The sequence below is a fragment of the Pleurodeles waltl genome, chromosome 6 (genome assembly GCF_031143425.1).
Source record: "Pleurodeles waltl isolate 20211129_DDA chromosome 6, aPleWal1.hap1.20221129, whole genome shotgun sequence".
Classification (NCBI taxonomy): Eukaryota; Metazoa; Chordata; class Amphibia; order Caudata; family Salamandridae; genus Pleurodeles; species Pleurodeles waltl.
This window is the reverse complement of record NC_090445.1, coordinates 346,383,847-346,528,025: the sequence shown is the minus strand read 5'-3', so window position 1 is coordinate 346,528,025 and position 144,179 is coordinate 346,383,847. Positions and strand designations below refer to the sequence as shown.

The following is a 144,179-nucleotide window of genomic DNA, read 5'->3' as shown; positions in this document are numbered from 1 at the left end:
AATTTGGCACCCATCGCCACTCCTTGCCTCTGTCTGTACCACTGATTGTTGAAAAGGAAAACGTTATGATTTAATATTAGAGCGACCATCATCAGTATCATTTCAGTGTGTTTAAGCAAACTAGCTGATCTTCTATTTAACATGTGTCTCAAGGCTTTGAGACCTTCCTCATGTTGAATACTAGTGTAAAGTGCAACCACATCCAAAGTAACTAGCATCATATCTGCTTCCCATTGCATGTCTCCTAAGATGCCCAGAATATGTTTAGTACCTCTGATATATGATGGTAAATTCGCGACAAGTGGTTGCAAATAAACATCAACAAATTCTGAGATTCTCTCCGTAGGTCCCCCAATCCCTGAAATAATCGGTCTCTCAGGGGGAAAAGGGAGGTTCCTATGGATTTTTGGTAAAGTATAGAAGCCCGGATATCTAGGTCTATCCACTCGCATATATAAAAATTCTTCTTCATCCAGTAACCTTTGCTGATGCCATGCTCCCAGTAAATTATTGATTAAGTTAACCAGGTTTCGTATAGGGTTAGAGGGAAGAGTTTCATAACAATTAACATCATTTAGTTGTTTATAGATCTCTTCGTCATAATCTTTTTTATTCATGATTACAATGTTTCCACCTTTATCGGCTTGTCTGATAACAATATCATCATCATCATCCTGTAATTCTCTCAGAGCCTGCCATTCTTTACTAGTACGATTGTTTTCTATCTTCTATCTCTAAATTTATTCCACTGCTGTCTAAAATCTCTGGTAACAGGTCTATAAAAAACTTCTATGTTGCTATCATCTCCTGACCTGGGGGTCCACTTAGATCTCCTCTTAAGACCGCTAGTCTCATGTGAGTCAGAAAAAATATTCAAATCATGCAGTAGTTTCTGAGTAATCATATGTAAATCCTCATAGTCAGTAATTGGCATTACCATTGCCGTGTCATGTATATCACTGTGTTTGGACTCCTCTAATATACAACTCACTTGTCCAACTGCTTGTGTGTTTAATTCAAAGAACCTCTTAGGTTTTAGGCAAAGATCTCCCCTATTAGTAGGGCAGAAACCCAAACCTTTACTCAGTAAAGAGATCATGTCACCAGAGAGATTCTTATTTGCTAGATTAATAACATTAATCTGCTGTCCTATCAATTGCCCTGATTCTTCCTGTCCCACGATCTTGTTTTCATTCCTCTCCTCTGTGTATTTGTTTGTCCCTCTGTGTCCCCTCCGGGTTTGCCTGTTGCTTCTCTTCTTAGGAATCGGTTCCCCTGTCTTATTCTTAACATTTCTTGTAAAAAAGAGTAACCGTTACTGGGATCAGCACTAGTACTAGCCTCACCCCTATCAGTGTAAGTCTCACATGTTAGCTTGCTCCCTCCCTCCTGAAGAGGAGACAGAGCTCATGGAGTCACTGGGAGAGCTCTTCAAGTTAGTCCCTCCAGCTAGATGGTCATATTTCCTAGCAAAAGTAAACACTCTCCCATTCAAATAATCCCACTCATCTCTTCTTAGTTTTCTTGCTTTTCTTTGTTTTATGTCTTCCTGGTGTCGATTTAATATGTCATCCAATATTCTATAGTTTTTTTCAATTGCTTCATTAAGACCCGTACCTTTGAGGTCCTGTTCTAGTACTGTTATCTCTGTTTGTAATTTTGAAACCTTCCTGTCCGCATTTTCAATAACAACATCCATGAGTCTCATGGAACTGGAAATTAATTCCTTATTCCAAAGTGACAAAAGATCCAAATCAAGATCGTCATATGTCGGGAAAATCTGTGACCTCAGACCCCTAGGGATTCTATTCAATTTCTTATATTGTTTAAGTGTCACGCCATCCCACCACCTAGATAATTCTAACTTTTTCAACTTTTCCAATCTCCTGAATTTCTCTGATAGACTTTCTTTAGACACATGAGTACCACTTTTAATTGATTCTTGTATAGTACGACCCTTCATTAGGTTACTAAATAATTCTTCAGCAATTTTTTTCCTCTCCATTATAGACATCAGTAATGATTCAGGGAGGAGCTGCCTACTCTCACCAGATAAATGTAGTTAGTTAGGAAAGTATTCAGTGAGTGCAAAAGCGCTACCATTCCCTGATTCCAACTGGCTCAGAAGGTGCACTAGTCAGGGTGAATACTTCCAAAAGTTTTTGAAAGTGAGCCTGCTCTCTGCATATCATCAGCATACAATGCTAATAATAGACCCGATTATTTTATGAGCGCAGCCAACAGTATTATATACAGGTTGAACATTGTTGGGCTGAACAATGATCCCTGTGGAACTCCAGAAGGTAGAGTAAAAGGTTCTGAAGTGAACTCTCTTAGGGACACTGATTGTCATTGTCCCGAGAGGGGAATGACTGCAGTAGGGCTAGTGCCTGGACATCTGTTCCAGGGCTACGAATACGGCCAACCAAAAGATCATGGTTGACCACATTGAAAGCTGCTGAGAGATCTAACAGGATGCGGGCAGAATTTCCACCCCCTTCCAAAGTCGCTCAGATTTTCTTAGTAGCCTCTATTAGCGTGAATTCTGTGCTTTGGCCTTGCCTAAAGCCAACTGAGTATTGTCAAGGATATGATTCTTATCTATGAAAGAGCCTAGGTGCTCATTCACCAATTTCTCCACCAGTTTAGCTAAATACGGAAGCTAAGAGATTGCACGATAATTATTGAGATCCATCACATTTAAATTATGTTTTTTTAATAAAGGGAGAACTGAAGCAGACTTCTAGGGAGTGGGAAAGACACCTATCTCAAACATAGTAGTAAAAATTGTAATCAAGTAACTCTGTACTTGCCAATGGGGCGACTAGCCTTTCCACAGTAAAAACAACCATTTGGGATTTTTACTGTTGGTACATGAAAAAGTACATGTTCCACTTTTTAACATACAGCACCCTGCATTAGAGCTCAACAGGCCTATCTCAGGGGTGACTTACATGTAAAAAAAAAAGAGAGGTTAGGAATTTGCCATTACTTTAAATGTCAAAGTCGACTTTGAAGTTTTAAACTGCTCTTCCAGTCTGCAGTGTCAGACTGGGCTTCATGTTTTGCCTTGTGCCCACGGTGGCACAACTAATGTTGGTGAGCTCAATGGTGCAGCAACTCAGTGGAGCTTGGTACTGCATACTAGGTACTTATAAGTACCCTGAGCTCTGCCAATTGGGGACAAGCCAATTAAACATACACCGCTTTAAGGATCTGAGCATATACAATGAGTCCTGTTTAGCAGGGCTCAGGACTTTTCAGAGCCATGACATCAGCACCTAGTAGTCAAAATGGGGGCAAAAACTGGGGGTAAACCTGCAAGAAGCCTGTTTCCTCACAGAAGGTTTTTCACTGCCAGGACATGTAAAACATTAAACATACATGTCCTACTTTTTAAATTCCATGCATCCTGTCCTATGTTAGTTAGGGCCTACCTTAGGGGTGACTTATGGGTACTAAAAAGAAAGGTTTAGGCATGACAAATGGTTTATTTCACCAGGTCGAACAGCCAGTTTAAAACGGCATACCCATGCTTCAAGGGCAGGCCTGGAACCATGTTTTATAATGCTACTTTAGTGGGTAGGACACAGAGTGCTACAGCCCTCTAGTAGTATTTCATTTCCAGGCCCTGGGTACATGTAGTCCCATATACAAGAGACTTTTAAGTAAATGTACCAATTGTCAAATATGTCAATTTCATCATGTTTAAAGGGACAGCACAAGTACTGTTACCACTGGTTAGCAGGAGTAAAGTGTTCAGAGGCCTATGAACAACAAAAACGGCTTCAGCAACATAAGGCAAAAATCTAAGGGAATACCACACACATAATGGTCATTTCCAATAGAAAGGTCATTGAAAACCAGTGGAAAATACCACCCTAAAATACTTCCACTCAAAAGCAGGTGATAAAAATTCCTGGAAGTGTAGGGCAAGAAAGACAACCTGTAAAACAATAAAAAACTAAGGCCATCACAATTATGCAAAACAATACACACCACATGCACTGTTTAATTTACAAAAAGAAATTGCACACATGCACCTGCACACAGGGACAGATCCATATAAAGAGCCATGTACAGGGGAATTCTCTCACAGGTTGATTGCAATAGCTCAACTTCCATTCCACACTGCACCATCATAAATTGAGCACTGTTAGGCCACTATATCATGCTACGCCAGATCCATGTTCTGCTACAATAAACCATGCAGCACCAAAATGGAAACCAGGTCACCAATCAATGACCTCAAATAGCATAGCTACTCAGCTGAGGCAGTATTGACACATTAAGGCTAAAACCTGTAAACACAAGCCAGTATGAAATCCAGAGGACATACATGCTTGATATGGGTGCCATACAAATTATATTTTTTTCATTACGGATACCCTGGAACCCAACATAGGAATTCACTGCATCTCCCTTTCTGGAAAATTCTAGCAGTGCTAGAATTATTTGCAACTGGCACATGGAAGGCAGTAAGATTGGTGCTTGGCATTTTTTAGTCAGCCTTCAGAAAAATCCTCTGCTAAGTTACGGTTGCAGATGCTTTGCAGAGAGTGAGTGGACTGTATATATAATTCCCCTTGGACCCTCACACAGCAAATACCAGCATAGCAAATATATGTGCTATAGCAGGATTTCTGGATATCCTATGTTTGACTGAATTAACATGTATACTTGATGGTCCTCCATAGATAGCAACAACTGTGCTTGAACCATAAAATGAAGTACACAATTAATGTGCAAATGCTGTGTGAGTTGGACCTGTGTATGCTGAACAGCTGTGTTAAGTGCCCTGGAATAAACCACAATGTCATGATCACCCTCAATGTACTGAGCAGACAAATCAACCATTTATCATCAAGATAATGCATTATGATTGTTGTAGTCCAATCTGAATACGTCACCAGTACTATTAGACAGTTCTTGTCCCTTGTGGCAGCACATACATGGATCAGCGTGAATATGTGAAACAAATTACATCAGTTAGTTTTTACAATGTTGATGATTCTTAGTCAAGTCAAATGTTTAATAGCCACATGTATTCACTTACAACTCTGATGTCACTAACTTTGAATTCCTCCGACCTCGAGACATTGGTTTACATCTTCCACTCTAGAAATATTGAGGTTAGTCATACTTTTTTCCTTTCACAGCTGGAGCTAGAGCTGAGGTGGAGAACTACCACCAGTTGCCATGCTTTAGTGCTTGTGATTGACAACTCACTTAAGTAACTAGCATTTCAAGGTTTGGAACCAGTTTTTAATGTTCTCAAAATCAAGTGGAAATGTTGATACATTATTGATTTTGGGCTTCATGTGCTTAGCTTTTTTTGGTTGCATTTGCAGAATCAGGCCATTTGCAACCCAAAAAAAGCATTTTCATATGTACAAAACCCTATTTTGTGATTCTGTAACCTATTACCAAATCGCATAATGGTTAGTGATTTGGTATTAGGATGAGGCGTCTTAAGGGCGTCCCTTCGTAATAGCAGCTCGCATTCCTAAGTTTGAATGTTTTGCGACTGGAATGCAGTAGCAAAACATTTGCTTTTTGACACCAATTTCAACTTGGTGCTAACACATTCGTAAACGGGAATGGGTCCCAAGGGACCCCTCTCCCTTTGTGAATTGGATGCAAAAATGTTTTTTAAGAGCGTTAATGGTCCCATGGACCACTGTCTACTCTTAAAAAAAATGAAACTGAAACTTTTAATATTTTTCATTTTCCCACTGGTAATCGCAAAAGAAACTATGGAGTTGCGTACATTTGGAATTCCAATTTCCTAATTGTGATTCCATTGGAATCTCAATTAGGAAATCGCAATTCCTAACGTACATCCATGTGGCCCTTTGTCCATTATCTCCTTCAGAAGCATGTTCTTTTTTGTTTCTGGGAGTATCTTCAGCATGTGAAGGCGTATAAAATGAGCATGATGTCCACCTCCTTGGCTAGAACATCCAGCTCAGGATCCAGAAACGTGTACTCTCTTTTACTGTTTTGGTCCATGGTCCAATGTAGTTTGGCAGGTTTCTATTCATGAAGACTGAGTGATATTGAAGAAAAGCAGTGGGTTCGGTTTGTCTTGTTTCAAGGTGCTTTGCTCACACAAAATGAATGCTTGCACGCTCTCATACAGGAAGGAGGTGTTGGTGTACTTTGGGGTGCCCTAAGTCCATTCTGTGTGTTGCTCTAGCCGTTTCTGATCTCTAGGAGTCAATTTGTTTTACTCCAGGAATTTCCAGTGCTGAAATTGGCTTCCTCATGTTTTGTCCATGTTCTATTTAATGGGTGCAGTAGTTATCACTAGTTAAGTAGCATACATTCAGTATTCAACACACTGCATAAATGCGGATTTTGCTGTGCATGTTAAAGACTCATAATCTGTGTTATTTAACACATGTGTTCTTTACTGAATCCTGCTGTTTCCCACCAAACTAGTGCAGGAGGTTGACTCTCTGTATAGTGAACAAAAATGATGTGCACTGTGCAGAGAGTCGAGGGAACCCCTCCCTTGGTATCTAGAGGCAAAAATAGATAACCCAATCCTCTATTTTTTTTGGTAGTGTGGGCGAGCAGTTAGGCTTATCAAAGAGTTGTGCAATGCATTTTTTCTACTCACAATATTAATAAGTGAGACACAAACACAAAGAATAACTCGCCAGGTCCAAGGGTCCAGCAGGAGGAGTTTGGGTAGTTCCCGGTTTGGGCGGGAGCAGCATGGCTGAAGGTCTTGGAGCTGGTGCACCACGAATAAGGAGGACACTTGGAAACGCACTACACAAGGGGACTTGAAGGTAAGTCCGAAGGGTCTGCTTGGAGGGAGGAGGTCACAAGGGCTTGCGGACCACAGGAGCACAGTTAGTTGGTCGATGCCGGGGCCAGATGCAGAGTGGGCAGGTCAGCCAGGCGTTGTGAATCTTGGTTTTGTCACTGTTGCGAGCAGGCAGCTTGGAGGGGTGATTGCAAATCAGCTGGGCCACTCAGGCAATGGATCTCCGGTGTCCTGAAGTCTCTCAGTGGGTGCTTGCTTCTGGTCTTTTGGAAGTCCGGCATAGACTCTGCTTCTTGGTGTTTGCTGTTGTGGGTTCGGTACCCCCATATGATATGATGTGGCTCTGGTAAGTCCTAGTGGAGAGACAGGTATGACCATCCCACGCTGTTGGACAGTTTTTGGCAGGGCTACTGCGTCAAGGTAATTGCGAAGCATCAGTTTATTGAACCGGACTTCACTCTGGGGTGCAGGGTGAGAGGGGAGAGTGATACCTTCATTCTAAGGGAGTTTCTTGGTGATGTCTTGAAGGCTAGAGATGCTGCAGGGTTTTGTGGAGTCCTTCAGGTTCAGGAGGACACCACAGTGATGATTGTTGAGTCGTTGGAGCAGCAGGGTTTTGTGCCTTTTTCATTCTGCAGCAGGGATTCAATTCTCGTGCCCTGTGTCTTCTTTGCCCTGGTCTTCTTTGTGTTCATTGAAACTACAGTTCTGGTCAGGAGTTGCCACCTAAATACTGTAATTAGGGGATATTAGGGGGAGGCCCTGGTAGTAGACAATGGGACCTCTTCATTTTGGAAAGGAACACAACCCGATCCTAATTAGCTATTTTCCTTACGTTCAAGATGGAGGAAAATGAAATGGAGGGTTCACTTCGCCTGCTACACCTGAGTGGTGGTGCTGGCTGAAGGTGGCCACTCCTCCTATTCTTTCTAGTTTTCCTGCTGGTCTTCCCACCAAAAATGGGGTCTGGACTCAGAGTTGCCTTCTGCTGCTAGCAGCAGAGGCTGGGGTCACACTTCAAAGGCGGAAAGGCCTTTGAAGCTTCCAGCCTGGAGCAGTGTGCCTGCCTGAGGGGAGGAGGGATGACACCCCCGCCCTGGAAAGGCTTTGACTTCTGCCTCCAGAGACTGTAGGCTCTCACCCCAGGAGTCCAGAATCATGTTTAGGAGTGGCAGGCTGATTAAGAACAGTCAGTAACCACACTATGGTCCTCATTATGACTTTGGCGGTCTTTTACAAAGACTGTCAAAGCTGTGGGCGCCAGAAGACCACCAGTGCTAGTGGTCTTCCTACTGCCATTTTGCGACTACTGAAGGATTTCTGCCACAATTTGGGTGGAAATCTGTCAGCAGTTGTGTTGGTGGTCGGTGGAGAAGAGGCAGTTCCACAGCTGTCACTGCCACGGCAAAAGGACTCTGCCCGCCGTATTATGAGCAGCAATACGGCGTGGCGGTGTCCTGATGGCAGGGGGCGCTGCCAGGAGTGGAAGCGTCGGGTCCCATTCCCTGGCGCACGACCTCCTCACCGGATAAGGTAAGTCAATCGTCTGACAGAAGAGAAGGGTGTGAGGGTGGGGGCTGTCGTGTGTGTGAGTGAGTGGTAAGGAGATCTGGCTCCGGTTCCTGCTTTGTAGGGGCCTGGTGCACTTACAGTTCGAAATTACATCAGGTTCCAGGCACAAAGTGAGGGGCTGGCCATGTCAAAAAGGCCCTTTCTCACAACTAGTCTCTCATGTGAATGTGTCCTCTTTGTGGGTGTGCCGAGAACAACCAGAGAAGGCGAGCTTGCCTGCAAGAAAAGCTGGGTTATGGGCCTTAATGGCTTTGTAAATGATGCAGCTGGTTTTGAAGGCTTCTCATTGTATGACAGATATTTGCAGGACAGTGGCACTAGAAACAGAGGCAAATATTAGCTTATTCTTCCAAGGCCTTTGGCATTTTGGGCTCTCAGGTTGAAGTAGCTGGCAATGGAGGTTCTAACGTTAAATCATGCTATCAAGTATGAAGTGACAATTTGGTAAACATGAACTGGTACAGGAGTTTGTGAGATAAGAACCATTGATTGTCTGAGGAAACAGTTACAGCTTTCTTGTTGTGGAGTCTAAAAGCAAAACTAAAACAGGAGTAGCCATCAGACTAGCAGCACTAAATTTCTGAGCCAATATCAGAGGCACAACATATCGCAATGGGTTTTCTAGCAAAGTGGATAATGGTGATCTTGGTAAGATAATAGAAAGTGGCTTCAGATTAAAGGGGGAGTACCTCTACCCCAGCACTGGAAAGCACCATGGGAGTGTTGTCACAAGTAGCACATCTAAGCAGCAACACATTTATTTTATGGACATATAAGCTAGCGTTCTCTTGGGCTGATAGAGAGCGAGGAGGAATTTAGTATAATAGAGTGATAACGCTGAAGAATTACTGGATAGAAAAAGACAATAACCATTTTGAAATTCCACAATCCAAATCAGATAGATAATGGTCACTGTGTGTAATAATAATAATAATAATAATATTGATAATAATAAGTATAGACTATTATTGTTGATTTGCTTTCGTTGGTATTATTATTATTAACAATAATAGTAGTAATAGTAGTAGTAATAGTAGTGGTAATAGTACATGTAAAATGCAAAGGTCCCTGATTCCCATTTCTATTGACCAATCAGGAAAGGCAGCAAACAGGGTTTCTTAGTTTATGTGAGCAGATGCCTATTGACCATTTACCTCGATGGAGGAGTGGCGCAGGAAGGCATTATAATGAAGGGACACCAGAAGTCTGGTTACCTCAGGCCTCTGAAGGTTCCAATTGCAAACTGAAACTGTAACTAGACCTGTAAAAGTTGTGGCCAATTTATTTCCAGTATTTGGATCACTGTAAAGGCATGTTGGGATAATGTGTGTCACTGGACATGATTACAGAGCCTGCTTGGATGAGGATGGTTCTATTTGGGCTGAAGTATATGGGCTGCTGGTTAACATGTCAGGCTTTGGGGAGCAGTTTTTTTAAAGTGCTGGGGTCAGTTCTATGACAGAACCACACATGAAAGAACTACTTATGCCTTAACAAAGAGGTCAGAACCACAACCATGTCTTTTCCACGCATGCCTTCACCAAGCATGCCTTCACAATTAATGTAGTTGTAAAAACATGCCTAGTAAAAGCATATGTGGAAACAGCATGTGTGGTTCCATCATACAACTCCCCTCTTAACCTAAAAAAGTACCCCAACCCCTCACCCACCCTGAGGCCCAAAACTATCCCACCCCTAATAAGTAAACTACTCAGACACCCCAACCCACTCTGAGCCCTAAAACCTTCCCCCACCCCTAATAACTAAACTACCCTGACCCCCCAGACACCTTAAGCCCTAAATCCACCCCACCACTAAAAACTACCTCCAAACCCTGCCCCAACCCCACTTACCTCACTGCGTCCTCGCCTGATCCTTCCTCCTCTTCTCTCCTCTCGCCCTTCCTTAAAACTTCCCCACCTCTAAATAATAAACTATCCCACCTCCCCAACCGTGCCCCTAAAAATAAACTATACCAACCCCCACCCGCCCTAATCCCTAAAACAAACAACACCAACCCTCCCACCCCACCCCTAAAAAAATAAACTACCCCGATAGCACTAAATCCAACCACAATTACCTCACTGCATTCTCTCCCAACCCTTCCTTCTCTCCTCCCACCCTTCCTTAAAACTTCCCCACCTCTAAAAAATAAACTACCGCAGCCCTAAGCCCTAAAAAATAAGAATTCCACAACCTGCATCCCGCCCTTAAAAAATAAATTATTTGGTTCCCTCACCCACCCTGAGCCCTGAAAACTAAGCTTCGCCAAACCCTCCCACCCCACCCAAACCCCAAGCCCCTAATCTACTCCCGCCCCTAAAAACTACCCACAAACACTGCCCCAGTCCCACTTACTTCACCTTGCCCTTTCCTGATCCACTAGACGGCTCTCTGCCTTAACCACGCATATGCGTAGTGTGGCATATGCATGGTTAAGGCACAGAAAAAGGTAGTCGTTGTTCAGGCAAGCGCTGTTACGCTTGTGTGGTAAACATTTGCATTGTTTACAATGCGTCGTTTAGGATGTTTCCTGCTGGCATGCAGTGTGAGAGGGGGCTACTGGTATGCCTCAAATTAATACTCTTTGTAAGAAATTAGGTTGTTAGTTGGCTAAGAGGTGAGCCATGGTCAAGCAGCAACTACAATCCTTGTCAGAGTAAGGCACAAGCAACCCCAAACTAGCCTGTACTCAAACCCCTGGTAGCTTGGCACAGTGTAGTCAGGCTTTAATTAAAGGTAAGGCGTAAAGCATTTGTGCAGCACTTTAGCAAACAGTAACCCAGTGAAAACATGTCACAAAGGAGCCCACAACAACATTAGAAAATTAGATATATTTTTTATAAATAAAACAAGACAAAACAACAAAAACCCAGGTGGTAGAACCGGAGGTATTGAATCCTAAAGCTTTTGGGGAAAATAGAGGCACAAGACATAGAGGTGGTCATTACAACCCTGGCGGACGGTGTTAAAGCGGCGGTAAGACCGCAAACAGGCTGGTGAAAAAAAAAAGGGAATTATGACCGTGGCGGAAAATGCCAACAAAGACAGCCACTTTAACACTCCGACCTCCACGGCGGAACAGACAAACAGCGTAGCGGTCACCGCCAACAGACAGGCGGGAGACAAAGAACCGCCCACAGTATCACAACCTACCAATCCGCCACCTTTTCCGGGGCGGATTCACTGTGGATAAAAACATGGCGGAAACAGCCATTTCAATGGGAAAACGCTCACCTCTACACACTCCACAAGGAACGACGACACCATGGAGACGGAACTCCAAATACTCCCTGCGATAGTCTTCCTGCTCCTGTACGATCATCAGAAACGCCGGCGCCGAAGACAACGGTGAGTACTGCACCTACGACATAGGGGAGGGGGGAGTTGGGAGGGGGGAGGCAACAGTCAGGGACACACACACGCAACACCCCCACCCCCACCTGACCCTCATCCACTACAACACACACACCAATGCATATCCAAACATTACAGTAACAACCCCCAAACCCCCCGGAAGAATGCAAAGACAAAAGTAAATGAGTGCAACCATTGTAATATATCAAAATACAGTAACCAAATATATACAGATATATATACACAATCAACAAAATATACATCACGATTAGTAGTGCAGGTAATGCACCATTCAATGTCCGTGGACCACTGGGCACAAAATGCATGGGCGAGGCCCACACACGATACCTGAGCAAAACGGAGAGAACACTGATGGGGCATCAGATAGAAATACAACAGGCATCTCAGGGGGAAGGGAAGGGGGTCACCTCAGCCGGATGAGAGCACCACGCCAGATCCACGAGGGGGCTCCATGCCCATTGATGTATCCTGGGGAGTGCAAAGCCACAGTCTCTCAAGTCTCTACAGTGGGTGGGTCGCCCACTGTACCATCCTGGGGAGTGCAAAGCCACAGTCTCTCAAGTCTCTACAGTGGGTGGCTTGCCCACTGTTCAATCCTGGGGAGTGCAAAGCCACAGTCTCTCAAGTCTCTACAGTGGGTGGGTTGCCCACTGTACCATCCTGGGGAGTGCAAAGCCACAGTCTCTCAAGTCTCTACATTGGGTGGCTTGCCCACTGTTCAATCCAGGGGAGTGCAAAGCCACAGTCTCTCAAGTCTCTACAGTGGGTGGCTTGCCCACTGTTCAATCCTGGGGAGTGCAAAGCCACAGTCTCTCAAGTCGATAACAGTCTCCACTGGTTCTGGAGGGGGACTGGTGCCCAGAGTGCTTCATCCTGTTAAGGACAGACGGAGTGGATGCTGTTCTCCACTGGTTCTGGAGGGGGACTGGTGCCCAGAGTGCTTCATCCTTTTAAGGACAGATGGAGTGGATGCTGTTCTCCACTGGTTCTGGAGGGGGACTGGTGCCCAGAGTGCTTCATCCTGTTAAGGACAGATGGAGTGGATGCTGTTCTCCACTGGTTCTGGAGGGGGACTGGTGCCCAGAGTGCTTCATCCTGTTAAGGACAGACGGAGTGGATGCTGTTTTCCACTGGTTCTGGAGGGGGACTGGTGCCCAGAGTGGATCACTCTCCCCGTGACGGTCCCAGTTCCGTCACTGACCCTGCCGCGCATGGTCTAGCGGTGCTTGAGTTGGCGGTGCTTGCCCTGTGCCCTGTTCAGCGGTGCTTGACTTTGCTGTCTCTGACTTGCTCAGCGGTGCTTGCCATGGCGGTCTTTGCCCTGTTCAGCGGTGCTTGACTTTGCTGTCTCTGACCTGTTCAGCGGTGCTTGCCATGGCTGTCTTTGCCCTGTTCAGCGGTGCTTGCCCTGTTCAGCGGTGCTTGACTTTGCTGTCTCTGACCTGTTCAGCGGTGCATGCCATGGCGGTCTTTGCCCTGTTCAGCGGTGCTTGACTGTGCTGTCTTTGATCTGTTCAGCGGTGCATGCCATGGCAGTCTTTGCCCTGTTCAGCGGTCTTTGCCCTGTTCAGCGGTCTTTGCCCTGTTCAGCGGTGCTTGACTTTGCTGTCTCTGACAGCGGTGTTTGCCATGGCGGTCCCTCATTGCCCAGCGGGGCTGTGGCTGCCGGGGCCCTCCTGGGCACTGACTCTGGCTGTGGCCTCCTGGCCAGTGACTATGGGACTGCCCTCCTGGGCACTGACTCTGGCGGTGGCCTCCTGGCCAGTGACGATGGGACAGCCCTCCTGAGCACTGACTCTGGCGGTAGCCTCCTGGCCAGTGACGATGGGGCTGGCGGTGGCCTCCTGGGCAGCGGGGATGATGGCGGGCTTCTCCGCCGTGCTGCTCTTCCCAGACTTTGGAGCTTTCTTCTGCCCCTTCCTCAGCTTGGGAGGAGTCACAGCTGAGTGGACAGTCCCCCCGGGACCTTTGTGAGCGGCTTTGCTGGCTGGAGTCTTCCCCCTATCCCGTCGGGCACTGTCCAACTTCTGGTGCTTCACGGGGGGGACTGGCTGTGCTGTGGCTCCGTGTCACACTGGCTGCCCTGGTGCCCGGTGCACTCCACATTCCTCTAACAGGCACCACTGGTACCGTAGATTTTTTGGCTGAGGTGCTAGTACGGGACCTATGAATTGGAGGTGGGGGTGGTGGGAAAGAGGTCAAGTTTGCTCAGGAAAAGCTTCTGACGAACACTGGGACGGGTAGCTGGAGGGGGTCTGGGAGTGGAGGAAGAGGAGGTCGTTGTAGGAGGTGTAACTTTTGTTGATGTGGGTGCAGGTGCATGCGCTGGAGGCTGTTGAGAGGTGGATGGATGTTGGGTGGGTGTGTGCCCGCGTTTGTGTACTTTGGGAGGGGACGTCACAGACACACTTGGAGAGGACACAGGGGACGTGTAAATGGTAGTGGGGGTGGTGAGTGCAGGTGAGCGGGGTGTGGTGGTGGGTGTGCTGGTGCGGGACCTAGTGGCTGTAGTGGTAGTGCATGTAGGTGAGAGTGTAGACAACACTGGGAGGGAGGAGGGAGACGACGAAGAGGAGGACATAGTGGAGGCAGTGGATGTTGCTGTGTCTGTATGCGTGTGATGCTTGCGTGAGTGCCTGTGGGATGTGTGGTGCTTATGTTTGCCTGAGCTTCCCTTGTGTGTTGACGTGTGTGCAGGCTGGTCTGATGGTGTGCTTGGGATAGGCTGGGGTACAGGGGATTGGGTCTGGGTGGAGGAATTTGGAGGGGGGAGGCTAGAGACAGTGACAATGGCTGCCATCAGTGCTGAGGCCAGAGATTGCAGGGTTCGATGAAGGGCAGCTTGGCCCGAATGAATGCCCTCCAGGAATGCATTACTGTGTTGCAACTCCCTTTCTACACCCTGGATGGCATTCACAATGGTAGACTGCCCAACAGTGAGTGACCTAAGGAGGTCAATGGCCTCCTCACTGAGGGCAGCAGAGGTGACAGGGGCAGGGGCTGAGGTGCCTGGGGCGAAGGTGATGCCCACCCTCCTGGGTGAGGGGGCACGGGACGAAGGCTGAGGGTCTGCTGGGAGGGCGGTGCTGGTGGGGGGGGTGGCGGCTGTACCTGTAGAAGTGGGGGGCACAGATTTTGCCACCACCACAAGGGAGCTCCCATCGGAGGACGAGTCCGTGTCGCTGGTTGCTGATCCTGTCCCCGCCGTGAAGCTCCCCTCGCCCTCCGTCCCACTGGTGTATTCAGAGTCCGTGGTGTGGCCCTCCATGGCCATGTGGGATGCAGCTCCCTCATGCTCCGGTGCCACTGTACCTCCGCCTGATGATGCTGATGCACAAAAGAACAGGGAGAGCACAAAAAGGGGGGGGGACGACAGAAGAAAGACAGGTTGAGTGCATGGCTTACCGCTACCGTTGGCGGACAATACAGACACAGCAGCCCCCTGCACTACGCCGCGCTGTTGGGCTCTACTGATGCAGTTCCTGGGATATGGCCTACATGGCTATGGTGGACATCAGCACACATAGATGACACAGGGGCATGTATACCTGTACTTGTCACTCTACAGAGGTGGGGTGGAGTGCCACATGGCCTGCATTACGGAGGGGCCTAGCCTGCGGAACTCGCCCTGGCCTAGGGAAACCCACAGCCCTCCTCCCCCACCCAGACACCTCCACTGCACGCAAAGTCCGCTGAATGATGTTGTACTCACCCCCTTGTGTCTGCTGTGATGCCCTCAAGCGCCCATCCAACTCAGGGTAGGCCACCGCCAGGATCCGGAACATCAGGGGGGTCATGGTGCGACGGGCACCCCTCCCACGTTGGGAGGTCATCCCCAGCTGAGCCTCCGCCGTCTTCTTGCTCCAGCGGCGAATGTCCTCCCATCTTTTACGGCAGTGGGTGCTCCGTCTCTGGTGGACCCCCAGGGTCCGGACGTCCTTGGCGATGGCACGCCAAATATCCTTCTTCTGGTGGGCGCTGACCTACATGACATGTACAGGGGAAGAAGAGAAGTCATTACCAACTGCACCGTTGAAGTGAGTGGCCCACATCCCTACCCTTGCCATGTGGCACATCCATTCACAGTCCTTCATGCTCTTACAACTCTGCCCCCTTCCTTCTTACAACCAGCCTTCTCCACCCAGGCATAGCCCATACAACTTGCTCCCTGTGTACTCACCTGTTGGTCTGGAGGACCGTAGAGTAGCGTGTACTGGGGGAGGACCCTGTCCACGAGCTTCTCCAACTCCTGTGCAGTGAAGGCAGGAGCCCTTTTCCCAGACGCACAAGCCATTGTCTCTTCCAGACCGAGGTCACAGCAGCACTTGCAGTATAGGTCCTCTCCTGTCGAAGATCAGGTATCGAGTGATTCAACAGATAGAAAATGGCGGTCACGTCCGTGGCGGTGACGTCCGCGGCGGTGCGTATCATCACCGCCGGCGCACTTCGTCATTGGCTCCTGGGACCCATAGGGTCCAATGTTAACCAATGCAGCATTGCGCAGCGGTCTTCGACCGCCTACCGCAACGGTGTACAACGCCAGCGCAGTTACCTCACATCCCATTGTCCCAGTTTAGAGGTCAGGCAGCCGCCATTTCAGGGGCTCACATGGCTTCATTTTCAACTGCGTCACACATACCTAGGCCTGGACTCAATACACATACAGACAACTTTTTGGATTATGTTTCATGTTCTGTGTAGCTGTGGGTACATACCTCTGAGTTGCTTGACTCTGTGGTCGCTGTTGTCCTTCCTAGGCACCGTCATCTGGGACATGTGAGGAGATGGTGGAATCCTCCGGTGTACCGACCGCTGGTGGACCTGTTGACAATGGAGGAGCAACATTTAATCATCACCTACAGGTTTGACCGTGCCACAATCCAGGAACTGTGTACCCAGTTGGAGCCTGACCTGATGTCAGCTATCCGCCATCCCACAGGGATCTCCCCTCAAGTGCAGGTGCTATCAGTGCTCCATTTCCTAGCAAGTGGGTCTTTTCAAACAACAGTGGCCATGGCATCAGGGATGTCCCAGCCTATGTTTTCCAATGTGTTGTCCAGAGTGTTGTCTGCCCTGCTGAAACACATGAGGAGCTACATCGTTTTCCCTCAGGTGGAGGATTTGGCTACTGTTAAAGGTGACTTCTATGCCCTTGGACATATCCGTAACATCATAGGTGCCATTGATGGGACCCATGTGGCTTTGGTCCCCCCCCCCCCACAGGAGTGAACAGGTGTACAGGAACCGAAAGAGTTATCATTCCATGAATGTACAGATGGTATGTTTCGCAGACCAGTACATCTCCCAGGTAAATGCTATGTTCCCTGGCTAAGTGCATGACGCCTACATCCTGCGGAATATCAGCATCCCTTATGTGATGGGTCAACTCCAGAGGCACCGTGTGTGGCTATTAGGGGATTCTGGTTACCCCAACCTGTCATGGCTATTGACCCCAGTGAGGAATCCCAGGACCAGGGCAGAGGAACGCTACAATGAGGCACGTGGGTGGACTAGGAGGGTGATCGAACGCACCTTCGGCCTCCTGAAGGCCAGGTTCAGGTGCCTCCATATGACAGGTGGTTCCCTATTCTACTCACAAAGGAAGGTGTGCCAGATCATCATCGCCTGCTGTATGCTTCACAGTCTTGCTTTGCGACGCCAGGTACCTTTTCTGCAGGAGGATGGTCCAGATGACGGTGTTGTGGCAGCTGTGGAGCCTGTGGACAGTGATGAGGAGGAAGCAGAGGAAGAAGACATTGACAACAGAGACTCAGTCATCCAGCAATATTTCCAGTGACACACAGGTGAGAACACTTTCTTGCCTACTACAAGTACTTTCACACTTCTACCTCTATCCTGTCTGTCAATTTCAAGCAGTATTTGGTAACTGAGTTGTACATTTCAATTACGGTTTCACAGATGTGGTTACCAACGTGTGTCATCTGCTTGCATTCTTCATGGACTTGTGATGTGTGACATAGGTATGTTGACATTACATTTGAGAACGGATTTTGTCACTGTCATAGCTAATACACATTTTCAAAATCACACACTGACTCCAGATTGTTTTGTGCTTCAAGGGTGTTTATTGAAGTGCTAAATATTGGAGGGGGTGGTAAAATGGTGAGGGGTGATGGTGGAGGAATGTCCATGGCAGTGTCCAGTCTATTAGTCTCACAAGTGCACTGCCCATATGGGCATAGGAAGTGGAGCTGGGGCAGTTCCAATATGGACAGGGTTACAAAGTGGGACAGTGGGATGACAATCAGGGTGGTCTCATTTCTTGGCGGGGGTCTTGCCCTCGTGCTCTGTCCTGTTCCTGGATCTCAGGGACCGCTTGCGGGGTGGGGTGGTTCTCCGTCTGCAGGGTGTGGGGTGCTGGTGTGGTGGTCCTGTGGCGGGGCGTCCTGTCCACTAGCGTCGGCAGAGGTGGTGGGCAGTTCATCTTTCATGCTAGTGTCAGGGGACCCTTGGAGTGCCACGGTGTCCCTCATGGTGTTCAGTATGTCCTTCTGCACCCCTACGATGGTGCCCAGGGCGGAGCTGATGGTTCTGAGTTCCTTCCTGAACCCCAAATACTGTTCCTCCTGCATGCGCTGGTTCTCCTGAAACTTGGCCAGGACTGGAGCCATCGTCTCCTGGGAGTGGTGGTGTGCTCCCATGATGGAGGAGAGGGCCTCGTGGAGAGTGGGTTCCCTTGGCCTGTCCGCCCCCTGTCGCACAGTAGCCCTCCCAGTTCCCCTGTATTCCTGGGCCTCCGTCCCCTGGACCGTGTGCCCACTACCACTGCCCCCAGGTCCCTGTTGTTGTTGGGGTGGTGGGTTATCCTGGGTTCCCTGTAGTGGTGGACACACAGCTGATTGACGTGCCCTGGGTACGGAGGTATGAGCCCGCTGGGTGGGTGCTGTGCTGGTGTTTCCAGAGGGTGGAAGTTCTGTGTTGGGCTGTGCCTGTGTGAGGGGAACTGACTGTCCCGAGGCCCATGATGGTCCGGGCTGGTCATCTGGATCCAGTTGGCCAGAGCTGCTGTCATCACTGTGGGCCTCTTCTGTGGGTGGGGTAGAGATGTCTGGACCCTCCTGTCTGGTGACGTTGGGTAGTGGTCCTGCAGGGGTGTAAAAGCATGATTATTGCATCTGTGTGTGTCATGGTGTGCAATGGGTGGGTGAGCGTGTACCCCAGTGCTAGCATTCCTGTGTGGGGCTTTGTGTGATGATGGTTGGGGGGGTGTTACGGGTATGTGCAGTGGGCATACTTTAGTGAGGGGTGTCCATGCTTTGTTGTGTCATGCAGGGCTTGGTGTTGGGATGTGTGGTTTGTGTTATTAGTACATTAGTGAGGAGTTGGAGTGATAGGGGAGGGGCTGAGGGTGGGGGTCTGTGATAGCATGCAGGTAGGGTGGGGGGATATGATAGTTAAGATTTGACTTACCAGAGTCCATTCCTCCACCGACTCCTCCGAGGTCCTCAGGATGCATAATGGTCAAGACCTGCTCCTTCCATGTTGTTAGTTGTAGGGGAGGAGGTGGGGGTCCGCCGCCAGTCTGCTGTACCGCGATGTTGTGTCTTGAGACCACGGAACGCACCTTCCCCCGTAGGTCGTTCCACCTTTTCCTGATGTCCTCCCGATTTCTTGGGTGCTGTCCCACTGCGTTGACCCTCTCGACTGTTCTTCGCCATAGCTCCATCTTCCTAGCTATGGAGGTGTGCTGCACCTGTGATCCAAATAGCTGTAGCTCTACCCGTACGATTTCCTCCACCATGACCCTGAGCTCCTCCTCGGAGAACCTGGGGTGTCTTTGCCGTGCCATGGGGTGGTGTAGGTGATGTGAGGGGTGGTGTATGTGGTGATGAGTGTGGTGATGTGTAGTGGTTTGTGGTGTTTTGTGCGTGGATGTTGTGTGGGTGATGGTGTTGTGTGCCTCTGTGTGGTGGGGTTGTCTATGCTGTGCAGTCTCTCTGGCCTTCGCCATAATTTTTGGTCGTAGGGGTTTGTGAATGATGTGGGTGTGTGTTTTATATTGTGTTGGGTGTGTGGGAGTGGTGTTTGTATGTGTATCAGGTGTGTGTATTTCAAATTGTCCAATGTGGTGGTGTTTTGGAGATGTGTGTGTATTTTGAGCGTGGATTCGTGGGTCGTGATAGCATGGGCGTTTTTCTGTTGGCGTGACGGTGTATTGGCGGTCTTCTGCACGGCGGTTTACCGCCAATGTTGTAATGACCCCCAAAGTGTCAACTGTGGACATCTTGTTGCACCAGACCAGGTCAAAGGCACAAGTTCAGGCTGACTGCTATGAGCACGGGCCAGATAAAGGGACCCACAAAGGCTTGCTGAACAGAATACCTCAAATCCTGGTTGCTGAGTATTGAGTATTGAATGTATCCTCATTGAAGATGCATCAGGCAGCGGACGTGATGCATCAAATCCCAGATGTGTGAGGCTGTGGTGAGAGTTACTATTTGCATCGACACCGAGTATCCCTTCAATGACAGCTTGTTATGTGAAGTACGGGGTCAAGGTTGTGTCACGCAGTCAGGGCGATGCATCTGTTCTGAGGAGCTGCGAGGCTGTGATGAAGAGTCCAGCGTCATCATCAAGGCTGCCATCGACAAGAGATGTGAGGGCCTGCACTGAGAATCCATTGCGCAGTGGTGGTTCCAAAGGTGATGCATGCTGTGGTTGTGATGCAAGTCCTTTCAAAGGTTCCAATCCATGCAGCAGGCGAGATCCAATGTTGGTTCCGCTGGGTCCACAGAGGCTAGAGAACCACCTTAAGCACATTTCCAAGGGGCCGGGGCTGGGGTGGAACCACTTGTAAGGGTAGATTCACAGATGGTAGTGTGGGAGAAGCTTCTAGAGGCTTGCCTTTGAAGTACACAGGTGCCTTCCTGGCCCTGGCTCCAGACTAACTATAGGTGCTATGGAGCCTTTTGTGTTGAGACAGGAACCAGCCTATTCAGTTGTGAGTGAGGGTTGGCCAAGCTCCTCCCTCCCATCCTGCCAGTGATGGCCCATCGAGTCACATCTAAGCTCTCAATGTGTGTGGCTGTCTAGGAGGACTAGGCAAAGGCCAACTGCCAACTACAACCAATAATGTGACCAGAGACAGGCTGCAGGCACCAAACAGCTAAACATTCTAAAAGTGGCATTTTCAGAATTACAATTTAAGGTCCAACTTCACCATACGTTAGGATTTTAAATTAGGGTTTTATAGATACCTAACATGAAACTGTGATCTTTTCCAATTTGGAAATGACACTTAGAAAATGTAATAAGGCAACTCCAATGTTATCCTATGGTTGAGATAGGCATTGCAGTAGTAACAAATAAATTCACTACCAGGACATTCAAAACTTAAAATTACTTTTAAAATACATTGCACCCTGCTGTCTGTCCAGGACCTGCCCCAGGACTGATATGTTTATTAGAATGGTAGGTTTGGTCCTGGCAAAAGGTTTACTTTGTCAGGTCAAAATGGCAGTTTATAACTACACACACAGGGTCTGCAATGACAGACCTCCAGCATGTTTTAAAGAGCTATTTAAGTGGGTGGCACTACCAGTGCTGCAGGTGTTGTGAGGACCTCTTGGACCCGAGTTGGTACTGACATTTCTTAGCTTCATTTTATATTTTATATTTCACAAGTATTACCTGCATCACTTTAGTAATCACATTTTACACACTTCGCTTCCATGATATTTTCTAGGAATAAATTATACGAGTTGCTTGTTCTAGTTAACCTTTTCTTGACATGTCATCAGTACATTCTGTCCAAGGCTAGGAATACAGTACACAGTATCCTAGTGCTTGTGTTGCCCGTTCAGGAGACAGCTTCAAATATCTACTCATAGTAATGAATCAGAGCTGTAATTCTAACACAGTGTTGCTTTATTATATAAATGATGCACTGACCCTGAAGGGAGAGAGGGGCATTTTAGCCGTGACCATCCTGAGATGAACATTATGTTCAACATGCAGCTCTACGGGCACTAATCTACCAGCTTCCTAAAAGGATTGCAATCTGCAGTACAGGCTGACTTCTGACACCATTTCCAGGAATGAGGATAAGGCTATTCCAATAGATCAGGTAGGCAGAAGGTACTCTATGCTTTCAGTAAGTCTTAGGGTTAGGTAGGAACCTCTAGAACTGCTAGAACCTATTTACCATGGTTCGATTGTTCATTATCTTTACCATGTTCATAATGCTAGTAACTTTGCTTTGTTTCATCTGCCTAATTATCGCAGTTCATTCTCTCTATGCAAGATTACGATTGTTTCAATAAATGTATTGAAAACTTACCTCATTTCTCTCTTGTGTGTCGTCTGGGCATGCATGAGTAATCCGGTGAAATGGTGAGATCTGTTTTCACAACTTCCCTTGGGAGTCAGCATGTCATGTTGAGGTTGCCACAATCACCTAGCACTCTGGTCAGGTTAGGGGTTCAGGTGAGGCACTATGAGATAGCCAGGAGTTGGGCCAGAGGTTTGTGACAGTGTGGAGAGACCTAGTCTCCCACATTCTGAAGTTCTGTCACCTAAATATGTAGTCCTATTATTTTAATAGGAACCTTATAACATAGTGCTCAATGTTCATAGGTTTGTCCATTCCGGATTGCTCAAAAAACAAATCAGCCTGAAGTGGTGTTTCCACATGCAGGACCCCAAGATAAACATAGAATTCTTACAGTGTGCTTGACACATGGAATGGTACCCTCAATAGGTGACTATGCCATATAGGGTACAGTATTTGCTGCAATGTATACAATAACTCATGGTACACCATCTCTTGCTGTTTTAACAGATGTGTTACAACAGATACAAAATGAATACCCACTGCCCCGGCTATCGATTTGGGGATGAAACTAATTGGTAACTTTGACACAGTTTCCTCAATTATTTTGGGAAACAATAAAGGGGAAGCAGGAGCACTGGCAGTTTGCCAACACCTTACACAGGTTCCACTAATAAATCAGAAGCACAGGTTACCAAAAATATTGCCAGAACTTATACATCTATAGGTCGCAATAAATCTTGAGCCAGACCAAAAAAGCCACAGCTTAAAGGTAACTCTCAAAAGGATCTGTAGGAAAGTACCATCTTTCTTGGCATGTTACCACCATTTTTAACTGTATGTCAGTATGTTTTTGCCTGTCTCACTGGGATCCTGCTGGTCAGGACCCCAGTGCTCATAGTTTATGCCCAAATGTGTGCGTGTGTATAGTGCTTAACTGTGTCACTGAGACTCTGCTAACCAGAACCTCAGTGCTTATGCTCTCTCTACTTTTAAATTTGTCACTATAGGCTAGTGACTTCATTTACCAATTTCAATTGGCACAGTGGACCCCCCTTATACGTCCTCAGTATATGGTGCCTAGGTACCCAGGGCATTAGGGTCCCAGGAAATCCTTATGGGCTGCAGAATTTGTTTTGCCACACATTAGGAGCTCAGACAAACACTTCCACAGGCCTGCCATTGCAGCCTGCATGAAATAGTGCACACACTATTTCACAGCCATTTTCACTGCACTTAAGTAACTTATAAGTCACCTATATGTCTAACCTTCACTTGCTGAAGGTTAGGTGCAAAGTTGCTAAGTGTGAGGGCACCCTTGCACTAGCAGTGGTGCCCCCACATAGTTCAGGGCCAATTCCCAGGACTTTGTGAGTGTGGGGATGCCATTACAATACATATATGTAGATTCATGATGGTAACTCTGAATATGGCCATGTAAGGTGTCTACGATCATGGAATTGTTCCCCCATTCCAAATCTGGTATTGGGGAGCCAATTCCATGCATCCTTGGGGCTCCACTATGGACCCTCAGTACTGCCAAACCAGCTCTCTGAGGCTTCCAATTCAGCTACAGCTGCTGCCACCTCACACACAGGATTCTGCCCTCCTGGGGTCTAAGCACCTCAGTCCCAGGAAGGCAGAACAAAGCATTTCTTTAGGAAGCAGGGTGTTAGACCCTCTCCCTTTGGACATAGGTGTTACAGGCTGGGGAGGGGTAGCCTCCCCCAGCCTCTGGAAATGCTTTGAAGGGCACGGATGGTGCCCTCCTTGCATAAGCCAGTCTACACCGGTTCAATGACCCCTTGTCCCTGCTCTGGCGAGAAATTGAACAAAGGAAAGGGGAGTGACCACTCCCCTGTCCATCACCACCCCAGGGGTGGTGCCCAGAGCTCCTCCAGTGTATCCCAGACTTCAGCCATCTTGCTTTGCAAGGTGTGGGGACACTCTGGAGGCCTCTGAGTGGCCAGTGCCAGCAGGTGACGTCAGAGACCCCTCCTGATAGGTCCATACTTGATAAGGTAGCCAATCCCCCTCTCAGGGCTATTTAGGGTCTCTCCTGTGGGTTCTCTTCAGATTCTACTTGCAAGTTTCCAGCAGGAGTCCTCTGCAACTACTACTTCATCATCTGACCTCGGATCAACCGCAGACCGCTCCAGGAACCGCTGTAACAGCAACAAAGTATTCAGCTCCAGCCAACAACTGCAACAGTTTCCACAGTGTGCACGCTCTGGGGACTCCTTGTCTTCACCCTGCACCAGAAGGACTGAAGAAATCTCCGTGAAGTGACAGAGCCACTTCCCTGCTCACGCAGCACCTTCTAAGTCAACGACCGGTTCTCTTGGACTCCTCTCCTGGCGACGAGTGTGCTCTTTGGAACACAGAGGGTGGACCCCATCAACACTGACTGTCCTGAGGTCCTGCTACCCCAATTTAGAGGAGGTAAGACCTTGCCTTCCCCGAGAACAACAGTACGTCTGTGAACCGTGTCTTTTCCTCTTCCTGAGGTCAACCTGCACTATTTGCAAAATTCCTTCATGCACAGCCTGGCCCAGGTCCCCAGCACTCTATCTTGCGACGATCCACTTGCTGTGTTGTGGCATGGGACTTTCCTTTGTAGTGCTGCACCAACCGCATTTTGCACCTCCTTTGTACCCACGTCCTGGGACTCCCATGGGTGCTATTTGGTGCTCTGAGGGCTCTCAGAAGTGCTGAGAGCCCCCTCTTCCTCCTCACACAGAGTTGAGGCCCCCAGGTCCCTCCTGGGTCCAGATAGCACCAACCTGACGCAAAACGCAACTTTGCCGGAACCAAGGCTTGTTGGAGGATTCCAGCACCAAAACTCGCCTGCATCCAACTTCTCTCTATCATCCTTTGCATCATGCAGGAACCCGTTGACATCTTCCTTGGATGCATTTCTGCAGTCTTTGTCCAACCGGGGACTTTTCCTTTGCACCCTCTTCTAGGTTGGCAGGGGCTCCTGTCTTTCCTGTAACTTCTTTCGACTTCTTGACTTGGTCTCCTTCCTTTGCAGGTCTTCAGGTCCGGGAATCCACCATGTGTTGTTTGCAGTCTTCCTTGGTTCTTGCAATAACTCTAATCACGACTTGTAGTGTGTCCTAAGGAAACTTGCAGTACTTTACTCCTCTTTTTCTGGGCTCTGGGGTGAGGTAATTTACTTACCTTTGCTGTATTCTTACTCTCCTAGCGATTCTCTACACACTACACTTGTCTAGGGGGGAATTTGTGATTCGCATTCCACTTTCTTAGTATATGGTTTGTGTTGCCCCTAGACCCATTTTATCCCATTGCATTCTAGGGCATTTTCTATTGTTTGCACTATCCTATGTGTAATTACTTACCTTATTTTGGTGTCTAGTGTATATATTGTGTATAATACTTACCTCCAGAAGGAGTATTGCCTCTAAGAGATTTTTTGCCTTTTGTCACCCAAATAAATTACCTTTATTTTTGGTAACACTGAGTATTGTCTTTACTTGTGTATAAGTACTAGTTCGACCTAAGCTGCTCTGCTATAGCTACCTCTATCAGCCTAAGCTGCTAGAACACTACTACATTTCACTAAGAAGGGATAACTGGACCTGGTGTAAGGTGTACATACCCAAGGTACCCACTACAAACCAGGCCAGCCTCCTACAAGATCATACCTAGCAAGTGCCCAAGTCTTCTAAGAAATGCTGGGATTAACAAAAAAAGAATAAAGAAAAAAACTAAATTACTGGGAAAATCTCCACAGCCGGACAGCTCTGAAAAATGTTGTAACTCACATAACCATGATACTTTGAAACAACCTGACAGGAATCAGTACACTGATAGACACCCTTCTTGTTCCTTTCAAGATTAATTTGATAAATGGTCTGAGAGAGCAGAGTCGTCAGAGCGCAGACAAGAAGAGTATGTGAAACCAAAAAAGGACCCACAACTCTCATGTGACATCATCATAGAAAGGAAGAGAAACTTTCACAACAAAAACCCAAATTCAAAAAGAAGAAGGTTGCAGGAAGTTTGGCAAAATATGCTGCATATACTGAGAACATTACTTTGGAACGGGATGTGGACAGTGACTCTGCTAGACAGTGCTGCAGAGGTCACAATAGTTTGCCAGAATCTTCAAGAGCTTCTGGATGTGAAAGCAACTAACATCTACATAGATGTTGAAACCCCAGATTGGCGAGCCATCCCTCCAGACAGAGTTCATAAATTTAACATACAGATAGAGGAGGACATAAAAGGCATGAAAAAAGTACCTTTCTGGGAAACCCCAGCAGTTAGTTAAGACATTCTCCTAGTTGAAAAGGATTGGCCTTAGAAGTTTGATGTGAAAATAGGGAAGATGTAATGTTACCATCTTTCTTGGTCCTGGTTCCTGAAGAAGTAAAACAAGCCTGTGCCACAGAATGGGCTCTTCCACAAGCCCTTGCACTACACCGCAACCATGTGGGTTGGAATAAGGATTTTCCTTATCATGTAATACACAATGGGCCAGCACGCAAGTGCAACCACAATACCCAATAAAACATGAAGCAAAAGCTCCTGACAGAGAAATGTTCTCACAACTTGAGTACCAGGGGACAATTGAACCTTATGTATCTCCCATGAACAATATTTTGGTTCCAGTAGCTAAGCCGTTTCAATCATAAAGAATAGTCTTAGATTATAGACATTTAAACAGCCACAGACACGCATTTGCAATGCAAAAAACACACACTACAGCAATAGTGAACAATATTATCTGTAAAAAAAATACAGAACAACCCTGGATATTTCAAACTGTTTTGTCTGCCAAAACATATAGCCGGAAACAGGGATCTACCCACTTTTTCTGTGCTTGGCTTATAACGTCACTTTTTCCGTCTCTCTCAACAAAATAAGAACAGACCAGGACTGTTAGCTGACAATGTAACATCAATATTGCATCAATCTTTATCTAGAAGAACTGTGCTATGTCGATGACGATGGCTTAAACACTCATTTGGCCAGAGTAGAACACATTGTTTTGGGATTTACTAAACATGGCTATTGCTTGAATGTGAATTTACCTTAAATAAATGAAAGGCAAGAGGCATTTGGCGAAAAAGGAACATTTGGTTAATTAAATGCAGCAGCCGGGAGAGCAGTACAGAGTTGAGATCTGATGGCTCTCGTTCAAAGTTACAGAGTTCTGAGCACCATTACATACAATTCTCGAAAGGTCATAAAACAATTCTGTGCATTCTTTAGAGAAAGGAATCCGGGCTTAGTCACTGGTTATAACTCCAACTATCTGATGAAATGCGCAGGTGGGTCTCGAGCCTGCATGGACATATAGTGGGCCAGTAGGTAACATGTCCAGATGTCCGGCGATCACTGAGTGTTGTCTATGTGATGTGTTCTGATTCGGTGAGTGTTCCTGTCTTTATGTGGCATCCAACTTTTATGGTGCTTTGGGAACACACAACCCTTCGGCAAAATGTGTATTATTGAGGACCAATCTCCTACGACTATTGTGATATTGCTGCCTATCTGGGGGAAAAATCTAGTGTTTTCCTATTTGCGTGTTTGGCTAAGTGCTACCTGTCACCTAACCTGTGATCTGTCAATCAGTTGCTTCAGGCCTATGTTGAAGGGCTTGCCTGACCACGTATTTCTGACTCAGGATTGATGATGAGGTCACATCGGGTGGAATTGACAATAGTGACACAACTTTGTTGTTATAAGCACACATATCATGGCACAGATTGACATTGTTTTTACCAATATCAACATGGCAACAAATTCAATTTCAAGAAAACAAAAATTGCTTTTCTCAGTGTCCTGTTCTCAGCACCTTTTTTCTCAACTCTGGAGTGGGCAGATGCAACGCTCCATAATGGTACGGCAATTGGTTTAAAATCTCTTGTGAGGGATTCTCATCCACCCACTTCCGCATCTCTTCTAAGATAAGTGCTATTTTAATTTCTTCATCCAAGGGCTCTCTGAACACTGTTCCCACTATCTTTGATTTTGGAATCTTTTTTTTTTATCTACGATAAGCAACTTCTGTCCTTCAGTGTTTATTCTTGACAAAGCACCTGCTTTCCCATTTTTGTTTCCAGGATGGTAAGTGATTACAAAGTTGTGATCCGCAAAATAGAGTGACCATCAAAGTAGTCTAGGAGTAAGAGTTTTTGCAGACTTTAGAAATTGTAAATTCTTGTGGTAAGTAAACACTGTTACTGTGTGTTTAGCTCCAAGCAGATAGAGTATCCATTCTTTGAATTCATCTTTTAAGCTAACAATTCCTTTTCAGTGATTGCATAATTTACTTCGGCTGGTAACAGCTTGCCACAGGATGCAGCTGACCGGTCTCTTTGTGTCTCTGTGAAAAAATTCCCCCAATTGCCAAGTCGGAAGCATCTGCGCATAGATGAAACAGTTCTGAAGGTTCAGTATGTAGCAGGATAGAGGCAGAAGTACAACTCTTCTTCAAAGACTGAAAAGATTCCTCAGCTTCAGTTGACCAGATGAATGGAACTCCTTTTCTCAACAATAGCGTGAGTGGAATAACCTTTTGGGAAAATTCTTTAATGAACCTTCTGTAGAAGTTGGCAAACCCAATGAAACTTTGAATTTCCTTCACTGGTGTTGGGAACAGCCAGTCAATTACTGCCTTGATCTTTTGTTCATCCATGGTTATACCCTCTGGAGAAAGAATAAACCCCGGAAAATTTACCTTTCAAACATTGAAGGCGCATTTCTCTAGCTTCACACACAGATAGTTTTCTCTTGTAACACGTCCCTCACATGCTCATGGTGCTCTTGCTCTGAGGCCGAGTAAATCAAAATATAATCTATGTAAACTATAGCACATTTATCTATGAACTCACTGAATACATCATTGTTAAAGTGTTGAAAGGCAGAGAGAGCGTTGCACAAACCATATGGAATGACTTGATACTCAAAGAGCCCATACATAGTTCTAAAAGCTGTTTTCCATTTGTCTCCTTCCCAGATATGAATAAGGTGACAAGCTCCTCTCAAGTCCAGTTTTATATACACCTTAGTCCCTTTAACTTGGTCAAGAAGGACTGAAAATAGTGGTAACGGATATCTGTTTTTAATGGTTATCCGACTGAATGCTCTATAGTCAATACAGGTTCTCAAATCTCCTTCTTCCTTTTTAGGTTCAAAGCATATGGGAGAAAACACAGGAGACTGTTACGGACGAATAAACCCACTCTTCAAGTACTTTTGAATATACCTTCAGATGTTCATTTGCTTTTTCTGTTAAGGCATAGATTCTGCTACAAGGGAGATTAGCCCCTTGCTCCAATTCTATTTTGCAGTTGTATGGCTGATGAGGAGGTAATTTCTCTGCCTATACTTCATTGAATAAATCTTCTAAATCTTGATAATTCTAAGGAATTTCTCCAGTGTACATCGTACAAATAGCTAAACCAGCTTCACATAAACCAAGGGCTGGACTAGGTCCCCTGGATGGTGAAACTTCACTGAAACAATTTTTTGTGCAGTAGTCTGAATTCATTTCTACCACTCTCGCTTCCCAATTTATGGTGAGATTGTGCTCGGTGACCCAGGGGAGTCACAAAACAATTTGGAACTGAGGAGCGTCTATCAAATTGAACCACAAGATTTCTCAATGCCTTTCTTTAGAAATTAGCTCCACCCATTCAGTATGACTTACTATTGTTCCAGAGGTGAGGTTGGTTCCATCTACCGCTCTTACAGCTTCACTTCTTGCCTTTCGTAGAGCTCTCAAATCAATCTTGGCAGAAAATGTTATATCGCAAAAGTTCCCTGTAGTGCCTGAATCTATCATTGGTGATACAATGGGTATGGTTCTCTCCCCAAATTTTAACATCATAGATAAGGTAAGATGGGGAGCAGTCGACTGCAAGGTATTGGCCAGCTGATGAATCTTTTGAGTTGTGTCTTTGATAGCACTCACCAATCCAACTCCTCCTACTGCTGGTGATGCAAGTTTTCATTGGCGATTGCTTCGGTTTCTTTGGACAGATCTTCACAAAATGACCTCTTGCTCCACAATGTATACAAAGGTTATTTACTCTCCTCTTTTCTTTCTCTTCCTTAGAAAGATGTCCCTTGACTGCACCTATTTGTATCGGTTCCACCCCAGAACCACTGGCTAAAGTTCTTAAGCTTTCTGTCTTCATTCGATCAAATCCAGGAGCACTTGAACAAAAACCTCTCTTCTTCTCTCCTCTCCTTTCTGTTGGCCTATAGTCTATTTCCAGAACTAAATCTATTAATGCTGAAATCTCTGTGGGTCGATTCGGAATCTGGGATAAGATGTCCTTGAGCTCGTCTTTTAACCCTCTATAAAACAAGGCCGCCCTCTTGTCTTTTAGCCAATCGGTCTCAACTATCAGCTTATTGAACTGGGCTAGGTAAGTCACCAGCTCCTTATTACCCTCTTCAATTCCAACAATTTGTTATCAGTGGCTTGGGAGACTCTTCTTCTATCAAAAATCCTCAGGAACTCCTTCTTAAATTCTTCACAATTATAAAGAATGGTTGAATCCTTAGACACAAGTGGCATGGACCAGGCAGCGGCATTTCCACAGAGACAAAATAACATGAAGGCCACTCAGGATTGGGCATCAGGGAAAATCACAGGGCGGTACATGAAATGCAGTGAACATTGGGTTAGGAAAATTTGAGCCTTCTGGGGGTCTCCATTAAAACGTTCTGGGGGGGGTCAATGGAATCACTGGGGACTAGGAGTGCACTACCTGAGCTGCATTTCTAGGATTTAGAGTGAGGGTGGAACTCTGACCATCTAGTGAAGGGTTTGTAGCACTAAATCCCGAAAAGTACCTCCACAACTTAGTAGTTAATTCTGTGGTTTCTTTTCTGGACTCCGCTAAACCTTGCCTCAAGCTTTTATTCTCCTCTCTCTAATCCTTTTTGGATAATTTCATTGAATTCATCCCAGATTTAAAAAATGTAATCCTTTAGTCATTCTGCTCGGGTGAATAATTTATCTTGGGCACTTCACTCTGTCACAAGCAGTATCAATTGCAAATCTCCACAGGAGCAGAATGACGCTTTGAAACCAATGCCTCTCTAAAGTTCTCAGTCCCCATCTATATTCTCATCTGGAGACTAAAAAACTCCTAGAAGGGAAAGGGGTTGGGATGAAAGAAGAAACTGCCTCGTCCTCCACTCTGCCCTCGTCTTTCACTTTGCCTGTTGTTTTTGAGCACTCAGTGGTCATATTACTTGACCTCTAAGATAAAGCAAAACATTAATACGCTCTCTCACTAAGTCCTACCTTCTACATAGGATTAATCTTTTCTTTATAAAACGTAACTTTTAGTGTAACCTACCCCAGTGTAGAGTGGCGTTAGCTTCTCTTCTGTGTTTGCAATTAATGGTAAAAATTGCAATTAAATTTTACTTGTGGAGTTTTTTTGGTTTGAGATATACAACGTCTGTTTTCATATTCTTTTCCTCTTCTTCAGCACACTGGATTTGATTGTAATCAAGTACTGTAGCAGAAAACCTGTTCTTCACAATTTTCACATGTCAGAAAACAAATGTTCTTGAAATAACTGCTCTTCCTGCTCTTCACAGTTTCCTCATGACTAAAACGAATGTTCTTGAAAATACTGCTCTTCCTGCTCTTTACAGTTTTCTCACAACGAATGTTCTTGAAATAACTGTTCTTCTTGTGTTCTTTACAGTTTTCTCATGGCTAAAACAAATGTTCTTGGAATTACTGCTCTTCACCTTTTGCATATGACAGAAAACGAGTGTTCTTGAAATAAATGTTCTTCCTACCCTGTACTATTTTCTCATGACTAAAACAAATGTTCTAGGAAGTAAAGGTTTCTATGGCTTAAAACCGGAACTCTTAAGAATTAATTATTTCTCTCTCTCAGAATACTTGTGTGACTGTAACAATTGACTCAGGAAAATAAATGTACATCTTCTCCAGAAAGGCTTCTGTCTCTCAAAATCACAGTGAAGTGTGCCGCTTCAGTGGCTGCGTGCGCACTTTACATCACTCAGCTGTCCACAAGAGCTCCTCCAGCCGCAACACTAGAGAGGCAACCTTGACCCTAAGCGGCCACCATTTTGAGAGCCCTCCACTTCCAGGAAATTTCCATAAAGACGTTTGCAGATTGTACGGGTGTCGCCAACTTCGAAGAACCCCCAAAACCTAGAGAGGGGAAGCCAGAAAAACTGAGAAAATCCTGACAAGGGGACACAAATGGGTGTCAGGCACATTTATTAACTCTTTGCAGCGTTTCAAAGCAAGCAGACCAGACACAGCACACAGGGATTGTCACTACTTACAGCCTAGGAAAGTTATGTCAGCAATGGTTGCAACATTCCACATTTTCAGAAATAAAAGAGTATCCCTCTCTCCTCTCTGATGACATGGATTTGCAAAATATCTTGTTAGGTCCTACTGGACCTAGGAGCCACCTTTGACATGGTTTCACACCTCACCCTCTGCTCCAGACTCCATGCATCTGGCATCCGCAGAAAGGCCCTACAATGGATGCATTCCTTCCTGTCTGGCAGAACACAGAGAGTCAGTCTCCCACCTTACCTATCAGAACCTACGGAGATCAGCTGCGGAGTTCCACAGGACTCCTCCCTGAGCCCCACACTCTTTAACATCTACATGACCCGGTTTACATCCATCGTCAGGAACCACGAGCTGAACAACGTCTCCTACTCTGATGACACACAGCTGATCATCTGTCTGACTGAAAACCCCATAACTGCCAAGAAGAATTTCCACAACGGGATGGAAGCCTTTGCAGGCTAGATGAAGGATAGCTGCCTCAAGCTAAACTCTGACAAAACAGAGATCCTCATCCTGAGACCCTTCATATCAGCCTGGAATGACTCCTGGTGGCCATCCACCCTCAGCACCCACCACCCCTACAGACCATGCATGCAACCTTGGCTTCATCCTGGACTCATCGCTCAATGACCCACCAAGTCAACTCAGTTGCATCCTCCTGTTTTCACACTCTCCGACTGTTCCGGAAGATCTACAAATGGATCCCAAAGGACTGCCACAGAACCGTAACCCACACCCTGGTTACCAGCAGACTCGACTATGGCAAAGCCCTCTGCGTCAGCACCACCCAGAAGAACCTGAAAAAACAACATCACATCCAAAACACCTCCACCACACTCATCCTGGCCATCCCTCCCCCCCAAGAAAAACCACCTCCAATCACACAAGAGACCTCCACTGGCTTCCTAGCGAGAAAAGGATTAACTTCAAACTGCTCGTACACACATACAAGGCCCTCCACGACCTAGGAACATCTGCCTCTACTACTGCATCACCTTCTACTCTCACACCAGACCTCTCCGCTCATCAAGCACTAGCCACCGTACCCTGCATATGGAAATTCTTGGCTAGTAGAAAATCCTTCGCCTTCCTCACGGCAAAGAGCTGGAACACCCAAACCTGCACCTCAGGCAGTCACCATCACTGCATCAGTTCAGGAAACCTGGCTCTTCAACTGAAGCTCAGAGGACAAACCTCCTCAGAGCCTTGAAAACCTTACGGGTGACTAGCTGCACTTTATAAACACTGATTTGATTTGTCCTAGGTCACCACGCTTCAAAAGATTAGCACGTAAACGACAGGCCCCGGGTACATGTAGTACCACTTTACTAGGGACTTATAAGTATGTTTAATATGCCAAGTGGGTTAAACCAATATGACCACGTTTAGAGAAGAGAGCACAAGCACTTTAGCACTGGTTAGCAGTGGTAAAGTGCCCAGAGTCCTCATGGCCGCAAAATCTAGATCAGAAAAAATAGAGGAGGAAGGGGAAACTTGGGAAAGACTAGCCTAAGGCAGACAGGTCTAACACTCTTCAAGGTGGGAATCAGGCTCTTCCTGCATTACAGGACCACAGCTGTTACCCAGCCAATGGGTGTATGTGTAGGATTGTCAACTTGGGATTTGCCAGTGATGATTAGAAAACTTTAGGGGAATTACTCACTTGCCCTGTTCCCTATGGGAATGGTGCTGGAACTAGTAGTGTGAAAGGTGCTGCAGCACCTGTATAAAACTTTAAAGAGGTGTAAATGTGGAAGGAATAGTAAGGGGGCATTCAAATGTTTTCACCTACCCGCATTAGTTGTGTTTCCTAAGTCAGGCTGCCACATATACCCTATGCTTTAAGTGAGGTGACATACTGGCCAGCACCCCCACTATAAATCCTGTTCCAGCAACACTTTCCTATTGGTGTTTGGGCCCCAGAGTCCCTCATAAGTTGGTAAGGTCACTGCTAACTTTGGACACTTTATACAGGGAGTGCAGAATTATTAGGCAAATGAGTATTTTGACCACATCATCCTCTTTATGCATGTTGTCTTACTCCAAGCTGTATAGGCTCGAAAGCCTACTACCAATTAAGCATATTAGGTGATGTGCATCTCTGTAATGAGAAGGGGTGTGGTCTAATGACATCAACACCCTATATCAGGTGTGCATAATTATTAGGCAACTTCCTTTCCTTTGGCAAAATGGGTCAAAAGAAGGACTTGACAGGCTCCGAAAAGTCAAAAATAGTGAGATATCTTGCAGAGGGATGCAGCACTCTTAAAATTGCAAAGCTTCTGAAGCGTGATCATCGAACAATCAAGCGTTTCATTCAAAATAGTCAACAGGGTCGCAAGAAGCGTGTGGAAAAATCAAGGCGCAAAATAACTGCCCATGAACTGAGAAAAGTCAAGCGTGCAGCTGCCACGATGCCACTTGCCACCAGTTTGGCCATATTTCAGAGCTGCAACATCACTGGAGTGCCCAAAAGCACAAGGTGTGCAATACTCAGAGACATGGCCAAGGTAAGAAAGGCTGAAAGACGACCACCACTGAACAAGACACACAAGCTGAAACGTCAAGACTGGGCCAATAAATATCTCAAGACTGATTTTTCTAAGGTTTTATGGACTGATGAAATGAGAGTGAGTCTTGATGGGCCAGATGGATGGGCCCGTGGCTGGATTGGTAAAGGGCAGAGAGCTCCAGTCCGACTCAGACGCCAGCAAGGTGGAGGTGGAGTACTGGTTTGGGCTGGTATCATCAAAGATGAGCTTGTGGGGCCTTTTCGGGTTGAGGATGGAGTCAAGCTCAACTCCCAGTCCTACTGCCAGTTCCTGGAAGACACCTTCTTCAAGCAGTGGTACAGGAAGAAGTCTGCATCCTTCAAGAAAAACATGATTTTCATGCAGGACAATGCTCCATCACACGCGTCCAAGTACTCCACAGCGTGGCTGGCAAGAAAGGGTATAAAAGAAGGAAATCTAATGACATGGCCTCCTTGTTCACCTGATCTGAACCCCATTGAGAACCTGTGGTCCATCATCAAATGTGAGATTTACAAGGAGGGAAAACAGTACACCTCTCTGAACAGTGTCTGGGAGGCTGTGGTTGCTGCTGCATGCAATGTTGATGGTGAACAGATCAAAACACTGACAGAATCCATGGATGGCAGGCTTTTGAGTGTCCTTGCAAAGAAAGGTGGCTATATTGGTCACTGATTTGTTTTTGTTTTGTTTTTGAATGTCAGAAATGGATATTTGTGAATGTTGAGATGTTATATTGGTTTCACTGGTAATAATAAATAATTGAAATGGGTATATATATATTTTTTGTTCAGTTGCCTAATAATTATGCACAGTAATAGTCACCTGCACACACAGATATCCCCCTAACATAGCTAAAACTAAAAACAAACTAAAAACTACTTCCAAAAATATTCAGCTTTGATATTAATGAGTTTTTTGGGTTCATTGAGAACATGGTTGTTGTTCAATAATAAAATTAATCCTCAAAAATACAACTTGCCTAATAATTCTGCACTCCCTGTATATGAGGAATGTGCATGTACAATGAGGCTCCATGGTATTACAGGTGCTCTAAAACACTTCCACCCAAAAGGGGTTTTCTTTTCAGTAAAGCAGCTATAAATTGAGTCACAATCCCAATCAAAAGCAGCAACAAAACATTTGTTTGCTGGGTCTACTATAATGGCTTAGACCTGTAGGGAGCAGTGAAGATCAACAAAGAGGTTTGTTGGTGGTGGCCATTGAACCAACAGATGTTTTTAGGTCGGCTGCTAGAGTACTAACTTTTTACAAAGGGCCCACGCTGGATATCTGAGGGTTGCAGTACCACCACTTCCCTTGTAGGAGTATTCAATTCAGGGTTTGGGGAGGAATGGCAGCCGATTCTGCACATTAACCATTGATCTATGTAGCATCAGAATCCGAGGCATATGGCAGTCTTGCAGGAATATTTGTCTTTGATGTTTGTATGCTTGAATCCTCTTCATTTGCATTTCAATAGACAGTGCATATGTTAACTTTCCTGCTTAAGAAAAGCATGCCCCCCTTTGGTCAAGCACACTTCCACTCCTGAGTTGTTTTAACAATGGTACTCACTTTGCCTCTACCTCCCTGTTGCATAGGTCTTCTTGATAAGACCACTGGTCCTCTGAGCACGGACGATACAATGGAGGAGATGTATGTGCACACACAGACACACGAAGGTGCTGGGGCACTGGGCAGCCATTTGCTGGCCTGAGCTGCAACTGCCAACCTAAACACCCTTTGGTGAGAACAGGGAGAACGGTGGGTGGAAAGTCTGATGGGGAGAAGAAAAAAGTAGTAGAGTGAGTTGAGCTCAATTTAAAGACACTGAAGAGATGTGATCGTAAACGGAAATGACAGAAGGGAGTTAACAGACATTATGAAGTCTAACATATATGGAAGTGGAAGAAGTAGGCAGAAGCGCTGGTTAGCTGTTGGAATGAACAGGTGGAGATAAGCAGAATGTGGACCAGCTGTAAAAGATGGAGATGTTGAAGAACAGCAGTCACATTCAGCAGGTTTGTCTGAGCTGGGAGGAGGCACAAAGTGGTGCTCCCAGCACGTGTTCTTATACTCTGCCCCGTCCCAGCCAGTGGAGATGGGAATCAGACAAGATTGCGATGTTTCCTACATAATTCAAACTATACATTCTTTCAGGGGTGACAACTGCTGCGAGTCCCGTACGGGTCCATTCTTTCCATTAGATGAAGCTACTGCAGATGGACAATTGCACATGTGGAGAGAGTGTGCTGAAAGTGAGCAAAGAATAATGCCTCCAATGTCAAGTATGAACCGAGCACTGTCATGAAGTGGAAAAGTTTAAGCCTCTCGCAGGTCTCTGTAAGTAAAACACAGTAATCCCACTTGCATTACAGTAAAGTGAATTACCATGAGGTTGCTTTACACATTTCCAAATAACACGCATTTTCTTCTTTCCCAATGAGCACTGCAATAAACTCATTCTAAGGAAGAGCTAAGATGCTAACCAATATCTTCACTTGTCAGGAGTGGAGGCCTGTAACTCTTTGTCCTGACCTCACAGCAGCCAATAACACAAACGACTGCATTACCCAAAAAGGCATAAACAATAGAACTACAACACACATGGCTTAAAACAACCAACAGTCAATATCTCAGTCCTAATAAATATTTCCACCATCGTCTACGTTTTTGCTGCCTGCGGCAACCAAGATAAGTTCTTTTATCTCTTCATTGAAAAAACATAGTTAACAATACTATAAACTATGTATACTCATATGCTTGCGGGAGTATGGGAATGTGTCACAGAGGATGATGAGACCGAGAAGGGGTTAATCAACTGTTAATTTTATTTAGAAAACCGTTTAATGTGGTTTCTTTCTCCACTCTGGCTGGCTGGACCTAATTGGTTGTGCAGGGAGCTATGTTGATGTGTCTGAAGAGGATCTGGAGAAGGAAGGTATTTAAAGAAGAGCCTTCGTTTCAGTTACACATTCATCTTGATGGTTTTTTCTTAACCGTGACTGGTCAAGTCTTCCTGACCAGGCCACTCTATCCTGCTTTCCTTGCACTACATTCCTGCACCTGCACTCTAGGTTATGCCATGAGCCATTCTACATCTCTATGCTATCTGTGTTTACTGTTATCAACTGACGCAGGGGGAGACATCAGTGCCCAGTTAACCCTTTGCATGCCAGAAGCTGAAGTTTTACCTGTAAGCTAAAAGCACAATATTCTTTCCAGACACTAATTCCAAAACCTGAAAGGCTGGAAAGATAAGAAATGAAAAAAAAATCACAAACTCAAAATTAGGATCTTGTAGGCTTGGATGTTTATGTAGAAGTGCTTTATAAATGCAAATCACAGACAATGCACAGAACTGAGTACTTCCGAATTAAGAAAACCATTAAGCAGTAGAAAACAGCATGATGTTGATATACACTTTTCCAAGATCTAGTGGCCAATCACAATCTCATCAATCCATTGTCGAAACGCTGTGACTGCAGAGTAGACAGCTGGCACAGATGAAGAGCACGTTGGGCTGGTAAAGGAAGACACACCAATCAGGTACCAAGCGCCATATCTTTCACAGACCAGGGGGCCACCAATGTCACCCTGCAAGCAAGAGGACAAGAGAAAGGTCACAAGTGAGCTCTTTGGATCCTGGATTCTATGTGCCCGGTGTAGGCTTCCTTTATATGTACATTCATACGAAATTCCTGGCATTAAGGTGGAAAATTCCAAAATTCAGGACCAAAGCAGGAACATATTGTCCCTCCCAGATTAACCTCCCCATTCCGCTACACCTGAGAATTCCTTCCAAAGCTTGAACCACAACATAAGTAGGACTGTTGGCAACATTTTAAATTTCCACTCGCATTTGCTTTTTCAGACTCTGTTAAGTGGGAGAGAGAACTTTGAAAGGAGTCCTCACTACCACCAGCAGTCAGAAAAATACATTGAACTGCTGGAGTATGGTGTCTATCTGTTTATATATGTTAGGCAAAATGGTTCCATGTGTACTGAGATACACACCATGCAGGCAGATGAGCCGGCACCTCCAGCGCAAACCATGGTGTCGGTGAGGGTACTGCCGTAGTGCATTTCGCAGTCTATATGTAACAGTAGGGGCACAACTGCCTGCTGTAGTTTGTTGGGTGAGGAAAATGCTGTGGAAAAGAAACAGAAAAGAAAAAATAAGTTTAAGATATTTTGTTGTGCCTTCTGATCCTCCTCAATCAACACAGTATTACAAAAAATACCTTAAGCATGACTTTTGTTTGTTGCAGGTAATCTCAGAAAACTAGGGTTGGCATGCCATTACTCTAGTAATACAGGAAGCAAGGCCAATAAATGATACAGGTGCCCCAGAAGGAAGGAAGATGGCTACATTGTGTGTTGTGAAGCTTGTGAAATCCAAAGCTAGTGGTCCATGGTAGGCCTCCCTCAAATCTTAATTATGCCTGAGTAATCAGAGTAGTTATGGTAATTTTGTGTTACTCTTGTGATGCGAAATTATCAAAAACTATATGATTATGCCCGCTCTCTTAATTTAGAGTAATTTGGGGCAAAAAAGCCCACCAAAGTGCACGGCACCAGAGCATGAGTGGCTTCCGGCTGCTGTTGTTCTTGTTCTGTTGTAGTTAGCGCTATTTTCTCAGTGCAAAATGCATCTTCATTTCCATTTTGGACTAGAGGGTGTACCTTGCACTAAGAATGTAGCACTGAATGCAAGGATATGCCACTTGTATAATTCAGCATAATCTCGTTTATCTCTGTTAATTTTGTTGTTATTTCCCTTAATTGCGCTACTGCAAATTACGCAAGTTATGCCCACCCCTTGTCCATGGGGCTATGTTTGGGGGTCTGTGGTGAATCAGGATCAAAAGAGGCAATGCAATATCTTTTTCTATCACGCATCCTAGCATGGTTCACCTATTCTGGATTCAAAATCATTAATACACCAACAAATTGGAGGCAGAACAATAAATTGGCAGCTACCCAATATTACAACAACTATTTGTCACGTATCTCATGTTTTTATACCAGTTCCATCGGAGGAAACTGCCTTGAACGAGAGAGCGAAATGGTTGGAGCTAACATAGCAATTTTTTATTAAACTTTTAGATACACACACAGTCACGCAGTGCTATGTTTAATCCAGAGAGAGTACACTGGCTTAGCCTTCGCATGCAACTTCTAGAAGACATTAGAAGGCTCACCACGGTAGAATCCTCACCAAGTTCATACCCCATCTACCAGTCTCACCCTCACTCTACATCACACTGTTATCTCCCCAGTATGCCACTGTCTGGGCCTGAGATGTACTCTTTTGCCTCTGGACTCCAGAATGACGTATGTCCTCTTCCCATTCACATCTCTCTCTCTGCCTCTAATGCTCTTAACTCACTGACAATCTCACTTTTGTGTTAATTCTCTCTTCCACTTCTTCTATACAAAGGCCTGATTAGGATTTTGGCGGACGGGGTACGGCATCACAATGGTGAGGGATATCCTGTCCGCCAAAATATAAATCCCATTATTTCCTATGGGATTTATTTTGCAGTGGATAGGATATCCGTTACCGTTGTGAAAGAGTAACCTGTCTGCCGAAAGCTAAAACAGGCCCTAAGTCTCCTGTTTGTTCATTACCTCCTCTCTGTCCCTTCTTTCTTTGCAATCCTACGACTGGACTGCACAGCTTGCACCACTGACTGCTAGCATAATTGTTCACTAGCATTTTCAGATTACATACTTTCCAACTGTGCCTCTCTAACATTGGAAATATGGTGGCTAGTTTGCTGGGCCACCAGAGTAGTGAAAGAAAGTCTACTTCCCTTGCAGACGTCCAACTACTATGCTTAGAGATCTCAACAAGGCAGGAGGATGTCTCTCTGATTTAAACTGAGCTCCCGTTGCTAAAGGCTCTGAGACTTTGCTGAATGAGAAGTGTGTGTAACAATGATTCAGAAATGTCTTTTAGTTTTCGGATTTGTTTTGTGCCTGGCATTCTATTTTCTCCCATTGCATAGAGGATATTACTTTGGTTTCTGTTCATAACTATCAGACTTTCCCTGGTGGTATGAAACAGGAAAAGAGTATGGCAGAACCCCATCCTAAAGAGAGCGGACAGAGTGAGGTAACTTCAATGATGTTCCATTGTCTGGTGGGTATTTGGTCAAATTATTCTGCTGGCAGAGTCAGAGTAGCTTCCACCCTGGAAGGCATGGCTCTCCCCCAGACTCTAAATAGAGTGGGGAATCTGATGGAGACCCCCTGTCTAAGTAAGGCCTATAGAGTATTTGCACCTCCTGATAAGTCCTAGAGCAACATATGCCTTGATAGACAAATGCAAAAAGGTAATTTGCACCAACTGAAAGGCAACATTCTGCTAAAGGCAGAACAGACAAAATAACGGCGCTTTGTGGGGCAGATCATTCCATACTCAAGACTCTATCCTCTACCTTTAAGGAAGTGAAGCTACCGTCCTGAACTACATGAAATCTCGGAATGCCTATCGTTTGAAGGATTGTGGTCTGCCTGCCTGGCCTAACGACATTCTTTAACCATTAGAGAAGCCAACGCAGCTGCTTTCTTTCCAGGAGCTTACTATACACTTTCCCTTCCCCCAGCAAAACCAGGTTGCCCAGCGCAATAAAAATACTACTACAAAAATTAAGAGTTTCACGATTAGTCTGCCCAAATGATGGTGTAACTTTCAATTAAAAAAATCCACTGGCAAAGTGTAAACTATGAAAAACATAAATTATGGTGCTTAATTGCCTTTGGAATCTACAAATTCTGGTGCAAAATTCAACTGCCACGAGTTCTATCTCTGTAATACTGTGATTGATCTCTTCCACTCGTGCTCTTAAGCTCTCCTACACCTCTCACATTTCTGACATCTCTCACCACCACAGTTCGTGCTCTCCAGCTGCCTCGTCACAGTTGTGTACCGCAATTTTCTCTCCAAGTTTCTGCACAGCTTTCTCATTTCTTACGTTTCCTGAGCCTCATTGAAAAATACTTCTAAAGTATCCACCATAGTGTTGTTGCATTTGATTGGAGGGATAGGGATGTTTATGAGGACAGAAGGGTACACAATATGATATATATCAATAATTTGGCCAAAAAACAGAGGTCTCCCTCCTAAATGATTATTTTTAATGTACTTTTTCTGGCCGTAGGTGTGTGCTCAGCACTCTCCCTCAGTGCGCATGTATGTTTGGCCGGTCATCTCGGGCCGGCCGAACACACATGCGCCATGGGCTCTCTCCAACCTGGCACTGTGTTGCGGAGCCAGAGAGAGCAGGCACATTCTCCCAGTCTGCCTGGGAGCACCCTGGCTGGGTGCTCCAGCCAATCTGAACGCTGCTGTCATGCTGCCAGCACCATGACAGCAGCATTCGGGTTGGCTGAAGGGCAGGCTGGGAGCCTGTGCGTGCAGATGGAGCAGAGGAGTGGCGTGGTGGTGGTGGCGGCAGCAAAACAGGTAAGTGTTTTTTTTTTTTTATGTTTGTTTTTTAATTAATTCCCCCAGACCCATGCGTGTGCCACCCTGACCCTATAAAGCACCACGGGCCGTTCCTGGAAGCAACTGCACACCTCTGAAATATTCAGATATTATAGTTAACAGTATAATGACTGGGAAATATTAGGTATACCGTTGAAGTTGGCAGGATGGTAGGAGGAAAATAGAACTACATAACTGCAGTAACAGCTTCAATTGCAAGACACCTAAAACACTGACATTTATCATTTATGATAGAAATGCAATCTCGTTCCCAACCTCTCCAGTCAATGTTTACATGGAGTGTGAAATGAAGTAATTGCTCTGTCTGAAAGTGTGTGACACTGGGGACATGGTCAGTAGGTTTATTTGTATGCCTATCACTTGTCATCCTGTTATTTGCCCCAATAAAAGAAATATCTTACAGTTGCCTCGAGTCATTCCCCATCCTGTGGTGACACACAGCTCCTGGCCTGTGTATACTTCGCCTTCAACTGGTATACAGACTGGCTTGATTGTTTTAGAGAAGCCAGCAGGCCTGGCAAGTTTAAGAAGAGCCATGTCAAATTCTTTGGTTTCTGGGTTCCAGTCCGGATGTGTGAACACCTGTAGAGAAAGTAGGAGAAACCCAAACAAAACATATTTTGAGGACAAAATCGAGCAATGCTGCAGGTTACAACATTTCATTTGTCCTCCATTTAATGCATTCTTGCCAACTGAATACACGTAGTCAGTATGCTACACAATACACCACATCTACATCCGTCTGATTTTGAGGAAGTGGAAAATGTAATTTGTTAACAGGTGGAATGTCAACTCCTTTGGAAGGAAAAAAAATGTTCAAAAGCTTTTCGAAGGCTGTGCAGAGTTTCGAAATTATCCCCTCGCAGCTGCTACCAGCGATACTAACATTGTGTTAGTGAGACCCTAAGGCTGCCCACAGTGATCAAAGCACACTTATTTAGGCCACATGATTTATATTTCCTTAAGTCATCTCTCTTTCACTCTGACCTAGATCCCGTTTCAAATCATACGGTTTCCTGCAATACTGATGTCCTGTCAACGGCCACATAGGGGGTCATTCTGACTTTGGCGGGCGGCGGAGGCCGCCCGCCAAAGTCCCGCCGTCAGAATACCGCTGCGCGGTCAGAAGACCGCCGCGGTAATTCTGAGTTTCCCGCTGGGCTGGCGGGCGACCGCCAGAAGGCCGCCCGCCAGCCCAGCGGGAAACCCCCTTCCATGAGGATGCCGGCTCCGAATGGAGCCGGCCGAGTGGAAGGGGTGCGACGGGTGCAGTTGCACCCGTCGCGATTTTCAGTGTCTGCTTGGCAGACACTGAAAATCTTGGTGGGGCCCTGTTAGGGGGCCCCTGCAGTGCCCATGCCATTCGCATGGGCACTGCAGGGGCCCCACGACACCCGTTACCGCCAGCCAGGTTCTGGCGGTCAAAACCGCCAGAACCAGGCTGGCGGTAAGGGGGTCGGAATCCCCATGGCGGCGCTGCCTGCAGCGCCGCCATGGAGGATTCCCTAGGGCAGCGGGAAACCGGCGGGACACCGCCGGTTTCCCGTTTCTGACCGCAGCTGAACCGCCACGGTCAGAATGCCCATGGATGCACCGCCAGCCTGTTGGCGGTGCATCCGTGGTCCCCGGCCCTGGCGGTAGTCAACCACCAGGGTCGGAATGACCCCCATAGTGTTATTTCTGGGGATATGTCATACGTTTGCTAAATAGTGGTTCTGAATCCTCAAAAGTCCTACCGATTTTTGGCTGGAGCATGTTGGCAACTATGACAATGTGCCATTTATTGCGTTAACACGCTTTTTTTAATCAATGATAGCGGTAAGTGTGTGGGCGCACAGTGGCTGCTATATATAATTAGCTAAATACTCTCTTTATGGTGTTTGTTCCAAAGGCACTTTTCACAGACATAAGCTGGAAGCGGGTAAAGCAAGTGAACTTTAGCACTCAATTTATCTCTGTGGTTTAGTTCTACCAGAAAACTGGTACTGTCCCTGTGCACAAGCATAAACACAGTTTGATCCGCATAAACCAACACATTCTAATCACTTGTAACGCTATACATTGCTTAAAGCTCCTAGGAACAACAACAGGAGCGGGGTCCATCACAGGCACGCACAAATACTACAAGGAAGAGGTGGGGCCATCCATCACCAACAGGTCTCGCATTTACTTGAATTGGAGCTATGGGCATTGTAATCCACAACTGGACTTATTAACCACATTAATTCGTCAAACCTGCCGTATATTTTGGTAGATTGTCCCATAAAACTAATAAAGTTAATTAAAACAGCCCCGTGATGTAAGTTGTACCCACTGGAATTTCCTCGCCTCTTCAGCATTCACATATACAGTGGTAAGAGTCGCCCTGGTAGTATAGTGAATGTTGGCGAGGGACAGCACAGCCTTTCCCTTTTAAGCTTTTTTGGGTTACTTTAAATATGTGTTCAAACGGTTTGTTACCTCAGTGTGTGTCACACATTCAGACATGCAGTATTTTCACACTGGCGGCTTAGAACCAACCACGTCCTGAATGTGATAGAGAATGTAAACGAGGACACCTTTTAAGCAGTGCTTAATTTGTGCTTGTTGTTCCCGGTGAAGAGCACCACCACTGATTTTTGAGGGCCGGCACTTATTTTTCTGCCTCAAGCATTTACTGCCAGCAAAAGGCACATAGGGGAAAGACAGAGGAAGAGAAAAATGAAAAAGCGTCACAAAGGAAGAAAGCTGCAAGAGTGAGCTGAAGAGGCAATAAATGGATTGAGGAGGCCCGAGATGGCTTAAGGATTACATTGCCTCAGTATTCCATGTTCGCACATTTAATTGCAAAAGCAGCGTGTTTAAGAGGAGGGCTTTGGGCACCGGCACATTTTTATTTACAAATTAAGCATAGCTTTTAAGTCTTTTTTAACATGAATCATGATTAAATTTGTTTGCAGTATGAATATACATTTATATTTTGAGATGTGTACATGTCTTTCACTCTCAAATGGCACATACTTTTCAAAACTCAGCGCCTTCAAAATTTCCCGTTCTGGACATCTCAACGTGACAAAATGAATGATAGGCATTTTAAGCTAATTCTATAGAAGCTCGTTTAAGTGTCCCGCTAGCGACTTTGCCACCAGGACCAGCGAAACATGTAAAATAAAGCTCTCAAAATAAGTGTAGGACTGGCATCACGAGGAAACGCGCTTGTGGGCTTTAAACACTGCCCTTCGGTGTGCCATAAACAGTGAATACTTCTGCTACTTGCCCTGAGCTTCTTAGTTTGCCAGCTCAGTTCCATTCCCATTCGGCGCTGTCATTTTACTACTGTTTAAAATCATATGCTTCTAATTTCTGTTTCGGCCAAAATCAAAGTACACCTGGCAATGGCAAGATTTGTTTCCCTAACCACAGATCTAACACAGCTGATTAGTTGAAAAGTCTGCAATGGCTCCACTCCACCCCCCACTTTAAGCATAAACGAAGGAGACAGATTACAATGCAGCAGCCAAATTGAGAGGGGGCGGAAAAACAAAGTTGGTGTCATCAACTTTCACGCAATGCACTCCCTTGATTCATTTTTTTAAGTAAATGGCACAGAGGCATTCCTTACTCCACTGACATCACTTGGTCGAAGTGCACCCAGATCACTATTTATTTTGTATTCCCACTACACTCCACCACCCCTCTGCTTCCTACTATGTATTGACTGCCAAGCAGTAAACGTGAAACGTAAAGTTTGCTGTAATGTCTCCGATCGGCATTTCCATTTGAGAAACAAATACTTAACAAGACAAAGAAAGCGAGGGCGAGCTGGCCCTGGAAACAACCCCCCCCCCTACTGTTGTTTTTTGTTTGCAGAGGGAGCTAGAGGAAGAAGGGCGACCTGCTGGAGGACCTGCAGAGGAAGCGTGGCTGCTTACTCACAGTGTAAGATGAGCAGACTGAAAAAAAGTCCCTTATAAAAGAGATAAACATAATAAACTGTAGTTATATAGCAGTTGGTCCCAGCTCTGAAAGAGAAAAAGGAGGGATAAAGAGGCAGAACTGACCACTAGCGAGCAAAGATTTTTAAAGGGCACTGCAATCAACAAATGAAATCGCTCTAAGCCTACAGTAGAAGTATACTTAAAAGTATACACGAGGTTGAACGCTTACGCTCAACCTAAAATTAAATCAAGGCATACTAGCTTACATAATGCTCTGGCTGCTGGGGAAAAGATGTACAAAACCATTTTGTTGCCACAAATCCCACAATTTGCTAAATCATAGGGCATGCAACCACAAAGTGGCTTTTGGCATTGTACTAAAATTAGGGCCAGGTTTAATCTGATTTACCAAGCCACACAAGGAGAGCGCAGAATCACCCTGATAGATATGACTCATTCCTGCCCTCTCCATTTGATGCAGCACAATCCTTAATGTTGTCTTTCTGCATTGCATCAATAGGCACAGCTGGCATGTTGGAAAAGTATTTGCGACTTCCAAAACAAGTTTATAGACCCATATCAAATCACAAGTCGGAAAGGTCGGTAAAAGGGCGTCCCCTCTTAATTGCCATTTGGAATTGTATGTATTTGGAATTGTAGTTGCCATCCCAAACAATTGAGGATTTACAAGGAGTTAGCAGATTCTTAAAGGGGAAGCAGGCCACAATGACCAGCTTCAGCTGGGAAATTGTGTTCGATGTCTTCAGGTGAAAGCAGAAATAGGTCCATAGGAAGCTGTCCCCAGTGTGCTCCCAAATAGAATTTTTCAACAGTATATTTCCTTTAATGAACATAGTCTGCTTTAAAAAAAGTTTCCTGTTTGAAATACAGACATAGGGATGGTGGTCTGCTGTTCTTGCAGGCCACTATCTGTGGGTTTGTAGCCAATTACAGGGGTCAGAGATACGGACCTCCATAACTAATGCCCATTAGGCAGGACTTTCTGTGACCCCCGCAACTGAACTTTTTTACAATGTGACTTGTTAATACATAGATCACATCACAAAATGAAATACTGGTCACAGAAAGTGGTGCACAATCTTTTGGCGACCACTTTTTTCGAACATTAGACCCCTCATCGCCTACAGAAACCAATTAAACATTCAACCACATGCTTTCAAACTACAACACATATAAACTGTGACACAATATAAGAAAACAAGGTGATAATTAGCTGATAAAGTATGGATTGCTTATGAAACAAATGTTGCCTTGTGTTTCCCCCCCCAAGCTCCTCTTCTTCTTGATCCTTTTTGCATACATTATCCTTCTACTCTCCCTCCCATCAACTTTCGATCCTCTAACTCCGGACCTCTTGCTCCACTTTCACAAGATGAGGATCTGCCACCAAAAATTCACCATGTCTAGTGTTGAACACTAGTAAATTCCAGAGCATTCAACTCTTACTTGAAAGGTTGTATTGACTACTTCTTAATGTTGCTGGTTTAAGATCCTGATTATGCATTCAGCAGTATACGACATTATACCACCATGTCTCAAAAGGTTAGCAAGCACCCAGTTATGACAACTTGGGTGAGTTCTATGAAAATAAGATGACATGACACAATACCAATGCAAATTGTGCTAAGGGTGAGCATTTTCTTTCCAAAGGCCTAAAACATGTGATTCACTGTAGTCTTGCTATGTGATATTCCATGCATCGTCCTGTTTTGAAATACACATAAGGCCTGGCTGTGAGAAACTGGATTGATGATTAACTGGGGTGTGAGCTCTGGTCAAGCAGCAACCACAATTCTTGTCAGCACAAGTGACTAGGGAATGCCAAATTAACCTGTGCTTACCCTCTGGTAGCTTGGCAAAGGGCAGTCAAGTTTAACTTGAAGTGAATGTGTGAAGCATTTGTGCAACACTTCAAACAATAAAACAGTGAAAACACCACACAAAAGGATCTCACACCAGTTAGAAAAATAGAACTTAATTTAATAAATAAAACAAAACCACAACAACAAAATGCAATAAGTAAAACTTGAGTTATGAATTTTGAAAGAATAAACTGTAAAATAGTGGTTGGAAGCCAAGGAGGCAAAGTAAAAAATTCAGTTCAGTGGAGCACAGGCCTGCTACAGGGACCTAGATAGGCATGCTGAACAAAGATACCTTAAATCCAGGTTGTAGAGTGTCAGTTCTGAACCGTGCAGTAAATGGGATGCGCTGATGTTCTCCATGCAACACTGATGATGCATCAGTTCTGAGGTACGGTGAGGCTGTGGTGAGAGTTCCCATTTTGTTGACGCCGAGTATGCGTTGGGCAGTCGAGGTGATGAGATGGTTCAATGAGCGCAAAGGCTGTGATGTGGAGTTTTTGTGTCATTGTCGAGGTCGCTGTTGATGACAATGCGAGGATCCTGCCCTGAGAAAAATGCTGCAGTGTCGGTTCCAAAGGCAATGCTCTGGTTTCAAGATGCTAGGTACAGCAGCAATGCAATTCTTGTTGTGCCGGTTCCAACCCACACAGTAGAGGTGATGCGTCCATTTTCTCAATGCAACAGTAGTGATGAGTTGATTCTGCTCCTGTAACAGAGCATGTGGTTCGTTCCCCTGGAGCAAGCACCTTAGGCCCACTTCCAAGGGTTCAGGACTGGGATGGCACCACTTGGCAGGACAGACTCATAGATGTCAGAGTCCAGGGGCAGAAGCAGAGTGGTTGGAAATCTGTTATACCTTGAGTCTTCAGCTCAGGAGGCCAGTCAGCTAACCCTTGATGTCACTCCAGTTTATAGGTTGGAGAGATCCAGGTCCAGTCCTTCTCACTCCCACGCAAGAGGGCAACAGGCACAGGTCAGCATAGCAGAGCAGGAGTCCACTAAGCAATAATCCAGCAGAGTGCCAGGCCTTCAGCAGCACAGCAATCCCTCTTCCTGGCAGAGTATCCACAGGTCCAGAAGTGTACTGAGTTGGTGGTGCCGGATGTCCAGTTCCTATACCCAGTGGTGCTTTGAAGTAGGAAGACGTCAAAGAGATGCCTTTGAAGTTAACAGATGTACCCTGGCTGCAGATTCACTCCGGGGGGGAACACAGCCCTTTGTTTGAGGACAGGACACAGCCTATTCAGGTGTAAGTGAGGCTGTGTCCAGCTCCTCTCTCCCGTCCTGCCCCCCTGTTCTCCCAAAGGAAATCCTTTGTCCTGCCTTCCTGGACTTGAGCTTCTCAAGCAACAGGAGGGCAGAAACCTGTATAGGAGTTGGCAGCAGCTTGGGCTCCCTGGAAACCCTCAGAAGGCTGTAACAGCAATACTGAGGGTTCCTCTAAGGAGCCCCCAGAGTGCATAGACTCATGCAACCAATGCTTGCAGAAACATTGGGATATGATTCCAAAATGTTTGATGCCAAATGCGTATGTTCAGAGTTACCATTATGTAGCTGGACATAGGTAGTGACTTATGTCCAGTACATGAGTAAAATGCCGTCCCCGGACTCACGAAGTATGGGAAAATAGGCTAGTGCAGGGGTGCCCTCACACACAGGTACTTTGCACCCTCTCCTCTGGGTTGGAAGGACTGCCATAGGGGTGACGTATAAATAACCTGATGCAGAGAAACGTGTCAGTGAAAGGGTGCTTGCAGCTTTTCACGCAGGCTGCAATGGCAGTCCTGCAGAACCCTTTGCTTGTGTTCTCTATGGGTGGCAAAATATATGCTGCTGCCCATAAGGATCCCCTGGAATCCCAATGCCCTGGGTACCTAGTTAGCATATAGTAGGGACTTATAATGGGGCACCAGTGTGCCAATTGTGGGTGAAATACAGAGTTTTGGAAGTGAGAGCATAATCACTGGGGTCCTGGTTGGCAGGATCCCAGTGACCACAGTCAAACACACCGACATCAGGCAGAAAAAGGGGATAGCCATGCCAAGAAAGAGGGTACTTTCCAATACACACACCCGCCCCACAAATGAGGGACAAGAAGGCTAACCTTGCCCAGATGAGTCTTCATTGTGTAAGTGGAAATATCTGGAGAGTCCATCTGCATTGGAGTGGTTTCTCTCAGGTCTATGTTCCACTGCAAAGTCCATACACTGTAAGGAAATGGGCCACCTTAACAATTTGGAGTTTTCTCCTTTCATCTGTTTAAGCCATATGAGAGCTTTGTGGTCTGTCTGAACAATGAAGTGAGTACCAAAAAGGTATGGTCTCAGCTTCTTCAAGGCCCAGACCACAGCAAATGCCTCCCTCTCTATGGCTGACCAACGCTTTTCTCTGGGGGTCAACCTTCTGCTAATGAATGCTACTGGTTGATCCTGGCCCTCTGTATTAAGTTGTGAGAGAACTGCCCCAACCCCTACTACTGAAGCACCAGTCTGAACTATGAACTTACCTCTAGGAGTAGTTATGGGGCTTTAGAACAGGTGCAGAGCACATGGCATGTTTGAGTTCCTCAAAAGCTTTTTGACAGCTGGCTTTCCATAATACCTTTTTAGGCATTTTTCTTGGAGGTGAGGTCAATAAGAGGGGCAATAATGGAGCCATAGTTCTTAATAAACCTCCTGTATTACTCAGTGAGACCTAAGAAGGCTCTGATTTGGGTTTGTGTAGAAGGGAGAGTCCAATCCAAAATGGTTTGGATCTTCCCCGGTAGTGGCTGAATCTGTTCTCCACCTACTAGGTTTCCCAGATAAACCACCTTCCCCTGTCCTATCTGCCACTTTGAAGCCTTGAAAGTGAGGCCTGCCTTCTGCAGAGCCTCCAAAACATTCCAGAGGTGGACCAGGTGATCATCCCAGGTGGAGCTAACAACAGCTAAATCATCTTGATATGCTGCACTGTGGGATTCCAAACCTTGGAGGACTGGGTTCACCAGCCTCTGAAAAGTGGCAGGTGCATTCTTCAAGCTAAAGGGCATTACTGTAAATTGGTAGTGCCCTCCAATGGTAGAGAATGCAGTTTTTGGTTTGCCATCTTCTGACAACTTAATCTGCCACCAGCCAACAGTAAGGTCAAAAGTGCTAAGATACTTGGCAGAAGCCAGTGTACCTATGAGCTCATATGCCCTTGGGATAGGACGAGCATCAGTTCTGGTTACTGTATTGAGCCCTCTATGGTCAACACAAAACCTTATCTCTCTTTTCCCATTTTGAGAGTGGGGCTTTGGGACCAGAACCACTTGGCTATCCAGGGGCTATCAGAGTGCTCAATAAGCCCTAGGTCCAGCCTCTTTTGCGCCTTTTGCTTTGATACAGTCCCTTTTAGTTTTATTAAAATGCGCAATCAACCCATTTGTGTGGAGATAGTAAGGTGTGGTGACTTTATAGGTTATACCACACTCTTTCCACATAGCTTTCAAGTATGCAGACATGCAGTTGCTACCTCTGTCTGATACAACCCCCACCCTGAAAAAGATTCCCAGGACGGCCTTGGCCACTGTAGGAGCTGTAGTGGTCCTAAGAGGTACGGCTTCTGGATATCTGGTAGCATGGTCCACCATGACCAGAATAAATCTGTTTCCAAAAGCTGTGGGAGGGTCAAGGGGGCCAATAATGTCAACCCTTACCCTTTCAAAGGGCACACCAACCACGGTATGTGGAATTAAGGGGGCCTTTGTAGTGCCACCTGTCTTGCCACTGGCTTGACAGGTGACACAGGAGCGACAAAACTCCTTTGTGTCTTCTGACATATGGGGCCAGTGAAAATGAGGGACCAGTCTGTGGGTTAAGGTCAACAAAAAATCTCGGTATTGCAGAGGGGTGACCAGTCTTCTAATGGCACCAGGTTTGGGTTCCCTTTGTTCTGAATACAGGAGGTTGTTTTCGTAGTACACCCTGTGGGTGCCATTGACATCCCCTGCTTCCTGTTTGACAGCTTGCTGTCTCAAACCCTCAAGTGTGGGATAGGTCTGTGGAGACACACTTAACTCCTCCCTGGCAGGCCCCCCTGCACCTAAGAGTTCAGCTGTGTCAGATTGAAGTTCTTCGGTGTAGGTTCTGTCCAAGGAGTAGATTCCTCCTCCTAAAAGGAGGAATCATAAGTGGAGGGAGGGATAGGAGATAATTTCTTACCCGTTCTACCCCTGCTTTTGGGAAATTCTTGGTCCAAAGTTTCAGGATCCAAGTTTTCCTGTTCTCTTTGCTTCTTGGCCTGACCCCTTGTCAAGCAAAGATATGCCCAGGAATGCCCAGCATGGCTGCATGGGCCTCCAACTCTACTTCAGCCCAAGCTGAAGTCTCCAAGTTGTTCCCTAGTAGACACTCTACAGATAGGTCTAGGGACACTACAACTTTTCTAGGACCAGTAACCCCTCCCCAGCGGAGATCAAAAACTGCCATGGGGTGGCTCACAGTATTGTTGTGGGAGTCAGTCACTTGGCACTGATGACTAAGTAGGTGTTGATCAGAGGACACCAGTTTTTCAGTCACCATGGTGACACTGGCGCCTGTGTCCCTGTAGGCCTCAACCTAAACACCATTTATTAGGGGTTGTTGCTTGTCCTTTTTTTTCATATTAAGGGGGCAAGCAACAAGGGTGGCAAGGTCAATGCCACCATCAGAGTAAAACAGCCTCAGTGGTGTCCCTAACTAAACAAGCCCCCACTACACTTCCCAGAGTGAGCCCTGCTACACCCTTGGATTGACTATTGGAAGTATTAGTCTTCCCACCACCACTGCTATTGCAAGAGGCACTAGTTGTAGGAGTGGGGGTAGTAGTGGTGGGAGGTTTGGTGCTTTTCTTAGGACAGGGGATGTCTCCTGCCCTATGGCCTTTGTTTCTACAAATATAGCACCAAGGCTTTTTGTTCTGATTGTTTTTGGGAAAGGATTTAGACCCACTCCCAGAATTTTGTGGGCCTGATGAAGAATCTTTCTTATCTTTGTCCCCAACTTTGTCATGTGACTTACCACTTTCTTTCGTCTTGTCTTTGTCACCCCGTATGAGCTTTTCTGCTCACCCTTGTTCTGACCCATTTGTCTGCCTTCTTACTCAATTCTTAGGGAGAGGTCGGATCTGAGTCTACCAAGTATTGGTGCAACAACTCAGACACACAATTATTTAAAATATGCTCTCTCAGTAACAGATTATACAAGCCCTCATAGTCAGACACTTTGCTGCCATGTAACCAGCCTTCTAAAGCTTTAACAGAACAGTCCACAAAGTCAACTGAATCTTGTGAGGCCTCTTTTCTGGTCTCCCTGAACTTAATTCTGCATTGTTCAGTGGTGAGACCAAAACTATCTAGAAATGTGTAGTTGTCTGCATCCTTTTCTCTGACAGTAAGAAGTCTATCCCTCCCCTTGTCAGAGAAGGACAACCAGAGAATAGCAGCCCACTGCCTTTGAGGGGCCCTCTGAACCTTACAGGCCCTCTCAAGTGCAGCAAACCACTTGTAGATATCACCCTTCACCTTGTATGGGGGAACAATTTTGTGCAAGTTTCTGGAATTCAAGAAGTCCTCTGACTCTGTAATCCCTAAAACCTGAGTTGCTGCTACCATGGGGTGCTAACCCCAGCCACTGTCTTTATTGCTCCACTGCCAAGGCCTCCCTAGCTAGGGCTAGATGTTGATGCTGCAGCCTCAGCCTGGCCTCCTCCAGCCTCAGTTTCCTGAGTGCTCTATCTATAGAGTCATTCCCTGGAGTTATGTAGTGTGATCCCTCAGACACTAAAGTGATGTGAGAGTGAGCAGAGGTGGATCTATTCCTAGGTCTTGTGACCCTTTATACTTGCCCTCTGGGTGTTAAAGGAGCCCTGCCAGTGTGTCCTCCCTTCCCACTACCAGCTATGCTAGTTGGTCTACTAGGAATATTGTGATCCTTTGAGGAACCCTCCCCCAGACCTAGAATGTCATGTTGTACCTCAGTGGGTTAGAGTCTTCTCCTTCCTCCTCCTCCTCCTCCTGGCTACCAGCTTGATCCTGGTCATCCTGGAGAGGGAGGCCCAAGAGCAGACTCTTGTTAGGGTTCCTCCCCATGTCTAACTTCCTCTCTGCACACAGCCCCTTCAACTCCTTGGAGATCAGGATCTCACAGGGAGCATCCATGACCTCAGAGCTATGTTCAGCTGCAGATATGGTGTGTGTTAGGATAGTGTAGGGTGTACCTAACTTACCTAACTCCAAGTCTCTCAGAAAGAGGTTTAGAGCAAGGGCTATGCCTATACCCTAGCATACCTAAACTTTAGAGACTAGTTTCCTGCACTAGGTACTATAAATAGCTCTAGGTAAGGAGTGGTCTTTCTTGTGGAAAGCACCAGGAGACAGAGCGATAAGGCAATTGCAAGTACTTATCCCACCGCAGCCACCAATGTAGGAGGCTGGCCTGGTGTGTGGTAGGTATCTATGGCACTTACACCTTATAACAGGTCCAAGTACCCCTTATTAGTGCAGTGTAGTCAGTGTCTAGAAGCCAGGCTCTCTAGAGGTAGCTGTGGATGAGCAGCCAAGGCATATCTAGGAGACATGCAAAGCTCATGCAATACAATTGTAGTCAAACTTAGTACTTAAACACATGAAAGAAACCACTCAGTGTTACAAAAATAAAGGTACTTTATTTTGGAGAAACAAATACCAAAAATACCATAGAGGCTATACACCCTTAGGAGGTACGTAATACTCAAATTATATAAACTAGTATGCAGAAAAAGGCGTAAAACAGTTAGAAAACAGTACAATTAGTGAAAATCACAATAGGGAGAAATAGGCCTTGTGGAGCACAAACCATATACTAAATAAATGGAATACGAAAGTCGGTCCCCCACCTAGGTAAGTATTGTGCGTAGAGGGCAGCTGGGTGTACTAGGAAAGCCCAAAGATAAGTAACACAACCCATACCAGCGACCAGGAAAACAGGAGTAAATCACAGTAAATTTCCCAGAACACACACCGAGAAGTAAAGAAGAATAATGTAAAATCCAGAAGAGACTGCAAGACACCAACAGTGTATTCCTGGACAAGAGGGCCTGTGGAAAAGGGGACCAAGTCCAAGAAGCACAGCAGAATCCAGAAAGGGCAGGAGCCCCTACCCACCAGGATGAAGTGAACCACCGGTGAAGAAGAGTCAGCACTGCACCCAAGAAGACAAAGTTAGGTTCCTGGAGGATGCAGGTGATGTCCCACACCAGGAGGAGGATTGCAGTCTGGTTTGCATCTTTGTGTTCTGCCAACAAGCCTTGGCACACGCAAAAATTGCGGTTAGCGGAAAGTGGAGCTGCCAGGGACCAGGAAGGACCAGATGGACTCTACCCAGGAGGGGGAGTCAGAGGAAGCCCTCAGCGACACAGAGAGCACACATGAGCTCAGGCAGCACCCACAGGAGTCCACAGGGCAGGGACAGAAGAGTCGCAGGCCCATTCAGCACTACAAAAAGGTCTCAGCCGCCGGCGGAGAACCACTCAGGAAGCTGTGTGTCGCAGGAAGGAGTGCTGGAGGCTGAAGCTTCAAGATGTCTGAAGATCTTGTGGAAAGAATGCCAACAAGCCTTGGCAGCTGTAAAGGACGCAGTGCATGGGGGTACTGTCCTGTGTGGGCAGGCAAGGGCTTACCTCTACCTAAGTTGGACAGCTGGAAGAGAGGACCGGTGGGACCACTTCAGTCAACACTTGTAATGCAGGATCCACGCAACTCAGCAGGAGAGGGGATCCACACAGCAGGTCATTCTCGCAGTTGGTTCCTGCAGAAGTAGGGGAGTGACTCCTTCACCCCAAGGGAGACTCCTTCTTCCTTCAGAAGCAGGCTGAAGACAGGCTGTCCTTAGAGGATGCACAACCGGGTAAATGTTGCTGTTGCTGGAAGGAGCCGGAGATACAATGTTGCAGAAGACGTCTTCCTTCTTTGTTGCAGCTTGTAGGGTCCTGAAGAGTCCAGATGCAGTTTCTTCGGTCAGAAGTCAAAGAGGAGGGTGCATAGGATTCCTGCTGGAGTCTTGCAATCCGAATCTGAGGAACCACCAAAGAGAGAGACCCTAAACAGCCCTGAAAGGGGGATTAATCACCTAGCTGGGTGACTGCCTATCAGGAGAGGGCTCTGACGTCACCTGCTAGCACTGGCCACTCAGATGCTCCCAGAGTTCCCTGCCAATCTTCAATCCAAGATGGCAAAACCCAGGGACCCTCTAGAGGAACCCTGGGGTGGTGATGGACAGGGGAGTGGTCAATCCCCTTTCCTTTATCCAGTTTCATGCCAGAGTAGGGACTGGGGGTCTCTGAACCGGTGTAGGCTGGTTTATGCAAGGAGGGCACCAAATGTGCCCTTTAAAGCATTGCCAGTGGCTTGGGGAGGCTACCCCTCTCAAGCCTGTAACACGTATTTCCAAAGGGAGAGGGTGTAACACCCCTCTCCCAAAGGAAATCCTTTGTTCTGCCTTCCTGGGCCCAAGCTTCTCAAGCAACAGGAGGGCAGAAACCAGTCTTGGAGGTGGCAGCAGCTTGGGCTGCATGGAAACCGCCAGAAGGCTGTAATGGCAATACTGGGGGTCCTCTAAAGAGCCCCAAGAATGCATGGAAACATACAACCAATACTTGCAAAAGCATTGGGGTATGATTCCAACATGTTTGATACCAAACATGCCTATGTTCGGAGTTACCATTATGTAGCTGGACATAGGTATTGACCTATGTCCAGTACATGCGTAAAATGGCGTCCCCGTACTCACGGAGTCTGTGAATATGGGGCTGGTGTTCATGGAGGCACCTCTGCTAGTGCAGGGGTGCCCTCACACACAGGTACTTTGCACCCTGCCCTCTGGGTTGGAAGGACTGGCATAGGGGTGACTTATAAATGACCTGGTGCAGAGAAAAGTGGCAGTGAAAGGGTGCTTGCACCTTTTCATGCAGATTGCAAATGCAATCCTGCAGAACCCTTTGCTTGGGCTCCCTATAGGTGGCAAAATATATGCTGCAGCCCATCTGGACCCCTTGGAACCCCAATGCCCTGGGTACCTAGGTACCATATACTAGGGACTTATAATGGGGCACCAATGTGCCAATTGTGGGTGAAATTGAGAGTTTTGGGAGAGAGAGCATCACCACTGGGGTTCTGGTTAGCAGGATCCCAGTGAACACAGTCAAACTCACTGACATCAGGCAGAAAAAGGGGGTGACCATGCCAAGAAAGAGGGTACTTTCCTACACTATTGTATATCTCTGCATGATCTGGAAATAATGGTTGTGCTATCCCTAAATCTTTATTTTTGATCCATCTTCCTATGTGACCCTGTTGACTACAGACCTATCCCCAAAATTTGATTATTCTTGAGGACAGTGGAACAAGCAATTTGTCTCCAAATACTGGGGCAAAACATCAACAACCACATCCTGTTCTGAGTTTCAATATGGCTTCTATCCAAGCTTGAGCACAGAAATAGATACCATAAAAGTAGTAGATCACAAGTTCCACATCACTAGCCATAGTACTGACTGATCCACAAACCTCTACTGATGGATATATCAGTGGCCTTTGCTAACATATGCTACTAACCCTGGGAACACATATTTAACATTTGCAAGATTCGTTATCATTGTAATTGAAAAGGTTCCTGATTCACCTCTTAGACAGCCAAGCGTTTGTTCAACTGCTTACTTCAAGCTCATCATTGACATCAGCAAAAGTTGTGTCAAAATCCAGGAGTGATTCACAAACATAATCCTAGTTTACATGTCTCCTGTTAGAAATGGGGTCTATGGTTGGCATTCAGGTTACCCCCTGTCCAAGCAAGGACCCTCACTCTAGTCAGAGTAAAGGAGAATCACAATCAGTTAACCCCAGTGTAGGAAAGTACCATCTTGCCTGGCATGTTACCCCCATATTTCACTGTATATATGTTGTTTTAGTTGTATGTGTCACTGGGACCCTGCCAGCCAGGGACCCAGTGCTCATAAGTGTGCCCTGTATGTGTTACCTGTGTTATGACTAACTGTCTCACTGAGGCTCTGCTAATCAGAACCTCAGTGGTTATGCTCTCTCATTTCTTTCCAAATTGTCACTAACAGGCTAGTGACCAATTTTACCAATTTACATTGGCATACTGGAACACCCTTATAATTCCCTAGTATATGGTACTGAGGTACCCAGGGTATTGGGGTTCCAGGATATCCCTATGGGCTGCAGCATTTCTTTTGCCACCCATAGGGAGCTCTGACAATTCTTACACAGGCCTGCCACTGCAGCCTGAGTGAAATAACGTCCACGTTATTTCACAGCCATTTACCACTGCACTTAAGTAACTTATAAGTCACCTATATGTCTAACCTTTACCTGGTAATGGTTGGGTGCTAAGTTACTTAGTGTGTGGGCACCCTGGCACTAGCCAAGGTGCCCCCACATTGTTCAGGGCAAATTCCCCGGACTTTGTGAGTGCGGGGACACCATTACACGCGTGCACTACCCATAGGTCACTACCTATGTGTAGCTTCACAATGGTAACTCCGAACATGGCCATGTAACATGTCTAAGATCATGGAATTGCCCCCCCAATGCCATCCTGGTATTGGGGAGACAATCCCATGATTCCCCGTTTCAGGGGTTTCACTGCAGCTGCTGCTGCTGCCAACCCCTCAGACAGGTTTCTGCCCTCCTGGGGTCCAGCCAGTCTTGGCCCAGGAAGGCAGAACAAAGGACTTCCTCAGAGAGAGGGTGTTACACCCTCTCCCTTTGGAAAAAGGTGTTAAGGCAGGGGAGGAGTAGCCTCCCCCAGCCTCTGGAAATGCTTTCATGGGCACAGATGGTGCCCATTTCTGCATAAGCCAGTCTACACCGGTTCAGGGATCCCCCAGCCCTGCTCTGGCGCGAAACTGGACAAAGGGAAGGGGAGTGACCACTCCCCTGGCCTGCACCTCCCCTGGGAGGTGCCCAGAGCTCCTCCAGTGAGCTCCAGACCTCTGCCATCTTGGAAACAGAGGTGCTGCTGGCCCACTGGACTGCTCTGAGTGGCCAGGGCCAGCAGGTGACGTCAGAGACTCCTTCTGATAGGCTCTTACCTGTGTTGCTAGCCTATCCTCTCACCTAGGTAGCCAAACCTCCTTTTCTGGCTATTTAGGGTCTCTGCTTTGGGGAATTCTTTAGATAACGAATGCAAGAGCTCATCAGAGTTCCTCTGCATCTCTCTCTTCACCTTCTACCAAGGAATCAACTACTGACCGCGCTGGAAGCCTGCAAAACTGCAACAAAGTAGCAAAGATGACTACTGCGACCTTGTAACGCTGATCCTGCCGCCTTCTCGACTGTTTTCCTGGTGGTGCATGCTGTGGGGGTAGTCTGCCTCCTCTCTGCACTAGAAGCTCTGAAGAAATCTCCAGTGGGTCGACGGAATCTTCCCCCTGCAACCGCAGGCACCAAAGAACTGCTTCACCGGTCCTCTGGGTCTCCTCTCAGCATGACGAGCGAGGTCCCTTGAACTCAGCAACTCTGTCCAAGTGACTCCCACAGTCCAGTGACTCTTCAGTCCAATTTTGGTGGAGGTAAGTCCTTGCCCCCCCCAAGCTAGACTGCATTGCTGGGAACTGCGTGTTTTGCAGCTACTCCGGCTCCTGTGCACTCTTCCAGGATTTCCTTTGTGCACAGCCAAGCCTGGGTCCCCCGCACTGTAACCTGAGGTGCACGACCTCCTGAGTTGTCCTCCGGCGTCGTGGGACCCGCTTTCGTGACTTCGAGTGAGCTCCGGTTCACTCCACTTCGTAGTGCCTGTTCCGGCACTTCTGCGGGTGCTGCTTGCTTCTGAGTGGGCTCCTTGTCTTGATGGGCGCCCCCTCTGTCTCCTCACACAATTGGCGACATCCTGGTCCCTCCTGGGCCACAGCAGCATCCAAAAACCCTAACCGCGACCCTTGCAGCTAGCAAGGCTTGTTTGCGGTCTTTCTGCACGGAAACACTTCTGCACGACTCTTCACGACATGGGACATCCATCTTCCAAAGGGGAAGTTTCTAGCCCTTGTCGTTCTTGCAGAATCCACAGCTTCTACCATCCGGTGGCAGCTTCTTTGCACCCACAGCTGGCATTTCCTGGGCATCTGCCCACTCCCGACTTGATCGTGACTCTTGGACTTGGTCCCCTTGTTCCACAGGTACTCTCGTCAGGAAATCCATCGTTGTTGCATTGCTGGTGTTGTTGTTTCTGGCAGAATTCCCCTATCACGACTTCTGTGCTCTTTGGGGAACTTAGGTGCACTTTGCACCCACTTTTCAGGGTCTTGGGGTGGGCTATTTTTCTAACCCTCACTGTTTTCTTACAGTCCCAGCAACCCTCTACGAGCTCACATAGGTTTGGGGTCCATTCGTGGTTCGCATTCCACTTCTAGAGTATATGGTTTGTGTTGCCCCTATCCCTATGTGCCCCCATTGCATTCTATTGTGACTATACATTGTTTGCACTGTTTTCTATTGCTATTACTGCATATTTTGGTATTGTGTACATATATCTTGTGTATAGTTGCTATCCTCATACTGAGGGTACTCACTGAGATACTTTGGCATATTGTCATAAAAATAAAGTACCTTTATTTTTAGTATATCTGTGTATTGTGTTTTCTTATGATATTGTGCATATGACACTAGTGGTACTGTAGGAGCTTCACTTGTCTCCTAAGCTGCTCTGCTAAGCTACCTTTTCTATCAGCCTAAGCTGCTAGACACCCCTCTACACTAATAAGGGATACCTGGGCCTGGTGCAAGGTGTAAGTACCCCTTGGTACTCACTACAAGCCAGTCCAGCCTCCTACACCCAGCTCACCCCTTGGTAGCTTGGCATGAGCAGGCAGGCTTAACTCAGAGACAATGTGTTAAGTATTTGTACAAAAACACACAGTAATACGGTGGAACACTACAAAAGGAGACAACACAGGTTTAGAAAAATAGTAAATATGTTATCTAAATAAACAAGACCAAATACGATAAAAATCCACAATATACAGTTAAAAATGTGAATTTAGTACTTAAAAGTATGAAAACAGTGCTTTGAGGCACAAATACTGCAAGTTGGTATTATGCGATGTTGTGACAGAGTTGTTTCCTATAATGCAACGCCAATGGCACCGTTTACAGAGTAGTTCGACCACCAGGTACAGTACCATAAGAAACAAGTAGAAAACAGGTTGGTGCACAGAGTGAGGGAGAGCAGCTTTGCTAGGACCGATGTAGCGCCGGTTCTGGTGCCACGGGCCAGAAGAACTGCGGAGCAGCGCAGCGGTGTCGGGTCCTCACTACAGGGCGGTGGAGGTGAAGCGGCATCAGATGCAAAGTTGGTCCCTTGGTTCCGGCAGATGCAAAGTCCGGCGGAGTCACAATACTGCGGGGCAACATCACAAGGTCACGATGATGTCACAGGGCCGCAGGTGCTGTGACGGCATAGAGTCATCAAGGACGTTGGACTTACGACACTCTGGTGTCAGCAAAGTCAGGCCGGATCAGCGGCTGCAGCGACGCAAGGCCTACGGGGTCATCGGACTTCTACGGGGTCCAAGGGTTTGAGGCAGGCGGCATCGCGGTTCCGGGGTGCGGCGTCAGTTCACAGTCATCAAATTCGTCACACTCAGCGAGGTCCACAGCCTCGGGGGAAGCGGCTTCGCAGTTATGGGCAGCGGCATTGTTTGCAAAGTTGCACCGCGTTGTCTGGATTGTTAGACTGTTTTTTCTCCAGGAATTCACTTCCAGGGATCCAGGAATGGAATGGCACTCTCTGGCAAGCTAGAGTTCACAGCAAGTAGACTCAGGTCTGGTTGGTGAAGCCTTTGCTGTCCCTGAGGCTTCAAAACAGGAGGCAAGCTCTACTCCAAGCCCATGGAGTTACCTCTCAAGCAGGAATGCAACAAAGTCCAGTCTCTGCCCCCTTGCACAGGCAGAAGCAGACACTGCATGATAGCCCAACACAGCACAGTCACAGACCAGGGCAGCACTTCTCCTCAGCTCTTCTCCAGGCAGAGGTTCCTCTTGAATCCTTGAAGTTCTCTATAGTCTGGGGTTTCGGGTCCAATACTTATACCCCTTTCTGCCTTTGAAGTTGGCAAACTTCAAAGTAAAGTCTAAAGTGTCTGTAAGATCCATTCTTGTCCAGGCCAGGCCCCAGTCACACACCAGGAGGTTGGAGACTGCATTGTGTGAGGGCAGGCACAGCCCATTCAGGTGTGAGTGACCACTCCTCCCCTCCCTTCCAGCACAGATGGCTCATCAGGCTATGCGGGCCTCACCCCAGCCCCCTTTGTGTCACTGTCTAGAGAGAGGTGCACAGTCCAATTGTCAAACTGACCCAGAGAGGGAATCCACAAACAGGTAGAGTTACAGAATGGTTTAAGCAAGAAAATGCCCACTTTCTAAAAGTTAAGTCTAAATCTAGAAACCAACTTCACTAAAAGATGTATTTTTAAATTGTGAGCGCAGAGACCGTAAACTCCAAATTTCTATCTGCTCCCAAAGGGAATCTGCACTTTAATAACATTTAAAGGCAGCCCCCATGTTAACCTATAAGAGAGATAGGCCTTGCAACAGTGAAAAACGAATTTGGCAGTATTTCATTGTCAGGACATGTAAAACACATAAGTACATGTCCCATGTTTAACATAAACTGCACCTTGTCCATGGGGCCCCATAGGGCCTACCTTAGGGGTGACTTACATCTATAAAAAGGGAAGGTTTAGGCCTGGCAAGTGGGTACACTTGCCAAGTCGAATTGGCAGTGCAAGACTGCACACACAGACACTGCAGTGGCAGGCCTGAGACATGTTTACAGGGCTACAATCAGTGCTGCAGGCCCACCAGTAGCATTTGATTTACCGGCCCTGGGCACCTCTAATGCACTGTACTAGGGATTTACTAGTAAATCAGATATGCCAATCATGAACAGCCAATTACATATACATTTTACATAGGAGCACTTGCACTTTAGCACTGGATACAGTCGTTAAGTGCCCAGAGTATCAAAAACAGCAAAAACAGAGTCCTTAACAAACTGGGGAACAGAAGCAAAAAGTTAGGGGAGACCACGCCAAGGATGCCAAGTCTAACACGTGCCCCGAGCTGAAAGTGGGGAGCAACTAACCAAGCTCATGGGAGTTCTCTCCATTAAGGTGGAAGAATCTGGACAGACCATCAGCACTGGTGTGTGTACTGGGCTGTGTTCCACTGTAAATTCCATCACCTGTAGGGAAATGGACCGCCTCAACAGTTTTGCTTTCTCACCCCTCATCTGCATTAACCATCTGAGGGGTCTGTGGTCAGTCTGAACCCGGAAATGAGTCCCAAACAAGTAGAGTCTTAGCTTCTTCAGCGCCCAGACCACAGCAAAAGCTTCTTGCTCTATGGCACTCCACCTACGTTCCCTGGGAAGTAACCTCCTGCTAACGAAGGCTACAGGTTGATCTAGACCCTCTTCATTGAACTGCGAGAGGACTGCTCCTATACCATGCTCTGAGGCATCTGTTTGCACCACAAATGTCTTGGAGTAGTCAGGTGCCTTTGGCACATGTGCTGTGCACATGGCAGCCTTCAGGACATCAAAAGCGTTCTGGCAAGCCTCTGTTCAAATCACCTTCTTTGGTTGCATCTTGGAAGTCAACTCATTCAATGGGGCAACAATGATGCCATATCCCTTGACAAACATCCTGTAACAGCCAGTGAGGCCTACAAATGCCCTCAGCTCAGTCTGGGTCTTGGGAGGCTCCCAAGCCAGAATGGTGTCACTTTTTGGCTGTAGGGGTGCCACTTGGCCTCTCCCTACCTGGTGTCCCAAATACACAACTGAACCCTGCCCTATTAGGCACTAACTGGCCTTAATAGTGAGGCCTGTCTTCTGCAGGACCTCCAACACTCTGCAGAGGTGCTGAAAGTGTTCCTCCGAAGTGGAATTGAACACTACAATGTCATCCAGGTATGCTGCGCTGAAGTCCTCCAGCCCAGTCAACACCTGACTGACCAACCTCTGGAATGTGGCAGGGGCATTTTTCATCCCAAATGGCATCACTTTAAACTGGAAGTGTCCATCTGGGGTAGAAAATGCTGACCTCTCCTTGGCCACCTCAGTTAGGGCAATCTGCCAGTACCAGACGTCAAAGCAAATGTGCTGAGGTATTTAGCAGCTCCCAACGGATAGATGAGCTCATCAGCTCGGGGGATGGAGTGCACTTCAGTTTTAGTGACTGCGTTGAGACCCCGGTAGTCCACAAAGAACCGGAGTTCTGGGTTGGCACCAGAAGCAGTAGCCTTTGGGACCAAGAACACAGGGCTGGCCCAAGGACTGCTAAAAACCTCAGTGACATCTTAGACACCTCAACTTTGATGCTAGCCCTGACCTTATCAGTCATCCTGTAAACCTTCTGTTTAATGGGTGTACTGTCTACAGTGTCCACATCATGTGTACATAAGTGTGTGACCCTGGGAACAAGGAGAACAGGGAGGCAAACTGACCCAATATTGGCGACAGTCCCTCTGTTGTTTTGAGGTCAGGGAGAGGGAGAGATTCACTCCCTCCACAGACCCATCTTTCTCTCCAGCAGACAGGAGATCACAAAGAGGCTCACTCTCTTCCTCCACCCCATCATCTGTTGCTAGGAGCATGGACAATTCAGTCCGCTCAAAGTGTGGCTTGAGACGGTTCACATGCAGGGCCCTTAAGGGGTTCCTGGGAGTCCGCAAGTCCACGAGGTAGGTGACTTCGCTCTTGCACTCCACCACCTCAAATGGCCCAGTCCACTTGTCCTGAAGCGCCCTAGGCTCCACTGGTGCCATTAACCACAGTTTTTGCCCAGGTTGAAACTTGACCAGAGTGGTATTCCGGCCATACCACTGTTTCATCTCTTCCTTGCTTGCTTCCTGGTTCTCTTGTGCGAGAGCTCTGAAGCTGGCAGTCTGGTTTCTGAAGGTCAGCATATAGCTCAATACATCCTAGGGAGGTTTAGTGGGGGCTTTCTCTGTGCTCTCCTTCAGCAGACTCAAAGGTCCCCTAACAGGGTGGCCATACAGTAACTCAAAAGGACTAAATCCAAGCCCTTTTTGAGGCACCTCTCTGTAGGCGAACACAAGGCATGGCGAGAAGACGTCCCACTTCCGCCTCAAGGGCTCTGACAGGCCCATGATCATGCGTTTTAAGGTGTGGTTGAATCTCTCAACCAGACCATTGCTTTAGGGGTGGTAAGGAGTGGTTAACTTATAAGTTACCCCACACTCCTTCCAAAGAGACTTCATATAAGTAGATATGAAGTTGGTCCCCTATCAGATACCACTTCCTTGGGGAACCCCATGCAGGTAAAAAAAAACATCAACGCACAACCCACCACAAGGAAGGTGACTGACCTCAGAGGTATGCCTTCTGGGTACCGGGTGGCATGGTCCATCAAGACCAGGATGAGCCCGTTGCCCATGGCTGTCTTGGGATCTAGAGGCCCCACAATGTCAATACCGACCCTTTCAAAGGGGGTACTAACCACTGGAAACGGTTGAGGGGAGCCTTACATTTCCCCCCACTCCTGCCACTTGCCTCACAAGTTGGGCAAAACCTACAATGAGCATCCTAGTGCCTGTACATTAGGGGCCAGTAAAAGTGGGTGACAAGTTGTTCTAAGGTCTTGGCCTGCCTCAAATGTCCAGCAAAGGGCACAACATGAGCCAAACACTGTAGGAAGTATAGGATGCTGGCCTGGTTTGTAGTGGGTACCTAAGGTCCAGGTCCAGTTATCCCTTCTTAGTGAAATGCAGACAGTGTCTAGAAGCCAGGCTCTTTAGGGGTAGTGTGGATGAGCAGCCAAGGCCTAACTAGGAGACATGCAAAGCTCATGCAATACCACTGTAGTCACACAGTACTCACGCACATGAAAGAAAATACTCAGTGTTAAAAAAATAAAGGTGACACAAATGCCAAAAATACCACAGAGACTATACTCCCTTAGGAGGTAAATAATACACATATTATATACACTAGTATGCAGAAATAGCTGTAAAAACAGTTAGAGAACAGTGCAAATAGTAAAAATCAGTTAGAAATGGGCCTAGAGGGAACACAAACCATATATTAAGAAAGTGAAATGCGAATGTTGGGTTCCCACCTAGGCAAGTGTAGTGTGTAGAGGGGCACTGGGAGTATTAGAAAACACAAAAGGTAAATACTAGAACCCACCCCAGAGCCCAGGAAAGCAGAAGTAAATCACAGTAACTTTCCTAGAACACACAAGAACATGAGAAAGAAGATAATGCAAGAACCAGAAGAGACTGCAAGACACCGACGATGGATTCCTGGTCCTGAAAACCTCTGGAAGAAGGGGACCAAGTACAAGGAGCACAGAAGAGTCTAGGAGCCCCTGCCAACCCGGATGAAGTTGGAAAAGAAGAACCACTGGTGAAGAACAACAGTCAGTTCTGCACCCAAGAAGATGGATGCGGGTTCCTGGTTCGTGCAGATGATGTCCCGCGCCGGATGGATGATTGCAGTCTGGTTTCCGTTGCTGGATTCCACCAATAAGCCTTGGCACACGCAAAGCTCGCGGTTAGGGGAAAGGGGCGCTGCCCGGGACCAGGAGGGACAGGGTGGACTCTACCCAGGAGGGGAAGTCAGAAGAGGCCTTCAGCAACTCACAGAGTGCTCAGAAGACCAGACAGCATGCACAGGAGTCCCACAGCATGGGGACAAAGAAGGTGCAAAAGGAGGCCCATGCAGCACTACAACAAGGGTCCCACGCCGCCGGGGAACCACACAGGAAGCTGTGCATCACAGGAAGGAGTGCTATAGACCGGAGCTGCATGGTGCACAAAGAACTTCATGAAAGGATGCCAACAAGCCTTGGCAACTGTAAAATACGCGGTGCATGGGGGTACTGTCTAGAGTGGGGAGGCAAACTCTTACCTCCACCAGAGCTGGACAGTTGGACATCAGGATCATCGGGACCACTTCAGTCCACCACCCGTGATGCAGGATCCACGCAGTTCATTAGGAGAAGGGTTCCCCATGGAGGAGCTCTGGGCACCACCCCTGGGGTGGTGATGGACAGGGGAGCGGTCACTTTGTCCAGTTTCACGCCAGAGCAGGGACTGGGGGTCCCTGAACCAGTGTAGACTGGTTTATGCAAGGAGGGCACCAAATGTGCCCTTTAAAGCATTGCCAGTGGCTTGGGGAGGCTACCCCTCTCAAGCCTGTAACACCTATTTACAAAGGGAGAGGGTATAACACCCCTCTCCCAAAGGAAATCCTTTGTTCTGCCTTCTTGGGCTGGAGCTGCTCAAGCAACAGGAGGGCAGAAACCTTTCTGAGAGGTGGCAGCAGCTGGGGCTGCCTGGAAAACCTCAGAAGGCTGGAATGGAAATACTGGGGGTCCTCTAAGGAGCCCCCAGAGTGTATGAAATCATACAACCAATGCTTGCAAAAGCATTGGGGTATGATTCAAACATGTTTGATACCAAAAATGCCTATGTTCGCAGTTACCATTATGTAGCTGGACATAGGTAGTGACCTATGTCCAGTACACACGTAAAATGGCGTCCCCGCACTCACAAGGTCTGTGAAAATGGACCTGGAGGTCATGGGGCACCTCTGCTAGTGCAGGGGTGCCCTCACACACAGGTACTCTGCACACTGCCCTCAGGGCTGGAAGGCTTGCTATGGTGGTGAACTATAAGTGACTTGGTGCTGTGTAAATGGCAGTGAAAGGGTGCGTGCAGCTTTTCATGCAGGCTGCAATGGCAGTCTTACAGAAGCCTTTGCATGGGCTCCCTATGGGTGGCAAAAGAAATGCTGCAGCCCATAGGGATTCCATGGAACCCAAATGTCCTGGGTATCCAGGTACTCAATACTTGGGACTTATAAGGGAGCACCAGTATGCCAATTTTGGGTGAAATACTGGGTTACCAGTATGCAGTAACAACATTTAGAGGATAGAGAGCATAATCACTTGTGCCCTGGTTAGTAGGATCCCAGTGAACACAGTCACGCACACTGACATCAGGCAGAAAATAGGGGTAACCATGGCAAAAGAGGGTACTTTCCTACAGGAAGGCTCTGAAGCACTGGGGTACCACCAGTACACGGGCTGACCCAGGCTCAGCAACCTCAGGCTCACTATACAGGAGGCCGTCCTCCCAATAAATCAGGTGAGATCTTGGCTCCTTGCCAGACGCATTGTCTGCAGCCTTCTGCCGCAAATTCACTAGAGTAGGGCATGTCCTCTGTGCCTCACAGAATGCCTCCCTGGTGGGTTCCCCTTCCTGCTGCCACTGTGACGGCTCAGGAACCTTCCCCAGCTCAGCCACCTGTTCCCCCGTAGGCTCCAGGGCATCACCCTCAGGCTCCGCCTCCTCCGGGACTATGGGAACTTCTGGGGCCAGTTTCCCATGCCCTTTGCCCTTCCTCTTTTTGGCTGTGCCCTGGGCCACTGTTTCAGGCTCCAGAGCTTCCGACCACCCTGACGGGCTGCCATTGACCTGGTAGATACACATACCCACCCAGACAGACCCAACATCTTCAAGTGTGACCTGTGTTCCACCTCCTTCCAATTGGAATCCTCCAGGTCATTCCCAAGCAAACAATCCACTTGCATGGTTTGACTCACAGATACTTTCAAGGAACCTGGGACCCCCAATTCCAAGGGAACCTATGCGACTCTGCACAGGTGCTCTGAGTTAGTGAAGCACATGGGGATCTATCTGCTCTTCAGACATCGGGTGACTCATCACTGTAGTCACACTGGCTCCTGTGTCTCTCAGAGCCTCCACCCTATGATTGGTCAAAAACAGCAAAAACAGAGTCCAGCACACATCAACAACCTTGGGAACAGAGGCAAAAAGTTAGGGGAGACCATGCCAAGGATTCCAAGTCTAACGTCTCCCTTTCTCTTTGATGGTGCCAAATCACTCAACTTCGTCATCATTAAATTCTCCTTTACAGAAGACATATGTAGTTTGGTGTTGGCTACAGATCTTATAAAAAAATAAAGCCCCACTTAACTGCAAAAAGACTTGAACCACCATTTAAAACCTGTTCTCTAACATAGAGGACCGCAATACCACCTTGCCATCATTGTCTTATCAAAAGTGGCTTCACTTACAAGCATTCTGCCACATGATCCATCAAAGGCAATTTAAACAGATTATATACACCCTGAAGGATCCACACCTGCTACCCTTGCCAGCCACCTTGATTGTTAGATCTAAGATATTTTTACATTGAAAGAGGTCAAGGACAGGGTAAAAGACTGCAGGAACAGAAAATAAAAGAGGCCTTTTTTGCTATTTGGTGCTCCATCTCACTGTACACTAGATGTTGTCCTTCAATGGCAATTCAGAAAATAACCTAAATCTCAACTATACAAGGGGCACTTGTATAGCTTGTATAGACTTGCTTCTGACCAACCTTAGTCACCAATTGTTCCTGCTTACGCAAATGCATTTTGAATCACCCTCTAATCATCTAAGTGATCTATTCCTACACAACTAGACTTTGACTATACAGAAAATAATACATAACTATATGTATGTATGTATGTGTGCATATATAAATATATATTTTCACTGACAAAAACAAACATTATAGCTAGGTGAAATTGTCAGTTAAAAATACCACTTTAAACTATAAAAACACTGAAATGCATAAGTTATGTCATCTGATTTCATGAATTATGTTAATGAACATGTGATGAGTGATGTAAATGTTAGGTCACAAACAGTGGATGGTGGGGGTACAAGTTATAGTTAGCTGAGAAAACTATAACTTCTGAAATTTAGTGTCTTTTTATTTTAAAATTGTATTTTTTCATTGACATCACCTAATTATGTCAGTTCAATTATTTTTCAGTGACCTTCTAACGTTTTCTTTTAACGTAAAGTAAAATATTATTACCAGACCTAGCTATAACATTACTTTAATCTTTGTTTTTTTCATGGAATTTCTGAGGTTGTTTTTAAACATAAAGTAATATCTTATTACCCTACTTAACTATAACGTCATTATAACATTTGTTTTTTCTCAGTGAATTTCTGGGTTGTTGCAATTTTCTATTAGTCCTAATGGACAACACCACCTTTGATTCTGTGATGCGCTCTTTGTTGTTTGCCCATTTGGAAACCTGAAAGCTGCCTCAAGTGCTCCAATAGTATAAGTCAACAAGCATTTGCAATGCAATTGGTCTCGTGTTTGCTCGAGTTAAAGCTATTAGCATTGTAAACTCGTAACTGGACTTTTCTTGTCACAGAAACTGAAAATGAAAAGTAAAACAGTTTCACGTTTCTAACTGGACTTTTCTTGCCACATAAACTGAAAATGAAAAGTGAAACCGTTTCACATAAGCTAGCCGACGGCGGCCATGACTGCAAAGCAGACACACAAAAGGAAACACAAGTTCGCTCGCAGTTAAACGTATCGGCAAAAGTCCAATAATCTATGTAACCGGCAAAATGCAATAATCCATGTAAGCGACAAAAGTGCAAATTTCCATGTAACAGGGTCGATGTCATACAAAGCACTTGACTACTGCCCAGCGAGATCGCGCTACCTACGAAATAAAGAGAAAAAGTATTCCAGAAGCCATGCAGTAAACATGGAGCCTCGTATGTTTTCAGTAGTTGGCTGGTGCGACGGAGGCAGGCTAAACACCGGAAAAGGCATGATGTATACATGCCTTTCACTAATGAAATCAAGCAAATTTTAAAAGGCAAGCTCACGAACCAACCAATCTGATGGGTGTGGCTAAAAGCCCGCAGAGAGATTACACTAGAGACAGAGCGCTTTGCGCTCGACCCTAAAAATGAATGGCGGCAAAGCTTCATAAAGAATCTAATCATGAATGTTAGATTTATGACAGTCCATCTCATAACCTACCACACTCCCAGGCATACTTGAGTTCCCAGTTTATATTGTTTTGATAAAAACACAGCTATTCCTTCCCCACACTCCCCAATTTAGTTGCAAATGTTCTCCCTATGAATTGAGTTTTGAAAAAATGCCAAATTAAATCTCCCTCTGCGGTGCGTTTTTTAAATGTGTACTAATGAAAGTAAAAGTTATTTTTCAATCTGTTGACATAGGTAATAAATCAGTGCTTATTTCAACTGGTCAGTGCACGTTTTATTAATCTTCTTTCAAATTATATATTTTTTGTTACAAATATTTTATTGATTTTCAAAGAAAAACATAGTACACACAATGAATACAGTGAATATCAAGGGACCCAGACAGATATGGGAATGACACATACATCAAAGGGCAAAAAATGACATACAGTCAGATATGTGTGCAAAAAGTCAAACCAAAGATGTTGGTGTGTTTCAGATTCAAACAGAAGCATAAAATTAACAATATGACCACAACATCAAAGAATGTTATTCCAATTTTTAAATAGCGAGGAAGAACACCATATAAAAATATTGATATTATACACCAGTCATATAGACACAGAAGGAGGCAAGCAAAAGCCGAAGAATCATAGGCCTCAGGGTATGTTCACAACAATAAGAATGAAAAATGTGAAACAAAAAAGAATAGAGCAAAATATAAGAAATAAAAAGAAAAAAAAGGAGTAGAGAATAAGAAGGGAAATGCCATGATGGTGTAAAGCACAATACTATTTACTACTTGCAGATCGAAAAATAACAGAGTAGTAATAAAAAGCCCATTATGTTATTGCCATAAAGGCGTCCAGAGTCTGCCAGAGCGATTGAGATGGGGCAAGTGTCCCTGGATAGAATGATACATTTTTGTGTATACTCCTAAGGTAAGTAATTCAAGCCCACCATGTATGGAAAGAAACATTGTTGAGGTCTTTCCATTCTAACAAGAAAACTTTCACAGCCACTGTCAAAGGTAGATCAAAAAGAGCCATATCCTTATCAGATAAACCAAAAGGTAGGTTAAATACATATGGGCCCAGCATGATAAGAGAAATAGAAGGGGAGAAAGATACCCTAAAAATACTAGTGATATGATCACGAACTTCTGGCCAATAGGTAGAGAGATATTTGCACATAAAGAAATTTGATAAAGGGTACCAGTGGTCTCCTTACGAGACCAGCAGAGTTCAGAATCAAGCAGTTGAAGATTAAACATTCTAGTCGGAGTCCAGTAGAGAAGATGAGCAGTATAGAAGCGTGTTTCAGACAGAGTTGGGATTAGTTTATTATTAAGGAGATTCAAAGAAATGTTTGACCAGCTATCATCGGGAATCTGGGGAAATTTTGATGCTTGTAAGTACGGTAACTTTAGGAGGTGATGAGGGACTAACCAGAGCCATATGCAACATTTTGCATATTTTTGACACTACATGACCCCTCTACTCACTTGTTAGATAAAAGGAGACAAAATTGAGGGGGCTAATGTTCCAAGGTTTTAAATCTTTTCTTTAATCTTTAAAAACCTATAGAAGTCCTTATTAGACAATGAGTATTCAGCCAGTAAAAAAGCATATGAGAAAGGGTGGTCATCTGTCATCAGATCAGATACTACATTGATACCATTTGCAGCCCAAACCAGGCCTATGTCGGATGAAATTATGGTAGACATTTTTGAGTTATTCTAAAGGAAATACCTGACTATTTAGATAAGCTAGGAGACATAGAGTTATTCAAAAGTCTAAGAGCTTGAATTGTATTGTAAAATATCCAAGAGGAGTGAGTCAATGGTAAAACATTTATGGTTAAAGCTGAGAAGAGAGAGTACAGAGATGGCGTTCAATTAAAAGTCAAGGAACAACCATATTAACTGAGAAATCAAGCCAACCCACACCATGGGCTCCAAGGAAAACTGTTTGATAATCAAACCAGTTTGGCAAGTCACACCATCCATTGGATGCTAATTTATCTAAAGAAGAGAAGAAATTAGGGGACAGACGGACAAGAAGCATTATGGCCAAAAAGTTCACAAAGGGCGTGACTATCATCTTCAGAGTCTCCAATCTCTTTTACCAAGAAATAAGTTTAGGCCACCAAGAAGATGAATGATCTTTAATTTTATCTAATATCTTCTGTTCATTAGTAGTTGATTCATCTAGCTCCTGAGAAAAACATATGTCAAGATACTTAATCATATTCAACTGCCAGTGAAGGCCTGAGTGTCCAATACAAGAAGAATGACAAAGACAATTTAAAAGCATAGCCTCAGTCTTCTCTATGTTCAACTGGTATCCCGAAAATTCTGTAAGAGTTTGGATTATGGAAAGGACTTTATTAACAGTGGAGATAAAGGACAGCCCTGACAAGTACCTTGGAGTAAAGAAAAGGGGAAAAGGGGAAAGACAGAGGCCAGTTAATCTTTATTCTAGCAGTGGGGTGCACATAAAGTGACATAACCATTGAAGAAAAAATATTACCCAGATTATAATGATCCAAGGCAGCAATAAGAAAGGTCCAAAAAACGTTATCAAAAGCCTTTCCGGCACTGAAGGCTATTGCAGTGGTTGCCGGGGAATCAGGAAGAGCTGCTTTCTCGATAATGTGACACAAAAGATGAGTAGTATTGCATGCCAGCCTTTCTTTAACAAATCCAGACTGTGACTGATGTTTTAGTTTAGGAATGAAGGACTCAAGGCGTTTCGTCAGAATTTCCTTATAGATCTTCACTTCCATATTCAAGAAGGAAATAGGTCTACAATTCTTAGCTAAGACCCTACATGTTTGGGACCCACTTCCGGGTTCAGACAGACCACAGGCCCCTCAGATGTTTAATGCAGATGAGGGGTGATAACCCAAAACTGTTGAGGTGGTCTATCTCTCTACAGGGAATGGACTTTATGGTGGAACACCGCCCTGGAACAGAACACGCCAGTGCTGATGGTCTGTTCAGATTCCTCTGCCATAGTGATGAGAACTCCCATGAGGTTGGATAGTTCTCCCCACTTTCAGCTGGTGGGGACACGTTAGACCTGGCATACTTGGCGTAGTCTCCCCTGTCCTTTTGCCTCTGCTTCCTATGTTTTGACTGTGTGCTGAACTCTGTTTTTGCTGTTTTTGGTACTCTAGTGTCTTTACCACTGCTGTACAGTGCTAAAGTGCAAGTACTCCTGTGTAAATTGTATGTGTAATTGACTTTTCAATGATTGGCACATCTGAATTACTAGTAAGTCCGTAGTAAAGTGCATTAGATGTGCCCAGGGCCTGTAAATCAAATGCTAATAGTGGGCCTGCAGCACTGGTTGTGCCACCTATATGAGGAGCCCTGTAAACATGGCTCAGACCTGCCACTGCAGTGTCTGTATATGGAGTTTTAAACTGCCAAAGCAACCTGACAAGTGTACTTACTTGCCAGGCCCAGACCATCCCTTTTTATACATGTAAGGAACCCCTAAGGTAGGCCCTAGGTAGCCACATGGGCAGAGTGCAGTGTATGTTAAAGATGGGACATGTACTGATGTGTTTTACCTGGACTAACAGTGAAGTACTGCCAAATTCGGTTTTCACTGTTGCAAGGCCTATCTCTCTCTTAAGTTAACATGGAGGCTGCCTTTAAATAACTTTTAGGTGCAGTTTCCCTTTGAGAGCAGATAGAGATCTGGAGTTGGGGTCCCTGGGCACACATTTTAAAAATACATCTGTTGATAAAGTTGGTTTTTAAATTGTCTGTTTGAAAATACCACTTTTAGAAAGTGGGCAAGTTCTTGCTTAATCCATTATGTGACTCTGTCTGCTTGTGTATTCCCTGTCTAGGTCAGACTGACAGTTGGGCTGTTTATGAATCTCCACTAGACAGTGACACAAAGGGAGCTGGGATATAGCCTTCATATCCTGATGGGCCATCTGGGCTAGAGTGGAGAGAGGCATGGTCACTTACGTCTGAATGGGCCTGCCCTCACACAATGCCGTCTCCAACCCCCTGGTCTGTGTCTGGGGCCAGGGCTGGGCAAGGCATCTTCCCGTGACCAACAGAGGCTTTCCTTTGAAGTTTGCCTACTTCAAAGGCCGAAAAGGGTGTAAGTAGTGGACCCAAAACCCCAGATTTTCAGATTACTTCAAGCATGCAAGAGGAACCTCTACTAGGAGAAGAGCTGAAGGAGAAGTGCTGCCCCTGCCTGTGACTCTGCTTTGTTGGGCTTTCCTGCAGCAGCTGCTTTTGCCTGAAAGAGGACAACTACTGGACTTTGTGGTATATTCCTGCTTGTGAAATGTCTCCAAGGACTTGGACTGAGCTTGCCTCCTGTTTCGAAGTCTCTGGACCATCAAAGACTTCCTCTGCCAGCATCTGGACTCTCTACTGAGACTCGTCCCCTGTCAAGTGCTGCCCTATCCAGTCCCTGGGCCAATGAAAGGTGAAGGTGGTAGAAAAAGGACTGAAACCCACGCACAGGAAGCCGTGTGGGGAAAATTATGACGCACCACCTGCAACGCGGCTGTAAAAACAACGCACCACCAGCCTCGCAGCTGAAATCGAACCACCACCTGCATCACGGCTGAGAAATCGATGCATCACCTGCATCGTAGCTGGAGAAATGATTGTGGCACGCTTGCGGCTGCTGAAATTGACCCAAATGCCATGTAGTGCGGTTTTCCATCAGCGTGTGGCCGAATTTCGCATGCCTCATCCCTGGGCTTCAAAATCAACGTGAACCTGCGCGGATCCGAGTTGCCCTGTCCGGAAATCGACGCATCGCTCTCTTGCGGAAGAGAAAACAACACATTGCCTACCCAACCAGAGAAGAAACTGCACATGGCCTCACTTGCGGTAAGGAATCGACACATCGCTGACTTTTCCACAGCACGCTCGCCCGTGCGGCTTTATTTTTGAACCAAACCAGGTACTTTGTGCAACAATGTTTCCATTGTTTTTACTCTAAAAATCTATAACTTGACTTGTGTATGTTGGATCTTTGCCGGTTTGGTCTTGTCTGATTTAGATAAATATTGGATATTTTTCTAAATTGGTGTGGTGTCCATTTTGTAGTGTTTTCATTGTATTACTGTGTGCGTTGGTTCAAATACTTAACATATTGCCTTTGAGTTAAGCCTGACTGCTCATGCCAATCTACCAAGGGGGTGAGCAGGGGTTGTCTTAGGGATGTAACTCCCTTACCGTGACTAGAGTGAGGGTCCTTGCTTGGACAGAGTGCATACTGACTGCCAACCAGAGACCCCATTTCTAACACTTCCCCTCTTTAGGAATTACAACTATAGTAGCTTCTGCAGAAGTACCTGTAACAGCGCTGGGCATAACGAAGTGATGTAATAAGGATTCCGAAGGGGGCAAAATGATATCAGAAATAGATTTATAGAATTCAATTGGGAGGCCATCCGGGCCAGGGGCCTTGAAACCAGGCATAAGTTTAATTGCCTGTATAATTTAAATCATTTTGATAACCTGAGAGGACTGTTTTCATCATCCGAAAGACGTTTTTTAGGAACAGAGTTAAGGAAGGTCGCACATGCTTCTTCAGAAGCTCCGATCTTCGGAGTGTAAAGGAGCTCATAAATGTTTTTAGTTTTTTAGTTATATAGTAACAATACAATGCCATTGTGCTTTGTATTTGAATGTGATGTTAGTACAACTTGTTCATGGGTGTACCTTAATCTCTGGCCATTTATTCAGTTTCCAGTAAACAATCTGTCTGCGTGCTTCTCCCCTGTCCACGGCAGTATTATTAAAAGCTTCTAAATTCATGTTCAGAAACGAATAATTTTGATAAATGCCTCCAACTAAATTGATATATTCTAATGTACTAAACGGAAACACAATCGTAAAGTAACGAAAAACCATAAAGAATCATATTTCTGCATGAAGTGGTTTGCAGGATTTCCATGTTTGGTGGCTCAGCTTGTACTTCAAACCTTATGGTCAAGTTAGAGAGCTGGCTCAGCTGTAACAAAACAAAATTACTCTTCGACCACTGACCGCCTTCCATTGCTGCCTCTGGCCTGCTTCTGCAGCTGTCTAACCTCGACACTGTCAGTCATGGGCATGGGCGGGGGTGGCATTAAACAGAGCACAACCACTGTCCGTTTAAAAATGTCAAATGATATTTCCTCTGCTATAGTCTGTCTACACTGTCTTTACTTTTTCCTGAACACCGACTAATGCCAAATGCTGCAGTAACAGTCACAGTCTGGAGTAAATCTTACAAGTGAAAGCATCACAGAAAAAGACATTCAGTACATTTTAAGAAAGAATAGAAAGTGTTCTTACCTCAGCGATAAACACAGTTTTACTCACTTCTGCGCTACTTTCCAGGTCATGTTCTCCAAGAACCACAACATGGGAAGTTCTGATCAAGGTAAAAAGATAATGTTAGGAATATTATTACTGAGTGCATAGGTAACTTGTTCCTCAGGTGAAAGGGTAATTCACTGAGTGAACACAGTGTGTGTTCCAGTTATGTACACCCAAGGTTTGAAGACTGATGTGACCTTGTCATAAGTCTTTTAGGCAAAGTCATTCCAATATGAAAAATATAATTACATTGCCACGCTCAAAAATGGGTAAACATATCTTTAAAACCAATCAAAACACTTCAACAATGCATGACGTAAAATGCAACTTAATTTTCAAGAATAATGTCAATTAATTACGGATTTAATTCACTGCACTGAGGAGATATATATTTTTGCTCCTGGAGAATAGATTAAGTGTGCCGATATCACATACAACCTGCTGTGAAAGCACTCTGTTGCCTTCCTGTGGACAAAAGCACCATATCCAATAACATTTTCACAACAGACAAGACCCACTAGAGCAGAGAACCAGGATATCTGTATAAACTAGCAAGCACCACATTTTGGCTCAAACTGTACTGCATGGCTCTACGACTGCACATTTGATTATAACAGGGTTTTCATATGGATGACCTATGGAACCCTAAAACCAATCTCTTGGGCACAAACAAACTTCTTTTAGAAATGAACTTGATTAAATAATAATAATAATAGAACTGATCCCTTACTTTATAGGGTTGTGACTGAAGAATACAGTGACAGCAACCTGACCGACAGAAGAGCCAATGTTGGACATGGCCCTTCTTAGTGGAATTCCCTGAAACCTTTTGCTTTTGTATCCTAGTCTTTTGCTGACTCTGTGCATGGCCTTGGGACTCTGGGCACTTTGACCCTGTACTGCAGGGTGAAAGTGCACGTGCCTTTCCTACTCATGGCAGAAAGAGGCACCTACTGGATTGGCTAAGGTGCCATACCGATGAGTATCCTTGAAAAAGGTACCCCACATACCCAGAACGGGTACGGCCCTGAGTGTGTCACCCACAAAAGTAGCCTGACCAACATGTATTAGGCTTTGTATTGTACCTACACTCAGGGTGGCATTTTCCCCACTGGGGCCAGCCCTGAGTAGGCCTTCAAATACCCCTAAGGCACCCCCAGAGGGTGGAGCAGAGGGTAGGCAGACGGAAGGGCAAGGGTGCAAGGGTGTCCCTAGCACTAGTAGGGGAGAACCCCCATATAGGTTTCGCTACCTGAGGAGACTGGCTTCTCCTTGAGGTTTTGCTCATTCTCTCGGAGTCTCCTTAGGGCCTGGGGCACTTTCCCACTATAAGTGCAAGGGGAAAGTAACACACACACTCCCTACATAAGTTAGGAAGGGGCACCCGCCAGTAGGTTAGTGTTTTTATGTACATACTGAGTCTGGCCTGGCTTGCCTATATGTGCACACATGCACATTGGTGTTTTCATGTATATATTGAGCCTGTTCTCCCTTGCACATTGGTGTTTTCATAGGTATACTGAGTCTAGCACAACTTGCCAGTAAATACACACTTGCACATTGGTGATCTCAGATGTATACTGGGCCTGGGACAACTTGCCTACATGTGCACACTTGCACATTGGTGTTTTCATGTATATATCGAGCCTGTTCACCCTTGCACATTGATGTTTTTATAGGTATACTGAGTCTAGCACAGCTAGCCAGTAAATACACACTTGCACATTGGTGATCTCAGATGTATACTGAGCCTGGGACAACTTGCTAGTATGTGCACCCTTGGACATTAGGGTTTTTATATACTGAGCCTGTCACAGCAGGCCTGTATAGGCACTCTTGCACCCTTGTGGTGTTCTCAGAGTTTGACTCCAGCCTGCCCCTGCAGACGTGTGCATGCGCCAGGCCACTTGTGCCCATGGAGTGAAGAATGACGATGCGTATTTTCACTATCATTGAGAGCTGCTCTGCCCATATGTTAATACGGGGGAAAGTTAATAATTAATTCCATTTAATTCTATCTGCAATAGTGGATTACAGTGGAGTAGCTTCATCCTGTTTACTATCACTGGATTCCTAAAGACAAATCCTTTCCAATGGTAAAAGTGGTTTTGACATTAGTAACTTGGAAATGACACTTCTAGAAAGTGGTGATTTCCATATTCTAAAATCCCTTTTTGTATGCCTTTTCAATTCAAGCTTCATTGCACTGGGGACAGGAGGAAAACACATCTGTGCATTCCCCAGCAACAGATATAAAACTTAGAGAACCTCTGCCATTCGAGGGCCTGGCTGGAGGGAGAGGTTTTGACACTTGGACTCTCGGAGCCAGATCATGGCAACACTAAAGATAAGGGCCTACATTACAGGGCCCCATGGCAGACAAGACAAAAATTTAGGGGAGACATCTGTGGTTCAAAGGTTTACCCCTTTGAACCACCCCAAATTTCAAAGGCCCACTTCTGTATAACTAGGGAAGGCACACTTCAGCAATGCAGTGATACACTTGCAAGAGCGTAGGACGGAGTCCCCGTACTGCGTGGTGCACACTGCCGGAGAATCTGTTGTGCACAGGAGTATTTACTGTCCTGGAAAGAAATTGCAGCGGTGTGAGCAGTGATCTAACTATTGGGCCTGGAGACAGGATTGGCCTGGTCCAGAGCTGGCAAAGTACAGCCCGCATTCAAAGACTGTGGCCCTTCACCTGGTGAGTTCCAAGTCATCACACCCCAGAGGTGGTGCCTCCTGTCCTGGGAGGTGCCGGATTGGTAACTATCTGCAAAGTGGTGTCTCTGGCTTGGCTGGACACTACTGTGAACAGGGTGTCCCAAGGCTACTCTACCCCTGTGCTTTGCAGTCTGGGGGCTGTGCCGGAAGGCCGGTGTGGAGACCCTTGTGTGGGAACCAAAGCCACCATTTGCCAACTGTTGTCTGTTCAGCCAGTCTCTCCTTCCCCTGTACCTTTGCACCAGGATCTTGTTTAAGTGTAACCACGAGCCACACGCGGCCTACTACCCTGGGAAAGGTTGCTTAATTTCTAACTCTGAGAGGGGTGGAAATTGGTGGGTGGGTGGAGGTGGGTTTGGGTCCAGGAGGGGTCAGCAACGCATCTACACCCCACCTGCCGGTTGTCAGGGCACTGCATTAGGGTGCTGGAAGCAAGTGTGTGTGAGTGTGTGTGGACAAGCGTGGCTGACATCCGTGGCACTGCAGAGCGGTACAGAGTGAGTGTGTGAGAGTGGCTGTCTGGGGCTGATTTCAACGCATGGCTTCATAGTCGAGCACGTTGTTTACTATTGTTGTTGACGTTGACATTTAGTGGTGCAGATTCGGCTGCAGAGCTATTTCAAAAGTGCTATAGGTTTCTGGATGTATACATTGCTGCTATTGTTGGGCACAGAGATGCATCCTGCGACAGTTTTAGCCTGAATTTTGGGTGATCATTTGGGTAGGTCTCATGCTGCCAACGCAGTAGCACCACATGTGGGTGCAAGGAGGGAAAGTATTAGGTTTCTCATGTGTACATGCTGTTGATTTCAATTTTACACTTTTGGGCCTCAAATTATTATTGATATTCTCTAATGTGATTTATGCCCAGATTTACATGATGTTCATGAAGTGTTAATTCATGTGTGTAGTGAATATAAACTTTATTTACATACACCTCGTGTGAAGTCTCATTTGTGACGCTCAGTGTACTTATTGTGTGGGCGTGCTGTGCTGATGCTTTACACATTGCCTCTGTGATAAGCCTGACTGCTCTGTGCCAAGCTACCCAAGGGTGAGTGCAGGTTATACAGTGAGTGTAATCATCCACTCCTGATGGGAGTGGTAGGTTCTACCTGGCTAGGGCCTCGCCTCAGCCAACTAGAACATGCCACCTCCAACAGCCAATAAATAGAGACCAGCATGACCCACCAATGATTCCCAATGTGTTGAGGAGGTTGAAGATTCCAGTATTAGCTACTGGAGAAATCGATTAATTCAATCTAACATGCAAGGAAGGTACTATGCTGGGTGGCACTGAAATCTTAATAGCCGTAGACCCATATTTTAGTGTAATAAGTCAATATTCCCATAAAAAAGCCTTGAATGAGGATTCTGACAGTTTGTCCCAATGCATATTGCAGGTAGGCAACTTGCTTATTTAAACTGTGGAAAGACTTTGGTAAAAAAGAGTTAGTATCTTCAGTCATCCAATATCGTGTTGATGGTGAAATAACTCATCTGAGTGCTCAACTATAATTAATTCATTTTCCAAACCTAAATAGGTGCCCAGCAGTCTTGCATTAGGTGCCACACAAATAAACATTAATATTACATTTAAAACAAGCCCTCAATTCAAGAGAAAGTAGGAAAGATGATGATGATGCTGAGAAACACATTGTCAGGTTAAGCAACAGAAAGGCACATAGTTAATTGTCTGATAAGGAAGACGTTAAAATAAAAGTTAAGATCAGCCCAATATTGTCAAATAATGCTAAAATCTAAGGTTTAGGGAAACATAGCGAACAGGAGTAGCCAGCAGCAGAATCAATGTGAATTCTGATGGGGTGATTAGTGTATACCAATAACATTGGTGTTTGTGTTGGTTTTATTGTTGTGTATGTGTGTGGTGTTTTTTTTACAACTATGGGTGAGGTAAACATTTCCAGCATGTGTTCTGGACATACAACTAAATGGGGATCTAGCAGTCTGATATTTACAGAGGACTAAGAGGATGGACAACTTTCTGCCTTGTAAATATCCTATGTTAAGTTTCTTCATTTGGGTGATTCAAAATTTACCCTCAACTAAAGACATAAGTAAATTGTTTTTCTTGCATGTGTATTGGGCAAAAAGGCATTTTAAGACACTGGTTCCACATTCTATGTTGTGCCCCAAAGGTGCAAAGGGCATGTGCGCCAGCTTTGTGCACCTCCAGGGTACAATGATTATACAGAACAGGCTGCAGACTCTTGTATGTTCCCTTATGTAATGCTGATAACACTGGTGCAGATGTAGCACTAGCGCTATCATGAAAGGGCATTCCCACATTTGCATGGGGTGTGGTGCCATGTAAAAGAATACATCTCTTTACCTGTGCACCCGTGCAGATGCAAGCAGGCCCTTAGAAGTCGTACACAAAATGGTGGTCCAATTGAACCCCTCAGACATCCTCCTGCAGGTTGATGCAGCCCTTACTGCACATGCCTGCAAGGAAATCTCTCTTCCTTCTTTAAAGTGCAGGCAGCAAGGAGCGGCTTTGAAGCAGCTGTTCTGTATTTCACTCAATGCGTTGCCAATTTGGCAGCGCATGTTTGTAGCTGTACTGAAAGCAGGGTGTGGCGTTTTCTGTAATCATGTGATGATGTGTTGATCTGTAACCAACACATCATCATTAGAATGTGGGGAATGTAACTGCAAGGAGAGAGTTGGTGAGGACCAGATCTGAGCTGCACTTATTCCTTTTGTGTAAGAGTAATTACCATCGCCACAGCAGAGTACTTTACTCCTGCCCTGGCGAGGGTACCCTGCCTGCAGTATTTAGAGATGACCACTGTCGCTGCAGACATCTTTTATATTTACATCTTTGTTGCAGCAGTTCCTGGAAAAGCATTGTAAGTTTGACCTACGGCTCTGTCAACATGGTGGAGCTGTACATCAAACTTACATCTTTTTTTTTATTTTCAAAAAGAAACTCCCAAAGCAGGATTTTCTTTTTGAAAAGAAAAAAAGAAAACAATGCCCCTTACCATGGGAGATTCCCTTGTAGTGAGGGAGGCATTGACCACTTTTCAATGCCCCTTATTGCCAGGTTTTTCCTGTCAGTACAGGGCATTGAAAATCAGCTGTATATCTGCCCATCTATCAGATGGGTGGACATATAGCCAAACTTCTGAAGGACCTTCCTCCATCGGGCCGTCATAGGGGTTTGTCCACAGCAGAGACAGCCTTTACTCGGTCGGGCCATTGGATGGCTTTGATAATGGCGGAAAAGGAATAGTCGCTGTCGTCATCAAACCTATGCTCTTCCCAACTCTAAATCTGGAGAGGGGAATGAGTTCCTTCTCCTCCAACATATAAATCAGTCAGTTAGTCACACATTTATCACTGTAGAGGATATTCAGGCAAATTCGAGGTCATCTACAGCATCTTTGAGGAACTGCCTGCAAGATTTTTCTGTTTAAGATTTGAAACAAATCTCTCAAGATAGTCCATTCCACTTGTTTCTTTTTAGTGCTGTCCCCTTTTGTTCTCTTTCCCCTTTTTCTTTTGCTCTTTCTAATACTCTATACATGTTTAAAGATCTATTAGTTATGAGGGAAGGGTTGCATACATCAGCCTCCTTACCTCAGAAATTCATCTTGAATTCTCGTCAGCACTGGGCGTTGCTAATTGACCTTCTATTGTTGAACTTTCGAAGTATGTTTTTTGTCTCTTTTTATAAAAAAATATATGTTTATGCTGTACTTAACACGTTTCGTTTTGATTTTCAGCTTAAGGTCCTTCTACGAGAAATTGAATATCTGAATATCAGTACTAGAGATTCTGTATTTAGGAGATGCTTTGTCAATTTCGAATGAAATCATATTTCAAATGATTTTCTTAATTCTGTGATTGTGTATACGTATTTTAAGTAAACAAAGGAAACCCTAAGCAACTGAACCACAGCTAAATCCATACCTTTCTTCATGATTTACGACAATATAGTACTATTCTCAAAAGTAAAGGAAGTTATCTTGTTACCAAATACCATAACACCAAAATCAATGTGTGGGGAACAAATTTAACGTATTCAGCAGATAGTTGCATACACTGATGCAGGGCTGATATCCCTTCCCTAACTCTGTCTCTTCAAGTAGAAATACATTGTCATTGTAAATCCACTCCCCCATTTGATTTAGCAGTTCTTCCACTCATAATTCTGCAAGAGAATATATCAAGCATACTGGTCTATAATTACAGGCTCACCCAGACCCTTTATTAAACAAAAGGATGAATTATTATGTTTTCCTATAGCGCAGTGTATCTCCTGTTATTGCGACATCTGTCTCCATACGGCAGGTTCAAGTCCACTCAAGTAAAAATCGTTCCAAAGTATATTTACAGGTAACGGTTCAAAAGGCCAAGCTCTAGAAGATGTCTATACTCTCAGACTTAGGAAGGGCCACTTTTCTAGATATGGTGTTGCAGGGGTTGCCCTAGTACTCCCACAACCTGAGAGTTCAATCTTGAAGGGCTCCTGGTTTAGTGAATTACATCACAGGGCAGTGGTAGCCCGTAATTTTAAGAGGGAGATGGTCTGGGGAGGGGGTAAGTTACAAAAGCCACACATACACCTCACTCACACCCATTCATTCACACATGCACTCATACACTCATTTACAACACTCACTAACAAATACACATATATTCATATACGCACACATAAACACACACACCAAATATTAAAACAAAAAAAAACGTACCTCAGCAACTCCAACAGGGAAGCCTCGGCAGTCCCAGGAGGGTTGGGACTGCTGCCTTGCTGCCTTACCTTATTGGCTAACCTAAAGTTAGCCAATGAGATAAGGCAGCAATACCAAGCCTCGGAGGTCCCAGAAGGGTTGGGACTGCTGCCTTCCCTCATTGGTGGGCATAAAGTCAGCCAATGAGGGAAGGCAGCAGTCCCTCACTTGTCACAGAGTGGGATGGGGTCAGTGAGACTTGATGACCCCACCCAACTCTGTGACGCGGTGTCACTTATTGACACTTGGCCCTGGGCACTTCAGGGATTAAAACTGAAGTGCCCAGGTCTGAAGCATTCAGTGATATTTCCCCTCACAATGAAGGGGAGGGCCTCGAGGCACCTTTGCTAGGCTTAAGAAAGCACACCTACAGGGATGTGACTTCTTCAGCCCAGCAAAGTTCACGTCAGGAAAAATTAGGGGCGTGGTCCCTTAGCCCCTACAGACTGGCCGCTGATGTCACAGGGTCTAGAATAGAGGCCCAGGGAGGAGGGACTTCAGAAGCAGAACTTCCTGCAGTCTCTGAGTGTACTCAAGAAATAAAGACAATAGAAGAATGAAAACGTCATCCCTCACAGGACACAAATTTCCATGAGAGAAGCAGTAGATATTGTGGACATTGTTTTTCCTGACATCTATTAGAGATTTTTCAACTTCTCCTTATTCCTGCTCTTTTAGGTGGTATTTAGGAGTGCAGAATGCACAAAGAAAGCACCCAGACAGCGCCACAGAATAAATCAAGGCATCAGTGCAATTAAAATGTGCTGCACTTCAAGACAGCCCTGCACCTTGAACTTTGCATAGGAAGCATCACAGCTGAAACTGTGAACAAGCAGTAACCAGTTGCATGTATCTATTAATTAATCTAATTTAATTAAGGTAATTACATAACATTGCATCACCCAGAGGTGTCAAGGTGCTTTAGAGGGAGGTGGAGGCATAGCCAAACACAGCGGATGCAAAATATTAAAGCTTCTGCCTCAGAACAGCCCATTCCAACTCTCCCCGGTAAATCTGACCCCATATATAAACGAGGGATCTGAGATTGCACCTTGGTGATCTGTGACACTGATCACCACAACTTTACAGTGTCACTGGCAGCAATCAGCAGTATTCATTGGGGTGCGACTTGTGTTGAAGGACTGGACAGAGTGGAACGGTGGTCACACCAGAGACGCTGAGATCAAGTGGCCCTGAGCCTGGGTGACTCCTGCAGCCAGAGACGACCCTGAACTGTACTTTTCAGGGTTGAGAAATGAGTCCTCATGCCCCCTCTCAGACATGACTAGGATGAGTACTGTGTTGTGGCTGTGAATGTTGCGCTCAGAGTGGCGTGGTGGTCCTTGGGAAACAAAATGGGATTGTGCCTGACTTGTCCTCTGCTGACTGGGAACTTGAACCAAGGAGGAGGTATTCATACAACTAAGCCGGTTGGACTACATAGAATGTGAAAAATGTTTGCTCCAGTGCTGGACCCACTGAGGGGCCTTCTCACCACATAACGATTACCATCTGTGACTCGCTTAGCTGCCCCACTAGGAACTGTCATTTTGGAGGTGCACCCTCCCCCCAACATTTTGCAATGCCCTCCATGCTGGTGCCCCGGGGATACCTCAGAAGGCTGCTGGCGGGAAGTAAGTCTTGCCAAAGACTGAATAATTTTATTTGACTACTCAACCCAATCAACGAGTACCAGCCAAACTGTTGCTGGCCAGGCACTATCGGTACATTGGCCGAAAATGCCTCGACTGATCTCCCCAGGGATATTTGGCCAATTATGTCATCATAAAAATGACACCAGGGCACTGTGGCCAAGACCTTCACATACTTCACTGGTTTTTAAACCATGTTGTGCACCCCTGATATCTTCAAATTCATCAAAGCCACCTAAACCTCATGGAAACTGGCACCATGGGGAGAACAAGACAGGCAAAATCAGCCTCTGTACCATCACAGGAGAAGATAGTCACCAGACCCATGGGCCCTACGAACGCAGACCCTGACAAATTAGATCAACTTCTTCAAGCCATTGAGAAGTCCAGAGCATTGCAAAAGTGAGCTCAAAGTGAAAGCTGTAGTGACTGTTGTCAGTCTGCTAAGAGATGACCACTGAAGGCTGGTGGATAGAATATCTGTGGACTACAAAGATATTGCGGGTACAAAATATGTGCGACTTCAAAAAATTATCCGTCATGGTTTTATGTTTAATACTACCATGGTTGGCTACTTACGTCACTGAACATGTAATAGAGGTGATGACCCATTTCGCGCTGATGAGAGATCCACCACAGATATGCCATCCGTCCATCTCCTGCAAATACAAACAGCGTACAGGGGATTAAAACACCATATATAAAGGGATCCATAGTGTACTAGACAATATCTGCTGCATTGCTCCTTCCATGATCTCTTGTTTGCCATATAGTTTTGGTGAGACAATATTGCTTTATCATTGCAGAGATTATAAAATGTAAATTTATATGTATCCAATTAAATACTACTAGTAATCCTGCAGCACTACTTGCACCACCCACTTAGGTAACAATTTAAGACATGTCCCAACCCTGCCATTGCAGCCTGAAAGCAGTTTTACACTGCCATGTTGACTTGACATTTAAAACCTCTTGACAAGCATTAAACTCCCCTTTTATTACATATAAGTCACCCCTAAGGTAGGCTCTAGGTAGCCGATTGAGCAGGGTGCTATGTAATTAAAAAGCACAACATATACTTTTAAGTTTTGCATGTGATGGAAGTGAAAAAATCCCAAATTATTTTTTTCACTACTGTGAGGTCTACCCCTTCCACATGTTCACATTGGGGATTCCTTGTTACATTTAATAAGCTATAATTTCTAATTGAAAAGGAGTAGGTATCCCATGTTTAGTACTTATGGAGCTGTAACAATAAACTATCTTCAATGGAAATGTCAAATTTATTGTTACAATTTTGACAATGGCATTTTCCTGCTCTTAGCCCCGTGTGCCTGCTGTCCATCACTAATACATGTATGGGCTGGGTGACAGCTGGACTTTGTGCATTCCTTCTAGACAGTCACGCACAAAGGGAGCTTAGGAGTGACTGATGGGACTTCAACATCAGGATGGGCCATCCTGAGCAGGATGGGAGGGAGGGAACATCTAACAACTAAATAGGTATTGTCCTGTCCCCGTACAAAGGGCTGCATAGCCCCCTGTAGTGATTCTGGGGCCAAGGTAGAAAGAAAGGACATATGTGCACTTCAAAGACCCTTCTTTGAAGTCACCCCCACTTCAAAGGCACACCTGTGCATAAGCACTGGACCTCCGAACCTACCAACTCAGAACATTACTGGGCTTGTGAGGAACTCTGCCAGGAGGAAGGACTGCTGTGCTGCTACAAGGTCTGCCACTTTGGACTGCTGCTGCTGTGCTGCCCTGATGCCTGCTGCCCCCTGCCCAGCTGAGGAAGGACTGGACCATCTCACTTAAACCCAGACTGACTCTAAGGGCATAGTTACTTGCACCTATTCTATAAGTCTTAGGGACATCAAAGACATCTCATCATCCTCCAACAGCACCTGGATTTTGCTTGCTGAAATTCTTGCTCTGACAATCCAGTCGTTGGCCCTTGGAAGTGGGTACATGGTGCTGCAACTTACAGAACATGCGCATCAATGCTGTTGTGCTCATCAGAACTGGCGCACCTGCATCAACGCTGATGCATCGTTGCTGCTGTGAGGATTGAGGACACAGCATTTCTGACTACACCAGTGCATTGCTGCTGCTGCGAGGATCTGGAGTGTCGCATTACTGACTGTGCAACCCATCCCCCCCATTCTTGACGCTTCCTCAACTTTACGCAACTTAGAGCCGGCGCATCGCCTACACCTTCGGCATCAATGCCAATGTATCGCCTCCTTTGCTCCTCCCATTTTGTTCTTGACATCAACACAACTCCAAACTCCAAACTAAGGTACTGTTTCAGCGGGCCAAGGCTGGTCCCTTTATCACCCCATGCTCCATCACAGTTGGCCTGACTTTTCAGATGTGACCCGATCTAGTGCGACCAGATAGCCCTGGTAGCACTTTATGCTTCTAGCACTACACCTAAGTGTATTCTTTAAATATTCATATCTTGACTTCTACTTATTTGAATTTTGTTGTTTTGGTTTTGTTTTGTTCATAAAGGTCTGAGGGAAGAGGCCAGTCTCTTCTCACACCCTACTATGCATACCCATTCAAGGAAGGGGTCTCAGTGGAGAGGTCTGTCCCTCCATACACACTATTACGTATGTCTGTTATCTGAGACAGAGGTCTGTGTGGAGAGGCCAGTTTCCCCCTAAACCCTACTGTACATATCTGTCATTTAAGAGATAGGTTCCAGTGGAAAGGATAATATGTCCCATATACTACTATTTCCCTACAACTTTGTTACGATTCCACAAGACTTTCGCAAGAGTAGCTCAAAAGTTTTAAAGAAAGAGCTTGCTGCATGGACACGTGTGATCTCATGAGAAGCCCAAAATATCGTAATAAACAGAGAACTTTCTTAAAATGCAACAATACATCAAACGTTATTCTACTTTAAACAACATTCCTCACATCTTAATTTATTCAGATCTGCAAAAATAAAGTGTTATGAATTTAATTCTAAACGTACAATCTAGTGAGCGGATTGCGAGAGCTGAACAGGAAGTACAGCACCCTCGGAGTCCACACAGGGGATTGTTTATCTGACTCGCACTAGTGTCTTGTGAGAGCCATCACTTTTTATAAAATATATATATATATATATCTCCATGCATCTTTTATTCACTACTCTATTATAGATTAGCATTAAATAATACATTAATTTACTTTACAAAAACCATAGAAAATCACTCAAAAAAGCAAAGGTCAAAGTAGCATTATTGTTAGGAGTAATAAAATATCTGTTTTCATTTAAAAAATATAAATTTAGAAAGTCACTGAAGAAAATTAAAGGTTAAAAAAACTTTATAGTTAGGTGAATTTCTCAGTGACAGTGTTAACATTTTGATCTAAAAAAAACATAGAAATTTACCAGTTATTGTTAGCAGCGCTAACTGTAACTTGCGCCGCCACCATGCACTGCTTATAACCTCACATATGACATCACTCATGACATGTTCTATGACACCCTTTATGACATTACTGATAAGATCTCAAATTTCACTGATGTCAGCATCCAATGAGTGTGCAAGTTTCCTTTACAGTTTACATAGTGGCGAGTAACTACCATATAAATTCTATGTAATTTTGTACATAGCTGTATAGAGGTATAGAACACAATGTAACTGTTTGCATTCAAGAGTAGCTTTGTGACAGTTCACTTGTATTCGGTTATAATCTGCTATGCTTGTGATGCATTCTGTGCACACCTCCATTGTTCTCTGCTCTGCTCAGCCAGTCTGTGATGTCATGGAATGTTGGTGAGTGACTGGATGGGTGTGACAGTTAGAGTGGGCTGAGTAGAGAGGATGCTGCTTCTTGTGGGGTTTCCTTATTAAGTAACATGTAATTCATCCTGTAACCTTTTAAATAAATCTAAAACCTCTATTCTACGTGAACTGGCTACCTGACTCCTACCTGCCAAGAAGGAATCTTTGATTACAACATATTCATTATGCTCCACACAGCTTTTTGGTTCAGTACAAAAAGTTTCCAACAGAGTCAATACTTACTTTTCTAAGCAGCCTTAATTTGTTAGACAGCATCGTGTCAGTATGAAAATGTGTACATTACATAGATGAGTGTGTGTATCCTATACTAACCTACATGCTCATGCTTATTTTGCTTCAGAAGATGGGCTATCTGTAAAGATTTCACAACAGTATGAAAGGTGCAGGTAGTACGCTCAATAGAACATTCAGATCTTCATTATTATTAAGAAATATTGTCTTTTTTGGCAACTGTTGCATAGAATGTACACAGTTGCTAGTAGTTTCTTTTCAATAGCCTGTTGTGTATGTCTCATAAGAGTTTCACTGTTTGGAAACAGTGTGTTATAGAATGAACTCTCTGTTTACAGTTCTCTACTGTTAGCAACTTAATTTCTTAATGTAGGTTTGGTGTGTATGGGAGATTTGATACAGATAAAAGCTGTCTGTACAGGGATTAGCATTCACTATTTTGGGATTCTCTGAACAGTGGTATACAGATTGAATGCTGTGCTTAATGAGGGTTTTCTTATATATATATATATATATATATATATATATATATATATGGTTAATAGTTAGTGTGAATTATGCTACTCCATACAGCAATAGGGACGAAAACAAAGCTTGTCATCAGTGATGTCATTAATGATGTAATTTGAGATGTCATTAATGATGTCATAAATAATGTCATACAACATGTTATCAGTGATGTCATAGGTGAGGTCATAAGCAGTGAACGGCGGGGGCACAAGCTATAGTTAGCACTGACAACTATAACTGGTGAATTTCTATGTTTTTTTAGTTCAAAACATTAACGTTGTCACTGCGAAGCTCACCTAATTATATTGTTATTTCAAACTTTGTTTTTTCAGTGAAAAAAAAAGAATATATATATATATATATATATATATATATATATATATATATATATATTTAATAAACAAAACTCTTGAAACTACAATAGAGTGTGGCACTCCAACAGTGGCTGTGATGTCTCAAACCTCCTTTATTTGCTGGAGAACTGTGTCTCTCAAACTTATAGGGAAACCATACTTTTGTGAGAATAAAATATCCACCCCAGACACTACCAAAAGAGTCATTCTGACATTTAATGGCAATTCATGTGGGATCAGGCGGACACTAACAAGACACTGGGAATTTCTCAGGAGTGACCCCATTATTGGGAGTGATGTTGGTGAAAGACCTTTGATTACATTTAGAAAAGCTAAATCAGTAAGGGACTCCCTAGTTTGTAATGACATCACATTGACCGAGGGTATGGGTGAACATGAGCTCAAGGGTTTCTTTCCCTGTGGACTTGCAAACCATGCAGGAATAGATCCAATATAAGTGAGTTAAAGGTGGTAGGTGACAGGAAAAGAAAGATTAAACAATTGTTTACATGTAGCTTCCAGTATGTGAAATATATTCTTGCCTGTCCATGTTCCTTGAGATATGCAGGTAGCATGATATGCACAGTGAGGAAAGGAGTGTAAAAACATTTAAGAGCCATTGATCATGAAGATACAAAATATCTAGTGGCTAGACACTTTAAAGAGAAACATAGCAGTAGCAGTGGGAGCGTATACCATGTGGGAGGATAGTACCCTAGAATGACAATGTAGCCAATATATACATGTATATATTTTGTCTGCAAAGGTTGGATCCTTCGGGTACAAGTTCTTCTTCTACGTTGTTTGTCATACTTTTATATGATATAGTTTTTCTCACCATTTCACATCAGTTACGTTTTAGAACTTAAGACATAGGAAAAGTTTATTATTGCCTTAGATAGGCATGTGGTTTGTTTTGCTTCCCCCTTAGCATGTACAGCTGAAAATGACTTGGACGGCAGCTATTTACATATTACTTTTTATTTTCTTTCTTTTCCTTTACAGAAGGAAAGGAAGGGGTCCTTGGATCCCATGAGTTCCCCCTACCCTTTCTTCTTCTGTTTCAGAATCCAGCACTCTTCATCAGATAAGCACTTGGTGATTTTATTACTTGTATTTGTTTGTATGGTTGAATTGAGGAATAGGGGATTGCCGCCTTTGTGATAGCCTGCATTTGCCGACTTGGGCTTGATTGATGGATGTAGCCTCGAGAATGACAATGCTCTATTAGAATACCAGGATTAGTGGGGCAAACGAAAGCTACATATTTCTTTAGTAGTGTTCTTATTTCAGATGCGATAATCACCATGATATTTTCTTTATTTCTGTACATGTACGATGACCGCTTCACCATTTATATGCCTAGTACTGGAATTTAAGTACATAATATGTTTGTCCTTGCAATATCCTACTAACAGCCTGCAAATGTATATTTAGGGCTGTTTTTGATTTTAGAAACAAACTACGAATAGATTGAGCACTGGCCGTTCTTCTACGCATGACTGGATACGTATATTATAGCACTTGTACCTTTCTGATATGGCGGCAATATACACTCGCTGACGTTTGTCCTTTCTTAATGTTTATCACAAGTATCACGGTGAATATGGTGCATAGATCATGGGATCAAGGCTGCGCAGTTGGCCGAAACCCATCATTTTGAAGTAAACCCAGTGCTTTAAATGGGCCGGTACTCTCCGGTACTGAGTACCGGTACTTTTTTATTTTGAGAGGGAGAGTACCGGCAAATCTCAAGAAAAACGTAATCCTTTCAATTGGAGAGTACCGGTACTTCTCAGAAACAAGCAGGTACTCTGCCACAGAGTACCTGAACTTTAATTTTTCCATTTCAAGCACTGAGTAAACCCTATTATTTTTGTGAGCGTTTTTCTTTTTCTTTCGGTTATATTTGGACATTATTCACCGGTGGGCTCATCCGGCTTATGCCCAACGCCCCATGGGGAATGGACCCGTTTGGAGCAAGATTGTGGTTTTGGAGACATATATATATATATATATATATATATATATATATATATATATATATATATATATATATCCAACAAAGATGTTGCCATGCAGTGATCTCTTCCACCAAGAGTGTGCGTGTTCCGTCACAGGCACAGCACTCTGCTCTGCAAAGCCTTTGGAGACACAGCAACCAAAGAAGACGGGCACTCCAGGGTAGCAAAATATCTTAATCCTTTATTGTCCGCAGGAGGATTCCATTTCTAATGCATTTCGGCTCTACGCGAGCCTTTGTCGAGGGGACAAACCCAATCACCATTAGAAATAATTAACAAAACCTATGTAGACCCTGAGGAAATCCTCTGTTAGTTGTCAAACCAATTCAACATCAATATGCAATGGTTCGACATCTGACATGAAAGTAATATATCATTTTAATTTCATTGCTGTACATCATGTTATTTCCCAGTTTTACAAAAATATACAAAGAAAATATTACAAAACAATGAGTGCACAAACTTTGTAATAAGCATAAACAAAATACTAGTATCTAATATAGATACAATCACGGGACCAAAGATTCCTTGTATAGAGACTCGTAAGACATCTAGAAGCAGCCAATTTCCACATTAGATTAACCCACTTCATAGCACAGATATAACTCCTGTGGACACATTAACATTTATCTCAGTCATGTACAGCCTACCATATCCCTCACACATAAACAAATCATATATGATCTTACATAAAGCCCAAGTTGGCAATCCATTGCATAAATACCCATATCACAGTTATACAAATAGCTAAATGAAATTCACAATTAGTGCAAAATATAGCATTAGAAACAGGCATTATGGTATACAAGGACCATCAGTAGTAATGTGTAAGTGATGTACTAGAGATTGAGGGAGGAAACCCCATACCCATACAAGCATCCCTAAACAAATAATTTAATGCAAGGCAAAATCCAAATCTACATATGTGGCTAGCTCAAAACAACAATTTCTGTGTCATAAAAAAAATCTAGCTAGTACTACAGGTACACAACCAATAAAGGGCCAAGCTACTCTATTTGCACCTCAAGTTCCTCATCCTTATTAATCCTGTGGATGCCTAGTATGCAGATCAAGTATGTACCTCGAATCCCGCTGTCTCAATGTTCTGGTCCTATACCCGCTACATTCATTTTTACTAATTGTATCAATGGCAAAAAATGTAAGAAGTTAAACATCTCGTTGGTGAACCATAGAGAAATGCCTAGCTACCAGACACAATAAGTCTGGGTTCTTAATAGCTCTTTAATGTTCAAGGATGCGTTTTCATAATGGAAAGACAGTACTTCCCACATACATGAGATTAAATGGGCATTTAAGTACATAAATGCAAAAATCCATCGAGCATGTCAGGAATTGATTAATAAATATTTTATGACCATCTGATGACCTGTATTCACAAACATTTGAAGTATATTTGCATGTCTTGAATTGGCCACATTAAAAAAAATATCCTTTGGATTGTGGCAACCAGGTTTCGCTCGTCAAAGTTTGAGCACAGTAACTGGATGCTAGGAGATGCATAATGGGGAGTGCCAGTGTATTATGTGTATCTGTGATGGCAGTGTTTACTGCGCGGTTATGAATTTACCACATTTGCCACATAATTTGTTAAGTAATTTGCATAATTTGTGTATTGCCCAAAAATGTTGTTTCCCTCACAAATGGATGAAAATAATACTGCCACACAATATACCACATAATTTGCATTTTTTGCTCCAAAATCTAGATAAACCTGCTGCATAATTTGTTCCTCAAGATTGCTGCACTGTAGCCCTGACAATGAAGATGTCGAAGCTATTTCACTGGTCCGTGTGAAATGTAGGTCTTACCATTATAATGAGAGCCCCAAACATTGCGCAGCTTTAACGTTGTCCATTGTTTAATCAACATTTTCTCAATAAAAGGTAAAACCTGGATCACATAACTCTAAGCAGTGTCCATTGTTAGCTGTACCTTTTTAACAACCTTTCCTTCTACAAACACAATGAGTTTTGTAACAGGTTGCTTTTTTACAATATTCTATATATATAACATATATAATTATTGTGTCCCTTTTTTCGGCATACAACCTAACAGTGTAGTCTAGTATTTCTCCTACTGCTTGAAAAAAACACATTATACAAGCTAAGTGCCCCTCAACAGACACGCCATATATACAATATACAAAAAGGGTAATATTTAATACGGTTCTTTAGTGATAGCTTGGGGTTCTGGTGACATTACCAAGCCACTGAGCCGTCAGACTCGTGGTTTAAATAAAGCGATTCTGGAATGGAATCTGTTAGGCATCCAGCAGCGTTTCACAAGTCAGTTACCTACTGTCGTAATATCACATTTGAGCAGCCATAATTAATGTGATACTCTGTTTATTAGTAAGCTTGTTCCAAATAACACATTATTAGGTCACACTTATTTTCACTAGCATTATGTAACTTAAGTTTTAAATAATCATGCAAATAAAGATCATTCATTGTCATTGGTCGAAAGTATAGATCAATAGGAGCGAGTGTGTGGTGGTGAGAGGTTTAATGATTGGCTAAGTTCATAGAGTGAGAGTACATTTGTAACTGCTCTCAAGTGTATTTATTGGAGTAACTATTGTTATCTACTATAAGTGGGCGGCACTGAGGACATACGTTGCAGGCTTACCTGCATCCATATCACATATCATTATACAGCATTACATGGCACTGCTTGATTTTATCCCAAAGATATACCAGAAGAAGTCATTTCTTGCTATATGGTTGAAATATAATGTGAATTTACAGAGTGCCAGGCAAGGGATTGGGAGTTAAAATTACGCTACTGCCTTGACTAATTTGTTGGCTGGGCCTGCTAGAAGGCACAGAGCAAGATCGCCACAAGATGAGATCGCTCTGCAGACAGAACATTTAAAACAATTTGAAAACCACATTTGTCCACCAAAATGTGACACTGTGGGTGGATAAAGTGATTGGAACCTGCCCAGATCATTATGAGTACAAGTCTGGAGGCTGTAGTGCCTGTAAATCCAGCAAAGGAAGGTTAGCTCAACCTGAACAGCACTACAAAGAGAGACCTGCTCAACTGGAGCTTGGTGAAGTCTACAGTAGGCCATGCAAGATCGTGAGTCGGGACAGCCGGAGGAGGCAAGTGAGGCTGCAGTGCCATCGTGTCAGGAAGAGTTCCGCGTATGCAGCAGCCATGCTGGACCCACCATGTTCAACTGAAGCCTGCAGGCCAGAGATAGACCTGGTGCGACCAGTGCCACTGGTAGTGACTGGAGGGTGTGCGGAGAAGGCCCACACTGTGAGACTAAAGGAACAGTGAATACAGTACCACAGCACTGCTGACGGCAAGCACATTAGAGATAAATAAAGTGCAAATTTGGACATCATATAATTCAACATTCTCCAAGAGCCTACTTGGCTTGTGAATTGAGACTGCCCTTCTTGCGGTCAGGATAGTAAGGCTGAAATGTTGACTGAAAGGGCAAAAAGTAGTGTCGGTCCTTAGCCAAGAGACGATGGCAGGAATGACCACTACAATCCCGCTGGTGTTCGACGAAGACATAGTGTAACAGAAAGAGCACCAGTGTGAGCCTCCTCTGAGGCCAGCCATTACTACATAAAGCAGGCATTGTTGCATAACTCCCTACTACAAACATTGCTAAAGTTGCCTGGGAGTGAGTTGGCATGGTGTTACCACCATGGACAAAACTGACACAAAGCAAGCTAAACCACAGTTTGGCGCGAGGAACTCAATGAGAACACACAAGAGGGTGAGACAGTGGGCAATCCAGATGACTCCACAGATAAACAAAAACAATGGCCGATCCAGACATCAAAGGACTCCTGATGGAAATAAAGGGTAGTCTGGCATCCATCACCAAAACAGACACCCACACACGTCTACAGGATGACCTCAAATAACTCATGGCTAATCTACACAAAACAGTTGATATTGGAGAACAACGCATCTCATTGACTAAAATGGCTGATGAAAGTCCAAACTGATATGGCTGCAGAACTGCTACATATCACATTGAAAAATGAAGATCTTGAAGGGATGTCCAGAAGAAGTAACCTCCTAACACCTAGTGTGTCTGAAACCACGTCAATGGGTAAAACTGAGGAATATGTAGAACAGTTGTGTGTAGATATATGTGGATATGAAATCATTTTGCAGATGTTTGCGGTTGAGTGCGCACACCACTGTCTGGTGCCTCACCCATTACCGTGGACACCACCAAAAGTATTAATTGCCAACCTTTTCAACTACAGGAGCCATGGCAAAATACATTGACTGGCAAGAGATACAAAAGAAATATCGCCAGCAACGGCTCTGTGATCACCTTTTATCCCAATTTTATACAAATACGTCTTGGAGCCAAGGAGGTAGCTTGGAATGGTAAATAAAGAAATTATAATCATTGGGAACACAGCATGCCATGCTATACTTGGCCAAACAAAAATTCATCATACAAGGCAAAACGCATGTCACCTTTGATCCTCAGGCTGCAGCAGCCATCATTAACATGGCAAAATAAGTGATCATGGTTAACAGGACTATTACCAATCACTCAGAGACATGGAATAGGGCAAGAATAATTTGACAGTACCAAACAAAAAAAACAAAGTGCTGACATAGAAGAATGAACAGTGAACCATACAATAAGGAAATGCAAAGAGCAGTATCTGCCACAGGACCCATCATTTTACAAATCATTAATCACCTATGTGGTGGATAAGATAACTGTACACCACATGAGCAACGAAGCATGTATGACTTGATTCAGGCTACTACTGTATGACTATTCTACCAGTAGTCTAGGTTGTAAGTATAGACATTTCCACAAAAAGACGTAAAGCACAGATACTGTCATAATACAAGGCATAGTATCATGGTGCCATTTCGTAAATTCCACCAGACACCAACATGTTAAACTGTAAGGACTGTGAATGGCTGTCCCACAGCCCTAGTGGTGCACAGAGGTGCTATACGATGCACACATGAAGCTTTTTCAGATGCCCCCGACAGTCTGCATAGGCTACAGTCAGGTCAAGGAAAGAACAGCAACAATGCTGCCTGACCAAGCTGGTTTTAGGGAATGGTGTTGGGGCACTGTTGGAATGTTTACTTTCAGTGTTGGTGGGTGGAGGGGGAATTAAAGACAAAGCAGTGGTTGCATAGCCCAAGTGCGATCATACGCAGTAAGATGAGAGTTCTAAGAGCCTAAAATAATACCAATAGAGCACGTGCAACATGGCACAATGCTCCAAAAATAGCAAAAATGCCCCACCCAGACTTAAATTATTGTCATAGAAAATAAGAACCGCCAAATGATTCCTTATGCAAACTGAAAAAATATAGATATCCTATTTTTTCAATCGACACACCTTTGCAATGACTCTACCAGCAATATTGATAAAACGTGGGAAACACATATATACTTTGCGACATACTCGGCATATGCTAGAGGAAAGACTATTATGATCAAAAATGGATTACACTTTAAGCATATCTGCACCATATCTGATCCAAAAGGCATAATACAAAAAGTGCATGCCATATTAATAAATACATATGGAAGATGACAGGAGTTTTTTGCAAATGTAATGGCCAACGAATGGCACTCTAGTCGTGACGTATTGTCTGCAGAGGTGACTACAACATAACACTACATGCCACACTTTGGAGGACTAATTATTGGACTAAACATAACACGAACGCCAGAGGAATGTAACTTGCACTAATGCAATAGCATGATTTGGTAGGTATCTGGAGGCAAATGTACCCTACAAGCAAAACATTTCCTTACATATCCACAGTACATGGCACTAAAGCCAGACTAGATTTCTGGCTGGGTTCCTGAGACATAGGGTCAGATTTACAAGCCCCTGGTCCCCTTATTGCCACATTTGCAGCAACATTTTTGCTATCATAATGCCATATTCTAAACCCTTTGTGCCACATCATGCATAATATATGCATGATGTATGCAAAGGGGACGTTCCCTTGTTAGAGGGTCACTAAACATGGGGCAATGGAATCTATGAGATTCCATTGTGCCACTTCTAGCGTAATTTTTAACGTCTGCTTAAAGCAGGTGTTAAAATGAGTCTCCCATTGATTTCAATGGGCCTCTTAACACTATACTGGATTAGCGTCATTTTTTTCAAACTAATCCAGTAAAGAGTTACAATAGCATCAAAAAAATGACGCTTTAGCCCCTAACATGCGCCATAGTGCACCGTATTGTAAATACGGTGCTACCATTGTGGCGTGAGGGGACGCAAGGGAGCCGCAAGAAAAGTGGCGCATCACTAGTGATGCATACCTTTCTTGTAAATGTGGCCCATAGCTTTCTGGACAGATTCAATAACACACCTACCTCAAGCGCACTCACATCATGCACTGTAGTCCTGACATTAAAAATGCCCAGCGGAAGCAGCCCACGGCTCATGGAGATTTCCCCCCAATTTGACCCCAATTTGTTGTTGGACAGTACATTTAAGGAAAACATCTGCAAAGCTATATGCTTGGATAATGTGGGGTTGATGGACACATATTTAGTATTCTGGGAGGCTTTCAAGGCTGTAGTCTAGGGGGAATGTACAGCTAGAGGGAGCGGCGTTCTCTGTTCCATGCGCAGCAGACTAAATGGGCTGGAAAAACCCCTCAAAGAGCTGGAAAGCACAAACACGTGCAGCAGAGACAGCAAAGTCCTTCACGACTTACAATGCAAAACTAAGGAATCCCACGATGAGACTGAAAGAGAGGCTGTTTCTGCAGACGTATGCAGCTGCTAGGTAATATGGTGAAGGGGAATGCACTTGACTCTGACTATTCTAAAATGACCGCATTGGGTGGCTGCAGAGATAGTCCAGATAGATTCAGAACAAGGACTACCATTATATCATCCAGTGGAAATCTTGAAAACCTTCACTCACTTTTATTCCAAACTATATGCATTCCAAAACTCTGATGAAATAAATACATACTTGGCATGGCTCAATGAAATGAAACGAGAACTGTCATTTGGCCCTATCGCCCTGGAGGAAATAAAAGCAGATGTCATGAGTTTTAAATAATGGTCAAGTGCCAGGCAGTGATGGGCAAACTATAGAATTCTATAAGGAATTCATGAATAAACTTACCCCATCCTTACTTCTGTTCCATGGGGAGGCTAGAGATAAAGATATACTCCCTTTCCCATTAATTGAAGCGATTGTAATAACATAAATAAAGCCGGACAAACCACCACTACACACAGAGTTTTCAATGACTGTCTGTGAGAGTGAAAGCTCAGAAATCCAAAAAGAAACCATCTTTAGGAAGTACATAGTGCCCAAGGGATCTCGTTATCTAGGTTGCAGATCCATGGACCTGCATCATATGTAGAAATGTCTGCAATAACTACTATACACTGTAGTTACCAGCCAGGTAATTTTACAGTGGCAACGGGCAATTGTTCACCACTCTTGAACCCTCATTTGCACCATGTGGCTTGAATAATGTTTTATTTGTACTCTACGTTCCAGGGGGAAGCATTAATAAATTGGCAGTAGGGGGCTCAGTAATTGGATGCATCACCTATTCTTTACTTGTCAATGTAGTGCGTCTAATGCTCTGCAAGCAGAAGAACTTTTTGTTTGGGGGTAATCCTGGTGCATTGATGTCCCATATCCAAATGGCTATTTTGCCATCTCGGAATTGGACCCACTGATTTTCATAAAATTAGATATGCATCTGTTTCCAATGGTGTTGATGGATGTTGCCAGATGTAAAGGTCCCAGTGGTGCTGAGAGGTGGAATAGTGCAGTAGTAGATGGAACTCGCTGGCACGGATCTTACAGTAGCTCTGTCCCAGCTCTCCAGCTCCTGATGGTTAACTATTTGCCCCATGATACCTAAACCCTGTCTGTCTCTCCCACCCCTCAGCATGTGCCCTGTTCAGTTTGTATGCCAACTTGATGCTCAACCCCAACAAGGTTATATTTAGGAGCTGATAAGCTTCTCCCTGCTGCCCTTCATTGGCTCACTCCAGGTAAAAGGAGAGAAATAAACGCCCTCACACCCTGTCTATCCGCCATTCAGTAAATTTTCCTCCTGACCCTTTGCACTAAGCATTACCTCCTCAACGATTGAAGACCTTGTGTGTCACAAGCAGAAACCTGGCCATCTAAGGGCGGGTGCTGGGTTTGCAGAAGCCTTCCAATAGGCTGTGCCGAGGCACACTTAGCTTCGGCTGCTGCTACCCACTATGTGGCTGAAGCTGAAGAAGCTGGTAGTGTCTCAGTGCAGCGTTTCATGGCCGCTAGGACATACCCCGCATATGTTCAGTATCCTCCCCATCATTCCAGTACATCATCATGGTAGATTTCACCCACTGAAAAGCTGCCAGTCACGGATGAAATTACTTGACGTGTAGCCAAAACTGTCCTTCATTTCCTTTACATGTGAAAATGGACTAGGCCAAGGAAATGTTGCTGTTATTCCTTTACTCTTAGCAATAACCGGTAGTTTAAGATTACTAGAGTTCATTAGTACACCAGGGATCTCTCTTTCAAGGTGAGGTAAGCAGGTCTTGCTTTCTGGATTGGATTCTGTCATTGAATTATTGTACATTTCCTAAAGACCGTGAGGCATCTGGACTGCAAAACAAGCTAGCATTGACTAATTCAGAATGGAAGAGAAAATCTATAGCTTCAGATTAAAAACACGATGAGGTGGTGGCTTTTAAGTTAGTTTCCCCATGGGTCTACCATGTGATGAAGCTGAAATGAGACAAGAACAGCTGCAACCATGCTAGTCTCTGGTTGAACCACCTCATGGTGAGTAGATGAAGGTTCTTACAGTCTGTAAGAACTAGACCAAATGATATGAGCCTTCAGAGGATGTGACTCCTTTCTGAGATGGATGCAGATACTACTTTTCTAGGATGATGCAATTAATTTATGTGAGAGAAAGATGTTTTGAGAAAGAGGGTTCTGGATGTAGGTCTTCTATGTTGTTCTAAAACTGTAACAGTCCAGTGGTACAGCGATGCCAGAGGCATCAGTTTCTAATATAAAACGATGGTTGCTTTCAATGAGGTACATCCTCGTCAGTTTCCTGGGTCTTTTTAATAGATTGCCCTTTGTCTCTAAGAAAGGGTTAAGGAGAAATGACATCAAATTTTTTGATTTTTGACTTCTCTAATAATTCTATAAGAACCATTTGATGTTTATCAATTATATCTAAGATGAATTAGGACTGCTTTCACTTCTGGTAGTGACATTTTCTATCTATATGCAAAACGCAAGTAAACCACCTCCACTTTGTTGAAACCGTTGCATAGCTGGGCTCACACCATGAAGCCTGTGTGAAATGTTTCTCACGGGGCTATGATACTCAGAAAACCTTTTAGAGTGTACCATTATTGCCTTGAAATCCACCATTGACTGTAAATAATCTGCATTTAGAGCTGGCAAGCCCCATCTACGTAAAAAATGAACAACCTTAGAGTCGTGCTGTAAGGCTTATTTGATGGAAGGGTGTGGTGGGGGAGCGGAGCCCTTCCTGAAGAATGTCTACCTCTTGCCAGCTTTACCTTTTCTGAACCGTAGAGCTGCTTTCTTAGATAACGGCATCTTCTAATGTAATCTACTGCAGCCTTCCGATGTTGATGATAGAACAACGAATGCGCTAACCACGCATGCCTGAACAAAGCAGTCAGAACAACAACTGCATTGTTTCCACAAATGCCTTTACCACACATGCCTTTACAATGATTTTTTGTTGTAAAGGCAAGAGCATTTGTGGAACAGCATGTGTGGTTTTCGCAAGCCACCCCTCCACCCGCCCTAAAAATAAAATTACACCGACCCTCCCACTCGCCCTAAAAATAAAACTACCCGACCCCTCACCCACCCTGAGCCCTAAAACCTACCCGACCCCCCACCTGCCCTAACAATGGGACCCCCACCCCAAAATTAAAACTACCCCAACCCTAAAAATAAAATTACCCGACCCCCCACCCCGCCCTAAAAATAAAACTACCCTGACTCCCACCCACAAAATAAAACTGCTCCTACCTCCCACCGGCCCATAAAAACTACCCTGATACCCCCATTCCCTTAGCCCTAAAACCTACCCCAAACCCCCACCCGCCCTAAAAACAACCAACCCCCAAAATAAAACTACCCCACCCCTAAAAACAAAATTACCCCGACCCCCTGACCCTAAAAACCGAAGCCCCCCACCCGCACAAAATGCTAAATTACCCCGACCCTTGCCCCTAAAATTCCACCCCCTCGCACCCTAAATACAAAAATGACCCCAACCCCCAACGCCGTCCGTAAAAACATAATTACCTCAACTCCCCACCCCGCCCTAAAAACCATAGTACCCCGACCTCCCTCCCCCGCCCTAAAAACAAATCTACCCCGACCCGCCACCCCTTAAAAAAAAATAACCCAACTACCCTGACCCCTAAACACTACCCCAACCCTCCCCCAGCCCCACTTACCTGACCACGTATTACCCTGACTCCCCACCCCTGGCACTAAAAACCCAACCACCCTCACCCACCCTAAATACAAATCACCCCGACCCCCCACATAACCCCTTAAAACCCAACCCCCCAACCGCCTTAAATACAAAATTATCCCGACCCCACCAACCCCTGCCCCGTAAAACCCGCCCCGCCCTAAATGCAAAATTACCCAGCCCCTTGCCCCTAAAAACCCACCCTAAATACAAAATTACCCCAACCCCACGCCCCAAAAACAAAATTTCCCAGTCCCCTCCACCTGCCCTAAATACAAAATTATCCAACCCCACCCACCCCTTCCCCTAAAAACAAAATTACCCCTACACCCCACCCCGCCTTAAAAACTACCCCCAGCCCCACTTACCTGACCGCGTCCTCTCCCGATGCTGACTCCCTTTTTCTCTGCCTTACCCGTACATGTGCGTTGTTCAGCACATGCGTGATTAAGGCAGAGGAAAAGACAGATGGTAACGCAACCATTGTTCCGCTTGCGTTAACAACGTTGTCATGGTTCTGGTATCGTTGTTTTGGACATTTCCCATTCCAACGCAAAGATGCTCTCATAGGTCAACAACAAAAAATATGTTTTACCCACAAATATTTCTCCTATAGAGGGCTGGTGCGATCTTGGGATCTCTACCTACAAGAGACTTCTACACATTTAGCTGACAGGTATTATCTTTTAAGCTACCCTACACTTGGTTTTCTGCATATCCTTAGAAGATTGGGCTTTCTTTAAAATACTAGTAAGTGGACTAGGGCTGTTAGACTTACATATTCATTTGTGAAAGTGTGAACAAAAATAGGTCCGTCCTAGTACTGAATGGACATTAAATTGAGATAATAGAGACTTAAATAGTCTGTAAATGTTTGAGCTTGCCTGCTCCATTCCTAAACTAGATATCTGTGGAGAAGGAGGTATCTTCCTCCTTTCAAACTACCACCTCTGACTACCAGCCACTTGGTTTAGATGTGGGAGCTGGATGGGTACCATCTTCTCCAAACGTGACCTGTCTGATTTCAAGCTTGATGGGTGGGGTCATCGTGAGGTGGGGAAGTGGTGGAAACCTGTGTGTCTCCCTCTTTGGACACAAATATGTCCCATATATGATAACCTATGGCCTTGTATAATTATACACATGATCTTTCCCAAGGAGTGTCACTATCCCTAAGGGGGTCACCAGTACTATTGCATTATGCAAGGATATCCTAAGTAATCCAGGGCCTGTAGGTTGGCCATCTGCCAGGAGGGTGCACAGTGTTGGAAGGGTACCATTCCAGGAGTACTAGATGGCCCTAAAGAGCGACTGGGGAGAACTGGGCATCAACACGCTGTGCACCAAGGGCAGTCTTAAGGCATTCAGAAACCCTGAAGATTGTGACAAATAGTAGCAATGTGAATCCCGGACTAGTATAAATGAAGATGTATCTCTCTCTTTTAATGCCTAGGTAAAACAAGAACTGTCAAGATCAAAATAGTACTGTCTATACTATTAGCAATCTGTATATTTGAAAGGCCAGTTAATCACAAACTGTGGAGTTTTAAAAAGCCATTTTTTACCATTCCATTTGCAAAATGGTGGCAATATGATTGATATAAACCAGCAGAAAACTCTAGTGACTGCAGCAGTGAACGATGAACCCTGAATTAGGGCAGCAGTAAATATGCACAGTACAGAACAGTGGCTGACAGCACCTTCAGGCTCTTAATATTGTCACGAGCTTCATAAAGGTCGAGGCTAATCAATGAGGGCTCTACTAACTGTGCATTTTGGTAATAGAAGAGACTGCACCAGAGCTGAACTCAAACATAATTTTAAATCGACATCGAGTGTATTAAGACCTTTTTAGCTTTCTTAGCCTGGGGTGCACTCAGACCTTTTACAAAAGCCTTATGTTATAATAAATAGTTGGAAAACAGTAGTAACATGATCCAATCACTTCTATATAGAGTGTTGATACAGGGATGTCAATGTTGCCCTCCTGAGTAATTATAGTTTTTCAATTCAGTGTTTCTGTTGAATACACAACTTAAGCTTAATTTGATTCTAAAGGCTTCTGATAGGAATCTTGCATGAACATCAACTGTCAACAGTAATGTGAGAAGTCATATTTCTGATGTTTATCTGGCACACTGCACTTGCTTGTCAGTAAGCTGAAAAATATTACCTGTATGGAGACCTGCCACGGCCATGACCCAGGGACAGCTTCTTCACCATTTGTTAGCCTTGCAAAGTCGCTGAGGACTGGATAGATGTCTGGTTCACCACAGCCTAGAATGCAATAAGGCTCTGTTAGTTCAATGAGTTGCACGCAGTACCAAGTGCTAACATGAAGCAACTGCTAATGGAGGATTAAGCATCTTTTTGAAGAGCACATATTGGACTTCCCACAAAATGAACTGTAGTTGTATAGGGGCAAAAAGAAGCTAAGGAGGTAGAATTTAAATGTGAATTTGAATTTGTAGGGCGCATAGCTACCCTAGGGCCTCCCAACTCCAGGTGAGGAGAAGATCAACTAGTATGTACTCCTGACAGACAGAGATTCGGCTACTGGTTAAGTAGAGGGTTGTGGAAAGAGATAGGTTTTTATCATCTTCCTAAATCTTGGCTCCTCAGTTGTCAATATTATCTCTATCGGCAGGGAGTTCCACAGTTGTGGAGCTAGATAGGAAAAAGATCTCCCTTCCCATTTAGATTTCCTAATTCTTGGAACCTTCAGAAAGTGACCGTGAGCTGATCTAAGGGGACTAGTACGGCGCTAACATGACAGTATACCTCTCAGTTTCTGTTGTCCTTTGTCAAGAATCAGTTTGTGCACTAATGTTTTGAACTTGATTCTTGCTTTGACAGGCATCCAATGCAGTGTTTTCAATGTCTCTTTTCTTGATTCTGTGTCAGGGATTTTCAGTAACATTCTGGCAGCTGCATTTTGTACTACTCGCAGCTTTTTCGTAACATATTTCAGGGAGCCTAAGTATAGAGAGTTCCCGTAGTCCAGGATTGAAATTATCAAGGCCTGTAGCACTGTTCCCAAGTTTTCTGGGAGTAATTTAATGAATTTCCGGATTGTGCTTAGTATATCTACACAGCTATGGGCCAATTTTGTTGTCTGTGCATCCATTGTGAGGGCATTACCCATCCAAATGCCAAGAATATCTTTGTATGAGAGATTTAGGAGTGGGGGGGGTTACCCAGACACTGACCATCCCAAATCAATATTTGTGTGCGGATTATTTCCCAGAAACATAACTTTGACCAGCCGTGGCCCGTCCTTTAGGGTGGAGGGGCCACGCCCCTCCACCTTTTGCCCCTCATGAAGAGTGCCTGTCAGGCTCAGCAAAGGTCAGCCTGACAGACACTCTTCATGTTCAGATCAGGCAGCCAGGAGTCAGACGTGCGATTTGCGCAGACTCCTGGCTGCCTGAGTTGAACTTTGCTGGACTGAAGAGGTCACAGCTCCTATGGGCGTGACCTCCTCAGCTCAGCAAAGGTGCCTTAAGGCCCTTCCCCTCGGTGACGAGGGGAAGCGTCACCGATTGACTTCGACCTGGGCGCTTCAGGTTTAAGCCCTGAAGCGCCCAGGGCGAGTGTCAATCAGTGACACCTCGTCACAGAGTGGGGAGGGGTCAGAAGTCTCACTGACCCCATCCCACTCTGTGACAAAGTTGGGACTGCTGCCTTCCCTCATTGGCTGACCTAGGGTCAGTCAGAGAGGGAAGGCAGCAGTCCCAACCCTCCTGGGACCTCCGAGCCGAAGGTAAGTGTGTGTGTGTTTTTTAAATGAATGTTTCGTTCGTGCATGTATGTTTGAATGCTGATGAATGTTGTGAATCGATGTGCATGCGTGTGTGAATGAATGAGAGTGAGTGTTCTTCCTGCCCACCCCCCATCTCTCTTAAAATTACCAGCCGCCACTGACTTTGACTTAAGCATAAGGCCTTTCCCTTTTGCAAATGATACCACCAGTTGGGTATCATCTGCATAAGATACAAAAGATAGCCCATGCTTGATCGCAATGTTTGCTAAAGGTCTTAAATATATATTGAAAAAGGTGGGACTAAGGGCAGAACCCTGGGTCACTCCACATTTAGAGGCTATAATATCTGAAAAGCATGAGTTTTCCATCACTTAAAAGGTTTGGTCTTTCATAAAGGATTGCATCCATTTCAGAGCCTTATCTTTCACCCCTGTCTCTTTTAGTCTCTGGACTAGAATCTTATGATTACCAGTATTGAATGCCGCAATTAGGTGTAGCAGAATAATGGTGGCTGCTCCTCTCTGATCCAGAATCCTTTTAGGTTCTTTTGTGACCACCAGCAATGCTGATTCTGTGCTGTGCTGGATTCTGAAACCCATCTGCGAGGGATTTAGAAGTTGATTATCTTCTAGGAGTTGGATAGGGTCTTAATAACATGTTTCATCAAAATCTTTCCCATGGCTGGAAGAAGTGAAATAGGACGATAGTTGTTGGTATCTGATGGGTCTAGGTAAGTTTTTTTCAACAGTGGTCTGAAGACGGCATGTTTCCATCTATTGGGCACAGCTCCCAAATCTAGAGATATACTTAAAATGTTTGTGATATTTGCAAGGAGTGTATGAAGACCTTCCACTATTAACTGTGGAGGGACTGAGCCTAAAGGGGATCCAGATTTTATTATTCTCATAATTTCCTGTACCCTCTCCTCTTTCAACTCAGGAATCATATTGAGTGGGGTGATGTTTGAAGATGATTCCTGGATTTGTGCTTGCTGAATGCAATCTTGACGACTGGCCAGGAAAGAGCTGTGTATTTTTTAAACCTTTTCCTGAGAGAAAAAGGCTAATTTGTTACATCTAGCTCTTGTCAGTGATGGAGGGATCATACCCAACTTGTCTGCCTTCAGTCCCTTCACAATTTTAAAAAGTTTTCTTGAGGAGTTTGAGGCATTTGAAATGATTTTTTCAAAATACTTTGCCTGGGCCTTTTTTCGATTCTTTTTGATAATGTTTTATTGCTGTTTTATATTCATATTTCAGCTGAGGGCAGTCCTTTCTACTTTTTTGCAATTTTTCCTCCACGATGCTAGATGAAGGTTAAACCAGGGTGTGGTTTTAGCTTGCCCTTTGTTTTTGATAGCAGTGATTGGAATACATTTGTCCAGAGAACATGTAATTCATTCTTCCCAGCTGTTATATGTGTCTTCTAAGTTTACGTCCTCTTTTAGCAAGGACTGGGTTCTTAGTAACATCTCCTCCCAATCTTTTCCTGACAACTTTCCCCATTACCATCCCGTTTTCACCATAGAGTTGATCATCTCTATCCCTGACACTTTTCCTAAAGTGAACAGAACAAGATGATGGTCTGTACAAGGTTGTGGTGCAACTCTATTTATTTGGACTTTCAGGTTGTTACAAAAAATGGGGTCCAGCAGATTATATTTTTTGTGTGTAAGAACCTCAGCTTTTAGGGTCAGCTGCATGGCCTCGAGGTTTTGATTTAGTCTTGTTGCTGTTGTATTATTTTGGTCTTCTAAATGCAAATTGAAATCCCCTAAAAATGTTATAAATTTTTTACTTAGAGTGATGGACGCTAATGAGTCCTGTAGCGCTTCTATGAATTGTGTACTAGGAACCGGAGGTCTGTAAATCAGTACCCCAGAGAAAGTATGTTAAATTGAAAGTTTTCACTGTCTGGGGTTTCAAGCGGTAGGATAGAGGACTGAAATTTCTCTTTTAGAATTATTACAATCCCGCCTACTTATTTACCCAGTCTGTCTATTCTGTTGATATTGTTGCCTTGTGGGAGTGCCATTTGTATATCAGCCCCTGCACTCTCGTTCAGCCATGTTTCTGTGACAAATAAGATGTCTAATTTCTCCTCCTCTAATAGAAGTCTAGTTTCTGCTTTGTGCCCTGGCAGGGATCTACAATTAACTAACCTGAATCCCTAACAGTTTTCCTCCACCCCTGTGCTTATCGTGTCCTACTTCGGGTTCTCCTTCTCGTTTCCTGTCCTTGTAGTTCCCTTCTTAGGGGAATGCTGTTTTTTACAGAGGAAATCACAGTATGGGCACGAAATATCTTCCTGCATAATATCCAGTGGTTGACATAATTGAGTTTTACTTGCTTGTCTTAGGCATAGGAGTTGTTGGGAGGTATAGTTACCGGATGAGTGGAGCTGTGAGCAGCATACCTGGCCCCGTTTGAGAGTGGACAGGCGCAGACGGGCTTGCATTTGGCGTACCCGGTGTGCCAGTGTCCCAGCCGCCATGAAATGGCCTGGTTTCCACACCACTAGAGCGCCGACCCCCTCGGCCGCTCTATGAATTGAGCAGCACGTTTCTAGAGCTCCTCATGCTCTATGTTCCCCATCCCTAGGAACCTGTTAACTTTAAAAATGTTAGCAGTGTTTCAAACAACATAAGCGTGTAAAAAGGGTTAATAGCACACTAATTAAGCGATCCGCTTCTTATAAAAACATAAAAACGAATAAAACAATGCACTTTAACAATTTTTACGAACGGAGTACTCCGTTAACAGAGTGACGGAGTAGCAGGCAGCACTTCCCTCACCTGCACACCCATGTCCCAGCTGTTAATAAATAAATAGTTCGCTAGAGCGTCAACCCCCTAGCCGCTGTATTATTCAAGTAGCAAGTTTCTAGAGTTCCTCATGATGTTCCCCACTCACAGTCTCAGGTTCCGGTCAACTTTTAAAATGTTAGCAGTGATTGAATCAATACAAAAAGTGTAAAATGTTAGAAGACACTAACGAAGCGATCCGCTTATTATAAAATCGTAGAAACGAATGAATCAATGCATTTTAACAATTTCTCCGAACGGTGTTAAGAGTGACGGAGTAGCAGGCAGCGCTTCCCTCCCCCGCGCGCCCGCGCCCCAGCTGCAGTGAAACGGCCTGGTTTCCACGCCACTAGAGCGCCGAGAAGAGCAGCTCAGAATCCGGTTATAGAGATAAGGGGAAAGAGAGATTGGTCGCTCAAAGAAAATAACTAGAAATTGAGTCTCAAGTAGTGCATTCATTAGAAACACATGAAACATTTTAACCCTCAAAAGTTTGAATGGGGTTTGAAGGAGGTTTAGGGAGAAATATTTCATGTTTTTCAGTTGAGCTATCTTCTAGCTGTGGGAGGAGATGCTCTTCATCTGTGGCAGAGAAAGAAATATGTTGTCCTTTGGATACAAAATGACAAGAAAGCCAACATTCGGTGCTGATAGAAAAATGGGAGCTGCTTAAAGTTCTGAAAGTTTAGTTCAGAATAATGTATTAATGGCTGATGTCTCGGGAGCTATTAAACAGAATGACAAACTAATCAATTTGAAAAACGCTTGTATCCTCAGTATAATTAGTAAGTAAGATAAGGTTATTCCTGGGGCGTAACCCAGATCACTGCTGCCTTTAAGATGCAGATGGAGCCCCACACCTTCAGAGGGCCTCCATTCCCCCCAGGGCCAATGAATGTCTGTGTGATATGGGAGACTTAAGAGTCTCTCATTATCTGCAATGGGGGACATCAATGTGTGTTACAACACCAGTTCCCTCCATATGCCCCTAGATATTCTTGAATTACTTTACTGTTTCTTTCTTCACCAATATATCTAGAAGATGATGTTCTAGATATTCACTGACTTAGAAGTTGAATATGGTCTTCTACTATCACACCTGGTCCTCCCAGATCATGTCCTGTAGTTCTACGAATTTTCATCAGCTCTTTACTGAAGAATGCTGTGTATGTGCAAGGTTTTTTTTAGGTGTGAATGCCATTCATGTTGAAAATGGGTGACTCTCATGATTTTTCCACAAGGATTTCACAAATTCCATTTTTCTTCACCTCTCTTTAATTGCTATGCACTGTCAGTGTGTGCATTTAGTATTTTTTTTTAAACTAATACATTGATGTCAAGTGGCTTACTGTGGTCACCCAGCGGTGCACACAAGACACGAGGCATGAGCTGATAATCTCGTGCCAAGAGAAGTTCTGTAGTTATTGTCAATATGAAAAGACAGAATGAAATGCCTTAATCGGGGTGCACTCTGTCTGCCAGGTAGATGGCAGTTGCTATATATTTTCATTAAACTGTTGGTTGTTTTCTGCCAAATCTGTCAAAGACAAAACTCTCCATATTTTAAATTGAGAGCGTGGATGAGAATTCACCGAAATGCCAGGGGTGGAAGTGGCAGCATTCATGCTTTGTCTCCTGATGAGAGAGAATGATTCTGCAATATGTCATCGCAGAAAGGCGAGGGGTCCTCTTTACCCTGGACCTTGAGTATGTGCCTATGATACCACCACCAAGCATCTAATCATTTTGTCTGGCCCCAGTCTGATCCGAAGCAGCTGTGAAAGCTCACCATAGTCATCCTAGGAGTCAACAATGTGAAAGTATTGTTGTCGTCACTTACCAAAGGCAGTGCTGACCAGGGCCAGGGAGCAAAGCAGAGTAAGGAGAGACATGGTGCTGTGAGCTTCACTCAGGGACTGAACACTTGGCCTGTGGGGCATAAACTCTATATAAGGCCGGGAAGCCCAGCACAAGCGGTGTGATCAAAAAATGTGTTATACTGTTGACCTTGATTATACACAAGGTCCATGCATACAGAAAGGTAAACAAACCATATGAGAAATTAAGATGCCACTTGACATTGAGAAACATGTATAGGAGAAGGTGGATTTATTATGAACAGTTGCCAAGAATGTTATCATCATCAAATGTTAGTTTAGCATTGGCACTGCACCAACATTTTATATAGCCTTAAGGGGAATTCATAATGTTTAATGTGAACGTGTATTAAAGAGGTACGTCAGGGCTTTACATTAGTACTCTGTGAAAACTAGCACCTGTTGAGATGCACTGTGTATACATTTAAACGCCTTAGAGGTGTTGAGCAAGGGTTCCGTTGCTTCTGTGCTTCATTAACTAACCCCATCAGCGTCCTTCAGGCAGAGCGGAGGACTTCACAGAAAGAGAGACCCATCTATTGAAGGCTGGTGTCTCACAGCCACTGGAGGATGTGCTAATATCAGCTGACATGACATATAACTAAGCATAAAGGATACCTAGATTCGACATTGAATCAGGATTATTGCCCACTTAGGGGCTGTTTTTTTTAAGTGTTCATTCTGCATTTACCCCTCTGACAATGAAAGTTTATCTCCAGAAATACGATGCAGTGTTTTGGTTCACAGGCCCAGCTTGTAGGCCATGGCGGTAACATCATTACTGCAGAGAGGGACTCTGTTAGACCATGGCCACCAGCCCAATAGGAAGGCCACATCTCCCACTTCCCTCGATGAGTAGCACGAAGGTGACACACAGTGAGTCACCCCCAAAGGCTAATAACCTCTTGTATGAATTACTGGGCACCAGGAGAGCTTCTATTGCTAAGTGGGCTTAATCTTGCAGATGCTTGTACAAGGCCACTGTCACATGTCTCACGTTTCTAAACCAAAACCAAGGATCACAGGCACTGCTCAGTACCCAGAATGACTAGAAAGGGACATATGGGTGGCTAACTCCAAGCCTTCTCACCATAGTAGGTACTGCCTTACTCTACTGTCGACATTAGGTGTAGGAGTTATATTGCTATGAGGGAGCAGGGGTCGCTCTCCCGGATGGAAGAGATGCATGCTTGCTCATGTGTGCTAGTGACTAGAGGCATGTATACAGAATGCAGATTGTTCCCATATTTCTGGAGAGCCAAGATTATTTCTCTTATTCTTTGCCCTTATGCACTTTTAAGGTGGAAAATAAATGACTGGAGTTTGGCACCCAGTCAGATTGTTAGTGTGATATCTTTCGGGAAGGTAGCATGCCAAAGGGCTTGCTGGAAGCACTACCCAGAAAAGAGGCACTCGGAGGTGGGCCGACTTCTGTACCAGTTAGAGCTAATCAGACCAACATACAGAGAAGTGCCACCTAGGCAAGAGCTACAGTGTGCATGGAGAACCATGGCTGCATGAAAAGCAACATTAAAGGGCTGAACAGCAGTAATTACAATTCATAATGTCTAAAGATAAACTCAGACACGTGACATTCTGAGTGACGTTGTTGTCATCAATGATCGCAGTAGCAACACTATGTTGTTTAAACTATACAGATAGTAAATAAAAAGGGGCAACTTATGCATTACACAGCCCAATGAATTGCTTCTTGATTTTCCCAAAGTATTCTATTAAAGGAAAAGATTTTCTGTGAGAAAGTAGTGAAAGGTTTGTGCCAGATAACATATTTTGGCCAGGCTGGAAGGTGGGATACAAGGCTTCTCCCAGTTAAAAAATCTGAACGTCATGCACAGAAATGATCACTTTTTGCTTCTAGGGATACAGGATATGACGCCACACTTCAGTAGAAGCAATAAAATAAATTAAGAAGAAACAGACAAAGTATTATTAGTTTCCTTTTAAATTTTCTCTATAGGACAAATCTGTGAAGTTCAGCTCAGCAGGATGACATTTTTGCAGTTTCTCGTTCTGGAGTTAATTTGACGCAAAGTTAAGCGGAAAAAGAAAACAGCATGTTGATTTAGAGGAAAAGGGTTAGCTAGGCTGTGGCCTACTTTTAAACCTGAACTTGGGTCGATCCAAAGCCAGACAGTGGGTCGCCCACGTAGATTCAAAAACAAAGCAAGCAATAGAATGTGTGGAATTAAGTCTTTCCCATGAGAACTGCTTGCTAGAACATGTTGTACTGGTTAGGGATACAGTGTATAACTTAGTGTGTGTAAAAGCGACCTTCCCAGGAGCAGACAGTGGACGCACTGACTGGAGTATAAGCTGATATAATATTGGTACCTGAAAAGCCCAACGATGGGAACAGGAGAAGAGGAGACAATCATCAACATGTGAAACGTGTACTAGTAAATTCTTAGATTTGGGACTAAATGTAAACATACAATTCTTTGACCAATAGCAATGTGGGAAATAGTTTTAGGAAATCTAACTTAGCCAGACTGCATCGAGGGGAGATGCACCATTATTTCCTTTACTTTCCGAAAGGAGACATGCTTAACTTTCCTTAACTTTTTGCCTAGAAGCAAAATTCTGCATGTCTATACTTGAGACATTTCTGTTCTGAACTTTAATGCTGAATTCTGATGCCTTGCTGACAGAACTGATATCCAATTGACGAAGACTGTCACAGCTTGATGAAACATACTGAGGCTAGGTATAAGACAATGTTACTGAGTGTTATGTCTATTTGCTTTTGTCCCTAGGCACCAACTGATAATTTTGATAGAGCCATAGTTAGATGTTTTCCCAAATTTGTGTTGACTATATTGTTTTACATGAAGTCTAAACACCTTGCGCAGTTATTCTTGCTGTTGATTTGTACTGTAACTTTAGAATGTGCAGTGGTCCAAGCCTTGATTAAATTGCATTCTTTACGAGATTTTTTCAGCCAGTATTGTATCTGTATGCTTACTATTTGATTTTGAGACTAAGTTACGTGATGTTAGCATTGTTAAAATAGGGAAATAACATTCTAACTATAGAATAAAAGTGTGGTTATTCATGGCCCGCAGGTCATGGTGTGTGGAAATTACTGACTCTTTTGATTGTCAATGCTATTGATTGTTATTACTATTGATTTGTATTGGTATGGGGTATCATGGTGGGAACTACTGTAAGCGCAGTCAAAGGGTTAATCAACCTACAAATGTGCCCCCTTATAAATTGATGCTAATTAACCGAATACGGTCAGACGTGCTAACACCAGCCTTTCGCCTATTTGACCACCTTCTTTATGCTTCTCTACACTTGTACATGGGACATTTCCCCCTTACCTGCACCACTGGTCTTACTCACGTTTCCTGGTCCTCCTACTCTTATACTGAATAGCTGTTTGTTGTTATGTTATACCTGTGCAGAAAGTCGGATAGAAACACTTAAAGCTTATTTGAGTAAAGACAAATTATGTTTCCGCAAGTAAGCCTGTTTTGGTCTGCAGGAAGGCAGGAGTCTTGGAAAGAAAGATCACATCGCAGAAGTCTGGTGGTGGTTTCCCTAGTTTCCCTATGTGTTATGACACTATGCTCCACACAGCGTTACTACATTGATAATTTTGGTCTCTAAAGGAAATTTTAAAGGCAGACTTTTGAAAGGCACCCCCTTTCAAAATTCTGTCTGCTATTACATGCCCCTGGGGTAGTCTCTCCAATTCTAGTGTAAATCATTGAGATACCTTGCCCTAGGCTATGCGTAGTCTGCCCATTGAGCTACCTTTGCAGGACACAAAACACTTCTTCAAAAAATCTCTAAAGACCTAACTTTCCTGCTAAGCTATCAGAACTAATTAAATCTGTAATAGACCTCAGATATAAAAAATGTTCTTCCGAGGGGATATGTCGTTTATAAGAATATGGTAAACATCACGTTCTACAATACAGAATGCTGTTGGCTAAAAAGGCAGGACAATGGCACAAAAAGCAAACAGCAACATTGTAATGCAAAGGTCTGCTTACAGTCCTAACTAATTTGCTCTCACAATACTTTTTAAAAAGAGTGTTTGGTTTTGTCTTAGAAAAACATCTACAGCAACTGAAAGCAATTACATTTACTCATACATTGTTTCCAGTGAAAATCAAGAGGCATGAAGTGCTACAATGTTTCCAGAATCTCTGCACCAGTCATGAATATCAGAATCACCTAGAAGTGATTTTTGGCATACTTAGATTATCATAAAAATATGACTGATTCGGATTTAGGGTTGATCTAGTTTGCTTAAGCTGAAAGGCAAATATAGAATTGTGGCCCTAGTGACCAAAGGTGAACCGCGAGGGTTCACTGACTTTCAACAGCAAGAGCTTGTGTGCAGCTTCAAGCATAATACATGACAAATGTAATTTTTTAAGTTATTTGGTGTAGCACACTCCTGATTTATATACATGCATTTAATGTTGACATAAAGGTCCACTTTAAGCCAGTGCAATTCTCATGTTGCGACAGAAATAGTACCCTCCACTGCTTCTCTGCTGGCAGGCTAACCCTTGAATTCTGTGACACCTACAGTTTCTATATTAGGACGTCGCTCACAACTAGGTAGAGTAAATTAGTATGACCTAATTTTAAACTCCATCCCTTGTATGTATGTAATTAAAGGGGCCATTCGGCTGTTTGGGGCTCTGTATTTTATTCACACGTAGGAATCTTCTTGCTTCATCAGATTGCTTCCCATCTTTAGTCACTACCACACCTAATGTACATTTGCTCATCATGTCCTTTACAATGCCCCAGAGCCCCTCAATAAAGAAGGTGTACATTTGTCTACAATTAAATAATTCCATCCTATCAAAAATTGTATCTAAAACCTTCAAATACAGAATCCTCCTAGGCCAACATAACCTCTTGTTCTTTATCAGTAGTACTGAAAGTGGAAGGTTCACACAAAAAAACTTCATATTGTTCACCCATAGCATGTCATTATTAAATGAAACTTTCTTACATACCATGAAGGGGCAGAAAACTCACCTTTGCTAACATCCTTGTTCAAAGAGACAATTCACATCTCTACCTACAAAATCAAGCATCAGACAACAACCTAAAACTTTTCTACTTCCACCTTCAAATGCTACTGAATATCAGAAAAAAAGTAGCCCTACAGATTCAACCTCAATCCTCACCTGATTATGCATCAGATTAATTTTTTAGCAGAGATGAGCTCACCACGTTTCATCCTTGATATCCCTCCTCTCGTACCTAGTCCTCTCTTTAACCAAAATATTTCCTACTCAGACCATCCTCCTCCAACCCTGTCCCACTTTTGTCAAACATAGTTATCTATTGTATGCCAGACTCTGCTCATGCACATGACCTCTAGCCTCATTTGTGTCCTCTCAAAATGAAATTTCCACAATTACACCCTCCCTAACCACATACATCCCAAAGAACCATTGTTTACTAAATATGATTGCTCTCTCCCCTCTTATGAGGGGAAAGACTAACTAAACTGACTATGAAACTTGCTCACTTAAAATCGACTTCCTCCTTGAGAAACTTAGATCCATCTCTTCTGAGCTTTAACTAACCCAGACCTCATTAATATGTCAAAAACATGTCAATAAACTTCACAATTATGACTCCCTTTCCATCCTCTTCAACTCCCAATTCCTTCTGTACCTCAAGGCAAGCTTGAACCTCACACACGCAGTGCCCATCCCACTCAACCCTCCTCAGACTTAAAAAAGCTAATTGTAGGCTCCCATCACCATAATACATAACACTGCACCTCTGCCCAACTGTCACATTACTCACAGTACCATGTCCAAAACCTCATCTCTAACTGACTCACATTCCTGCCATTTCCTTACCCACATAAGGAAAACAAAACTCCATATATTCTTCAAGGGTTCCAAACCTAATAATGCTATTGAAATCATATCACTCTCAACTCCAGTAACTTCCACTGTTGTATCATTGTATAATTCCTCAATTGCCTTCTGTACCAGTATTGCTGGTACACAAAATATTATGTAGAGAATGATAATGTTATTGTGGTGCCTTCCATTGACCTCTAATTCCTAACCAAAACCTAATGACTAAATGACTTGTTCACTAATGAACGAGCTCACGCATCCCCATCCACTACCTGGACTATTTCATTCTTTCTCAATTGAGAAGGCAAAACTGGGAAAGTCATAGCAGTTATTCAAGGGAATGATTCCCATGCAAGATATTGAAATCGGAACAGTTCTAGATTTTTGAATACCAAGAAGGAACCACAGTCCTAGTCAGGGTAAGTCACAAAACAATCCAAATTATCCTGTGCTCACCCTCTGGTAGCTTGACACAGAACAGGCAGGCATAACTTAGAAGGCAATGTATAAAGTATTTATGCAATAACTCATACCATAACAAAGTGAGAACACCTTAAAAAGCATTCCACACCAGTTTAGGAAAATAGATAATATGTATCTCAATAAAATAGTTCCCAGGTGGGCCCATCCTCAACTTGCCAGCCAGCTAGCTCAGGTAGGTCATCTAGGGAGGCAATGTCCTCCCCTCAGGGGCCTCCTCCTAAAGGAGCCTGTCAACCTCCACCACTGGAACTTCAGGGGCTGGTTTCTCATGTCCCTTGTCCCTCTTGTTAGCAGCTGTCTGAGCCACTCTTCCAGGCTCCAGATGCCCTTGACTCCCCTGCCGGGCATCCATGTTTCCATGTGGTCATGCAGAACCACTCAGGCAATCCCATCATCTCCAAGTGAGACCTGAGCTCCACCTCCCTCCAGGTAGTGTGCTCCAGGTCATTGCCTAAGAGATGGTCTACTGGCATGGCAAGGCTCACAGCTACTTTCAGAATAACAGAAACACCCTCCCACTCAAAGGAAACCAGAGACACTGGTAGATGGCTCTAACGATTGTCAGCGACTATGACACAGTGGAATGTGTTCGGTGGGATCTGCTCTGCTGACACCAGCTGACACTTGACCTATTGTATGACCCCACACAAACACAAGCCCTATCCTCACTGCTGATCACCAATGTTAGAAATTGAGTCTCTAGTTGGCAGAGGTATACAAACTTGTCAAAGTAAGAACCACAATCCTAGTGAGGGTAATTCACAACACAATCCAAATTATCCTGTGCTCACCCTCTGGTAGCTTGGCACACAGCAGGCAAACTTAACTTAGAAGGCAATGTGTAAAGTATTTGAGCAATAACTCATACAGTAAGACAGTGAACACACCTCAAAAAGTACTCCACACCAGTTTAGGAAAATAGATAATAATTATCTTACTAAAATAAGATCAAAACGACAAACATCCAATATACACAAGTCAAGATCTCATTTTTTAAAGGTTTACATGGGTCTCAATCCTTAAGAATCAGTGGTTGTATCCTTTTAACACCCAGTACCTGGTATGTGTCAAAAATAATGATGCACGGTGGCCACAGAGGAGGAGATGTGTTGAATAAAAAGGCTCTGGATAAGATTTTCTGGTGCAGCACAGACAATGCATCATTTCTTTCCATGATGCAAGGTGATGCGTTGATTTCCAGGAGCACAGCCTTGGTTCCTCACTGCGATGTGGGGATATTTTGATACCCAGGGACGATGCATAGAAAATTCTTGATGCGCTGGTAACAAGGAGCAGACGATGCATCAATCCAGTAGGCGGTGTGGCAATTTCTCATGCGTGAGGCAGGCACTGAGTTGATTTCTGCAGGTGTTGCATCATTTTTCCAATGCTCAGGGATTTTCTTCTCTTTGGTGAAGTCTTTGTGGCCCTGAGACTCGCAAGCTCAATCCAAGCCCTTGGAGAGCACTTGTGGGAAGCAAGAGTCCTTCTAGCAGAGACAGGGGCCAGCAGGCAGCAAGGCAACAAGCAGGGTAGCAGTCCTTCTCAGCATAGTAGTCCAGATGAGTCCTTTGGGCACCCAGGCAGTCCCTCTGATAGAGGCCAAGTGTAGGTCTAGAAGTGTCTGATTTGGTGGGGTCAGAGACCCAGTATATATACCCAAAAATGCCTTTGAAGTGGGGGAGACGTCAAAGAGTGGTTTTGAAGTGCACAAGTTCCCCTTTCAGCCCAGTCATGTTTACCAGGATCCCTGTGGAGAGTTATCAGTCCTTTGTGTGAGGGCAGGACACTGGCCTTTGAAGTGTAAGAGAGAGCCCCTCCACCCTTCCTGCATTCAGTATGCAGATGAATGCAGATGTGACTGAATGCCCTGTGTTCATGGTTCTCTGAGTGGAACGCACAAGAGGAGCTGTCGACCAGCACAGCCCTGACATGAATTGGAGACAGGCTCTAAGGCACGGCTGGCAGTAAATTCAGAGAAATGCCCACTTTCTAAAAGAGACATTTCTAAAAAAATAATATTAAATCCAACTTCACCAATAAGCAGGATTTTCAGTTACCATTCTGGCCACACTAAACATGACAGGGCTACTCATTTTAAATCAGACTCTACCAATTAAAAGTATATAAAGGCAGTTCTAATGCTGGCCTATGAGAGGAGCAGGCCTCACAGTAGTGAGAAATTAATTTGTGAGCTGTTCACTACCAGGACATGTAAAACACAGAAGTACATGTCTTGCCCTTTGGTGTGTTTAATTTGTGCAGTGCAGAGTCTATGTTTATTCATCATGTCTGCAAACATGCTATGTCTTTCATATGAAAGAGCAATACATCAAAGACTTAAGTGATATGTGGGAAGAGTGATGATGTGACCAAGCAAATGCATTCCTCCAGGAATGAATTGAGGAGAATTAAGACATCACCCAAGAAAACAACCATAAAAATAAGTTTACAGCACATTTTTAGGTATGGGCTAGAGATAGCTGAGCTGGTTTGCCAGAATCATATATTACAAAACTCATTAAAACAAGCATTGGCAAAGCCAATAAGACTGGCATTGGCCAAAAGTATTCCGGCGAGTCCTGTTTTATTATGTCATGGTTTTTGCACAACTTTATTGTTTCAGAATATGCCGGGCACTCATCAATCTAAAAAGAAATGTACTACAGGCATAAAAGGTTTGTTGGTCTAACATGAAGACACACATTTACAACGGAAGAAAGAAAGGGTTAGAAGGAAAGTGGGCAACAGGAGAAGAAAGAAAGACATGAAAAAAAGGAAAAGGACAGAAAAAGGAGGAAAGAAGGAAAATGGAAGAAGGAAGAAGGAGAAAGAAAAGTGAAACAATGAAAAATGAAAGGAAAAAGAAAGGAGGAAAGGAGGATGGCAAGAAGAAAAGAAGGAAAAAGAAAGAAGGAAAAGGAAAAGGAAAGCAAGAAGGAAAGAAGGGAAGACAGAAAAGAAGGAAATAGTAAGGAGAGGAAAAAAGTAGGGATAAAAAGAAAGACGAAAAAGGAAGTTAAGACACAAAAGAAAGATGAAAAGTGAAGACAAGAAGGAAAAGAAAAAAGAAAGAAAGAAAGAAAGAGGCAAAGGGAAAGGGTAAGAAGGAGAGGGAAGGTAAGAAGGAAAGAGAAAATGGAAAAAGGCAAGAAGAGCAGAGGAAAAAGAAAGAAAAAAGAACGAAAAAACAAGAAAGAAAGAAGGACACAAAGAAAAGAAAGAAAAAGGAAGTAAAAAAGATAAAGGCAGAAGGAAAAATAAAGAAGGATAAAGAAGGAATAAAGGAAACGGAAAGGAGGAAAAGCAAAAAGAAGATAACCTAATACAGAACAATTTGAAATTAACACAATCTGGTATGCTGTAAAATAGCACTAGAAATGTACAATGCTCAAAAAGGAATTTACAATTGAATTGGCAGGAGATGGGATCTGATAAAGATGTAATGTGTCCTGTGTTCACATCAGAAGCATTCTGCTATCACGGCAGGCCCTGGACATAAGGGCAACACTAAAGTAATTATAAAGTAATAACTAGCTTATGTGCGGATGCGCTCCTTCTAAAAGAGCAAAATGCAGTCACTCAAAGTGAAGCTAACCAGTGGCTTAAATAGGCTGCCCCACTCCCCATGCTATATGCTGTAGTGAGTGGACGCAAAATGAGAATGACACATCAGACCAATGAATGAAGAGAGGTAGCTGAAAGGCCGTATATGTCAGTATATTATACATATTTAGTAAAATCAAAAGGTCTTGGCTAACGCTAGATCTAAAAACACATAAATAAACATAGATATTCTTTGGGTCAACCTTTTTATCCACTGATCTGCTCAACTGTCATTCACATTCTGCTTCCACCCATCACAGCGTGAGCCACTGGCTCTCTTGAATTGTTAGTGATGGCGTGGGTCTTGATGAGATCCTTAGGTGGGCTATCAGTTGAGTTGGTCCTTTATGTTGACTTCAGTCTGGTACTTGGATCTGGTCTGAGCGCCACATTACAACCCTGGCGGTCGGGCCACCAGGGAACGGCCAGCTCCGCCAGGATAAGAGACCCCGGCAGTCTGGAGGTAGGTGGCTGTCCTAATCTGGCAGATTTGGGATTACAACCTTGTTCTCTGCCAACCTTTTCATGGCAGTAGCACCGCCATGAATAGGCTAGCAGAGAACAGGTGCAGCCGGCCCCAGGAGGGCCCCTGCACTGGCCAGCACCCTCACAATGTTCACTGTCTGCTGCGCACACAGTGAACATTTTGAGGGTGGTGGTGCATCCTGCAGGCTACAATATTGCCGCCGGCTCGGTTACAATCCGGAGGCAATGCTGTAGCCTGTATCCCGCTAAGCCAGATGGTGGAAACTCAGGTTGCTGCCAGCTGACCTAGCAAGTAACTCCAGCGGGGAGGTCATTGCATAGGCAGCGGCCACCCCGTCGGAGTTTTGCTGATTGAGTTTTCCGTCGCGCTGGGACCGCCGTTTTGCTGCCTGACCTTGGTGCCTGGAGGAAGGGGCTCTGAGCCCCTTTAAAACATCTATTGCGCTCCTGCATTGCAGGACGTGCTGGGACCGCCGTTTTGCTGCCTGACCTGCCTGACCTTGGTGCCTGGAGGAAGGGGCGGGCTCTTAGCCCCTTTAAAACATCTATCGCACTCCCGCATCGCGGGATGTGCTGGGACCGCCGTTTTGCTGCCTGACCTGCCTGACCTTGGTGCCTTGAGGAAGGGGTGAGCTCTGAGCCCCTTTAAAACATCTATCGTGCTCCCGCATCGCGGGACGCGCGTGGGTGGCGCCCGGGCAAAGTCCGGGCCAAGGGTGGGCCAGTCCTTCGCCCGTCATCGACAGGAAGAGGCTGGGCCTCCCCTCTATCATTTTATTTTTCATCTGGAGGTAAATTATCTTGGGAGGTACTAAAGGAGGCGCGTGTGATCATTATATAAAATGGGGAAAAGAAAGATCAGTCTCCAAAAGGGGGAAGGTGGGTCTAGCCTTTTAGCCCAGTCTTTTATTACCAATTATCTATCCTCTGTAATGGGGGCTATTGAATCAGAACTGGAGCAAGTTGAAGAAAGGATCGGGGCTGTTCAAGAAACTGTTCAGCTGCCCCCATTGGAACCCATTGTTCATATAATTACTAATTCAAAGGAGGGGTCATCCCCTCTGGCCCCGTTTATTAATACTACTCACTGTGATATGTCTCCAGTAATCCCACCTAAACCCCCTGTTCAAAGTGTCAACTCATCCTTCGAACGTTCCCCAGCGCTCCCCCCCCCACTAAGGAAGAGGAGAGCGGGTAAAAGGTCTAAGAATCTAAAAAAGATGATGGGCCCTAAAAAGAGAACTCATATTTCACCGACAATTAGTCCCAATGAATCACTTGTTTTGGTTACACCAAATGAACATCTTAAAAGCAACCATGCTTATAGTGACCCTTCTGGTGTAATAGCCTCTATACTCAAAACATTTTGTGCTACCCTAGAGGAGAAACTTATTACCTTGATTACCAAAAATCCTGACTGTTTCTGTAATAATGTGCTTAGTACTCTTGCCCAGTTATCCAATTCGGGAGTATTAAGTGAAGGAAAGGTACCTACCCGGGATGTGGCATTAAATTAAAATTTATCTCAAGGCTCTGGCACACAGATGGCCAAACCTTTGGCTATATCTGGCCAAGGTAATGCTGTGACCAAGCAGCCGCAAGTAATCCCAAAAGAAGTTATTCCCCCTGGCCCAAATCTTCCATTACCAAATAAATCCTATTATCAAGCAGGTGTATTGCACTTACCTCCTGATTGTATTCCCTATGTTCTGGTGTTAACAAACGTCTCTCCTTTGGGTAGAAACAAAAAAGAAGATACCCAAGCTTTGATAAGGAAGTCTGCACACTGGTTGAAATCTAAATTCAAGGTTAAATATCATCCAAATAATAAGATCTTTATGGCGCATAGAGTAAAGCAGGTTGGCCACCGAAGAAATATAGCTGATGGAGACTGTATTGTAATCAATTTTGCTAACCCGTGTTCAGTTGATCACCTTTTGGCAAATTTAGACTATTCTAACTTTTTAGATAATGGGATCCAAATATACTCCCTGTGCCATTTTTATGATTATTCCCTTCTTCCTCATTACTCTAGTGTTGTCCCTAGCAATCACAGCTTATTTCCAGCTAGGCCTTTTGTGCAGGTGAATGTTCCATCTAGCAATTGTCCCTTGGCCTTTACTTCCCTTGACGAGAATGATTGACTTGCGGTTATCGTAAGTCCGGGTCCAAATTATTTGTTGATATTAATGTCTGACGACGACCAAGATGAACCTACACAGGAAGAAAGAGAGATTATTTCTGATACCTTCCATTTAAACAATACTGATAAATTGGCGTTACCCTCAGGATCAAAGCCCCTATCTTTGATTAGTTGGAATATTGCTGGGCTTTGATCTAAAATAAACGACCCAGACTAGATGAGTTTTATATAATCTTTTGACATAATTTGTCTACAGGAAACTTGGTCACAAGATACGTTCCTTTTGGATGGGTATACAACTTTTTACCAGCCTGCATTAACTACCCCAATGGGAAGAGCACGAGGAGGGCTTTTAGTGCTTGCATCCTTAAAACTACCATCATTGAAGGCTTCCCTAATTTGGTCTTCACCTTATTTTATGATTGTTCATCTATTCATTAGGGGGTGTAAAGGTATTTTGATTTTAAATTTCTACAACAATTCCCCAAGGAACGTTAGAGGACGCGCTGGATTTTATTGATTCTTCCACCGAATTACAGGATGAAGATTTAGTAGTCTTATGGGTTGGTGATTTTAATACCCCCCTATGCTGTGAGGAAAATTTAGAATTGTCTGCTATTCCCAATGAAGGTAGAGAGTCGTTAATGCACTTTACTCATTCATCTGAAGGAGAAGCTCTGAATTCCTTTTTATGTAATTTTGATTTGGTTCATGTAAGGGAGAAAGCGGTACCAGACTCTTTAAATGTTCCAACTTTCACAGGGAATGCAAAGGGGAGTACCATTGATTTTATTTTTATTGGTTCCCCAATTATCATTTAATCTGTGATTTTAAGATAAGTCCCCATTGTGCCAGTGACCACAATCCCTTATGTATTAACCTAGACTTAAATATGGATCAGGTTTCTAGGGATAAGGGATTGAGGAGAAACACCACTTTTCATATAAACTCTGGCCTACGTTTGAAGTGGGACAAAATAAACCCAACGAATTTCAATCAAGAAATTATAAGATATAGGTTTGACTCCATTAACATATGTTTATCTCATCAGTCTGACCATGAACATATAGTTCAAGAGTTTGAACTATTAAGTAATGCTATTTCGCATGCCCTTGTGGTGGACAGGCCTATTATTGGTTTGCCCGCACACAGATGGTTTGATTCTGCGTGCTCAACTGCTCATAAAAAATGAAAAGATGCTCTTAAATCAGTTCCTACTTCCCGTTACTTAATTAAATCAGCTAGGGCTGAGTATAAGGCCACCTTGGAAAAAAGGAAATCAGAGATAAGGTCTAAGGCGTGGGAAGAGCTACAGGTTGCGTCCGATCTGAAGGATACCTCTAAATTTTGGAAGGTAGTTAACCATTCTTATTTCTTGGACAGTAACACTTAGCCTGACGATTGTCTTATCGTAGAAGAAGTTTGGGTGAACCACTTTAGGAAAGTTTTTGATCCAGATAATGACTTTCTGACTAAGGAGGAAAATATTACCAACCGGATCAGCACAGACCCCAACCTAAATGCCCTTGATATTTCCTTTGATTTACATGAGATTCTTGGAGCCATTAATGGTTCAAAACAAGGGAAGGCTCCCGGCCCTGATGGTGTTCCCATCGATATTTTTAAATCTATGCCTAATCTTTGGGGCCCTTTAGTTACAAATGTCCTAAGAAGTGTTATTAAAGGAAACATACCCCCTTCCTGGAAACTGGCAATTATCATTCCTATTTGTAAGAAGGGCAATAGACAAGATCCTTCCTGGTATAGACCAATATCTTTGATTGATTCCACGGCCAAGATTTTGGGCAGTGTGATTTTATCCCGCCTGGAGGATTGGTTGCTACAGACACAGATTTTATCTCCAATCAATTTGGTTTTAGACCCGGTTTGGGCAATGTTGAGCAAGTATTAAACTTGAACCTTATTCTTGGCAAATATGTAACTGCCAAAAGGGAGTCAATTCATAGGGCTTTTATTGACTTATCCAGTGCATTTGACTTGGTAAATAGGCAGAAGTTGTGGCAAATCATGGAAACCCTGGGATGTGACGTGACTCTATTGGGGCTTATCAAGCGCCTTCACATGGATTTAAAGGTTTCAGTTCAGTTTGGACCGTCGGGACAGAGAACTACCCCCATTCCCTCTTTTAGGGGAGTAAGACAGGGATGTATTTTGGCCCGCTTTCTTTTTTTAATATATATAAATGGGCTCTATGACTTTTTGGTAAAAAATGGGAAGGATGTGCCAAAGATGGGTCAGAGATTGCTTCCAGTTTTATTATATGCAGATGATGCTGTACTTATTGCACGCACTGCAAACGGTTTACAAGGCCTGTTGGACCTCTTTTGGAACTTCATGTTGGACCTTGATTTGAAAGTCAACTATTCTAAGACATTTGTTATGATATGTGGCCCCCGAAATACAAAATCTAAACAATTTACTATGGAGGGCAATAATATTAATAAGGTGAGAGACTTCTGCTACCTAGGTATGCATTTAAGTTCTTCCGTGTTATGGAATACCCACCTTAAATTTAAAACCCAACAAATGGCAAGGAACATGGAAGTGATTTTTCGATTTGCCCGTAAACTGGGTCATAGACCGTCTTCTCAGATTCTGACGCTATATAACTCCAAGTGTGCCCCAGCAGCCCTATACGGGGCTGGTGTCTGGGGCCACAGGAAAGTACCTACTCTCCAATGTATTGAGAATAAATGTATGCGCAGACTATTGATGGTATCCACGTGTATAGCAAACATCATTATCCATGAGGAGGTGGGTCAATGCTTTTTAGAGGACCCAGTCTCTATCGCCCCTCTTTTGTTGTGGATTAGATGTTGGACGAATCCAACGGCAAGTCTTGTACTGGAATGTATTACTGAATGCATACAGCTAGCCAACTCAAACTGGATTCCCTGCCTCTCATATTTGCGATCATCATCTTTCGACAAGCTGGGGCTTAAGTACATGTTTGAAGAACCACAACTGCTAACCACAACTGCTAGGTCCCTGCTGAAATTACGACACTCTGAGCATTCCTTAGACATAAGACTTCATAGCTGTTTGAAATTGAAATCTTTAGATTCTAATACTAAGATTGTTACGGCCTACATTTAGAACCCTATTTGACCTGGTTTTAATGCCCAAAAATATACTCTCTGTTAACCTTTTTTAGACTGAATTTGATTAATTTTAAGGTGGCCTTTCCGAATCAGTGTATTTGGCAAAAAGACTTACCACCTTGTCCCTGTGATGCTAGTTCAAAGCAAAGCACTTCCCACTTTTTTCTTTTTTGTTCCCTTTACGCCACCCGAGGAATGCTTTTATCTAACCTATTTTACATACACTAATGTAGGAGGCTGGCCTGGCTTGTAGTGGGTACCAAGGGGTACTTACACTCTGTACCAGGTCCAGTTATCCCTTATTAGAGTAGAAGAGGTGTTTCTAGCAGCTTAGGCTGATAGAAGGTAGCTACAGCAGAGCAGCTTAGGCTGAACTAGGAGACATGTAAATCTCCTATTATACCACTGGTGTCATATGCACAATATCATAAGAAAACACAATACACATATATACTAAAAATAAAGGTACTTGATTTTTATGACAATATGCCAAAAGTATCCCAGTGAGTACCCTCAGTATGAGGATGCCAAATATACACAAGATATATGTACACAATACCAAAAATATGCAGTAATAGCAAAAAGGAAGTAATGCAAGCAATGTAAAGTTACAGTAGATTGCAATAGGAGCACATAGGTATAGGGGCAACACAAACCATATACTCCAAAAGTGGACTGCGAACCACGAATGGACCCCAAACCTATGTGAGCTTATAGAGGGTCGCTGGGGCTGTAAGAAAACAGTGAGGGTTACAAAAATAGCCCACCCCAAGACCCTGAAAAGTAGGTGTAAAGTGCCCCTATATTCCCCAGAGAGCACAGAAGTCGTGATAGGGGAATCCTGCAAGGAAGACCAACACCAGCAATGCAACCAAAGTTGATTTCTGGACGAGAGTACCTGTGGAATAAGGGGACCAAGTCCAAGAGTCGCGACAAAGTCGAGATTGGGCAGATGCCCAGGAAATGCCAGCTGAGGGTGCAAAGAAGCTGCCACTGGATGGTAGAAGCTGTGGTTTCTGCAAGAACGAAGAGGGCTAGAAACTTCCCCTTTGGAGGATGGATGTCCCACGTCGTGAAGAAGCTTGCAGAGGTGTTCCCATGCAGAAAGACTGCAAACAAGCCTTGCTAGCTGCAAGGTTTGCGGTTATGGTTTTTGGATGCTGCTGTGGCCCAGGAGGGACCAGGATGTCGCCACTTGGAAGAGGAGACAGAGGGGGCGCCCAGCAAGTCAGGGAGCCCTCACAGAAGCAGGCGGCACCCGTAGAAGTGCCGGAACAGGCACTACAAAGAGGAGTGAACTGGAGCTCACCCAAAGACACAAAAGGGAGTCCCACGACACCAGAGGACAACTCAGGAGGTTGTGCACTGCAGGTTAGAGTGTCGGGGACTCAGGCTTGGATGAGCACGAAGGAAATCCTGGAAGAGTGCATAGGAGCCGGAACAGCTGCAAATCACGCGGTACCCAGCAATGCAGTCTAGCGTGAGGAGGCAAGGACTTACCTCCACCAAACATGGACTGAAGAGTCACTGGACTGTGGGAGTCACTTGGACAGAGTTGCTGAGTTCCAGGGACCACGCTCGTCATGCTGAGAGGGGACCCAGAGGACCAGTGATGCAGTCTTTTGTTGCCTGCGGTTGCAGGGGGAAGATTCCGTCGACCCACTGGAGATTTCTTCAGAGCTCCTAGTGCAGAGAGGAGGCAGGCTACCCCCAGACCATGCACCACCAGGAAAACAGTCAAGAAGACGGCAGGATCAGGGATACAAGGTTGTAGTAGTCGTCTTTGCTACTTTGTTGTGGTTTTGCAGGCATCCTGAGGAGTCAGCGGTCGATCCTTTGGCAGAAGGTGAAGAGAGAGACACAGAGGAACTCGGATGAGCACTTGCATTCGTTATCTAAAGAATTCCCCAAAGCAGAGACCCTAAATAGCCAGAAAAGGAGGTTTGGCTACCTAGGAAGGAGGATAGGCTAGCAACACAGGTAAGAGCCTATCAGGAGGAGTCTCTGACGTCACCTGCTGGCACTGGCCACTCAGAGCAGTACAGTGTGCCAGCAGCACCTCTGTTTCCAAGATGGTAGAGGTCTGGAGCACACTGGAGGAGCTCTGGGCACCTCCCCTGGGAGGTGCAGGTCAGGGGAGTGGTCACTCCCCTTTCCTTTGTCCAGTTTCGCGCCAGAGCAGGGCTGGGGGATCCCTGAACTGGTGTAGACTGGCTTATGCAGAGATGGGCACCATCTGTGCCCATCAAAGCATTTCCAGAGGCTGGGAGAGGCTACTCCTCCCCAGCCCTGACACCTTTTTCCAAAGGGAGAGGGTGTAGCACCCTCTCTCTGAGGAAGTCCTTTGTTCTGCCTTCCTGGGCCAAGCCTGGCTGGACCCCTGGAGGGCAGAAACTTGTCTGAGGGGTTGGCAGCAGCAGCAGCAGTGAAACCCCGGGAAAGGTAATTTGGCAGTACCCGGGTCTGTGCTAGAGACTCGGGGGATCATGGGATTGTCTCCCCAATGCCAGGATGGCATTGGGGTGACAATTCCATGATCTTAGACATGTTACATGGCCATGTTCGGAGTTACCATTGTGACGCTGTACATAGGTAGTGACCTATGTCCAATGCACGCGTATAATGGTGTCCCCGCACTCACAAAGTCCGGGGAATTTGCCCTGAACGATGTGGGGGCACCTTGGCCAGTGCCAGGGTGCCCACACACTAAGTAACTTAGCACCCAACCTTTACCAGGTAAAGGTTAGACATATAGGTGACTTATAAGTTACTTAAGTGCAGTGGTAAATGGCTGTGAAATAACGTGGACGTTATTTCACTCAGGCTGCAGTGGCAGGCCTGTGTAAGAATTGTCAGAGCTCCCTATGGGTGGCAAAAGAATTGCTGCAGCCCATAGGGATCTCCTAGAACCCCAATACCCTGGGTACCTCAGTACCATATACTAGGGAATTATAATCAACACCCAAGTGGAAACACCTCGAATCAAGGCCTTAGAGACATTGAATTATATACCTGAACATAGCCTGCTTTACTCTTACTTAGTGGCTGAGGAAACCACAAGTGCAGATTTGCTTACACACCGGAACAAACAAAATTGCTCATCAGAACTTGGGTTCCCAGTCAGTATGCCACATAACCCACAGAGAGGCTCAGGCCACACCAGAATTGTGCTTTTGCTGTAGCTCCATGACTATAAATAAGGGCATTCTCTGGCTTGTTTTTTGATTTTTCCATATAATGCATGTTGCAGTTCATAATGTTTTCTGCTAACCAGGTGCAAGTTGCCTGAAATTTGGGAATGTTTTTGAGAGAAATAGGGATGTTTGAGTTGGAGGGCAGGGGACTGGTTGAAATTGACACAAAGCGGTAGGACTCAGCGTGGGAGGAGGAGAGGGTTGGGTTTACAATTAGGAAAAACAACTGCGCAGATGTAGGAGTGACCATTTCTATGTACACTCAGCCTAATACATGCCTCTACTGCTACAGAAACTGACCGTAGACCCCCTCTAGTGAAATGCATGACGTGGAATGTACAGGGCCTAAACAGACCTAGAAAAATAATGGCAGGAATTAGCTTATGGCTAGAGACGCTTGATCCATGTCCTCCTACTGCAAGAAGCCAATTTCTTACCATCACAGAAGCCCATATGTGGCTAAACAGTGGAGCTGCCATAGATTCTTTACTAAATATACAGCTTACTCCAGAGGGGCCGATACACCTATTAGCGACCAGCTGTTCTGGCCCCTTCATGTGGTGTCTGATCCAGAGGGGCAATACCTGATAATTCAGGGAATACAGCTGCAAACACACCTCACTATCATCAACACCTATGGACCCAATCATGATAACCCCAACTTGTATCGCACGATCATGGTACATTGCCTCTGCCTTCAACCGAGTACAATACTATAGATAGGGGACTTTAGTCTAACACTACATGACACTATCGATAGCTTGAACACTATACCTCAACAACATGGTGGTGCTCAAAATGCATTACTGAATTAGTCAAAATCTGGAGAATACATGCTGGCACCAAACAAGAATACACCTTTTGCTCGGTCGTCCATGGTTAAGCCTCCTGACTGGATTTCTAACTGGGGACCAAGGATGTACTAGGATGGACATATGATGTCACACAAATGCCCTGAACACTATCAAACCACTCTCAGTGATACTTATGTTACACATGGCAGAGGTGGATAGGACGTGATTACTGTGGCGCCTGCAGCCCATCATGGTCCTTGACATGGTTTTTAGAGAGGAATTCAAACAGGCCATAGTAACGAACTTTGACATGAATAAGAACTCAAAGCAGGAACTTGGAAGGGAGTGCATATCAAAGGGAAATAGCAATTGGCAAGGCACTCTAACTTGAATAGAAGATCAACTGAAACAGCTAAAGATCTAATACAAAGCAGATCACGAGTCTAAGACACTCAGACAGATCTATTTGACACTAATTGAGTTTCATGACGAGGCAGGTAGATAGATAAAACACTTGGGGAAATATGCAGCTGCACAGTGGTAGGGGGAGAGCAAGAGACCCAGACATACATTGGCTAGACTACTAAAACCAAGATGGGCCACAGATCAAAAAGCCATGATAACAAATGGAGGCAAGATATTCTTGTGGAATTCACATCATATTTTATCACATATTATTGAATACCGGGTAGATGAGAAGGGGCTGACAGGATATTTAGAACAGTTCATATTTCCATGGGAGGAACCAGCAGAGTTGGAACTGCTGTACTCCCGGATTACAACAGAGGATATTCTCTACGCTATTAAAGACCTCACAAATGGCAACGTTGCCGGGCAGTGATGGATTGCCTGGGAGTTTCTTTGAAGAGTATGGTGACCTCTTTGCCCCATATATCTTTGACATGTAAAATGAAGTCCTTCAGAAGGGTGATCTCCCATCTACAGTGTGGGAGGTGGTGACTATTCCACCACTTAAGCCTAGTAAACCTGCACAGGACTGTGGCTCATGTGGGCTGCTATCCCTACTAAATATTGATAATAAAATGTTGGCGAAAATCTTAACAGCCCGACTGATACCATTGTTACAAAGCCTACTCTTGCCGGCACAGTCCGGGTTCATACCACGGCGATCTACTATTGGTAATCTCCGTACACTTTTTGCTGTTCTCCACCAAATCGATCCAGGTTTGAAGGTGGTGGCGGTGTTTCATGATGCCATACCTACGGACAGTGGTGAGTAGAATGGGACCGGGGGCGGCAATGACAAACTTAATAAACTTGGTCTATACTAACCCGGTGGGGTATATACAAGTGAATGGCTGTATCTCTGACCCTATCAATATATAACGCAGGACAAGGCAAGGTTGTCCCTTGTCCCCATTAACTTTTGTGCTAGTGCAGGAGCCATTTACTTGGTATACTGCACAAAATACACAGTAACTGAGGCATCCAATTTGGGAAACACAGGGTGTTGGCATCGCTGTACTCTGATGCGAGATCCAGGCACCAACTTAAATTCTATCTTTACAGAGTTTGGTCACTGATTGGGCCTTGCCATAAACAGGTCTAAATCCTTTATAATGCATCTCACAGACATAACGATCCCACCATCCTTGTTGTATCAGTTGCATCGGCGGGCAGCAAGTGGCTGAGATGGGTGGCGTTGGAACCTTTGATGAATGTGTGACTAGAAGGCTACTCTCCCACTACTACCCAAGTATTGGAAAGTATTGTGTGAAACTTAGAAACTACGGAGGTGTTACAAGGAGGGGCTAGTATGGCCAGAGATAACATACACACCTCCTTCAATGCCTCATCAGGGGTAGTAAGCGCTAATCAAAATACAATGAATAGTTAAAGAGCGGGGAGATATTCAATAGAGAAGGGAAGGGATCTATAATCCTGACAAAGGTCCAGTGATCGTAGGAGCAATGAAGGGGTGGAAACATGTTGATTGAAGCAGATAGCAGTGCAGGGCGGTAATTTCCCAAAGTTCACCCCAATAGAACAAGTTTTAACCGTGCCTAGGGGGTCCTAAAATAAAACATTAGGGTGGATACCCCCTTGCATAGTTTTAACCTTGGCTGAATAATGGATCTCTTTAAGAAATAGGGTAGTGACCCTAATTAAAACACCTATGTTCCACTCCCAGTGTTGGTCTGCACCAGAGTGTTGCAGCATGTCCTGTGGTGAAGCGTGCCACTAACTAGTTGGTGAGGGCAATTTTTATAATCCACTCGAGATTCATGATTAGCAAGGATGAATGACCCTTTTCAACATCATCTCTTCCCCTTTTTTATGTGTTTTTGGTATCACATGGGAGGACCTTTTGCCTCTACTTTTTTGTCTGAGGATAGTATCTGCTGCAATGGCAGTAAGACCCCATTCGTTACATTAGGATTCTGATTCATAATGATCCAGCATTGATCCTAAAGGAGAACTATGGTACCTTACTAGATAAAATTGAATTTAACGTTGACAAATGGCTTAAACTACCCATAACAATGGCAGACAATATTGTACATATCAAAATGGTGGTACTTCCCCAGCTCCTCTACCTGTTTCAAAATATCCCAATACCTCTGAACCAGGGTTTTTTCAACCACTTACAATCTTCATTATTTAAACTGACATGGGAGGGTAAGCAGCCAAGAGTCAGTTGGAAATTGTTGCAGTGACCTTATGATCAAGGGGGATTTGATGTACCTCACTTAGAAATATACTATTGCATTGCTCAGGTGCAATTTTATGCACATTTGCTTCATAACTATAGACAAGCACCACACTGAAACCTAGAACTGGACTTAGCAAAACCTCGTAAACCTAATAATGGGATTATGCAACCTCTGACTTGACTGGGGCCTGATATTCAGGTAGTGTATTGCACGGTATGGGCATGAAAAATATCAGCCAAAACTAAGCACTACACACTAGCGATATTTCTCTATATCAGACTTTGGTCAGGGGTTCCCTAGATATCCCTAAGGACTGGCCGATTGGAGATTGTTGAGCATTAGAGCAACTGGCAGATTAACTACAAAAACAGTCACCACAATGTGCACCACAACCCTGCAAGACATGTCCCAGGTGGGGCATCAATCCAGAGGCAATTGGTTGAAAACTTTGGGTAAACAACTGACAGACACACAATAGGAATACTGTTGCTGGACCACTAAAGAGGTTTCCATGAACAGAGGCATAGATTACTGCTTTACAACTTTCTCCACCAGATAGAGATGTTTGAAGAAGATGCAAGGCTCCCACAGCTGATTTTTCCATTTGGTATGGAGCTGCAATGTGCAGACTGTTGCAAACCTTTCATAACATTGTGGGCCTGACACTACAGACTGAAGGCCCTGACAGCACTGTTGGGCTATATCAAACTGTTACCTAAGCACAGTAGGAAGCGTGTTGGTTTGGCTCTGCTCGTGAGTAAACACTGGGTAGTTATGGCATGGGTAAGGAAAGCAACCACTCCCCTGCTATGGTCAAATGACTTTCAGACTTGGGCCCTCATTACAACCCTGGAGGTCGGTGATAAAGCAGTGGTAATACCGCCAACAGGCTGGTGGTGAATACCACCAAATTATGACCATGGCGGAAACAGCTCAGACAGACAGCCACTTTAACACACCAACTGCCACAGCGGAATCTACAGGCACCAAGGCGGTAGCCGCCTACAGTCAGGCAGACGTTAATGATCCACCCACTGTATTATGACACATCAATCCACCAGCTTTTCCGGGGCAGTACAATGACATCAAAGTCTGGCGGAAACACTGCACAGAAGGAAACCAACTCACCTGTGGGAAGAACCACGCCGCCATGGAGCCAGAGCTGCATATCTTCCCAATGATCTTCTATGTCCTGCTCCACCACGAACATCAACGCCAGCGAAGACGACCACGGTAAGTACTGCCACCTAGCACACAGGGGAGGGGGGGAGGAAAAAGAGAGTGACACACACACGCAACACCCTCACCCCCAACACCACACACACAAGCAGATGCAGTAACATAACATATTTACCCCGTACCCCTCAGGAATAATGCAAGGACAACAGCAATAGATCAAAGTGAGTGTAATAAGATAAATATAGTAGAAATACGTCCATCCAAATTCAAAACTATATACATATTTAATAATGAAGGGACACTGCCCAGTCCTCAATGTTCGCGGGCCACAGGGCCACAAAAAAAGTCCAAGGCCCCACTTGTCTCCTGCAACAACACGGAGAGAACACTGCAGGGGCATCACTTCGAAAATAGGCAGGCACCTCAGGGGGATGGGGAACGGGGGGCACCTCAGCCGGAAGATGAAACAAATCCACTGGTCCCGGAGGGGGCAACATGCCCTGTGTTTGGCCCTAGGGAGCGCAAGGCCACAGTCTCTTGAGTGGGTGACATGCCCACATGCTCTGGAGGGGGCAACATACCCTGTGCTCTTGATCCTGGGGAGGATGGGATGTGTGGATGGCATCTCCACTGGTTCTGGAGGGGGCATTGTGCCCTGTGATATTCATCCTGGGGAGGATGGGGTGAGTGGATGGCATCTCCACTGGTTCTGGAGGGAGCATTGTGACCTGTGATGCCATTCTTGGGGAGTGCAAGGTCACAGTCTCTCAGCTGGGTGTCATACCCACAGGATTTGCAGGGGCAGGCCACACAACAGCCCATGGATACAGGACTACACACTGTCCGCCGGTGGTGGCGGCTGCTCAGCGGTGGCAGTGGTGGTGCTGCTGCTGGTAGTGGAGGGGGGAGGCTCCAGCCCATCCACTGCAGCCTCAGACAGCTGCCCACAGGTGCTGCTGCTGGTGGAGCAGGCGGTGGGGGGAGGCTCCAGCCCATTCCCTGCAGCCTCGGACGGCTGCCTGCTGGTGCTGCTGCTGCTGGTGGTGGTGGCGGAGCTGCTGGTGGAGCTGATGGTGGGGGGAGGCTCCAGCCCATCCCCTGCAGCCTCGGACGGCTGCACCACCATGGTTGGTGGTGTGGGATCAAACTGAGTCCCAGCACCAGGTCCCTTGTCCTTTCTGCCTGCTGGTGCAGGTCCCTTGCCCTTCCTGGCAGCAGCTGGGGATTCCTCCTTCCCCTTCCTGGCAGCAGCTGGGGATTCCTCCTTCCCCTTCCTGGCAGCAACGGGGAATTCCTCCTTCCCCAGCAGCTGGGGGTGGCACCTTTCCCTTTCTTTCAACAGCTGGGGGTGGCACCTTGCCCTTCTTGGCAGCCCTTTGGGGGAGGCACCTTTTCCGTGTGGCTGCCTGGTGCCCGGGATCCTTTCCCATCAGGAGTTGCTGTGGACACTACTGGGCCTGTGGACTGGGTGGCTGAGGTGCTTGCCTGGGTTTTACACACCCTGGCCAGACCTGAAGGAGGAGGGGTAGGGAAGAGGTCCGTGGTGGAGAGGAAAAGCTTCTTAGGGACATTGGGGCATGAACAGGGAGAAGGTTTGGGAGTGGAGGAAGAGGGAGTTGTTGTAGGAGGTGTCTGTCTGCTGTGTTTGGGTGCAGGTGCATGAGCTGGATGCTGTTGTGAGGTGGATGGCTTTTAGGTGTCTGAGTGCTTGCGTTTGTGTGCCTGGGGGTCACAGACACAGTGGGAGAGGACACAGGGGATGTGTGCATGGCTGTTGGGGTAGTGTCTGCAGATGAGGTGTGTGTTCTGCTAGGTGTGGTGGTGATGCTGGTAGTGGATGATGGTGTAGTGCATGCAGGTGTGAGTGTAGAAGCAATTGTGAGGGAGATGGAGGAGAGAGACACAGTGGAGGCAGTGGATGTTGTTATGTCTGCATCTGGATGGTGTTTGTGTGAGTGCCTGTGGGATGATGTGTGGTGCTTGTGTTTGCTTGTGCCACGCGTGTTTGTTGCCCTGTGTGCATGCATGTCTACCTGTGTTCTTGGGATAGGTTGGGGATGAGGGGAATGGGACAGGGTAGAGGTAGTTGGAGGGGGGAGGGGGGAAACAGTGACAATGGCTGCCATCAGAGAGGAGGCCAGAGCCTGGATTGATCTCTGTTGGGCCGCCATGCCAGTGTGAATGCCCTCCAGAAATGCATTGGTCGGTTGCATTTGGCCAGCCAGCCCCTGGATGGCATTCACAATGGTTGACTGCCCAATAGAGATGGATCGCAGGAGGTCAATAGCCTCCTCACACAGGGCAGCAGGGCTCACTGGGGCAGGGCCTGAGGTGCCTGGGGCAAAGGAGATTCCAACCCTCCTGGGTGAGCGGGCACAGGCAACTCGTTGAGGGGCTGCTGGGAGGGCAGTGCTGGTATGGGGGTGGTGGCTGTACCTGTAGCTGGGGTGGGCACAGAGGTGTCCGCCACCACCAGGGAGCTTCCATCGTAGGAGGTATCTGTGTCCGAACTGTCCCCTCCTGTCTCTGCCGTGGTGCTCCCCTCACCCTCCGTCCCACTGGTGCCCTCACCATTGGTGGACTCTGCCTCCTGAGTCCTGTGGGATGTAGCTCCCTCCATCGCAGGTGCCACTGCTCCTCCGCCAGATGATGCTAATGCACATAAGGACAGGGCAACAAAACAAAAAGGGGGGGTAGACAAAGGATACATTTGGTCAATTGCTGCACCAACACCACCGTTGGCGTACACAACACATTCACACACAGGGAACAGCCCTATGCACTAGGCAATCAGTAACAACGCAAGTCCCAGGGCATGGGGAGGGACACATACCGCAAATGCAGCATACCTGGGACCCACAGAGGCCTACCCAGAAGTGGATGCCTACTAGCTAGGTTGAAGGAAAATCACATCAGAACCCTGCCCAACATGGAACCTACACTGCAATGTCAGGCCTGGCCTAGAGGCACCCACAGGCATACATCCCCCACCCGGATACCACCCCACCAGGTTTAAGTAGAGAGGATGGGCACTGTACTCACCCCCTTGTGGCTGCTGTGATGCCCCCAACTGCCCATCCAGCTCCGGATAGGCCACCACCAGTATACCTGCCATCAGGGGGGTCAGGCTTTGACGTGAACCCCTTCCTCGTTGGGAGGCCATCCCCAGCTTGGCCTCCGCCGTCTTCCGTGCCCAGCATCTCAGGTCCTCCCACCGTTTCCAACAGTGGGTGCTCTGCCTGCCGTAGACCCCCAGGGTCCGCACGTCCTTGTCGATGGCACGCCATATACCCTTCTTTTGATTGGCGCTGACCTGCAGCGGGAATATACACAGGGAACTGTCTGTTACACTCATGGCCCACCAAACCCCATTCCCCTTACGCACAGACATGGCCTAGCCTAAATGCAGCATGCTGCCGAGGACCCATACGCCAACCCCCCCCCCCAACATGAGGCCTTCACACACCACACTCCATGCATTCATGCCACATGCATCGTACTCACAGTGTACTCACCTGTTGGTCTGGAGGCCCATACAGCAGTCCGTACTGGGGTAGGACCTCATCCACCAGTCTCTCCAACTCCGCCGAGGTGAAGGCAGGGGCCCTTTCCCCAGTTACACGAGCCATGGTAGGTTCCAGACACAGGTCACAGCAGCACATGCAGTGTAGGTCCTCTCCTGTTGAAGGTCAGATAGCAAGAGAGTGTACACATAGAAAATGGCAGTGATGTCCATGGGGGTGCATACCGTCAATGCCGGCGTACATCACCATTGGCCACTGTACCCCATAGGGCACAATGATAACCAATGAGGAGTTGCATGGCGGTTCCCGACCGCCTCCCACAACGGCGCGCAACGTCAGCGGAATTACCTCACTTCCACCTGTCCCTCCATACAGGACAGGCGGATGCCATTTCAGGGAGGCAGCAGGCCATGGATCCTAAATGTGTCACAGTTCACAATTTTACATTCAGGGCATATGCCACTATTGAATTATTAAAATCACATTATGCATTGAACTGTAGTGGTTACAATGTACAGAAAATGACCAACTCCTCACTCTTTTGACCCATAGATTGCAACCGCTGTGGATGAATAGGAGATGAAGACATCCCCCGTGTAAGACCCCTGGTGGACTTGGCAACAATAGAGGACAGGTACGTAATACTCACCTATAGACTTGACAGGGCCACAATCACAGAACTGTGTGCCCAATTGGAGCCTGGCCTGATATCTGATATCCTTCACCCCACTGAGATCCCCCCTCTTTGCAAGTCCTATCTGTGCTTCATTTCTTGGCAACTGGTTCTTTCCAAGTGACAGTGGGCTTGGCAGCAGGAATGTCACAGCCAATGTTTTCAATTGTGCTGACCAGAGTGTTGTCTGCCCTGATTAAACACATGTGTAGCTACATCGTTTTCCCCCAGGTGGACGATTTGGCCACAGTGAAGGACATATCCCCAACATTATTGGGGCTATCGATGGAACACATATAACATTTCCCCCCCCCGGCTAAATGAACAGGTCTTCAGAAATTGAAAAAGTTTTCACTCCATGAATGTGCAGATGGTGTGTTTGGCGGACCAGTACATTTCCCATGTCAATGCTAAGTATCCTGGGTCGGTGCATGATGCTTTCATCCTGAGGAATAGCAGCATCCCAAATGTGATGGGCCAACTCCAGAGGCACAGGGTGTGGCTAATAGGTGAGCCCTGGTTCCCACCCAGTGGATGTTGGTGTATGGGTATGGGGTGGGCCATAAGGGTTAGTGGGTGGCTAACAGTTGACCCTTGATATTCGCTTGTTACCCCAACCTCTCATGGCTACTAACCCCTGTGAGGAATGCCAGGACAAGGGCAGAGGAACGTTACAATGAGGCACAAGGGTGAACAAGGAGGATAATTGAACGTACATTTGGCCTCCTGAAGGCGAGGTTTCGGTGCCTCCATCTAACAGGTGCTACTCACCCAAGAAGGTCTGCCAGATTATCGTGGCATGCTGTATGTTGCACAACCTTGCCTTGAGACGCCATGTGCCTTTTCTGCAGGAGGAGGAGGCTGGTGATGGCCGTGTGGCAGCAGTGGACCCTGTGGACAGTGAAGATGAGGAGGCAGAGGATGAGGACGAGGACAACAGAACTGTAATGATACATCAATACTTCCAATGACACACAGGTAAGACAGTCTAGATTCACATTTCATTGACAGTTTAATGTTTGACATTGTCCTTGGCAGGCTGTGACTTCCAACTTCTATGGCCACTCACTGTACCCTTTGGCACCTCTATTTGCAAATATTGGTGCCCCACTATCACTCCTGGTGTGCTCACTGCAGCCAACTGCAGGTCTTTCCTATGCATACATTACTGTACAGTTGAACTGCAAATGTTTAAACCTTATTAAACAAATACATGCTTAATTCATTTGACATACTCCATACTTGTATTTTTGTAAAGGGTGTTTATTTAAGTGCTAAGAAGTAGAGGGTGCAAGTGCAATACGCTGGATTGATGATGGAGGAATGCCCTGGGTAGAGTCCAGTCTATTTGTAGCACATGTGCATTGTCCAAGGGGGTATAGGAAGGGGAGGAATGGCAGTTCAAGGTGGACAAGGTGACAGAGTGGGACATAAGGGTGACTCAGGAGAGTCCTATTTCCTGGCGGGGGTCTTGGCAATGCTCTCCGCTTCTGCCTGGATCAAAGGGAACATTTGCGGGGTGGTTCTCCTTCTGCAGGGGTAGGGGTGCTGATGGTCTGTTGGTCCTGTGGCAGGGTCTCCTGGTCCATTAGCAACAGCAGAGGTAGAGAGCTGTTCAGTAGTCTGGCTAGTGGCAGGGGCCTGCTGGTGTGAGACCGCCTCTCTCATAATGTCTGCCAGCACCCCTGCAATGGAGACCAGGGTTGTGTTAATGGACTTCAAGTCCTCCCTGATCCCCAGGTACTGTCCCTCCTGTAGCTGCATGTTCTCCTGCAACTTGTCCATGATCTGACCCAGCGTGTCCTGGGAATGTTGGTATGCTCCCAGGATCGCAGTGAGTGCCTCCTTTAGAGTCGGTTTCCTGGGCCTGTCCTCCCCCTGGTGCATAGCAGTCCTCCCAGCTTCCCTGCTGTCCTGTTCCTCTGTCCCCTGAACCGTGTGCCCACTGCCACTGACCCCAGGTCCCTGATTGTCCTGGGTTTGTGGGGTGCCCTGGGGTCCCTGTAGAGGTGGACACACTGCTGATTGACATGTCCTGGGGACATGGGCCTGCTAGGTGGGTGCTGTGGTGGTGTTTCCTGAGGGGGGGAGGCTCTGTGGTCGTGTGTGACTGGGCTTGGGTAACTGACTGTCCAGAGGTCCCTGATGGGCCAGGTTGGTCACCCAGATCCAGGCGAGCAGAGCTGCTGTCATCACTGTGGGCCTCTTCTGTGGGGGGACTGGATGTTGCTGGCACCTCTTCTCTGGTGAAATTGGCAGGGATACCTGTGGGGATGGAAATGCTGTGTTATTGTTTCTGTGTGTGACATATTGTGCCCGAGTGGGTTGCCCTCTATGGTTGTTATTGCCCTGGCAGCTTTGCCTTGTATGAGTTGTTGTTTGGTGGGCTAGCGGTTTCCCTCTGGTGTGTATGCTTTAGTGATAGGTGTCCATGCAGGTTTGTGAGTGGTGTCCATGCATTGGTGATGAATGCAGGGCTTGGGATTGGGATGTGATGGTGGGGTGTGTGGGAGGTGGTGGAGTGATGAGAGTGAGGGTGAGGGTATGTGATGGCATGCAGGTGGGGGATGATAGAAACAGTAGAGAGTTGACTTACCAGAGTCCAGTCCTCCTCCTATTCCTGCATGGCCCTCAGGATGCATAATTGCCAAGACTTGCTCCTCCCATGTAGTTAGTTGTGGGGGAGGAGGTGGGGCTCCACCGCCATTCCTCTGTACAGCTAGTTGGTGTCTTGCTGCCACGGAACGTACCTTCCTCCGTAGGTCGTTTCACCACTTCCTGATGTCATCCCTTGTTCTGGGGTACTGTCCCATGGCGTTGACCCTGTCCACGATTCTCCTCCATAGCTCCATCTTCTTTGCAATGGATATCTGCTGCACCTGTGATACAAATAGCTGAGGCTGTACCCAGATGATTTCCTTCACCATGACCCTCAGCTCCTCCTCAGAGAATCTGGGGTGTCATTATGGTACCATGGGTGTTGTGTGAGGGTGTGTAGGGTGATGTGTTGCGGTGTGTGTTGTGCGGTGCGTGGGTGTTGTATAGGTGATGGTTGTATGTTGCTCTTGATGTGTGGGTGCTCTTGCTGCCTCTCTCTGTTAGCAATGGTTTGTATTCGTCAAGGGTTGTGGGTAGTGTGGGTGTGTGTTTTATAGTGGTGTGGGTTTGTGGGTGTGGTGTGTGTATGTGTGTCAGGCGTGTGTAGTTTGAATTGTCTAATGTGATGTTGTTTTGTTCACGTGTGTGTATTTTGAGTGCAGCGGTATGTACCGCCAGTGGTTTACCGTAGTTGAATGTCCACCATAAATGTAAAATTGTAAATGTAAAATGTAAATTTTGCACTTGTGTAGCACACTACTCACCCGTTAGGGTCTCAAGGCGCTGTACGCATACCGCTGCGGAACCCCTCCTGGCTTTTCCCTAATTATTATTCCCACTCTTGGGCAACCCCTGGGTGAAGCCAGGCATCCATGTGCTGTCAGGGCCGTTGTGGAGATTCAGCAAGCTATTGCCCAGAGTTACAGAGTGGGACCCATTAATTAGATTAGGCACCGAGGCAAGAATTATCTGGTCCAAGGAAATTGAGCCAAAGACCGGCAGAGGCGGGAATTGAACCCTTGTCCCAGGCCAGAACTCTGCATTAGGGTCTGCTGCTCTAACCATTGTGCCATACTTCTCCACCATGGTAATTTGTGGATCATAATGTGGTGGGCGTAGTTCTGTTGGCGTAACGGTGTGGGTTTTGCTATAGCCAGTTTATCACTGACCTTTGGTATGGCAGAGTTGTGTCTGTGGCTGTATAGTGATGGATTGGAATGTGTGTGTCATAATATGCTAAGTGGATATTCGCTGCAGCGGCGATATGTTGGCAGCAGTCAGCATGGCGGTAAATGGGATTTACCGCCAACATCATAATGAGGGCATTGGTGTCTTGCAGCGCAAACTCAGAAGTATACAATACACTACTGCCTCTGGGGTCATGTCCTAGGCA

At 45.1% G+C, this 144,179-nt stretch overlaps 1 protein-coding gene across 1 annotated transcript; it reads right to left on the bottom strand.

Annotated features, from left to right (window-relative positions):
- Window positions 1-38,206: 38,206 nt before the first annotated feature.
- Window positions 38,207-112,498, bottom strand: LOC138301928 (chymotrypsinogen B-like). The gene is made up of 7 exons (XM_069242385.1): window positions 112,400-112,498; window positions 106,167-106,270; window positions 87,134-87,213; window positions 77,392-77,470; window positions 42,813-42,993; window positions 38,913-39,046; window positions 38,207-38,492 (listed from the first exon to the last, which is right to left on the bottom strand). Exons 1-7 carry the CDS (start codon window positions 112,449-112,451, stop codon window positions 38,331-38,333), a joined length of 792 nt encoding a protein of 263 aa, XP_069098486.1. The 5' UTR covers window positions 112,452-112,498; the 3' UTR covers window positions 38,207-38,330.
- Window positions 112,499-144,179: the final 31,681 nt, after the last annotated feature.

Excerpts from the sequence above, each read along its gene's own strand:
- LOC138301928 (XM_069242385.1), bottom strand. The coding sequence starts at position 112,451 with ATGTCTCTCCTTACTCTGCTTTGCTCCCTGGCCCTGGTCAGCACTGCC. Across the intron at positions 77,471-87,133 it reads TCTATTACATGTTCAGTGAC|AACTTCCCATGTTGTGGTTC; the intron begins GTAAGTAGCCAA and ends TACCTTGATCAG. Across the intron at positions 39,047-42,812 it reads GGGAATGACTCGAGGCAACT|CATTTTCCTCACCCAACAAA; the intron begins GTAAGATATTTC and ends TCTTTTCCACAG.